The sequence below is a fragment of the Cryptomeria japonica genome, chromosome 1 (assembly GCF_030272615.1).
Source record: "Cryptomeria japonica chromosome 1, Sugi_1.0, whole genome shotgun sequence".
Taxonomy (NCBI): domain Eukaryota; kingdom Viridiplantae; phylum Streptophyta; class Pinopsida; order Cupressales; family Cupressaceae; genus Cryptomeria; species Cryptomeria japonica.
In genome coordinates this window covers 14,473,416-14,617,594 of record NC_081405.1, presented here as the reverse complement: position 1 = coordinate 14,617,594, position 144,179 = coordinate 14,473,416, and positions in this window count along the sequence as shown.

Sequence of the window (144,179 nt, the reverse complement as noted above, 5' to 3'; positions counted from 1 at the left end):
GAAGTATCAAATAATATGATTAATGTACTCAACTTTAGAGAAACAAAAAGCTAGATCATTGTCAAACTTTTCAACTTTAGAATCGAGAATATAAACATGACAAACATGATCTAAAACATCTCTTCCAAAGAGATTACATGCTCTGTATGAACATAACCATATTATGTCACAACTCTAAATGCATATCAAGAGTGTACCCAGACATAATATAACACATCCTAACTAAGGAAAACAACATCTCTTCCAAAGACATGAATCCTCAAGATGTTAGCATCTTCAGCCACATGAAGATCATCCACCATCAAATGATGAATATGTATCACTACCAAAGACCCCTGGTACCTATTCTTACATGGCATCGTGATAGAACCAAACACCACTAGATGTCTGTCTTGCCAAAGAAACTCAGAAGGCATCTCCATCCTCATTCCGTGAGGACGCATAAGATGAAGAATTTAGAGAACTCTTGTTTCCTTTCTTCTTCTTCTCTTTGCAATCCTTCTGAATGTGACCAACCTGCCCACAGTTCCAACACTTCTCTTTGGACTTCTGTCCAGGAGCAGAAATTTCCTTTGACTTGGATTTAGCCTTCTTGTCCTCTGTCTTGCCATGAATAGCAAGGGTCTCCTTGACCATCTCAGAAGATTTCCTTCATGTTTCCTCTGATAGCAACAAAACAACCACTTCTTCCATCTTGAAAGTGGCTATTGTTCTTCCAATGGCCATTACCAGATGATCCCATGTGTCAGGCAGAGAACACAACAGAAGCATACATCAATCCTCATCATCAATCTTGACTCTCATGGAAGTTAGCTGAGCAACCATCATGTTGAAAAAATTCAAATGATTTGCAATAGATGTACCCTCGTCCATCTTCAAGGAATATAACTTCTTCCTCAGGAACAACTTGTTTACCAGAGATTTCCCCTGATAATAATCTCCAAGTTTCTTCCACAAAAAATGTGCAGTCTTTTCCTCATGAACATTTAACAAAACAAAGTCTACCAAATAGAGTCTAGTCAATCCTCTAGCTTTTCTATCTATAAGATCCCAGTCTTCTTGCCTCATGCCTGAAGGTTTTTGTCCAGACACAACAAACCACAGATCTTGATCAGCTAGCAAATCTTCTATCTTGAGTTTTCGTAACTCAAAGATTGAACCGTTGAACTTCTCAATCTCCACTCATCCAGAGTTGTTCGCCATCTCAATCTGCAAACAAAATACTCTGTCAAACTCCCACTGAAAAACATAATTGACACAAAACAACCCTACCCGTCAAGGATAACACAACTAAATGGCTCTGATACCACTTGTAAGGAAAGCAAAGTGTGGAATATGCTCTCCTATCGTCAATTCTAAGGGGATAATTAGGAAAGGGAATATTTTAATTTCAATTTGCAATACATTAAGATAAACACAAACAAAATAACACTAGATAAAGACACCAGATATACATGGGAAAACCCTTACGAGTAAAAAACCCACCACCAAGAAGATTCTTTTATTAAGTAAACAACACGGTTACAATAAATTCTCAGATCTTCTTTTCAGACTATTTTTCAGAAATCTATTCTCACAACATGCAGACACAACAACACTCGGCTTCTTCAACTTCCACTATAACGGCTACTTCCTCGACCACCTATATATATACCAAACATTCCTCTGTTAGTTTGTATACCGACCTTGTAACCATCGAGTAACAAATTTTTCATCCATGAACTCATGGAAAACCTATTATCCCACATTCATTCGGAAGTCGGGTCAGTTCGTATTCAAATATATCGACAAAAAGATTCCACGTGTCCACCTACAAGTCTTTTGGACTTCGGTCTGGGTGACCATCCGCAGTAGGATACTTCTTCATCGACCCATCAGAATCATCACTCAAAAGTTACCTCGATCTCTAATCACTAGTAGATGACCTCATCGGTCCATTAGAATAACAAACAACCAGTTCTTTCAATCTCTGATGATGCCCCAATCACTGAAGGCAATCCCAGTCATCCGATCTTCCTTGATCTCTTTTTGCGCTCCGCCACATGGCACCCCTTGATTGGCTCCGGGGTCCATGCCCCAACACCATAGCACGGCCTCACTATCTGCTTGAAATTCCTTTATCGCTGGGTCATGATGGAAAGTCTCACAAGCAATTTCCCATCGCGACCTAGCGACCATCATCAGATCTTCTGTGATTTCTGTATGATCATTTCAATCTGCTCGGCCTTTAACTCGCCTTAGCCGCTCTCCTATCGGGTACCACCACTTGGTCTCCATGTCGTGAGGGATATACTAATGAGCAGTTTCCCATGACGACATAATGACCACCATTGGATCAACCTGATCTTCTCAGCCGTTATCTTAGTTGAGCCGCTCGGGCTATCCACATGTCAGCCTATGATTCGCCTCCTAGACCCGTCATTGGAACCAGGCCCACCTTGTCACCAAGTCACAAAAATAAACTGGTGAGCTACTTCCCATCGCGGTATAGCAACCGCAATTGGATCATTCTTGATCACCGTCTGATTTGCCCAACTTTCTCACCCAATAACCGAACACAAGAAGAGGTTCCATCGGTAATCGACATGACTTACATCTTGTTCCTCTGATAGTCGATGATGACCTGATCACCGAAGGAAACTTCATTGGGATATTGACAGGACTTCAATACAACTAACCTGATAGGTGATGTTAACCCGAACATTAGTCAGGAGATTCAATGTTAGGTCCCGAAGGCAACTGAGAGGGGGGGGGGGTGAATTAGTTGCCCAAATATAAATTAAACCAAAACGACTTAACCAAATTATTACTTAATACCGGTGAGATAGTTTGTTATACCGGTGGACAAATTAAACTGATAAATGTAATACCGGTAAACATTTATGCATGAAACAAAAGGACAAAGTCATCCATAACACATAACACCAATATTTGTACTTGGGAACCCTGTAAGGGGAAAAACCATGGTGGGAACCCTTACCCACAATCAGATGATACTACTGCAGATAGTAAGTGTACATAAATGGGGTATGCACATGCAGAAAGGCCAAGCGTCTAGAGCTCACTGCTCAATCACAAATGGGAGTCACACTGACTACAATTGGATGGTTAAATCCAATAAAAATGTACTGCACAAAATAGCATCTTCATATGCTGGATTTAGTACCGGTGTAGTTCTGATATGCTTTCATAAAACCTAGCTTCACCTTCAAATGATGTATTCATGTATAGCTCTGCTTAAACTCGCATATACCTTCACACTTATCCTTTTTCACATCCCACACTTGATCTTACAAATAAGATCTTACATTTATATCATAACCTAAGACCAATTTTAGTAGGTCGGCTCTACAAGATATTACAATAAAATCATTTTACAAACAATACATTATCCAATGCAATAATCGATTGAACATGTAGGCTTAATGCATTTACAACAATAATTAATCACCTCCATAGTGTGCCATGCTGATCTGGAAAACATAAACCTGCCGGTGTAACCCTGGACCTTATTTGTCGATAACAACAAATATGCAAATATGAATATGCCAATAAACAATTCGTCAAGATAAGATGTCCAAATAATATCTTTGACATTACCAAGTGTTTTCCAAGCTATTCCAAGTGCCGATGACCATTATTTCCTATCGGTGTATCATATACCGGTGACTGTGCAAAAGTCACTTGCTTGTTGTTGGATCTCCAAAGTGCTAGAGTTTTAGTAGGTGTTGACATCAATGACAAAACCATACCAAAATACCAACAATCTCCCCCTTTGGCATTGATGGAAACACAAGATGGAAAAACCATCAAAGTGCCAAAACAGAAATGCCAAGTACAAAAACCAACAATCTTCCTAAAGTAACAATCTCTCCCCCTAAGAGTAACATGAGTTTCCTTATAATTTCCTGTACCAATCTCTTCCCAAAAGATAGTGTTTTTCCATAGATATCTCTCCCCCTTTGACATCAAATGCCAAAGTTACAATGAAACCAAGTTCAGATACAAAATACCAATCAATTTCAATATACCAACTACTCCCTCTTAGAAGTAGCTTCCTCATTAAAGCTAGAGTAAAAGATTTCTCTGTGAATTCTACCGGTTGATGACAAGTATCAACTTTCTAAGTGTCTACCGGTGGGGGTATGACCCCAAGCTGATCTCTAAGATATTCAAAAGTCTCCTTAGGCAAAGGTTTAGTGAAAATATCTGCAAGCTACTCTTTAGTATTCACATAAACCAGTTTTATTTTTTTTGCTTCAATATTCTCCCTTAGAAAATTCAATTTGATAGAAACATGTTTTGTTTTAGAATGTAATACCGGATTCTTAGATATATCAATTGCTGTTGTGTTGTCACAATAGATAGTTATGGGTTCCTTGCATTTTACCTTTAAATCCTTCAACATTTGTTTAAGCCATAGTACCTGTGTACAGTTAGTTTCTGCTGCAACATATTCTGATTTTGCTGTTGATAATGATGTAGAACTCTGTTTCTTGCTCAACCAAGAAACTAGTTTGCTTCCAAGAAAAAATGCTCTGCCGGTGGTGCTTTTTCTATCATCAATGTGTCCTGCCCAATTTGCATCTATGTATGCACATAGGTCAAATTTTTCATCTCTAGGATACCATAATCCAAGATTTGTAGTGCCTTGTAAGTACCAAAAAATCCTTTTTACTACTGATTCATGATTTTCTCTAGGATTACTCTGAAATCTTGAAACAATACATACTGCATTCATGATATCAGGTCTAGTTTGTGTCAAATACAGTAAACCTCCTATCATAGATTTGTACCTAGTTGGATTCATAGGTGTAGATTCATCCCTTAAGGATAGTTTGTCATTTGTAGTCATAGGTGTGCTTACCGGTTTAGAGTTTTCCATCCCAAATTTCTTAAGTAACTCTTTTAAGTATTTTGATTGACTCAAGAATATACCTTTATCAGTCTGAGATATCTACAATCCTAAAAAGAATCTTATTTCACCAATCATAGACATTTCAAATTTTTGCTGCATTTTAATAGAAAAGTCTTTACACAATCCATCTTCTCCTCCAAAGACTATATCATCAACAAAAACTTCTATAGCCAAGATGTCATCATTAGTCACTTTATAGTATAAATTACTGTTGGTATTACCCTTAGAAAAACCAATCTTCAAAAGATACTTATCCAATCTTGCATACCAAGCTCTTGGAGCTTGCTTCAATCCATAAAAAACTTTCCTTAACCTCCAAACCATATATTTGTCATCTGTCAAAGAAAATCCATCAAGTTGTTCAATGTAAACTTCCTCTTCAAGATCTCCATTTAGAAATGCACATTTAATATCCATCTAATATACTTTGTAGTTTTTATGTGTTGCAAAAGCCAAAAACAATCTAACTGCCTCAATTCTAGCTACCGGTGCAAAGGTTTAATTATAGTCAATTCCTTCTTTCTGAGATTATCCCTTACACACTAGTCTTGCTTTATTTCTGATAACCTTACCATCTTCATTAAGTTTGTTTCTGAATACCCATTTGATTCCGATTACATTTTTATCTATAGGTCGGGGAACTAATGTCCAAGTATTGTTTTTCTCAATTTGTTCTAATTCTTCTTCCATAGCTTTAGTCCAATACTTATCTTCACATGCCTCATTAACTGATGATGGTTCAATTTGAGAAATAAGACATACCTCTTCATTTTCCAATCTTCCTCTTGTCATAACTCCTTTATACTTTTTTTCTAATTATTTGATCTTCAGAATGATTTAGTCTTACATACCGGGGTGTCTTTGTTTGTTGTAGTTCTTCACTCATAGTGGAATTTTCAGATGATACCGGTGTAACTGGATTTTCACTCTGTACTGGTGGATTCTTTGTAAGTTCATTTATAATTTCTGTTGCTAGTTCATAATGTATATACCTTGAAGTTCCTCTGAATTGTTCATCAATTTTCACATTTGTACTCTCAACAATTTTCTGCAATCTGTTGTTAAAACATCTATATTCTTTACTCTTAGATGAATAACCTAAAAATATGCCTTCATCACTTCTAGGATCAAATTTCCCAATGTACTCATCTCTTCTAATGTAACATTTGCTTCCAAATATTCTAAAATATTTAAGAGTAGGAGTATTACCAAACCATAGTTCATGAGGGGTCTTACCGGTTTCACCTTTCATGTGAACTTTGTTGAATGTGTAGACCACTGTGCTTACTGCCTCTCTCCAATATACATGTGGCAAGTTTGCTTCTGATAACATACTCCTGGCTACATCCAAGATAGTTCTATTTTTCCTTTCAACAACTCCATTTTGCTGTGGTGTCCAAGGTGCTGATAGCCATCTTCTGATTCCATTCACTTAATAGAATGCATTAAACTCCTTAGATGTAAATTCTCCTCCTTGATCTGATCTTAAACATTTGATTTTCTTACCGGTTTCATTTTCAACCATTGCTGTGAACAATTTGAACTTTTCAAATGCTTCTGATTTCTCTCTGAGAAAAGTAACCCAGCACATTCTAGAATAGTCATCAATGATTAGCATGAAATATCTATCACCTTGTAAGCTTTTAGTTCTAGATGGACCACATAAATCAGTATGAATTAAATCAAGAGCATTATTGGATTTTTCTGGAATACTTTCGAAACTAGCTCTAGCTTGTTTTCCAAATTGACATTCCTTACATATTGTATGTAGGTCTCGAAGACAACTGAGAGGGGGGGGGGTGAATCAGTTGTCAAATAAATTCAAATCAAAATCTTATTAACCAACTTAATGCTTAATACCGGTAAGATAGTTAAGTATGTCGGTAAACAATGTTAACAGAAAATTGCTATACCGGTAAGAATTAATGCATGAAACATAAGCACAAAGTCATCCACAACACATGACACCAATATTTGTACGTGGAAACCCTGTAAGGGGAAAAACCATGGTGGGAAACCTTACCCACAATCAGATGATACTACTGCAGATAGTAAGTGTACAAAGAGAGGTCTGCACATGTAGAAAGGCCAACAGCCTAGAGCTCACTACTCAATCACAAATGGGAGTCACACTGACTACATTTGGATGTTTAAATCCAATGAGAATGTACTGCACAAAATAACATCTTCATATGCTGGATTCAATACCGGTGTAATGTTGATATGCTTCTACAAAAACCTAACTTCACCTTCAAATGATGTCTTCGTGTATATTCTTGCTTGATCTCACATATACCCTTCCTTAAATCGTTTTCGCATTCCACACTTGATCTTACAAATAAGATCTTACATTTATACCATACCCTAAGACCAATTTTAGTAGGTCGGCTCTACAAGATATTACAATAAAAATATTTTACAAGTAATACAATATCCGATGCAATAACCGATTGAACATGTCGGCTTGATGCATTTACAACAATATTGAATCATCTCCATAGCGTGCCATGCTGATCTGGAAAAGATAAGCCTACCGGTGTAACCCTAGATAACCTGGACCTATTTGCCGGTAAAAGAAAATATGCAAATAAGAATATACCAATGATTATTACTTCAAAGTAAAGTGTCCACATGATATCTTCGACATTACCAAGTGTCTTCCATGTCATTTCAGGTACCGGTGAACATTATATCCTACCAGTTAACCATATACCGGTGACTGTTTGCACAGTTTACTATTTGCCGGTGAATGTTGCTAGATCTCTAAAGTAGGTGTATTTAGCAGGTGTTAACATCAATGACAAAATCATACCAAAATACCAACAATCTCCCCCTTTGGCATTGATGGCAACACAAGATGGAAAAACCATCAAAGTGCCAAAACAGAAATGCCAAGTACAAAAATCAACAATCTCCATTTCTCCCCCTGAGAGTAACATGTGTTTATTCAAGGATTTATTTTCAATACCAATCTCTCCTCAAAAAGATAATGCATTTTTCCATATATCTTTCCGTAATGTTTTTCCATATATCTCTCCCCCTTTGACATCAAATGCCAAAGTCACAAAAAGTCAAGTTCATACAAAATACCAACCAATTCAATATACCAACTACTCCCCCTGACAAGTAGCTTCCTCATCAAATATCAGAATAAAATATTTGTCCATTTAATTCTGCTGGTTGATGACAATCATCAACTGTCTAAGTCTCTACCGGTGGAGGTAAGACTCCGAGTTGATCTCTGAGATACTCAAAAGTTTCCTTAGGCAAAGGTTTTGTAAAAATATCTGCAAGCTGTTCTTTAGTATTCACATAAACCAGTTTTATCTCCTTTTCTTCAACTTTTTCCCTTAGAAAATTCAATTTGATAGAAACATGTTTTGTTTTAGAATGTAATACTGGATTCTTAGATATATCAATTGCTGCAGTGTTATCACAATATATAGTAATAGGTTCCTTGCATTTTACCTTTATGTCTTTCAACATTTGCTTAAGCCAAAGTACTTGTGTATAGTTTGTTGCTGCTGCAACATATTCTGGTTCTGCTGTTGATAAAGATGTACAACTCTATTTCTTACTTAACTAAGAAACTAATCTCTTTCCAAGAAAGAATGCTCCTCTAGTGGTGCTTTTTCTATTATCCACATCTCCTACCCAGTTTGCATCTGTGTATGCATATAGATCAAAATTTTCATCTTTAGGATACCATAATCCAAGATTTGTTATGCCTTGTAAGTACCGAAAAATCCTTTTTACTGCTGATTCATGATTTTCCCTAGGATTACTCTGAAATCTAGAAACTATACATACTGCATTCATAATATTAGGTCTGGTTTGTGTCAAATACAGTAAACCTCCTATCATAGATTTGTATCTGGTTGGATTAATAGGTGTAGATTCATCTCTTTGAGATAATTTGTCATTTGTAGTCATAGGTGTGCTTACCAGTTTAGAGTTCTCCATCCCAAATTTCTTGAGTAGCTCCTTCAAGTACTTAGATTGACTCAAAAATATGCCTTTATCAGTCTGTAAAATCTGCAATCCTAAAAAGAATGTTATTTCTCCAATCATAGACATTTCAAATTCATGCTACATTTTAAGAGAAAATTCTTTGCATAATCCATCTTCTCCTCCAAAGATTATATCATCAACAAATACTTCCATAATCAAGATGTCATCATTAGTTACTTTGTAATATAAATTGCTATCTGCATTTCCTTTAGTAAAACCAATCTTTAAAAGATACTTATCCAATCTTGCATACCAGGCTCTTGGAGCTTGTTTTAGTCCATATAGAGCTTTTCTTAATCTGCAAACCATATCATTGTTATCTGTCAAAGAAAATCCATTAGGTTGTTCAATATAGACTTCCTCTTCAAGATCTCCATTCAAGAATGCACATTTAATATCCATTTGATAGACTTTGTAATCCTTGTGAGCTGCAAAGGCCAAGAATAATCTAACTGCCTCAATTCTGGCTACCGGTGCAAAGGTTTCATTGTAATCAACTCCTTCTTTCTGAGAATATCCCTTACACACTAGTCTTGCTTTATTTCTGACAACCTTACCATCTTCATTGAGTTTGTTTCTAAATACCCATTTGGTTCCAATTACATTTTTATTTTCAGGCCGGGGAACTAATGTCCAAGTATTATTTTTCTCAATTTGTCCTAATTCTTCTTCCATAGCTTTAATCCAAAATTTATCTTCACATGCCTCATTGATAGATAATGGTTCAATTTGAGAAATAAGACATACCTCTTCATTGGCCAATCTTCCTCTTGTCATGACTCCTTTAAATTTTCTTCCAATTATCTGATCTTCGGAATGATTCAGTCTTACATATCGGGGTGTCTTAGTCTGTTATTGTTCTTCAATTACTGTGGAATCCTTTGATGATACCAGAGTAACTGGATCATCATTTTGTATAGGTGGATTTACTATTGGTTCATTTGTCATAATTTCTGTTACCGGTTCAGACTCTAAATACCTTGAAGTTCCTCTGAATTGTTCATCAATCTTTACATTTGTGCTTTCAACAATTTTCTGTAATCTTTTATTAAAACATCTATAAGCTTTACTCTTAGATGAATAACCAAGAAATATTCCTTCATCACTTCTAGGATCAAACTTGCCAATATACTCATCTCTTCTAATATAACATTTACTTCCAAAAATTCTGAAATACTTAAGAGTAGGGGTATTACCAAACCATAGTGTAACTAGGAATTCAGAAATCATCAAAGCAAATCAATATTAATCTAGCTCAATCACGAAAGCTCAAATGCAATGATCAATCCTAAAAACACTCAATAAAGACACGAAAACAAGACATCAATTCAAGATTGAAAACTAAGCAAACCAAATGTAGATGTCTCCTTCATGTGGCTCCATTGTCCTTCTTTCTCCTTCAAATAGCTTTGTTTGTGGATCTCACCTACTAGTGCATAAGCATGATATGAAAGCAAGTAGACAAGATTGTAGCACAAGAATACTCAAAGCGTGATTGATTCGAAAAAGTGATTAGTTGGGATTGAAGAAAATCATCCAATTTATAGATAAATTGGAGAAAAGATCAAATTAGCATGAAGAGATTCGAATGGAAATTGAAAATCAAGAATGTCAATTATGACAAATTATGACAAATTTGCACTTTCTATGCAAGATTGATTGATTGATAATTCATGACAAAATTATGACAAATTTCTATGTCAAAATTGATTGATTGTCAATTATGACAAATTATGACAAATTGAAACGTCATTCCCATGAAATTAGGAGAAAAATAGGAGGAAATTGAATTAGAAATTAGGAAAATTAGAAAATGAGGAAATTAGGAAATTAAGTGAATTAATTAACAATTTTTCATTTATTAATTAATTCACAAAGAGGGAGGAATTAGAAGTTGATGAAAAATTAGGAAATTAGGAATTAGGAGAAATTAGGTAAATCAATTAATAATTTGTCATTTATTAATTAATTCACAAAAAGAGGAATAATTAGTTAGCCAATTAAATAAACATTTAATTGTGACACGAAGACTTAGGATAAATAAATAATTTATTAATCCTCTAGAGGGGGAAATGACAAACAGGTTAAATGAATAAAATCATGAAACCCTAAAAGATGAATTAGAAATGCAAGGATGACAATTAGGTCTTGACAAAAGATAATTGGCATCGATTTGATTTGATCATGATTCTGACTTGATAAATGACCAATGCTGATAAGTGATTTGATTGTTAAATGCGCCAATTGACGAGGAACAATGACTAATTGATCCAAATTGACATAATTGAGAAAGACGACGATCGATGACAAATCGATCGCAAGACGACAAGATTGAAAAGAGGACATCGATCGATGACAAAATAGATTGCAAAATGACAAGATTGAAAATGTCAACGATCGATGACAAATCGATCACAAGATGACAAGATTGATGACAAATTGATCAAAGGACAAGGATCGATCACAAATCGATCGCAAGATAATAAGATTGAAAACGACAACGATTGATGACAAATCGATCGCATGATGACAAGATTGATAAGAGGACAAAACCCTAATTAGGATTGACGATGTCCAAAATGATGACAAATTAGCACGCACATTGATGCGATAGGATAAGATTGACCAAAATCATGACAAATATTGTTATCGACAAGACCAAATTCGAAAGTGAGAAAAATGATGAATGCAGAAGAAGGACTCAATGCTCGCAAATGATAAAGACCAAGTGCGAATCATAGGAGAAATGTTAATGCGACGCAAAAACCCTAAAATAAGGCAATGTGCAAATGTTAAAGTATGACTCCGTAAGCATTGACCATTTTTAGATGTCTACACATAGTTCATGAGGGGTCTTACCGGTTTCACCTTTGATGTGAACTTTGTTGAATGTATAGATAGTAGTGCTTACTGCCTCTCTCCAGTACACATGTGGTAGATTTGCTTCTGATAACATACTTCTTGCTGCATCCAAAATAGTTTTGTTCTTCCTTTCAACAACTCCATTCTGTTGTGGTGTCCGAGGTGCTGATAACTGTCTTTTGATTCCATTTACTTCACAGAATGTATTAAAATCTCCAGATGTGAATTCTCCTCCTTGATCTGATCTTAAACATTTAATTTTCTTACCAGTTTCATTTTCAACCATTGCTTTGAATAGCTTGAACTTCCCAAGTGCTTCTGATTTTTCTCTGAGAAAAGTAACCCAACACATTCTAGAATAATCATCAATAATTAGCATGAAATATCTATCACCTTGTAAGCTTTTAGTTCTAGCTGGACCACATAAATCAGTGTGAATTAAATCAAGAGCATTATTGGATTTTTCTGGAATGCTTTTAAAACTAGCTCTAACCTGTTTTCCAAATTGACATTCCTTGCAAATTATATTCTGAGGTTTCACAATTTTAGGTAGATCTCTAACTGCCTTAGAAGTACTAATTTTTACCATGCAATCAAAATTTACATGACATAGTCTTTTATGCCATAGCCAACTTTCATCTATATGTGCAATTAAGCATGCCTTTTCACTGTTATTCAATGAAAGATATTACCTCTAGTCTGATTACCAGTTGCAATTTCCAAACCAGTTCTATTCATGATTTTGCATTTTCCATTTTTAAATTGTAACTGAAAACCTTTCTCAACTAATTGACCAACACTTAAAAGATTATGTTTTAATCCTTCAACATAGTAGACATTGTTAGTGCTATGTTTACCATCAAGAGATATTGAACCCTTACCTTTGATTGAATAGGCTTTGTCATCTCCGAATCTTACTAAACCTCCATTGTATTCTTGAAAGTTCAAGAATTTACCTTTGTCTCTAGTCATGTGATGTGAGCATCCTGAGTCAATAATCCATTCATCCTTTGATTCCACTTTAGCTGCTAGGGCTTGTTCTACCAATGGAGCAATAGGTACCAGTTGATACCAATTGTAGGTCCCGGAGAAAACTGAGAGTGGGGGGTGAATCAGTTGTCAAATAAATTCAAATCAAAATCTTATTAACCAACTTAATGCTTAATACCGGTAAGACAATTAAGTATGCTGGTAAATAGTGTTAACAGAAAATTGCTATACTGGTAAGAATTAATGCATGAAACATAAGCACGAAGTCATCCACAACACATGACACCAATATTTGTACGTGGAAACCCTGTAAGGGGAAAAACCATGGTGGGAAACCTTACCCACAATCAGATGATACTACTGCAGATAGTAAGTGTACAAAGAGGGGTCTGCACATGCAGAAAGGCTAACAGCCTAGAGCTCACTGCTCAATCACAAATGGGAGTCACACTAACTATAGTTGGATGGTTAAATCCAATGAGAATGTACTGCACAAAATAGCATCTTCATATGTTGGATTCAGTACTGGTGTAATGCTGATATGCTTCTACAAAAACCTAACTTCACCTTCAAATGATGTCTTCGTGTATATTCCTGCTTGATCTCGCATATACCCTTCCTTAAATCTTTTTCGCATTCCACACTTGATCTTACAAATAAGATCTTACATTTATACCATACCCTAAGACCAATTTTAGTAGGTCAGCTCTACAAGATATTACAATAAAAATATTTTACAAATAATACAATATCCGATGCAATAACCGATTGAACATGTCAGCTTGATGCATTTACAACAATAATAAATCATCTCCATAGCGTGCCATGCTGATTTGGAAAAGATAAGCCTACCGGTGTATCCCTAGATAACCTGGACCTATTTGTCGGTAAAAGCAAATATGCAAATAAGAATAGACCAATGATTATTACTTCAAAGTAAAGTGTCCACATGATATCTTCGACATTACCAAGTGTCTTCCATGTCATTTCAGGTACCAGTGAACATTATATCCTATTGGTTAACCATATATCGGTGACTGTTTAAATAGTTTATTGTTTGCTGATGAATGTTGCTGGATCTCTAAAGGAGGTGTATTTAGCAGGTGATGACATCAATGACAAAACCATACCAAAATACCAACATTGTATTGTGAGGTTTGACAATTTTAGGTAAATCTCTGACTGCCTTAGTAGTACTAATTTTTACCATGCAATCAATGTTTACATGACAGAGTCTCTTATGCCATAGCAAACTTTCATCAATGTGTACAATCAAGCATGTCTTTTCGCTGTTATTCAAATGAAAGATATTACCTCTAGTCTAATTACCGGTTGCAATTTCTAAACCTTCAACATAGTAGACATTATCAGTGTTATGCTTACCATCAAGAGATATTGAACCCTTACCTCTAATTTGACAAGCTTTGTCATCTCCAAATCTTACTAAGCCTCCATTATAATCTTGAAAGTTCAAGAATTTACCTTTATCTCCTGTCATATGATGTGAGCATCCAGAATCAATGACCCATTCATCTTTTACCTTAATCTTAGCTGCCAAAGCCTGCTCTACCGGTTGGACTGCAGGTGTTGGTTGATCTTCTGTTATAGCAACAAAAACCCATCCATTGTCTGTCGGATCATCATCAGAATCATCAGTCACTCCTTCATTAGCTACATAACAAGATTTGTCTTTGTTCTTCTTAAATCTGTATCTCTGATATTCAGGGTTAGGCTTGTATGTCCTTATAGCTTCTTCTCTTAGTATAGCATGTCTATCAGGGCATCTTGAAGCCATATGACCAATCTTATTACAGTTAAAACATTTAAAGAGTGCTTTACCTTCATACTTACTTCCAACTAGACCCTTAGGCATTTTTCTTGCAAATAGTGCTTCAAGCTCTTCAAGTTCTTCATTTTCTTTCCTGCTTTCCTCATGTTCTCTTGCATAAAAGGCTTTCCAATCAAATTTGTCAAATGATGATGTAGTTGAATTTGATGCTTTAAAGGCTAAATCTGTTTTTATAGTAGAAACAAGACCAAATTCCTCAATTTCAAAGGCTAAAAGTTTTCCAATCAATGTATCCCTAGTTACTGATGTATTAGGCATTGTTCTTAACTCATTTATAGCAGTAACCTTCATTTTATATGCCGGTGGAAATCCTCTTAAAACTTTTGAAACAATTTCATCTTCACTTAAGGTTCCTCCACAACATTTAATACCCAAAACAATTTCATTTACTCTTTCCATAAAAGCATAAATCCTTTCATCTTCTTCCATTTTCAGATTTTCATACCTGACCCGAAAGCTTTCAAGTTTTGCAATTTTGATTGTGGAATCTCCTTCATTCAGTGTTTCCAAATGATCCCAAATAGCTTTAGCAGTTGATCTGTCTGATAATCCCATGATTTGCTGACCTGTTATTGTGCTCAAAAGTGCTTCTCTTGCTTTGCAATCATCTTCCTCATCTTTAGTCAAGTTAGGTGGATTAGGCTGACTAGAAGTAGCAGCAGTATAGCCATTCTTTGTAACATCCCAGATATCCTTTCCAATGCATTTTAGATGTGTCTCCATTCTAATCTTCCATATTCCATAGTTGGTTCCATCAAGTTTAGGACTGTCCTTCCTGAATAGTTAGTAGACATTGGATCTCCTCAAGCTGTTAAACTTCTGCAAAAGATGACTAAGCTTTGATACCAATTGTTAGGTCTCGGAGGCAACTGAGAGGGGGGGGGGGTGAATCAGTTGCCCAATATAAATTAAACCAAAACAACTTAACCAAATTATTACTTAATACCTATGAGATAGTTTGTTATACCAGTGGACAAATTAAATTGATAAATATAATACCAATAAAGATTAATGCATGAAACAAAAGGACAAAGTCATCCACAACACATAACACCAATATTTGTACATGGAAACCCTGTAAGGGGAAAACCACGGTGGGAAACTTTACCCACAATTAGATGATACGACTGTAGATAGTAAGTGTACATAAATGGGGTCTGCACATGCAGAAAGGCCAAGCGCCTAGAGCTCACTGCTCAATCACAAATGGGAGTCACACTGACTACAATTGGATGGTTAAATCCAATAAAAATGTACTACACAAAATAGAGTCTTCATATGCTGGATTCAGTACCAGTGTAGTTCTGATATGCTTTCATAAAACCTAGCTTCACCTTCAAATGATGTCTTCATGTATAGCTCTACTTAAACTCTCATATACCTTCACACTTATCCTTTTTCGCATCCCACACTTGATCTTACATTTATATCATAACCTAAGACCAATTTTAGTAGGCTGGCTCTACAAGATATTACAATAAAATCATTTTACAAACAATACATTATCCGATGCAATAATCGATTGAACATGTTGGCTTAATGCATTTACAACAATATTAATCACCTCCATAGCATGCCATGCTAATGTGGAAAAGATAAACCTGCCGGTGTAACCCTAGACCTTATTTGCCAGTAACAACAAATATGCAAATACGAATATGCCAATAAACAATTCATCAAGATAAGATGTCCAAATAATATCTTCAACATTACCAAGTGTTTTCCAAGATATTCCAAGTGTCGGTGACCATTATTTCCTGCCGGTGTATCATATACTTGTGACTGTGCAAAAGTCACTTGCTTGTTGCTGGATCTCCAAAGTGCTAGAGTTTTAGTAGGTGTTGACATCAATGACAAAACCATACCAAAAGACTAACATTCAAGACATATTCCCAATGCATGCAGTGTGTTATACTCTATTAAGGAAGGCCTCCCAGCTTATAAAGGTCGATCTCTATAGGGTTTATGGGGAGTCATAACATCGATATGGACTAATCAACACTCATTGCCTATAACTTTTGTTACAAACACAATTTATTTATAGTGGTTCAGAAAACCTTGTCCTTAGTCCATTACCACTTGGGTCGTTTCTTCTCGCTGGCTCTATTGGCAACTCGGGAGGCAGGCCCTCTAAAGGTTACACATTAAAAATGGGTTTGGTTTTCTGATCACCTGGTTAAAGTGAGAGCATACTAACCTACCACTTTTCTGAGCATGGTAAACAAAGGTTAATTTACTCCCTGATTAAATCTAAGTGCAACTATTTAAAGAAAACAAGATGTCCAAGTTGCATGTTGTAGATTTACCTCCTTAGTTAAACTAGGTGAAGCAAGAGATGGTAAGTTAAAAAAACCCTAGTTAAACTAAATGTGAGAAATACATGAAAAACAACCTACAAGAGCACAAGTTAATAGTTTTGAAATTTTTTGGTCTTCGACTGTCGAATCTACAAAAAGTATTAGTTAACAGACTGTGAAAAATTAAAATTTTGCAGACTATCTGAGTGAATGCGCAAAAAGAACAGATGCACAACCAAAAACTATAAATGCACTGCCTAATTGAACAAATGCGTGACTCTATGCAATGTATGTGTGATCCTGCAGAGTATATGGCAGAAAACTATTTAAATGCATGATCAAAAGTGATAAATGCATTGCTAAACTAAACAAATGTGCTGCCAAATCGTACAAATGAGCTACCGAAAGCCACAAATGCGTGAAACAACTTACAAATGCATTGCTAAACTACATGAATACACGAAACTGCTAACTTATGAGAAAAAGATAGAAAAATAGAAAGTGTGAGGCCTCAACCCCCTAGTGGGTGTCAAAATGTGTCAACTTGGAATTTCACTTCAGAATATACTTGCAACTTGTTAGTTTTCAACAATAATAAAGATAAAAGCTAGATGAAACTCCAAATTTAACCAATGAAATAAATAAAGGAGTACAAAACTTGAAAGCTTATACCTCTATCATGTTGTCTCATTGTGTCCTATCATCATTTGAGCTTGGTTGCATATGTTTTTCTCTCAGACATGCACTATGGTTGCTTCCAAGATGGCAATGATGAACACACTAATAACTATATGTTGATATGATAAGCTAAATGACTATGCAAAAACTATATGAAAATGATTAAGCTAAAATGCTAAAGGCATATTGTAAATTGCTAAAATGCTTGATTGCTAAAACGCATGTGAATGAAAGATAATTCCTAGATGACTATTAGCTCAAAAATGCTTAGGAAATGCCCTTTTTATAGATTTTCATGAGCAAAAATCCCATGTGGCAGATATCAATGGTTGAGATTAAATCTTGCAAGATTCATGGCTATGAAAATATTGGTTGGGATGTGAGAGAAAAGGGAGGAAGATGTTCCTCCTACACATGCAAGATGGAGGAAAAGGTGGAAGAAGAAGCCAAGTGTCAGAAGGCTTTCCTTGACTGGAGTTGAAGACTTGAGGGAATATAGGATGGTTGGAGAAGATTTAGGGATGTGAGAACAAGTGGACTCAACTCCTTCCTAAGATATAGGGATGTTGGAGGGAATATAGAGGAGTTGAAAATGTGTGTACCTACACATTATTTCTTTTAGGAGATGGAAGTTGGAGATAAGTATGACTAATTAATATTTAAAAAATATTAATTTCTTTAGCCACATAATTGATGAGTTGGCAAGGATAAGTGATGTGGAGATGAGATGAGTTAGATTTGGAGATTAAATAATTAAGAATTATTTAATTGATGAGACTATAGAAGAATTGGATAGGGGATGATTAAATATTAGATATTTAATTGAATTGGTTTAGAAGAAAGGGGCAATAAATTAATTAATAAAATGTTTCAATTTAATTAATTAATAGAAAAAATAAATTGAATAATTAAACTTGTCAATTTAGTTAATTAATAGAGGAAATTAAAATTAAATAAATAATAAATATATATTTAATTATTCATAGCCAATTTTGAGTGTATACACCATGTATCTGGCATTGTCTTCATTTCTGCACATATTTAAAAGGGGCTTTTTCCATAGTCAGCCAATAATATCTGATCCTCAACAATTTCTTTGCTAATATGGAGCCATGAGAATGAGAACCACATATCCCATCATGTACCTCTTTTAAGGCTAATTGCGCTTCTTCAGAATTCAAACATCGAACAAGAGTTCCATCTAAGTCATTTATGTACAAAGCGTTAGCAATGATTGCATGTCTAGATGCCTGACGTATGAGAGTTTTTCGTTGATTCCTTGAAAGATCAGGATACATGTATTGATCATGAAAGTATGCATATACTTCATTGTACCATGGGTATTTAGGAGCCATGATCACACACGCATATTCAGAAGATGGGATCTCATATGCTGGTACCATCAACTGTTCCACTATGAACTCAAACTAAGTTTCATTATTTGGCATATCTAGAAGAGATCCCGCAGTAGCCATTGCATCCACTACTATTTTTTATAACCTTGGTATTTGCTTAAAGGTTATGTGACTAAAGTGTTGCTTTAATTGTTCAATGATCTATTTGTAGGGAATCAATTTGTTATCTTTGGTGTTATAATCGTCATTGACCCGATTGACAATGAGCAGGGAATCTCCATAGACTTGTAACTATTATTTTCCACTATATGGCAGTGTGAAGTCCTGTGATGAGGGCTTCATACTTAGCTATGTTAGTTGTGCATGGGAAGTTGATTCTAAATGACTTTGGAATTGAATCACCTTGGGGGGTGATGAAGATAATTCCAACACGTACTCCTCCATGATTTGTGTAGGAACCATCAAAGTATAATTGCCAGCTTGTGGATGTCATGAGTGTAAATATAGACTCATCAGGAAAGTCTATCAATAAAGGGTGACTATCTTATATGGGAGCTTCCACCAACTGGTCTACTATGATTTGGCCTTTGATAGCCTTTCTATCAACATACTGTATACCAAACTCACTTAAGATCATGAACCATTTGGCCAATCTTCCAGTTAGTGCCACTATGATCAATAGGTATTTTAGTGGATTGAAGTGTGTAATGAGTTGAATCTTATGACTAAGCATATAGTGTCTAATATTTTGAGATGAAAAGATCACTATCAAACATGCTCTCTCTATGGGAGTGTATTTGATTTTATACCCTATAAGTGTTCTACTAATATAATAGATAGTTCTTTCTTTCCCTTGGTCATTGTTGGCATTCTACACTCAATGAGAATGGTTGATGTTGTCATTGATGGCAACCAACTGGTAACAGGTTCACCGACATCATAGACATCATCTACTTACACCAGCAGTCACATTCACCAACATCTAGATTACACCGACAATGAAGCATACCACCATTCAGGCCGACATGGGGCAAAGTTTTATTTATATGAATTGTATTGTAAATATAATTAACTTTTGTAAGCCGATATGTTGTATTGAAAAAGACTCATATATGTATGAGATCTTATAGATCATTTTTGAACAAGGACATAAGGATAGGTGATTATTATTATTGGTATTTGTAAGACAACAAAAGGTTTTTGTTAAGGTATCTGACTAAGCTTAAACCAGTATTGAACCAAGCATTAGAGATGCTATTTTGAGCAATACATTATCTTGGATTTAATTATCCATAATGTAGTCAGTGAGACTCTTTCATTGAGTAGTGTGCTTTAGGCTATTGGCCTTCTTGCATGTGCAGACCCATATTGTAAGTAATATTTATTAATATTGGCCAGTGAGTAAATATTGTGGGTCACAAATCCCATCGAGATTTTCCCACACTCGGTTTCCTTGCCAAAATATTCTGTGTTATGGTGTGCATTTATGTTGTCTCTGTTATTTCTCTTTACTGCAGCATTTCTTGTTTATCGGTACATTAATTTAGGTTGCAAAGTTATAAATAAGTTCAAATATTCCATTCACCGGTTAGACACTGATTCACCCCCCCTCTCAGTGTCTTTGGGACTGTCATTGCATCTAACAATTGGTATAATAGCGTGGTTCTCTATTTGCAAAAGCCTAACAACTTGAGAAAGATTCTGAAATCAGTACCGATTGAGAGTTTGAGAAAAAAGTTGGAAGGAGCTCTTGAAGATTTTGATGTAGAAAAATTGAAGAATATCAAACTTGAAGATAATCTAAGGGTTGCACAAGAATTCATTAAAGGACTTTAGGAGAACCTGGTTATAGCACAAAACAAGAGGAAGGAACTTCATGAGCAAATGCAGAAACATGAAGATGAAAAAGAAACTCTTAGAGATATTGCAGAGAAGTTGACACAAGAGAACAATAACATGAGAAACGAAATGAAAGATCTAACCATGAGGCTATGTAAGGATATTGAAGCTAGGAAGAAGAATGAAGAAGACTTGACTAGGAGACTTAATGATGGAGCAAATGAAAATCTGAGACTTTGTCATGAGAATGATATGCTAAAGACAGATCTGATTCACATGCAACATGATAAAGATGAGATTAGGAGATAAATTGGTATTCTAGAAAATGAGTTGATCACCGCAAATGAACACAAAGACAAATTCAAGAAAAGTTCAGAAAGACTTGATGACATGCTGAAAAGACAAAAACCTGATGGAGATACAATTGGACTTGGATTTGAACATGGAGAAAGTTCTAGAACTGCAAATAATCAAGATCATAGTAAACTGTTAAGATAACCTAATGCTTATAAATTTAGTGGGAAATGTTTGATTTGCAACAAATTTGGTCATAGAGAAAATCAATGAAGATTTGGAAATAATCAGAATACAAACTTACCCATCAGCCAATGTTCCAAATGCAATAAAATTGGTCACAATTAAGAAAATTGCAGAATGAATGTGAAATGCTATGTTTGTGGTAGATTTAGACATTTATCTAATCAATGCAGAACACAAACCAGTCAAGGATATGGAAAAGCTATTCAGAGGAATAATGTAACTTGTTATGCATGTAACAAGATTGAGCATATTGCAAAATTTTGTTGAAGCAAGACTATACCGGTGAACAATAAAGGATCTAATGAGAAGGGAAAATAAAAGGTAAATGAAATAAAGCAAGAATTTTCAAAATAATGCATTAAGAAGAGAGATAAGAGAGTTGATGAATCTATCTCTGCACCGGTAGAATAGAGTAACCCTCCACTGGTAGGAGATTCTTCATCAAACTAAGGAATAATCCTGCATTCTACCCTTAGTTGATGGTAAGAAGACACATTTCCTCCTATACGGACAAATGTGTTAAGATTTCACTTAACCGACAAGAATTTAATGTGGTTTTTGAAGAACCTTTTGGTTATAAAGCATCAAAAAAACCTCATTTCAAACCACCAAGCATCCAAGCATTCAGAGAGCACAAAATCGAGCAAAGGCATCCTAAGGCGAAACAACAGAGGTATTTTCAGGCATTCAATATTTCAAGCAAGAGGTATTTATCTTTCGAAATGACATCTTCATCTTCTGCGCCTGAGTTTATTGCAAACCCTACTGTGGTAGAAAACATTAAGCGCCCTAGGCCTGTGTTTAAGATCATCCCTAAAATTGCCAAGCAAGATGATTCTATTGGAGCTTTTTTGAAAATTCTGAAGGGAGTCACTTTTGCTGAAGACCCTAGAATCTACATTCATTGCAACATAGAAAATTTAGGGACTGATGATTTGAAAAACATGTACAATGATGTTATTACTGATGAACAAGGTTTGGTTAAAACAAAGCATAAGATAGTCGGAGACTTAGGATTTGTTGAAATTCTAAATATACCTGAATTTTTGAAGGAGGTAGTTCATCTTGTACTGAGCAGAGTTCATGTGGCTAGATTATGTTTTTAAAATATCAAAGGAAGTAATGAAGGTAGTTACTGGTTTACCCTCAACCGGTAGTAGGCCCAACAAAACAAAGAAGATACCTAACAAGGGAGTTATGGATTTAACTGGAGCTACATCTGAGATTAGATCTCTTAGGGTTAATGAAATTACTAATGCAAATGTGAGATATGTGAGTATGGTACTTGGCTATAGAGTAACTGATGCAAATAGATTAAACTCTCTTTCCATCTTATGTATTCATAGTGCATATGAGATGGTCAAAAACAATGCTAGGATTGATATCTATGAATGGCTTAAGGATGAACTGATAGATAACCTGAAAAAATATTAAGGGTGACATGAAGGGGACATTCCATTTTGGCAACCTACTTGTGTGTTTGATGCTTTACTTCACCAAAGAGATACCTGACATTGGTCATAAGGACTTTGGATATGACATCTTGGTAGGCAAACAAATCATGGAAGCTATCACCGGTATGGGCTCTAATAGTGACAACATTATAGTAGACTACTTCAAAAACTTCCAAACTAAGATGAAAGCTAGATAAAGGATACCATAGAGCATTATTGACAAGTATGATAAGAAAATTTGTTTTGTAATCAAGCGCGATGAAACATGGATGAAAGTTGTTACTCCTAGAACTATTTGGATAACAGAAATGGGTTATGAAGTTGATCTGAATATTCTTGAATCATATGCTAAAACACTTCTTGATGCACCTAAGGAACCATTTGAAGAAATTTTTGGTAGTGTTAAGACTATTGAGAGTTTTGTTTCGATGCAGAAGCAAAGAAAAAGAAGAGAAAAGTTTATCAGAGATGCATCCAAGATGGCTAAGGAGGTCAAAGAAAATGTAATGAACTTGAGTGGTATATCTGCTGGTGAACTGGAAGGATTGGAACCGGTAGCTCATGTTTCACCGGTTGTCACTTCTTCGGATACAGACAATGGAAAAGCAACCGAGTTCAAGAGAGTAGAGAGGAAGAAGAGGAAACCCTCACCGGTACCTTCTCCTTCTTCTAAAAAGGAAAGGACATTAAGGAAGAAGCAATAGGCTGTAAGGAAGTCTAAGAAAAAGCTAATGCCTAAGAAGAAATAGAAACCAAAGACACCAGATACCCTTACATTGGAGGAACTGGTAAATGAGATAACTCAAGATGGTAATCTTTGCAATGTAAATAAATTCTATCATTCATTCAAAGATTCTGTCAAGGACACAATAGAGGCTAGTATAATTTTGCATTTAGACATCTATAAGAAGGTTTTGATTGAAGTTGTAGATGATTTGCCGAATGACTTGTATCTAAGATTAGAAGCCAAAATAATGTCAGTGATGGAATTAGATAAAAAGTTTAAAGTTGAAGCATTATTGGCAGTGCACCCTGTAAACTCTAAAGAGGAAATTGATGAACTAATTTCTGAAGCAAACCAGTTAGTTTTTGTAAGTGGACACCAATAGGTTAGCCTAATGGCTGGGAGAGTTAAAGAAATTGTTGATGAAATTGCAAACAAATGGGATATATTTTTTGTTGAAAAAGAAAAGAAAGAGGAAAGGGAGAGACAAAAAAAGGATAAATCTTTTGCAAAGGTATACCAGAAGGACAAAGGTAAAATCAAAATTGGTAGTATACCTATCATAAAGGTCACATATAACATTCCTCCACCAACATAGGATACTCTGCCAATAACTTCAGATACACCGGTGAATACAAACAATCAACCGGATAAGGCAACTGAAGAAGTTACACATGATGATACTAACCCAGAGTTTGAAATTATTTTCACCATGAATATAGATACACAAGATGCTAATATTGTTGTAGATAAAGAGACTGTAGAGGTTAAGACTACTAATGCTACAAACATTGAGATGTCTGAGTCACCGACACACACTGTTGACTCTCAGAACACTAAGATACCGGTAGAGACTAATGTAACTAACACTGAGAAACTGAAGACTGAGAAACAGGCAGATGCAAAAGTACATACATAGACTGAAAGACCGGAAGAAGTAGAAGTAATAACACAGACAAAGAAACCGACATAAAATGTGAATAAAGAGGAAGCAATTCATGGAAATAAGAAAGAAATATTTAAGGCTATTGGGCAAGTATCTGTTGAAAGGAAATCTATTGTACTAATCATATCTGCTACTAATTTCAAACCCACTAATGTAACATATGTTCTATTGGATTCAATTAAGAGGATAACAGATTGCAATGCCTTACCATTTAAGGCTATTGATGACACATTACCTATTTTGAAGATGATTGCACCAACCTGTAAGATAGATCACATTAATGATTCTTTAGGTAAATTGGACACATTGTCCAAATTTATTGCTGAAAATATTCTAACCATAGATAAGGTGAATGAGTAAACTAGTAAGGAAAGAGTAGATAAAGAGAAAGGTGAATTCTTTGAGAAAACTATCAAAGATTGTACTGAGCACATGGATTCATTATTACTGGTACTTAACTCAACAATTTTGGAATATAAGGAGCTATATAGAGAAGCTTCCAAGCCTCACCACCTTACTAAAGATATTGATGAGAAAATCAAGAAGACACAAAAGGAAATAGATGACATTGCAGATAATTTGATAGGTTCTTTAGAACTTACCTCAGTTTTTGAATAGGAAATGGTAGTTTTTGAGGAAAAGTTAGAGAAACTTGAGAAAGAGAAAGAAAGGATAAGGTCAAAGGCCTAGGAACTGAAAATCAAACTTAGTCCAAGATTGGACAGTCTTATTACTTAGCGGTTTGAGCTATCAAAGACAAAAATTTAAGGAGAATGGTCATCGGAGAAGCAGATGCACTATCTGACGGACATGATCTAATAGACAGAAACCATTATCTTTGACAGTAAAAAATTCATGCAGAGCCTGAATCTACTTTTGGCAGATATCTTTCAAATTATACTCAACCGGTTGCAGGCTATGAGGTAGAAATTTTTGTACTATTTGATTATTTTTGACATCATTTGTCATTGATGCCAAAGGGGGAGTAGTATGGAGAAAAATAAATGCACAGAGAAGATCACTTGCTTAGGGGGAGCACACTTTTTTTGGGATCAATTTTTTTTTGACTTCATTTTTGGATAACAGTTTTGGATTTTTCTCATGAGTTTTGCCATTAATGCCAAAGAGGGATATTGTTGGCATTCTAAACTCAATGAGAATGGTTGATGTTGTCATTGATGGCAACCAACCGGTAACAGGTTCACTGGCGTCACAAACATCATCTACCGGCACTGGCAGGCACATTCACCAGCATCCATATTACATCGACAATGAAGCATACTGACATTCAGGCCGACATGGGACAAAGTTTTACTTATATGAATTGTATTTTAAATATAATTAACTTTTTTATGCCGACATGTTGTATTGAAAAAGACTCATATATGTATGAGATCTTATAGATCATTTTTGAACAAAGACATAAGGATAAGTGATTATTATTATTGTTATATGTAAGGCAATGAAAGGTTTTTGTTAAGGTATCTGATTGAGCTTAAACTGGTGCTGAACCAAGCATTAGAGATGCTATTTTGAGTAGTACATTATCTTGGATTTAATTATCCATATTGTAGTCAGTGAGACTCTTTCATTTAGCAGTGTGCTCTAGGCTGTTGGCCTTCCTACATGTGCAGGTCCATATTGTAAGTAATATGTATTCATATTAGCCAATGAGTAAATATTGTGGGTCACAAATCCCATCGAGGTTTTTCCCACACTGGGTTTACTCGCTAAAGTATCCTGTGTTATGGTGTGCATTTATGTTGTCCTTGTTATTTCTCTTTATTGCACTATTTCTTGTTTACCGATACATTAATTTGGGTTGCAAAGTTATAAATAAATTCAAATATTCCATTCACCGGTTAGACATTGATTCACCCCCCCTCTCAGTGTCTTTGGGACCGTCATTGCATATAACAATCATCATGCTATGCCAAGAGAGATCCTAAAGATGGATTTGTTTCTGATATGTATAGTAGCAAAGGTTTGCATTGTATCAGCGGAACTAGGACTGGTGTTGTCAGGAGGTAATCTTTTTGTGCCTAGAATGTTGTTTGACATTGATCTATCCATTTGAAGATTACTCCTTTCTTTAATAAGTATTGGAATGGTTGGGATTTGTCGGCTAATTGTGCAATGAACCATCTTATGGATTGCAATCTTCCTTGTAATCCCTGAAGAGGGGAAAAGACTTGTGAGGTGGATTAGTTAATAAGCATGCAAACCAAACATATAATCATACAAAATTGAAAGACATAATTTGAAATGCTTAAAATAAGAATAAGAATGCATATACCTCACAAACCTTATACCTTATCCTTCGGATGGAGATTGATGAAGTGAAGGCACCCTTGGATGATGCTCCACTTGATGTGCTCCTCTTGCTTGCTTGATGTGGTTGGCTCTCCAATGTTGTGCACAAATGAGATGGATCTTGGAGGATGATGGAAATGAGATGATTAAGTGTGGATGTAGGATGATTTTGACATGATAAGGATGCTAAAATGATTTTCCTAGGCTCAAAAGGGCAGCATAAGATTACTGAACTTGGAGATGAAGAATGGAGGGATGGAGTCCTCAATTTATAGGAAGAGGAGAGGAAGAATGGATGGCTAGGATGGATTCAAGATGAAGGGCTAGGATTGCTTGTGAGCTCACACAAGGCCCAAGAGTGGGTGTGGAGACCAAGAGATATGCCTTAAAGGCATTTCTTGTCTCCACACTCCTCAAGGTGCATTAGGAAGATTTGCCAAGGTACCTTGAGAAGAGCAAGGTGCATTGGGAAGGCTTCCCAATGTGCCTTGAGAGGAGCAAGGTGCATTGGGAAGGCTTCCCAATGTGCCTTGAGAGGAGCAAGGGATGTGAAATTCCTTGAAAAATGGAGAGGAGGAATTAAAAATTCTCCAAAAAGGGATAATCATAAGGATTGGAGGAATAAGAAGGAATTAAAAATTCCTCCGGAGAGGGGATGCCTAGAGGAATGTGATATTTTGAAAATCTCACATTCACCTAGGAAAAGAGCATTTAAAGCTAGTAGTTGGATGGAAGGGACAAGGGGTTGACTTTGTGACTAATCATGATGATTAGTCACTAGCAACTCATTAGGAAGGGGATTAGAGGAAATTTTAGGTGGGATTAGGATTTGTAGGAGGATTTAACTAGGAGAGAGAATGAGTGGAGGGAATTAAAAATCAGAACAATAAGGTTAAGTGAGTTTAGGGAGTTTCTAGAAGACTTTATTAGGTTAATGATGAATTAAGAAGATGGTTTGTAGGAAGCACGTGGGTTTACTAATTAATTGAAATTAATTAGCTAAGAGGGAGATTTGTGAGAATTCAATTTTTAGAAGAATAAAGAAAGGGATTGATTTATTAAATAAATCAGTCACATACTATAGTGACAATATCAATTATATTTAATTAATATTGAGGAGAATTTGAATTAACATAATTAATTAATTAATTATGTGAGGAATTAAAAATAATTAAAAATAATTATTTTTTAGTGTCTACAATCCCCTCAATTGTTTAAGTGTGGATGGTGGTGGTATTTCAAGAACGGCCTTTACTTTTGCAGGATCCACCTTGATTCCTCTATCAGAAACAATGAAACCTAAGAGTTTGTCGGCTGTGACACCAAACACACACTTCTTTAGATTCATCCTAACTTTGTATTGTTCTAGTCTGTCAAATATCTTGGCAAGAACATCTAGTTGGTCTTCTCTAGTTGCAAATTTTTCTAGCAAATCATCAACATGATCCTCTATGATATTATGTATCATGTCATGCAAATTTTTTTTCATAGCTCTTTGATAAGTGGCACCAACATTCTTTAGACCAAATCGCATCACGTTCCAACAATTTGTCCCCCATGGATAAGTGAATGTTATTTTGTGTTGATCCTTTGGTGCAATGTTGATTTGGTTATAGCCAGAGAAACCATCCATAATTGACAAAATTTCATTTCCTGCTGTTAAGTCTACAATCATGTCAATGTTGGGGAGTGAGAAGTCATCCTTGGGAAAAGCCTTGTTCAGATCCATGAAATTTGTGTAGATTCTTATGCCCCCAATGGGTTTAGTCACTGGTACCAAGTTTAATATCCATTTTTCATAATCTATGGGCCTTATAAACCCCACATCTAACAGCTTCTATAACTCCACCCTTTACTAGTAAAGCAATCTGTGGATGCATCTTACAGAGTTTTTGCTTATCTGGCTTTATCCCTGTCAATAGTGGCAAATGATGTTGTACTAGTTCTGGATCTAGTCCTGGCATATCAACATATGAGCAAGCAAAGTTTATTAGTCTTTGTTTGAAGAACTGGATAAAATTTTCTTTCTCCTCAGGGTTCAAATATTCAGCCAAGTGTATTTTGTACACAGCTTCACCTTCTCCTATGTTGACTTCCTTTGTCTTTTCAACAAGAAATGTTGAACTTTCTTGATCAATGGGAAGATCATCTAGCCTGCTTTTACCAAATTCTATTTCATCAGTCTTCTGGATTAGATGAGGAGCTTTCTTCTCCAAAATATGTTGTTTTGTCTATGTCTATTGTAAAACCAACTTTATGACCATAATATTGGAATCCATCTCTGGCACCCAACACTTTTCTATAGATTCATCATTTTCAAACCAATCCATATGCGGTTTTTCCTATTTCCCCCAGTCTATCAAGTGTTGATATATGAGGCACAAATCCTTATCGTCTTTAGTGTGAGGTGTTGCTGACATCATGCATATGATATTATCATAGTCATCTTTCCAATAATTTGGGTCTATTTCCTTGTCTTCATAAGTAATTTACCATCAGCTACTAGTGGAATATGATCGTCAAATTTCTCTACATCCCCTATGTTGCTGGTATGAAGAGATAAGAATTCATAATCATGAGAATCGGTTATTATTTCAACATATGTGTATATGTCTTATCCTTCTTCATATGTCTCATTAATTTCCTCAATAGGAGTATTGATAAAGAATGGGGCATTCCCATGACTTGTAGATCCTTGTTTTATGATGGGGACAACCCTCATTTCTCGAAGGATAGATTATGGTCTTGTAATAATCGTATTACTAGGTAGTGCTATATTGATTCCATTGATGGACTTAAAGAGGATGATAATGCGAACCACATATTGAATTCATTTGTCAGTGCTATCCCTATTTCCATTACCATATTGGCCTGTGACGATGGTGCACACACAATCATTGACAAGTTGATTTGTGTAGAAGAATCTATATGGGCAATTTTATTGGTAGATTGTTGTGCTACTAGAGTTGGCATGTTTACTAATACTAGGGTATCTGGTTGATTTGTAGATCTCCTTGCTATGTTGTTATATCCCAAACCTTGATTTTTTGGGTTCCCCAATGTTTCTTGGGTTGACGATGATTGTAGCAACCACTACATCTCCTGCACTAAGGGTGTTGATTGTGTAGTCATATGCACAATGGTGTAGTTTGCTGCATTTTTTTGTGTTTTGGAAATAGAAGCTTTGCCTTTATCATTCTTGAGAAAGGGATCCTTAAAGATAGTGTGATCTATATTGGTATATCCCTTATTAGTGTCAACAATGATGTTCCCCTGGTCTATGAGATCTTGAATCAAATTCTTAAGTTTATAACAGCTGGATGTCTTATGGCCTTTGGTATGATGATAATCACAAAAGTCATTATTGTTCCACCAAGTCAGTTTAAAGGGACTTGGTTTATATGGCCTAATCTCTAGTAAAGTGATTACATTGGTCTGTATCAATTTCATAAGTGCCAACTCAATCGGTTCTCCAAGTGGTGTGTAATTCATTTTTGGAGTATTAACCCTTGGAGGTATTGCATTAGTTAATTCTAATTCATTGTCATTTATTGAATACGTATTGTTCTCTTGAGACTGATTTCTCTTTAGAAAAGATGATTGAACTGGTCCTTGTAATGACACCACTTGCTAAGCTCTGTTCACTACACGAGCATCCACAACCCTATCATTGGTCACATTTTTATTCTTGGACCAAAATTTTAGTTTCTCATTGTTTGCATTGTTGGTTGAACCACCATATTTTAGAATGCCTTTCTCTACAAGTCCCTTCTCACATTTTAGAAATTTCTTAGTAATTTTCCTAAATGTGGAAAGACATTGCATCTATATTTGATACTTTATTTGAGGGTATCAATGTTATGTGAGAAATTTTCTATAAACTATTCGACTAATTCTCCCCATGATGCAATCCTTGGTGGAAGGTGTGAAAACCATTTGAAGGCAGAACCTCCAAGACTCATGGGGAATAACCTCATTAAGTATGTATCCTCATAGTCAGCCTCAATGCAGGTGGTGAAAAATTCTCTGATATGATCTCTGGGATCACCTTTTCCTCTATATTTGTAAAATTTGGGAGTTTCAAAATGAGGAGGAAAAGTTGGCATGCATAGTGATTGATCAAAAGGATTCATATGTAAATCCTACATTGTATAGATTTTCTTGTCATTTCTTGATTGGATGTTTGTCATTTGTTATTGAAGTTTTTGCACTTGCTGGGAGAGAATCCATGTTTGAGTTAAAGGTGCATTTTGCATGTACATGTTACCAACAAATAGATTAGTGTTGGTATATATCAAATGTTATTGAAATGTTGAGTAATTTTAACTTTACATGTTTTGAGTCCCACTAGGCAGAGTAAAATAAGCAAATTTCATGCTAACATTTGGTTGAGTTGTGCCAAATGAGGTAGTGGGACCTGGATTCACATTTTGATGACTATATGTTGATCCAATTGAAAGTGAAACCAGAGGTTGAGTTGTACTTGTTAGATTTAAAATTTGAGATACTTGTGTTTGACTCTATGTAGGAGCACTTGATATAGTTGGTGCAGTTTAGGTAGAGACACTAGCATGTGTTTGAGTAGTAACGTTTATGTTTGATGATGCCATGCTAGATTGCGAGATTTTAGTTGAAACTATAGATACTTGTGTTGATGAGACTTGCACATTTTGAGTAGCATTTTGAGTTGAGATCGAAGTGGCGGCTTCTGTTTGTGAAGCATTTGGTGTCTAATTAAAACTTTGATTCAAAGTTACCCCTGGTGGCAAGATTGTTGTAGTGTCAAAATTTGAGGGTAACTTAGCTCCATTTTGTATTAATAGGAAAATATACCTATCCCAATCATGATTTATAAGAGAATTGAGAAACATGAGGACTTACGGATCTTGTTGGGTAGCCTTGAGTTCTTCGTGTGTCAATTTTTATTGGATTTCTTCCATTAAAGGCATATTGTTCAAGTTGACCTTCCCGTGGGGTTGAATATTTAACACATCCATGTTCCAATTGGGATTAAACAATGGGTCACTATTTGGTTCCCTCTTATTCTTAGCCTTTTGTGATTGTGTTATGGGCATTAAAGACTCTTAAGATGACTCCAAGATATATGATAAAGTATGATGCACCTAGGATATAGATGGTGGAGTTGACATTGACAGAGTATGATGAATGCAAACTATACTGACACCTTGTTGAGAATGGGGAGGTTGTTGAGCATGTTGTTGATACTAAGGTTAGAAATGCAATATCTTAGATCCAACATTACTTAAGTAAGAGAAGGACAATGGAAGCAATATTTTTAATAAGGAGTTTTTCATTTGATTGATTCCTTCATTTTTAGTACTTTCATTGATATTTACATTTTAGAATTGTTAATTAGTTAAGGATTCATGATTTCCTTTTACTCTAATTATCTTTATTATTCGATGATGATTTTAGACGTCAAAACAAGAATAATGCAAAGGCTAGAATTGTGATTATTAGTTGCTTGAGTGATGCAGTATTTGGTAAGGTTAGTAGATTGAAAGAAGCCAAAGAGGTCTAGAAAAAGTTAATTCAATCATATGAAGTATATTTGAAAACAAAGGAGGTTAGGTTAATGAATTTGAAACAAAAATATGAGTGTCTAAGGATGGTTGATGACAAAGATGTTGAGAATTACATAGAAATGGTGGATGAGATTGTGAATGCTATTCAAAGTTGTATTGGTGGGTAAAAATTAGGGTTTCACTAATTAAGATAATTAAATCACTAATCTTACCTAAAGAACCAATACATTGAAGAGTGCTAAATCCAATAGATCTAGCCATAATCCATACAAGAAAAGGGCTGAAATTCTAATTAGATTCACTAGTTTTAGTTTGTCACCCTCTTTTAATTGAAATTGGATTTGAATTGTATAATTTAGGATTAAGAAATGGATAATTGAGATGAAATAGTAAAAATATATTACTACAGGTATCAAACATAGCTGCAAACAAGGATCTGAGAAGAAGAAGAGAATCAAGACCTGTTCCTGAAAGTTTGGGTTGATTTTTTGGGATCGGGTAGCTACGTCGCCTTGATATTTTAACTTTGATGCAGACAAATAGGATCAGTTCCAGATCAAAGAGATGCACTAGATCCACTATCAGATGCTTGGGCAAAATTTTCAAATCGAGTAGCTAAGTTGCCTTGGTCCTGCACTTTTTGCTTTGTCAAAATCTAAACTTGTTCATCGTTGTCAACTATTGAAATCTCTTACTACAACTCTCGAGTCAACTCCCTATTGGCATTTTGATGACTATGTTGTGATTGTCATTGATGGACACACACCTGCTATGAGATCACTTTGTGAATGTATGAATTATGCTCAACCTATAATTGTTCCAAACCGGTATCATGTTGTAGTCTTTAGACTATTGATGTTATGCAAAAAGTGTTTAAGGATCTCAAGCGGTATAAAGACCCAAGCGACATGGAGAGATCAAGCGATTTAAGGATCTCAAGCAGAGCGGAGCAAAGGAGCCAAAAGCGGAAGTTATCTTTTTCCCAGTCTTCAATTTTTGTCAATCAGTATTGTTTGAACTGGTATTACTCTAAGTTACCAACTGGTAGCCGGTAAAGTTGAACAAACCGGTAATACTCTGTGACGAGTTACCAACCGGTATATTTTTGTTATGAGTTACCATCCACCGACACTTTGATGGTGATTTTGTTCCGTGGTACCAAATGTGTCTAGATATAATGAACCTAGGAACTTGCAATGTAATCCTATTGGACCAACATGAAATCAGATTCCTTTTATGTGCGATCTTAACTGAGAAGATCAAGTCTGTGTACTGCAATAGAGTGTGGATTTATTGAAGATTGAAGTAATGATGAAGAGCATTAGCTATGAGCTACAATGGATCTAATCAAGCAGACTGTGCCATTTGATAGATCATTCACTTGTTGATTACTCACATCTTTGACAAGTTAGAAACCCTTAACCGGGTAGGCCCAGAAAAGCCTTTGTAAATCCTCTAACAAGGTGGTTCACATCTATGGATCTAAAATCCTCTCACAAGGTAGTCTTTAATCGGACTTATCTCATAATAGAGATTGAGATTCCTAATAGGATCTATTCTGGTGAAGAACATTGTATGACCTTAACCGGTCTGGTTACTATTCTGCAGATAGTTACTTGTGAGTTTCATCTCATTGTGGCTTTTCCCATTTGGGTTTCCACATCAAAATCTCTTGTGTTATGGTGATTGTGCTTCTATGGGTGAATGCCTTATTTTCTATTTGGTTTGCATGTGTGTTAACCGGTTTACTGCTAGACTATTAAAGTGTTTAAGTATAGTACTTTTTGGTATACTAATTCACCCCCCCTCTTAGTATTCATCAATTGGTATTAGAGCCAACCTTTCTATAAGTCTAACCACTTGGAAAGAGATATGGGGGAATACATTGTGAGGGAACTTACTCATCAGGTCACTCAGATTGAGCAAGCCTATGATGAACTTAAGGTCAAATATAAGGCCTCTTAGGCAAAAAGAAGAGAGCATGCTGAAAAACTGATGGAGCTAACTGAAAATAGTTCTTTTGATGAAGCGGACATGGAAGCCCTAATTCAAGAAGTAGAAAATCTGAATGAATCCAATACCAACCTGAGAAAGGAATTGGAAGGACTGACTATCCGAACGTGTCAAGAACTTGAGAACCGGAGGAAAATTGAAGATCTGGTAAAAGACAAAGATCATGAGATCTCCAAGCTGAAGCAAGAGATCAGTGCACTTACCGCTCATCTTCATGAAAGCAAAATGGAAAAAGAAGAAGTGCAAGTTGAACTAAACATGGCTATCTTTGAGAATGCAACCTTGAAGGAATCCAATGTTGCTATTTCCAAAGAACTCATTGAGTCAAAGGAAATACTTGCCAAATTCAATAAGAGCACTGTCAAGCTAGAGAAGAAGCTTGAATCAGCTAAATCGGTAAAGAATACCAATGCACTTGGTTTCTCTAATTATGAGGAAAGTGTGACCTCTGGAACAAAAGAAGGAGCATCAAAGAAACAACTGACACCAAAGGATAAAGGTAAGCAAAAGTTCAAACCTATTTTCTTTAATTGTCTCAAGGAAGGACACACTGCTAATGTATGTAGAAGTAAGGCTTACAATAATTTTCCTTATTTTCTAGATGATAAGCCTAGACCTAATAGATTCAATGGTAATTGTTATGCATGCAATAAGTTTGGGCCTAGAGCATTTGAATGTAGGTCTATCATGCACAATATCGGAAGGTATCCTAAAAGGAGTCAAGGAGTTTTTCCTGAACCCTCTGGGAACCGGAATCCAAACCGGTTTAATACCTATAATCATCAGTCAGGTAGCAGTGGCTATCAAGAAGCAACCAGATGGAGAACAAACTATTGGATTTGTTATGGTCATGGTCACACTGCTGTAACATGCAAAAGGAAGAATGGAAACATGAATAATGGACCTTGGAGAGCACCTGGAATGGTTTGCTATCATTGCAACAAATCGGGTCATACAACAAGATTCTGCAGAACAAGAAAGAGTATATCGGATGATATGCCGGTCACTCTAGAAGGAAAGATTGATGTTGAAATTGTTCAAGCAGATATGAAGAAAACCTAGAAGAAGAAGCCAGAAGAAGTGATTCAAGTAGAACCGGTTTCTGCACCTAGTGTGGAAGTCATTGAATCGAAAAACTAAGCATCAGAAAAGCTTAGGGGGAGCAAACGGTGAAATATCTCAAACCCCCAATTTACACCGGTAAAAGACCTCAACCAGTATGTGATACCTGTCAGTTGGCAGAAGATCGAAAACGATAAAAGGCAAATTAGGGTTTACACCCTAATAGTGGAGCATTTATTGTGGTAGGTGAAGAACTTGTTTAAAAGAATTTTTCAAAGTCATTTTTCACTTATCAGTTCACGAGCGAAGAATTTTTCAAGCATAGAGTGAAGAAAAGCAATTTGGATTGCAATTCAAAGAATTTATCAAAATCCTGAAGAAGAATCAGAAGCAAACATCTGTTGGTGAAGTATAGAACACAAAGTGGTATTTCAGCAACCAAAGGAGTGTGTAGAAAAGTTTAAATTGCGAGCCCTAAATTTTGACTTACAAAGGTATTTTTCAAAATTCTCTATTTATCATGGCTTCCGCATAACATGCTAGTTCTAGTGCACCTGTTGATTCTGTAGACTTCATTCAATAGAAGGCAAAATACAATGCCCTATCTCAAATACCCACTGGTGTTATAGTGGAGGAAGGCATTTCTGATTACATTGATTGTAATATTGAAGATCTAGGATCTCTGATGATCCATTCTCAGTTGAGTTTGTTCTGTGGGAAGGACAAAAAGATTAAACCAGAATTCAACATTCTGGAAAAGAAGAAACTTCACAATGCTGTCTATTTCCTTGAAGAATTTTCAGATGATCACATCTGCATTATTCTGAGCAGAGTACACGGTGATAAAATGTACTTAGAGAGGATGCATGATATTACACCAAAAGCAATTCATGCCATCACCAGTTTCTAGAACGTCGGTGAAGTGCCAACCCTAATGAAGATTAGCAAGACAGAAATGACTAAGCTCACCGATTCAGTGAGCGACTCATGCAAAATGACTGTCAATTCCATCAAGGATGATCTGGTCAAATATGCGTGTATGGTGATAGGATACCAAATGTTCCATGCCAGTAAAATCAACTCTATCTCTACTACAATGGTAAATGTCGCCTACAGGATGATCAAGGAAGATGCATAGTTTGATCTATGCACTTGTATGCAAAGACAACTTCTGTTGAATCTCAAGTCAATCAAACAGGACAATGCCTTGAGATTTAAGTTTAGACAACTATTGGTTGGGTTGTTCTTCTACTTCCAAGGCTACTCTCCAAGAGTAGGTGATATTCAGTGGTCTGCTGACCAACCGACAAAAAAGTAAATCAAGGAAAGCCTACAAGCGGTTGGAACCGATTATCCGAAAGTTCTGAACAAATACTTTGATGAGTTTAGATGAAAAATGAACCAAAGAGTAAGAATATCTAGTGATATTGTCAAGAAGTATGAGGAGGACATTTGCTTCACCATCAAAGTTGATGAGTACATAATGGAGGTGGTTGAGCCTAGATAGGAAGAAGTGGAACCGATGGGATATGAGGTAATGCATGACATGCTGGATGGGTATGCCTCTACCCTACTCGCCTCGCCTCTTGATCCAAAGGCAAAGAGAACCGACACCTATTTAGAAAAGATCACACTAGTTGAAGAACCCTCAGTAAAGAAGGGAAAGGCAGTGCCTTCAACATCAACACCGATTACTGCAGCCAGTCCCAAAGTGACCAAGGGATCACCAGTAAAGAAGAAACCAGAAGCGACACCCACCAAAGTCTTTGAGAGGAAGCGGAAGACAAGAAGCAATACACCAAGCTCAGAGGACACTGTCTCTGAAGAATAGCCTAAGAAGACTAGGCAAATGAGGAAAAAGACAAAGAATGAACCGGCAACATCGACACCGGTAAATATTGATATTTCCTCTTACAAACCTTTGACACATTGTCAAAGAACAAATAAGAATATTAGAAGAAAAGTGCTTGGTGTTTTGAAGAAGTTCTTTGATGATTTTAATGATGATGAAAAGGAAGAAGTTGAACAAGAAGTCATTAATTATTTATGTATTAATGACCGGTGGCCTTCAGAAATTAAGTCTGACACACCTAATTCTTTATATAATTCTTTAGATAACAAATGGCGCATTGCCATAGAGAAAGAACAGGAAATAAGAGAGGAAGTATTTGCACAATACTTCACTGAAGTGCCTAAAACAGAACTGTATGAAGTGGTGGAGAGATATAAGGGCCTCTTCTTCATGAGAAGAAGAAGACTCCTATTGCTGGAAGGAAAATTTTTAGAAGTGGTCAAAGATACCCACTCCCTTGCTCAATCAGCCTTAAGATTACATCAAGTGGCTGAAGCCAATGAAAAAGCTGAGCAAGAACTGGAAAGAAATCAACCGAACAAAGTATATGATAGTGAAGGAGAACCAGTCACTACTCAATTGGACCCAATTGATGTTGATGCCTTGAACAATGAAAATTTTTGCTCCGGATGCACCAACAGAAATAGAAGGAAAGGAGAAACGGGAGGAAGAAAATAGAAAATAGACAGAAGTGGAAAAGAAGCAAAAGGAAGAGGAGAAGAAAAAGGAAGAGGAGAAGAGAAAGGAAGAGGATAAGAAAAAGGAAGAGGAGAAGAAAATGGAAGAGGAGAAGAGAAAAGAAGAGCAGAAGAAGAATCAGGAAGAGGAGAAGAAGAAGAAGGATGAAGATAAAGAGCAAACATAGGAAGAGGAGAAAAAGAAGGTGGAAGAGGAACATAAAATAGCTAAAGAAAAAGAGGATGCGGCATAGAGCACTCAGATGGAGACCCCAAAGGTTACCAGTAGTCAAGCCAAACCGGCTGACATTACCAGTCCCATTGACCTCCAGTCTGCAAATGAATCAGAGTTGCTGTAGATCATTAAGGTTGCCCAAGAATGACTGGAAGTAATAAGGAGGAAAAAGGAGCAAGATGTGATCCAAGCTGCGGTGGACACTCTTACAGGTTTGATACCCAGTACCAACCTCCCCAATACCGATTCCTCTCTTGCACAATTGAAGCTCCTATGCATAGTTGTAGAAGACCAGGTACAAATCCTGGAAGAGGTTGCAAAAGAAAATGCCAAGAAAGAGCATCAAAAGGCTCTGGACACTTCCTTGGTGAAAAAGTTAATACAGCTCTGGTCTGATCTACATAAGCCACAAAAGGATATTAGAGATGTAATGGATGAGGGAAAATTATTGCTAAGTAAGATATGTCAACCTCATCTATTATGTGATGATGTGCTTGCTCAAAAAGCTAAACTGCAATATGATATGCAGTCATCTATAAGCACCTTCAAGATGCCATATGATTCCTTCTCCACATATGGACAAATCGCTCACCGGTTTTAACTCCAGTTTGCAATAATAGAGGTAGAGATAAACAACCAGACACGTAATTTGTAGGAACTTCAACTGGTCCTACTGCCAAGACTGCAAATTCTTCAGAAATGCTATCTAAATCTAGATGCCCTAACGGTCACTCAAGAGATGAGTACCTTGGATGTCATGGAAGAGTAGGTCTATCAGATGCAAATAGATAATGAGGTTGCTACCTCATTGCTTGAATCATGGTCTTTATCCATGAAGACATTTATGTAGGACTTTAAATCAGTTTTTGACAAATTTCACTCTTTATTGTCATAAACTCTTTAAATTAGTTTTTAATGCTAATGGAACAAGGGTTATTCAGCTATACTTTGTCATTGTTGGCAAAGGGGGAGTAGTATTTTTGTATTTAAAATTTTGATGGGGGAGTAGTATTCTGTATTTAAATTTTGATGCATGCTATGTATACTTTCATGTCTATGTCTGTAAGGAAGTAGTATACATTGTATTGTCTGAAAAAGGGATAGTGTATATGCTTAGGGGGAGTAATTTTGATTATGGCATGATTTTGTTGTAAAACACTTAGATGTCAAAATTTTTCCTAAGTGTTGCCATCAATGCCAAAGGGGGAGATTGTTGGCATTTTGATGATTATATTGTGATTGTCATTGATGGATGCACACTTGCTATGAGATCACTTTGTGAATTTATGAATTATGCTTAACCGGTAATTGTTCCAAACCAGTATCATGTTGTAGTCTTTAGACTATTGATGTTATGTAGAAAGTGTTTACTAATCTCAAGCAGTATAAAGACCTAAGTGGCATAGAGAGCTCAAGTGGTTTAAGGATCTCAAGTGGAGTGCAGCAAAGGAGCTAGAAGCAACAGTTATCTTTTTCCCAATCTTCAATTTTTGTCAACTAGTACTGTTTGAACCGGTATTACTCTGAGTTACCATTTAGTAACCGGTAAAGTTGAACAAACCGGTAATACTCTATGATGAGTTACCATCCACCGACACTTTGACAGTGATTTTGTGCCATGTTACCAAATGTGTCTAGATACAATGATCCTAGGAACTTGCAATGTAATCCTATTGGACCGACATGAAATCAGATTACTTTTAAGGACATCATGTCTAGGGTTTTGCATGTATGTATGAGTGTCGCTGTTAGGTTTTGGTGGTCATCGAAGCTCTTGCATGTGTGATCTTAACTAAGAAGATCAAGTCTGTGTACTACAACAGAGTGTGGATTTACTGAAGACTAAAGTAATGCTGAAGAGCATTAGCTATGAGGTACAATGGATCTAATCAAGCATACTGTGCCTTTTGCTAGATCATTCACTTGTTGATTACTCACATCTTTGACAAGTCAGAAACCCTTAACTGGGTAGGCCCAGAAAATCCTTTGTAAATCCTTTAACAAGGTGGTTCACATCTGTGGATTTGAAATCCTCTCACAAGGTAGTCTTTAATCGGACTTATCACCTAACAGAGATTGAGATTCCTAACAGGATCTATTCTGGTAAAGAACATTGTATGACCTTAACCAGTCTGGTTACTATTCTGCAGATAGTTACTTATGAGTTTCATTTCCTTTTCACTTGAGGTGATCATTGTGAGAACCAAATTTGGGTACTAATTAAGAGGACTAGGGTGTTGTGGCACCCTAGTCTTGAGAATCAGGTCTCATTTTTTGGGCAAAGATAGGAGAGAAGGTTAAAATATTGATTTGTGGGGTAGTGTGAGAAAATTAAAAACAGTCATCAAGCATCAAAAGATGAAGCACCATGGTGAGGTCTAGGTAAGGACAAAATTGTATGTAGATACAATTTATGACACTAAAAAATTATTGGTGGAAACATAAAATAAGGTGATGTTGTAAGAAATATTTTGATGACTCCGCCTGAACCCTGCAAGCCTAAGAAGTGTACTATTGATTAATGTCATGATCTGGATAAGTATACAATTGATCAACTCCTTGGGCCATTATCTGCCTATGAAATATTATAGACGAAAGATATCAAAAGAGAAAGAAAAGAAGTTGCATTCAATATTTCAACAATAGCTTAAGATGAACTAGAAGCAAGTAAAAATATGGACGAGATTGAGGCAGACTTCATCAAAAGACGTAAGAGAGGAAACAAAAAATACAAAGTTAGTTACCTCTGAAATGTTTTAATTATGGTGGGATTGGTCATGATGATTCTAAATGTATGTATATAGAAGATTAAGAGATTTGATGATGAGAAGAAAAGTAGACACAAACAAATTGATACAAGGAAAAGGACAAATGATATAGATAAAGGAAAAAGGAGCCTATGTTCTATGGAGACATATTCATTTGAGAATGAAGATGGTGATGACTTGAATGGAGAATATTTGTTTCTAGATACAGAGGAAAAGAATAAGGAGATGTCCAGAAGATCAAAAAGAGTGAAGAACAACAAAAAATGAGTAAGCAAAAAGATCGCATTGCATGCTAAAGTGGAACTGAAATCTTTGACGATTGACTCTAGATACTCAAATCATATGACCGATGATAAGGAGAAGTTCATTAATCTTGAAAAGTATGATGGAGAATCAATAGAATTTGTAGGAGAGGAAGTTGCACCTATTTGTGGGATACAAAGCATTACAATTGATGGTAAGCATAAAATTGATGATGTTTATCATGTTGAAGGTCTAAGACATAATTTATCGAGTGTTAGTCAGATGTGTAATAAAGGTTATAAAGAATTTTTTAGTTATTCTGGATGTGTAATTAGAAAATAAAAATCAAGAAGATTGGTAACAGGTGTTAGAACAAATGGGAATGTGGGAGCAGATGTTTGTCGGCACACAGTAGTGAATGTTGGTTGTGACACAAAAGAATAGGGCATGTCAATTTTGATAACATGGTGAAGATAAGTACTACTAAAGATGTGAGCTAATTACCAAGAATTATCAAACCTACCGATGTGTGCATGGAATGTCAAATAGGAAAACAGACAAAGAGGAGATTCAAGAACAAAGAATATTCTACTTCTAAACTTTTAGAGCTGATTCAAACAGATCTTTACAGACCTACAAGGACAAAATGACTCAATGGAGAAAGGTACTTTATGTTTCTCATTGATAATTACTCTAGAATGACACGGGTCACATTTTTGAAAGAAAAATCTGAAGTTTTTGAAAGATTTAAAATATTCAAGTCAATGGTTTAAAATCAAGTAGATTCAAAAACTAAGTGTTTGAGGTCTTATAAAAGAAGAGAGTTTACTTCAAATGATTTTGATAGATTTTTTGAGGAAATTATAAGGCATTTTTCTACCCAGAGAACCCCTCAGTGAAATGGAGTTGTAGAAAGGAAGAATATGATTTTTATTGAGATGAATAGAACTATATTGAAAGATGCTAACATAAATAATGTGTATTCGAAAGAAGTTGTGCATATTGTTGTCTATATTCTAAATAGGTTACATATAAGAGTAAATCATACTAACACCTTATGAGATTTGAAATGGAAGACATCCTACAATGTTGTATTTCAAAATCTTTAGAAGAAAATGCTATATTAGAAGAGATGAAGATGATCTAGGAAAGTTTGATACCAAAGAAGATGAAGGAATATTTATAGGATGTGCTACAAACAACAAGGCCTACCAGTATTATAACAAGAGATTAAACAAAAGAGTGGAGAGAACGAATGTAAAAGTATGTGAAGAATGAGATCAGATTGCTTTTGAACCTAAATAGGAGACTGAATTTAAAATTGTTTCAGTTTTTGGTGAAGAGAAGATTTATTTGGAAGACAAAAGTGGAAAAAAGGCAAATGAAGAAGAAGAACCTGAGCAAGTTCCTAAGCCTCCAACCATATATGTGAGAAAGAACAATTTAGAAGATCAGATTATTGGGGATAAAAATAAATGTGTTTAGATAAGAAGAAGAGTTGTGGAGATAAATGAGTAAGAAAATTATTATTTTCTTGTACAGTGTGAACCAAAGTCTTATGAAGAAGCAAGAAGAGAAGTTACTTGGATAAAAACAATGGAAGAAGGGTTGAATCAGATACAAAAAAATCAAACATAGGAATCGGTACCCAAACTAGTGGACAAAAATATGATAAGAACTAAGTGGGTGTTCTAGAATAAGCTAAATGAACATGGACAAGTTACAAGGAACAAGGAAAGGTTGATATGTAAAGGTTATTCACAAGCTAAAAATATTGATTTTGAGGAGACTTTTACTTTGGTAGCTAGGATGAAAGCTATAAGGATGTTTCTGGCTTTTTCTGGTTATAAGAACTTTAAGGTGTATCAAATGGATGTTAAGTTAGTTGTTTTAAATGGAGAACTTGAAGAAGAGAAATATGTTGAAGAACCAGATGGGTTCAAATTGTCAGAAGATTTGGATTTAGTTTGCAAGTTGAAGAAGACATTATATGGATTCAAACAAGCACCTATAGCTTGGTACGCTAGATTAAATAGATATATGTTATAAAATAATTTCAAAAAAGGTACTACTGACATCAATCTTTATTTTAAAGTTGAAGGCAACAAATTGTTGATTTGTTGTTGTCTATGATATTATATTCAGAGGAAATGTAGATCTATGCAAATACTTTGCAGAAGAGATGCTAAAGGAATTTGAATGTCAATGATAGGTGAGATGTCATTATTTCTTGGTTTGTAAGTTACTTAGTTAGAAGATGGAATTTTTATTTCTCAAAACAAATATGTTAAATAAATGCTAAAGAAGTTTGAACATTTCTAAACTTGTAAACCGGTTGCAACTCCCTTGGTTGTTAGCTGTAAGTTGAGAAAAGATGATAAATCTCCAGAAGTTGATCAAAAGAAGTATAGATCTATGATTAGAGGACTGTTATATTTAACTGTCTCTGGATCAGATATTATGTAAATTGTCTATTTAGTTGCAAGATTTCAGGCTAGTTCATGATGAATAATGATGAACTACTAAGGTTCTAACCAGTACTGGGGGGGTGAATCAGTACACACAAAAAATTGCTCTGATACTTTGACAAATCAAAACACAGATAATTGGTTGTCTTCACCATTGTACTTAACCATAGCAATACCGATTAACCAAAAATACTTCAAAGAACATTCAACAGATCTCAAATTTTGATGACTACTTCACCGATATATGATGCATGAGTTGTATCAATAATACCACAACCATTTAACACTTCATGCATATCTATTTTGATGACTACTTCACCGATATATCATGCATGAGTTGTATCAATAATACCACAACCATTTAATCATCACATGAAAAACTCACAACCCATAACACACAGATTTTTCACGTGGAAACCCAAATGGAAAAACCATGGTGGGGATGAATACCCACAAGCTTGTTTGTGAACTCTTTTGAAGTCCACTCTGTTAGGAGCCTAGTTTGGTTAAAGACTTTACAATAAGGTCCTGTTAGGAACCGATCCTATTAGGGATCACCCGGTTAAGAAATGGCTATATATACCCTATTAAAGGTTGAAACCCTATTAAGAGTTACCTCACTAGAGGATTTAAATAACTCAATGAACTTGAGCCACCTAGTTAGAGGATTTACAACAAAGCCTGTTAAAGCTGCCCGATTAAGGGATTTACCTTCTGTTGAAGTGGTTAGAAGACAACAGGTAAAACTCTGATCTGATAACAACACTCCTTGCTAAGGCAGATCCTTTTCAGTTCCTCTCTTCTACAATCACACTCTGTAGATTCCTCACTCTAGTTTGGCAAGCATCAGATCTCCAACATGTGGACACAAACACAAATTTTGCCAACCACTACAATAACAAAAATCATTGACCTTATAGACAACAATTAGGTCGGTAGCATAAACCCTAAACCCTAAACATTTTAGGTTTACAATTACAAGTGGTTCAATCCTGACCGTCAAATACATTACATAGAATAAAATGATCTAAAGTAGATATAAAGTCATTCGGCATCGTCCAATCTTCACCGCACCTAGAAAACAGTAACCCATCACATGCTCTTCACACATCGCTAAGAAAAATGCACATTACCGAGGTAGACATTGAATGCATTCAATCTTCACGTGCAAGATCCTCAAAGAAATCCTTCACATGCATAGAGATGACATGGCATCTAGATCCTTACCCTTTTTCTTAACTAACTCATCACAAAAAATCATCGGTTGCACCACGCAAGCCAAACCAGAAGCCCTAAAGCTAAACAGAGACTACCAAGTGGTAGTCATACTTAGTGAACCCCGACATTGGTCCACTCCATCCCGGTTGACCATAACTGCTTCCAATCTTCATACCAGTGCATACTGGTTCACCTGCTTGAGCACTTATTGAAATCAATGACAACATACATTATCACCGCTTCATCATATACCAACAGTTCAAAGCAATCGCATGATCAAGTAGTGAAGAGGATTTTTAAGGTATTTGAAAGGTACCCCAGATTTTGGTCTTTGGTATAGAAAGAATGGAGATTTCATGATAAAGTAATACATAGATGCAAATTGGGCCATATGTGTTGATGATAGAAAAAAGTACTAGTGGTGGTGTAGTCTTCTTGGGAGACAAGTTGGTCTCGTGGTTAAGTAAGAAGAAGGATTTAGTATCTCTATCTATTGTAGAAGTACATAGATGCAAATTGGGCCATATGTGTTGATGATAGAAAAAAGTACTAGTGGTGGTGCATTCTTCTTGGGAGACAAGTTGGTCTCGTGGTTTAGTAAGAAGAAGGATTTAGTATCTCTATCTATTGTAGAAGTACATAGATGCAAATTAGGCCATATGTGTTGATGATAGAAAAAAGTACTAGTGGTGGTGCATTCTTCTTGGGAGACAAGTTGGTCTCGTGGTTAAGTAAGAAGAAGGATTTAGTATCTCTATCTATTGCAGAAGTAGAATATATTGCAGTAGCATCTTGATGTACTTAGGTTATGTAGATGAAATAGACTTTTAAGGATATTAGAGTATTGTATGATGAATCTATTCCCATTGTGTGTGATAATACCAGTGCTATAATAATTTTAAAGATTTTGATGATGCATTTAAGAACCAAATATATCTCAATCAGGTATCATTTCTTAAGAGAGAAGGTTGTAGAGAAGGAAGTCAGATTGGGGTACGTTTCTACAAAAGAATAGGTTGCATACATGTTTACTTAAGCATTGGCTAAGGATACTTTTGAGTATCTTAGGATGAAACTAGTGGTCATTGCTCCTCCTTTCTTTAACTAGATGCACATGTATGGTGCATCTTTCTAGGGAGAGATTCAAGGCCTATTCTATCTCCTGGATTAATGTTGTTGCTGCTCTCAGGGGGAGCAGTGGAGTGTGTTATTTTTTGAAAGCTGGTTGAGCTTTTACTTTGATGTCAAAGGGGGATATCGTTAGAATTTTGAGTTGTTTGTTGATATCTGAGTATTGTCATTGATGTCAAACTTGGTGATTCAAATAGTGTTTGGTCTGAACATGGTTGTCTATTGTTGCAGGTTTCTCTAACTAGTGTTGTTGTTGAGTTTGTTAAGTTTATGGAGTATATGCCATGTTCAATATGTAAGAAAGAGTTTTTAATATCCCACTGGTAGAATTAATTGCATTCCTTCGGATGGTGAAGATTATTTTTTGAGGTTCTGAATTTGTTGTATCATCATATTTTTTTGTTTGTGGATTGCAAAAGTTTGTTGTTACTATTGTCTAACAGTAAGGGCATTACCCAAATTGGTCTAGAAAGCCTTTGGTCCCATCGAATATGTGGAATCTTGTGCGACATTTTTTGGTGGACATGTTGAGTTGGTTAGTGCAGTATTTTAGTTCAGTTCTATGGTGGTGTTTTTGATTTAGAAGTGAGTTGTGTTGGATTATGCTTGGTATTTTCATTTCTTTGCATATCCAATTGGATTATCTTGTTTAGATCATACCTTTTGGTCTGGATCTGCATTAAAGGTTGAATTGGAATATTTCTATGGGACTCACCATGGTGTGTGGAGATCCACATAAGGTATTTTGCATTGGACTATGTCTTTTGGCCAACTGAGTGCTATTTTTTATTGCTTATCTACACGTTACGTTTGGTGGTGAATTTGTAGGATGGGTTTGAGTGTGTGTTTTGTTGGAATCAACTTGGAAGAATGTATTGTGATGTTTTTGGGTCCCCTCCTTCTCTTGGAGTGGACTGCCTTGAGTATTTTTGGTTAGTGTGGTTTATTTTGTGTAATAGTTTATTTGGTTGGTGGTTGATCCTCAATTAATTTTTTAATGATCTAACTTATATTTAAGAAGTGGGGATGTATAAGTTGTGTAAGGGATAGAGTGTGAATTGATTAGAAGTAATTGTGAATGATACACAAGTAGATTTGAGACTGTGGATGTGCGAAAGTAAGTTTGTGAATATTTTTGAAGGTGATACATTTAGTGAGTGTGTTGAGATATTCGTAGTTACTAGAGATGTTTGACATGATGTTGGTTGCTTGACATAGAGGTTCAAGGATAATTTCACGATTAGGAGATTCTTCTCATATTAGTTCTTCTATTCTTTTTTGTTGTTAGAATATAGTGGGTCTCTTGGTAGCCCCTTTTTGTATCTTGCCCTCAAGAAGTGTGCTTCAGTTGTGCAAGTCCATGTATCTTGCCCTAAGGTAGTGCACCTTAGTTTTGCAAGTCCATTAGGTGCATGTTTCTCCTTGGTAGTAAGCCTAAATTTTTTTAATCAATTCTATTTATATTGTGAGTATAATTCTCACCATGGTTTTTCCCTGATGGGATTTTCCATGTAAATTTGGTGTTCATGTGTTAATGGTTGATGTTTTTAGTATTTTTTTAAAATAGTTTAATATCAATTAGATCCAATTTAAAGTTTTTTGGGTTGATTCAGCCCCCCTCTCATTCCTACCACGGGTTTAACAAGTTTTGCATATGTTCTAATAGATTCATTGTGTTGTGGCAGGGTAGACAAAACCTAAAAATTCTAGAATTAATTTTTTACCTCTTTTGTGCTAACCTATTAACATTTGCTTCCTTTGATCAATCTGACATACTTGTGTAGTTGTTCTCACTTGTAGAAAACTCCCTCTAAAATTCTTAATGATATTATTGTAGGACTAAATTATGGAAAAGTGGGGTGAATCTAAAATACTACTAATGTCTATTGTAGGGGTATCTTAGCGTGTACTTGTTTTCTAGATAAGATAACCCTTGAATCTCATTAAGGGGAAAGAATGTATGTCTTTTGTGTATGGTGCACTTGCACATCTTTATTGGGTGGACACTAATTGTCTCATGCATGTATCCTCTCCCCTTGCTTTTGCAGATCTTAGGTTTACTAGAAACATGAAACAATGCATGTGTTTTCATCTTTTAGTAGTAGGTTTTCCCAAAGATTTCATCTCCTAGGGTTTGAACTCACAACAATATTTAATTTGGGCTGCTATATAAAAAGGGAAAACATGAAAGTTGGAGCTCGATCCTGCTAATTGTATTGATGGTGTCAATTTGGATATGAGTTGTGACCATATTAGGTTGACTAGAGAATTAAGTGTCTCATCACAAAAAGTACATACATGGGTTTCCCCAAATTGTGACTAGAAATATTGTTATAGTAGCCACCCTTATTGATTAAGTATTGTAATGATTTGAGTGCAAGGGATGCACATCATGCCTTGAAATTTCACCCAAGTTCCATGTGGTGGCTCTATACACCATAGCTTTAAAAATTAAGCAGGTTTTGGGTTTCAATCATGGTTGAGGAGAGAAGTGAGAATAGTAAAAACATGAGGATCTTGTTCTGCAACCTCAATATGTTTAGTTGTTAGGTTATGTTGAAGTGTTTCTAGTGAGAGTAGTTCGTTGGTGTTTGGTTGTAGTGTTTCACCTCTTCAAGGTTGTCCATGTGAGTGAGATGATAGGTTCGTGGTGCTAGTTGGGTTGAATGCAGGATCACTATTTAGGTCATTTGACTCCTGGCCTTTTGTGATCAGGTAATGAGCATTTAAGGACTCCTAATGCAATATCTATGAAGGGCTATAACTAGGTTAAGGTTAAAGAATCAAAACAACACAAGACAACATTCACTACACCATGGGGAACCTATGTATATGTTAGGATTCCTTTTGGACTAACAAATGCAGGAGCAACTTTTTAAAGGGCTATGAATGTGGCATTTATAGGTTTGATTGATGCTATTATGGTTGTATGCCAGGATGATCTGACTGCTTATTCCAAAAGGGTAGAAGATCATTGTCTTTATTTACAAAGAATTTATAGAGTTCTACAATTTGGTATTTTCTTGAACCCAAATAAATGTGCTTTTGGGATAGCAAAAGGAAAGTTATTGGGACATATTGTATCTAAGGAAGGAGTGAGGATTTATCTTGAAAGGGTGGAAGTCATAGATAGGATTCCCATTCCAAGGAAAGTGAAGGAGATACACTCCTTCTTTGGACAAATAAAATTTGTAGAAATTGTTAAGCCCATTTCCAAGATGTAGATTAAGAATGCCACCATATCATGGGATGACCAAGAAATTCAGGTGTTCCAAGACATTAAAAGAGCTATTAAGGAGGCACTAGTTTTGATTTACCCTCACTTTAGTAAGCCTTTCCAATTGTTCTACTTTGCCTCTTACCATACAATTGTAGATGTATTGCTTCAAAAGAATTGACAGGGCTATGAACAACCTATTGCATTCTTTAGCGAATCCTTGCAAGCTGCAGAACTAAAATATGATTTGGTTTAAAAGTGGGCTTATGCACTTGTAAAGGCCATCAAGACATTTTGGCCTTACTTGGTTGGATCTCATATCATTTCTTATGTCCCTAATGTTGCAGTAAAAGAAGAAGAAGAAGATGCATATGGATAAATAGGATTCAAGAATTCAACATTGATATCCAGATTACCAAGCTTGTGAGAGGGAAAGGCTTGGCTAAACTGATGACAAAGACCAACCTAGCATCATCTTAGGTTAATGAGGTTGACACCATGGATGAAAAGGTATGTAGTTTAGAATCCTTTCATTAGTATATAGACATAATTTCATACTTGAACACCATGAAATGCCCTGATCATCTAACTAAAAACCAAAAGAGGACCTTGAAGCTACACTCATGAAAGTATGTTTTTATCCAAAGGGATTTATATTGGAAAAATAGAGATGGTGTTTTGTTACTATGTCTAGATGAGTACCAAGATGAAAAGGTATTGAAACAAATGCATGAAGTTGTATGTGGAGGCCACTGCATTGCCAAAACCACTGCTCATAAGATTCTGAGAGTAGGGTATTACCGGCCTACCTTATTTGTAAATGCATATAAATTAGTTCATAAGTTTGAAGCATGTCAAAAAAATTCAGGCAAGTTAAAGTTTGTAGGCACCTTACCATTGAGACCGGTTTCATTAAAGGCTCCATTTCATCAATGGGGGATTGATTGTATAGAAGAAATAAATTGACCATCTAGAAAAGGACATAAATGGATTTTAGTGGATACTGACTATTTTACAAAGTGGATTGAAGCAATCCCAACAAGGAAGGATACTAGTAAAGTTGTCATGGATTTTATCTCATAAAATATCATTATCAGATTTGGTGTTCCAGTTAAGCTAGTGATGGATAATGCTATATGTTTCGAGTTTGAAGAATTTGTTCAATTTTGTGAATCATATGGCATGAAATTATCATACTCGATGCCTTATCATCCTTAAAGAAATGGGCAGGCTGGATCCAGTAACAAAATATTGATGATGATTATCAATAGAGTTTTGGATGCAAACAAAATGGCAACGAATTTAAAGTTGAAGATTGCTTTCTGGGTTGATAGAGTAACAATCAAGAAAGCCGCTAGAAAATCACCTTTGGAATTAGTTTATGGAACATACACTAGATTACCTATGAATAACTTATTGATTTTTTACATATTTATTCAAGAACATGATGATAATGCATTTGATCCTATGTAGAAAAGAGTAATGCAAGTTGTTGAACTTGATGAGAGCAAAAGGGATGCTCATAAAAGGAACTTAAACCCTAGAAAAAAGACAAATACTTGTTTGATACTCAAACAACCTAAAGAACATTCCAAGCAAGTGACATGGTCCTCGCGTGGAATGCTAAGGCTCAAGATAGGGTAAACATGGGAATTTTGAAGCACTATGGTTTGGACCCTATGAGATAGTTGAAAACCATGGACATGAATCATATGATGGACTTATAAGGCATTGAGAGGGGGGGGGGGTGAATTAATGATAGTAAAAACAATACAAAACTGAATATCAATTTCACAAACTTAAAACTCAATAGACATGCAACAAGAAATAACACCAAGTAGGCAATCACCACATAAATCATAAACCACATGACAAAAGAGTTTATATATGGAAAACCACAGTGTGAGTGAGTACCCACAACATCCACTATTTGCAGTATAGAGATCTGACTGGTTAAGGTCTACAACACCTGGTTAGGGGTACACCCTTTTAGAAGTGTCTAAGCCAGGTAAAGAGCTTTATGAAAAGGCTTGTGAGGACCAACCCTATTAGGAGCTACCCAAGTGAATGGGATTTTCAAACACAAGTTAATGTGTCACTTGGTTAGAGGATTTAATGATCAAAACTATTAGGATCTGACCGGACCTGTTAGGAGTGACCTTGTAAGAGGATTTTATTGCTACAACTATTAGGGAGACAACAAGTACAAATGATCTTAGTATTATTGGCATTCTACACTCTTATGAGAATAGTTGATGTTGTCATTGATGGTAACTGTAAAGCAGAAAAATCAAACCCTAGTTGTTCTCCCCTCCCCAACTCCAAGGAGAGAGAAGGGAGAGTCACTAGGGTTGATGGTTTTCACTTAGGAGAGACTTTACATTCAAAAGAGGGGTTGAACCCCACAAGATCCAATCACACACAATGCAGGATTGGATTCTAAATGAGTTTCAAGGGTTGTGACATCAAGGATACCCTCTTTTGTAAAGAATATAGATAGAATGATTGAACTAGGAATGTATGTAGAAGCAAGAAAGATTCGCTTGTAAACAGAGATAGGGATATGGGATGAAGCTGCGGACCTACAATTAGCAGTAAAATGTCAAGACGGTGCTGTTCTGCAAATTTGAGCGAAAGTTGATGGGATGATGGCGCCCGACGTGCACACGGTCCTCCGAAAAATCCGCGAAACGAAGGTGGATCTGTTCATCTCTGCAGAAGGATTCGAGATCTTCAATTATAGCCGCGTACCTGCAACCTACACACAAAAAAGAGAGGACGATTGGGGGGTTAGGGATTAGGGGTTTACCTTTAGGTCAAACCCCAGTTTTGGAATTAACCAAGAAATGAGAATGATGTAAATGTAAATGTTTGTAATGTAAACAAGTACTGATACCCTGTTGTAAGAATGTTTGTATTCTTACATGCGAAGGTGTAATGTATGTTGTATGTGATCTCCCCTTCAATGGTTGAATCCTTATCTTTGAATGCAACACTTAGCCTTGAATGGAGACTTAGAATGCTCAATTGCTTGAAGGAATGCTTGAATGCTTGAATGTTTGAATGTTTGAATATTGCTTCCGCGTCTTGCTCTTGCTTATTTCCTTCCTCTCTTTCTAGGAGAGGAAAAGTAGTTTATATAATTGTCAATTAGGGTTGATAGACTGATTTTTCCGACCTTAGGCCGACCAGGAAACATTATTTCCCGAATTGCAAACTTAAAGACCCGATGCCCAAAAGGAGACCGGGCCCAAAATAGGGCCAGGGACCAGGGCACTGGGCGCCATGGTCCTGGGGGACCAGGGCGCTGGGTGCCCTAGTCCTGAAGGACCAGGGCACTGGGCGCCATGGTCCCACCTCTTGGGACAACAGGGTGCAAGGAGGGATCAGGCCAGGGTGTAGAAAAATGCAGTTTTTGGTGTTGTAAACAGGTTTCAGGGTCTCCATTTAGGTTCAACATTGCACCGCCATCGTGAAGACCCAAATGCAGTCGAAATTGCAAGTGTCACAATTTTAGGACTCTACATTGAGCCCCCACTTTAGCGAGAGTATAAGCGTACGCTCATACTTCCGGTAAAGTACAAGGAAACAACATTGAAAAACTTTCACCATGTCAAGGAGGCAAGATACACCAAGCCCCCAGTGGACTAAGGATCTTATGAATTTGATTGACAAAGTAAAAGGGAAGATCAAGAGGGAGAACCATGACTGTCAGTAGTAAGGCTCCCTCACTATGAGTCATGCAAGAAAGATATAAAAAATTTTCAAGGCAAAGCTAAATTTGTCAAGAAATTTTCAAGTATCTTGAAAAGATATGAACGGGATGTATGCCCCCCTACGTTAAAGTGATCGCACACGCCTCACCGGGGGTGATTGCTTTAAGGTAGTGATACATATAAGAAATGAGAAAGGAGCACGTTATCACAAGGATTTAGCCCCCAAGTGTGAGATAAGCCCAAGGATAATAGACACAAAACACAAAGCACAAGGTGACTTCGATTTCCTTGGGGTCAGTATGCTGTATGATAATTCATGTATATCATATGTATGTATGCATAATTATTCTTCATTCGCCAATCAAGGAAGGTCACCTAGAAGAAGGGAACACATGTGTCTTTTGAGTCAACATGAGAGAGACCAAAAGAGATCTCAATGCTTTGCATCATCATCAAGTAGACAAAACTAAGGACAACAAATAGAAGAATGAGAATAACACATAGAAGAAGTAACAAAAGAGATCAAGAGAGGAGGAGAGAGTCTGCTATGCTAATGAAACTAGTCTAGCACGTCATCTACCCCCTGATCTTGCTGATCAATATTTTGGGAAGGTAGGAAACACGCTAGAGGAGGAACATCCAACATAGCAGATGGAGCTATCACAAGATCCAAACAAGGGCTATGTTCATGTTCCGAGCCACGTTGTTCTTGTCTAGGAGCCAGGATAAGTGCTTTAGAAAATTCGTTAGATAAATGGTTATCAACATCAACATATTCATATTCACTATTAGAATGAACAGGAGTAACACTTTCATCATGAATAACATTTTCATCTATATCATCATCAAGATTTATAAAAATAGGATCTTTAACTCGCACAGGATCAAAACCATCATGCATCTTATGTTTAGGAGATTTCGGCTCAATTGTCGACTGAGGAGAAAATGGAATAATACTGGCTGAAGGTGTTTTTGGGGATTGCAAATTTTGAGAAGCAACTGCCTGAGCTCTAAGACAACGCTTTCGTCGGAGTTCACGTGCAGAACGATTTCGTCTAGTCTTAGTAGGAAGTTGAGAAGATTGAGGAGGAGGAATGTTCTCATCCTTATCACTTGGGTGTTTAGGTTGTGGTCTCTTAGGTTGGACAACAGGAGAGGAGGAAGGTCTCTTCTCTCCATAAGAGGAAGGAGGAGGAACTGCTCCATATAAGGGAGGAATATTTGGTTTAGGAAGGAGACCAAGCCCATCATGACGAGGAGGTATATGTCTACTTTTAGGAAGTTTATTAGATATAGGCATAGTCACATTCATAGGGATGGGTGGGGAATCTTCTTGAGGAAAGACATTAGTTTTATCTTTCAAAGGAAGAACTTCCTTCTCAAGAACGATAGGAATGTCAAGTTTGGGTGTTCTAGGTTCACTTAGAGATAGGATCATATCCTTTTTCCACTTTTGATAAGATTTAAAAAGATGATCACTTCGCGGAGGAAGAGATTGGAATTGTTTAGGCCAAAAGTAATCAATAGGAATGCTAGAAGTTCTTTCAGCTGGTTTAAAGAGACTATGATTGATAGTAACAATCTCACCATTATGGGGAAATTTCAAACACTTGTGAATAGGAGAAGCAATAGCTTTCATGGAAGATAGCCAAGGATAGCCTAGCTTCACACGAAATTGTTGGGACATTGGAATAATAGCAAAGCTTACATCAAGAGATTTGTTATGAACCTCAATAGGTAATGTAATAGAACCAATTGCAGGAGAAGAAAATGCATCAAATAATTTCACAACCACATTTGTTTCATCATAGATCACTTGATTCAATTGCAAAGTAAAAAGAAATTCTTCAGTAATGACATTAACCATACAAGAAGGATCAATAAGCACTCCACGGCAAGGTGTATTCTTGACTTTTGCAACTATATATAAAGGACCATCAGGTGCCCTGATAGTTTCACTGGAATCAAATGTGATAGAAGGTTCTTTAGGGATTTTCTGCTTCTCTACAAAGTTAATCACATTCAGAGTCATAGACACAAGATCATCAGGTGAGACAGAGGATGCATTAGTATCAATCACATTAGAGGTATGAGAAGGTAATGGATTAGTAAAAATCTTAAGATTTTGGTTAGGAGGAGCTACAGATGTGTTGCCTTTATCATTCACACCAGAAACAGAGATAGTGTTATTATCAATCAAATCTTGAATTTTACCCTTCAAAGCAAAACATTTTTCAGTATCATGCCCAGGTTGATGGTGAAATTGACAAAAAGATTTGTTATCAAAATATGGTGAATTAATCTTTGCAGGATCTATTTGCCCTATAGGAGGGAGGGTAAGCACATTTTGTTCCAATAACTTATTCATAATACTATGCAATGATTCATTCAAAGGAGTAAACTTTCTTTCTTTCTTGAAAAACTTAGAAATAGGAGGCACACCTGATGCTGCATTCACATTGTTATTGATGATGTTTTCATTGAATTTAATGGACTCTCTGTTCGGTTTAAACTTCCCAAATGGTTGTTGACTACTATCACCCTTATCACTCGGAGCCATAGGATTTGCTTGCTCCATTTGACTCACAATCATTTGATAATTGTGAAGAGTTGCGCACAACTGTTGGAAAGAAGTAAACTCAGAAAACAGAAGTTTTTCTCTAATATCTTTTTGTAAATTAGAAATAAAGATTCTTTGAATATCATTGTCAGGTACTGGAAAAGAAATTTGAGCATACAAATGCTTATATCTACCAATGAAATCAGTCACTTTTTCTTTAACACCTTGTTTACAATGCATTAAATCAATCAAAGTAACCTTAGGACTTATATTGTTTTGAAATTGTTGAATAAAAGCATTTGCAAGTTGTTCGAAAGAAGTAATAGAATAAGAAGGAAAGGAGCAATACCATTGTAGGGATTTGTCTCTTAATGTTCTAGTAAACAATTTTGCAAGCAACCTTTGGTCATAAGCAAAATCGGTACATATTGTTTGAAAGGTCTTAACATGTGTTAGAGGATCACCCTTACCATTATAAAGCTCCAAATGCGCGATTTCAACATGTTTAGGGGGGATAGCTTGAACAATGTCAAGAGAAAGTGGGCTCGCAACATCAAATGTGGGCACACTAGTCTTAGATTGATTCATAGAGGCAATTTGTTGCTGTAAAGAAGAGACAGTTTGTGCAAGATTATTGATGGTCGCTTCAGTCGAAGAGTTCATATTAGACGTGTTAGATTGTGATGGAGGTATTATGTTATTGAAAGAAGGTATTGATTAAGAGTAAGGTGGCGGGACACTATGATAGTTAGTCATAGGAGATGATTGGAAAGGAGGAACACTACAAGGAGGAATGGAATGGTTAAATGAATTGCCCCCTTGTGTCATGTTTATTTGTGGAGATATAATAGGAACACTCATTGAAGGAATGAATGAAGAAGTTGGATTGAATGAAGGAAGAGGGTTGATTGAAGAAGAGGGATTGCCCCCATGACTGGTGATCATAGGAGGAATGTCTTGTATTGAAGTAGTCATTATGTTTGATGTAAAAGTAGGTATACTAGCAATAGGAGTTGTCAAAGGAATAGAATGATTGACTTGAGTAGGAGGTTGTGTATAACCTAAAGTTTCAGCACAACTCTTCATAGGCATCACATTCGAATCCACAATGTGTGCAATACCATGCAAAATATCAATTCCATTCTTATCACTTTGAACCATATGTTTTAGACCCTCAATTAATGAAAGAGCTTCGCTATCGGGGTATTCTTGAGACATCCATTGTCGAAAATCATCAAATTGGTTATCCAATTTCGAAAGTTGTTCTATAGAAACCTCATGGAGAGCTTCTTCATCATTAAGAGGATTAGAGGAATTACCCATGTCCTCATTAAAAAGGCCATTCAAATTAGGTTCCATCTCCTCAGTAATTAAACCTTGGAAAGACTTAATTCTAAGGCTTCGTCTAACGGGAATAGTGTAAGTAGGGCTTATTGTTGTAAAACTCATGCACTAAAGAGAGAGAGAAGATTTTGAATTTTAGAGGTAGCAAATTTCAATAAAATCAGCCAATCTCCTAGATTTAAGCTGTTAAATACAATCAAGACAATCTCCCGAAATTTCAGAAAAAATGTCAGGGACCGTGGCGAACAGAGTGCACACGGTCCTCGCAACTTTTTTTGAAATTTTCAGGGATGAAAGTTATGATGATTTTAAAGCTAATCTGAAAAAATTGAGTGATTTTACAATCTATAGATAGGCCAAATTAAAGTTGCAATCTCAAAATTGAACCCTACCAAGATTGTTGAAAAATGTAAAATTTGAATTTTGAAAAAGAGAGGGAAACTGAAATTTTGAATTTTATGATTTTAGAGGGAATACTAAAAGCAATGCAAGTTTTGAAATTTTAAAAATTGACTCAATTTCACGCAAAATTCAATTTTGAAAGTGGAAATCAAGGTTGTTGCAATTAAACATTTAATTTCAAAAGTCACAAACTGCAAAAATTTGAATAAAGCACTGAAATTTTGAATGAATGCCAACACACTTTTCAGATTTAGGACAGTAAGAAACACAATTTTGATATGAATTTTAATTTCAACAATTTTTGAACGATTAGAAGCCTCAATCCAAGCAATCGCTAGACCAACTTTGACTTTAACTTTGAAAGTGTTAGAATTGATAAAATCAGCCAAAATTCTGGATTTTAGCAGAAAAATACAGTAAGGTCTAGCTCCCGAAATTTCGGAAAAAAATGTCGGGGACGATGGCGCTCAGGGTGCACACGGTCCTCGCAACTTTTTTCCAAATTTTCAGGGATGAGAGATATTGTGATTTTGTTGCGGAATCCAAAGTTACAGCCGATTTGGAGGTGTTTTGATTAGTGGAATTATCAGTCAAAGGTTGAATCAAGAAGGATTTAAAAATTAGGGTTTTGACATTTAACCACTTAATTTTCAGAATTAAAGCACAAATATGAATTGGTAATTTACAATAGAAGGGTAGATCTAAAACAAGCATTAACAATTAAACATTCCACAAGTTTAATTACTAAAAAGAAAATTTTAGGGTTTTTATGCAATTAGCCTCTAAAATTTGCAAAAGATCAAACATGGAAATGTAATTAAGGAAACAAAATTTTCAGATCTAACCATGAATAATCAGAATTAGGATGTTCACGTCGGGTTCACCAAAATGTAAAGCAGAAAAATTGAACCCTAGTTGTTCTCCCCTCCCCAACTCCAAGGAGAGAGAAGGGAGAGTCACTAGGGTTGATGGTTTTCACTTAGGAGAGACTTTACATTCAAAAGAGGGGTTGAAACCCACAAGATCCAATCCCACACAATGCAGGATTGGATTCTAAATGAGTTTCAAGGGTTGTGACATCAAGGATACCCTCTTTTGTAAAGAATATAGATAGAATGATTGAACTAGGAATGTATGTAGAAGCAAGAAAGATTCGCTTGTAAACAGAGATAGGGATATGGGATGAAGCTGCGGACCTGCAATTAGCAGTAAAATGTCAAGATGGTGCTGTTTTGCAAATTTGAGCGAAAGTTGACGGGATGATGGCGCCCGACGTGCACACGGTCCTCCGAAAAATCCACGAAACGAAGGTGGATCTGTTCGTCTCTGCACAAGGATTCCAGATCTTCAATTACAGCCGCGTACCTGCAACCTACACACAGAAAAGAGAGGACGATTGGGGGGTTAGGGATTAGGGGTTTGCCTTTAGGTGAAACCCCGGTTTTGGAATTAACCAAGAAATGAGAATGCTGTAAATGTAAATGTTTGTAATGTAAACAAGTACTGATACCTTGTTGTAAGAATGTTTGTATTCTTACATGCGAAGGTGTAATGTATGTTGTATGTGATCTCCTCTTCAATGGTTGAATCCTTGTCTTTGAATGCAACACTTAGCCTTGAATGGAGACTTAGAATGCTCAATTGCTTGAAGGAATGCTTGAATGCTTGAATGTTTGAATGTTTGAATATTGCTTCCATGTCTTGCTCTTGCTTATTTCCTTCCTCTCTTTCTAGGAGAGGAAAAGTAGTTTATATACTTGTCAATTAGGGTTGATAGACTGATTTTTCCGACCTTAGGCCGACCAGGAAACATTATTTCCCGAATTGCAAACTTAAAGACCCGATGCCCAAAAGGAGACCGGGCCCAAAATAGGGCCAGGGATCAGGGCGCTAGGCGCCATGGTCCCACCTCCCGGGACAGCAGGGTGCAAGGAGGGATCAGGCCAGGGTGTAGAAAAATGCAGTTTTTGGTGTTGTAAATAGGTTTCAGGGTCTCCATTCAGGTTCAACATTGTGCCGCCATCGTGAAGACCCAAATGCAGTCGAAATTGCAAGTGTCACAATTTTAGGACGCTACAATAACCATTTGGCAACCAACTGGAAAGTCACCGACAATTGGTTTCTACATGCCTGACATCACAAACTTCATACATCGACAAACACCGACATCGACAGGAACTTCACCGACATTCAGATTACATTGGCAACAAAGCATACCAACACCCCAGCCAACATGGGATAAAGTTTTTCTTTATATGAATTATTTTGTAATGTAATTATCTTTGGTAAACTGAAATGGTATATTGTAAAAGACTCATATATGTATGAGATCTTATAGGTCATTTTGATATAAGTATGAGAAAGAGAGTGGAATAATGAATGAGACATTTTATTGTACAAGCTGATATAGTTGACAGCGAAGGTTTTGGTTATTGACTGAGCTTAAATCGATACTAAACTTGGTATAAGAGATGCTATTTTGAGTAGTACATTGTATTGGATTTGATAATCCACTTTTGTAGTCAGTGTGATTCTTTATTGAGCAGTGAGCTCTAGGTTGTTGGCCTTCCTGCATGTGCAGGCCCCTCATTGTAAGTAGTATTTATTCATTGGCCAGTGAGTAAATATTGTGGGTCACAAATCCCACCGAGGTTTTTCCCACACCGAGTTTCCTCATTAAATATCTTGTGTTATGGTGTGTTTCTATGCTGTCTCTGCTAATTGTGTTTATTGCATTGATTCTTATTTACGGGTATTGTTTTGGGATGCAAAGTAATAAATAAGTTTAAATATTCTGCTAACTAGTTAGACACTGATTCACCCCCCCTCTCAGTGTCTTTGGGACTGTCACTAAATCTAACAATTGGCATCAGATCCTGGTCCTCTATTTGCAAAAGCCTAACAACTTGAGGGAGATTTTGACACCAGTAAAGATGGAGAACTTAAGGAAACACTTGGAAGGATCTCTTGAAGATTTTGATGTAGAAAAATTGAAGAATATCAAAATTGAAGATGATCTAAAGATTGCTAAGGAATTTATTAAACGAGTTCAGGTTAACCTGGTTATAGCACAAAATAAGAGAAAGGAACTTCATGAGAAGATGCAGAATGATTATGATGAAAAAGAAACTCTTGGAGACATTGAAAATAAGTTAAGACAAGAAAACAGTAATATGAAGAATGAAATGCAAGATATGACTATGAGGTTATGCAAGGACATTGAAGATAGAAAGAGGAATGAAGAAGACTTGGCTAGGAGACTTAATAATGCTGGAAATGAAAATCTGAGACTTGGTCATGAAAATGATATGATAAAGGCAGATCTGATTCACATGCAACATGATAAAGCTGAGCTTGTGAGACAAGTTGGAATTCTGAAAAATGAGTTAATTACTGCAAATAATCACAAAGAAAAATTCAAGAAAAGTTCAGAAGAACTTGATGACATGCTTAAAAGATAGAAACCTGATGGAGATACAAATGGGCTTGGATTTGAACATGGAGAAAGTTCCGGTACTGCAAATAATCAAGATCAGAACAAACTGGTAAGACAACCTAATGCTTATAAATTTAATGGGAAATGTTTTAACTGCAACAAGTATGGTCACAAAGAAAATCAATGTAGATTTAGGAATAATCAAAATACAAACTCACCCACAGGTCAATGTTCAAAATGTAACAAAGTTGGTCATAATTCAGAAATTTACACATCACAAACTGGTCAAGGTTATGGAAAGGCTATTAAGAGGAATAATGTAACTTGTTATGCATGCAACAAGATTGGACATATTGCAAAATTCTATAGAAGCAAGAATGCACTGACGAACAACAAAGGATCTAGTTTGAAGGGCAAAGAAAAGGTAGATGAAGTAAAGCAAGAATTTTCAAAACAATGGATTAAGAAGAGTGATTAGAAAACTGATGAAACTATCTCTGCACTGGTAGAATAGATTAATCCTCCACTAGGAGGAGATTATTCATTGAACTAAGGAATAATCCTTAGGGGGTATTGCAACAAGTTGAAAATAATGCATTCTACCCTCGATTGATGGTGAGAAGATACATTTATTATTTACCAAAGGATGTGTTAAGTTTTCACTTAACCAACGAGAATTTAATGCAGTTTTAAGAACCTTTTTTTGGTTATAAAGCACCGGGAAACCCTCATTTTGAATTCACCGAGCATTCAAATGATCAGAGAGTGCAAAATTGAGCAAGGGTATCCTAAGGTGAAGCTGTGAAGTGATTTTCAGGCATTCTAATTTCAGTTAGGGGGTATTTATCTTTGAAATGGCTTCATCATCTTCTATTCTTGAGTTTATTTCGAACCCTACCATTGTGGAAAATGTCAAACACCCTAGACCCGTATTCAAGATTATCCTCGAGATTGCTAAATAGGATGATTCTGTAGGAGCTTTTTCAAAAATACCGAAAGGTGTAGCATTTGCAAAAGACCCTAGAATTTACATACATTGCAACATAGAAAACCTAGGGACTAAGGATTTGAAGAAGATATTCAATGAGGTTATTACTGATGAAAATGGAGTGATTAAACCTGAACATAAGATTATGGAAAATTTAGGTTTTATAGAGATTCTGAACATTCCTAAATTTCCAAAGGAAGTTGTTAGACTTGTATTGAGAAGAGTCCATTGAGAATTCATGTGGTTAGAGTCAGTTTGCAAGATAAATAAGGATGTAATTAAGGCAGTTACTGGTTTAACTTCAACCGGTAGCAGGCCTGATAAAACCAAGAAGATACCTAACAGGGGATTTATGGATTTAACAAGAGCCACATCTGATAATAGGTCACTTAGAGTGAATGATGTTAAGGACATAAATGTGAGATATGTGAGTATGGTACTAGGTTACAAAGCAACTCATGCAAATAGACTAAATTCTATTTCTAGCCTATGTATTCACAGTGCATATGAGATGGTGAGAAATAATGCTAAGATTGATGTGTGTGAATGGCTTAAGGATGAATTAATTGACAACCTAAAGAATATTAAGGGAGACAAGAAAGGTACTTTCTATTTTGGTAATCTTCTAGTATGCCTAATGTTGTACTTTACCAAGGAGATACCCGACATAGGTCATAAGGATTTTGGTTATGACATCCTGATAGGAAGACATATACAAGATGATTTCACTGGTATGGGCACTGACAGTGTTAAAAACATTACAAACTACTTCTAAACATTTGAATCTAAGATGTGAGCAAGAGAGAGACTACCACAGAGCATAATTGACAAATATGGCAAGCAAATCTGTTTTGTGATTAAGAGAGATGAAACTTGGATGGAAGCAATAAACCCTAGAACTATTTGGGTTGTTGAGATGGGTTATGAGGTTGACCTATTTGTTCTAGAAACATATGCTAAAGCTCTACTTGATGAACCAAGAGAGCCATCTGAGAAATTATTTGGAAATGCAAAAACTATAGAGAGTCATGTATCTATGCAGAAAAGGACAAATAGAAGAGAAAAATTTATCAGAGATGCCTCCAAGAAGGTCAAGGAAATCAAAGAAAATGTTATGAATATCAGTGGTATATGAGCCAGTGAGCTTGAAAGACTGCAACCTGAAGCACATGTTTCACCGGTTGTAACATCCTCTGATACTAATAGTGGTAAGGTTGCTAAGTTTAAAAGAGTAGAAAGGAAGAGAAAACCCTCACTGGTACCCTCTCCTTCACCTAAGAAAACTAGGACACTAAGGAAGAAACAATAGGTAGTTAGGGAACCAAAGAAGAAACTTACACCTAAGAAGAAACAGACAGTGGTTACCCCCACACTGAATGATTTATTGAATGAAATTACAAAGAAAGGTAATCTTTCTAATATAAGTAAATGGTATAATTCTTCCAATGATTCTGACAGAAACACCATTGAGGAAAGTATTATTTTACACTTGGACATTTACAAGAAAGTATTGATAGAAGTGGTTCATGAGCTACCAAATGACTTATACATGAGATTAGAAGCCAAAAGGCTATCTATAATGGAACTGGACAAAAAGTTGAAAGTTGAAGCACTCTTAGCTGTACATTCAGTAAACTCCAAAGAAGAGATAGATGAGCTTATTTCTAAAGCTAACCGGTTAGTATTTGTTCGTGGACACTGGCAAGTGAGCCTGATGGATGGAAGGGTAAAAGAAATTGCGAATGAGACTGCAGATAAATGGGATACACTCTTTATAGAGAAGGAAAAGCAAGAGGAAAGGAGCAGACCTAAAATGGAGAAATCATTCAAGGTATATCAGAAGGTCAAGGGAAAAGGTAAAGTGAGTGGTGTACCCTCCATAAAGATAACAGATAATATTCCTCCACCAACCCAGGCCACCCCTCCTTTAGCAACTTCATCGCCAGTTCATACAACTAATCCATTGCATATAGCTAATAAAGGTATAACACATGATAATACTAGTCTTGAGTTGGAGATACTCTTTACCATGAATGTAGATACTCAAGAGGTAAACATTGTTGTGGATAAAGAAACTTCAAAGGTTAAGGCTGATAAAGTTGAGGATAGCAGGATTTCTGAGAAATTGACACAAACTATTGACTTTCAGGAGATTGAGATACTAGCTCAAACAAAGTAATCGATAGAGACTGAGAAAATAGAGGACAAAGGTACTAGCACAGGGCCACCAGAATTTGAGCAACTGACAGTAGAAATTTCAGAGAAACAAACAAAGGCAGAGGTTCATGTTGAGTCTGTAACACCGATAGTTGCAGAGAAGCCTAATCAAACTAAGAAACCAGTAAAGGTTGTAGTACAAACACAAACAGATCCACCAGAGGTAAATAAAAGCAAAGTGGATGCATCTGATAAAAATACAGACGATATTATGAAGGTGATTGGTCAAATATCTGTTGAGAAGAAATCTACAATAGAACCAAGCACATCTACAGGTGAATTCAGACTTACCAATATCATAGAGGTACTTTTGGATTCAATTAAAAGGATTATTGATTGCAATGCATTGGCTTTTAAGGCAATTGATAACACATAACCTATTCTAAAGATGATTGCACCCAATTGTAAGATAGATCACATTAACGATTCTTTAGGGAAATTGGACACATTATCCAAATTTATTGCTGATAATGTGATAACTATAGATAAGGTGAATGAGGATACCATAAAGGAAAGAGTTGAAAAAGAGAAAAACACATTCTTTGAAAACACCATAAAGAATTGTACAGATCATTTGAATACACTTTTACCGGTACTCAATTCTACAATTTTGGAGTATAAAGAGTTATATAGGGAAACATGTAAACCTTGTTGTTTGACTGAGGACATTGATGAGGAGATCAAAAAGAAAAAAAAGGAAATTGATGACATTGCAGACAATATTATAGGTTCATCCAGACTTATATCAATTTTTGAGTAGGAAATGGCAATTTTTGAGGAGAAGTTAGAAAAACTTGAGAAAGAGAAGGCAAGAATAAGGTCTAATGCCTGGGAACTAAAGGATAAACTTGGTCCAAGGCTGGATAACTTGATTAGTCAAAGAGGTGAATTATCTAAGGCAATTGTTCAAGGAGAATGATCACCGGAGCAACAAATGCACTATCTCACCGGTATGATCTAGTAGACTGAGGCAACTCTTACGGACAACATTAAGTTTATGTAGAGTCTGAATATGATTTTGGTAGACATATTTCAGATTGTAACCAACCGGTTACAGACTTTGAGGTAGCATTTTGTACTCTTTTAATTATTTATGACATCCTTTGTCATTGATGTCAAAGGGGGAGTAGTGGAGAGAAAAATTCATGTACAGAGGAGATCATTTTCTCAGGGGGAGCACATCCTTTTGGATTTCAGTTCTTGGATAATAGTTTTAGATTTTTCTCATGAGTGTTGCCATCAATGCCAATGGGGGAGATTGTTGGCGTTCTACACTATTATGAGAATAGTTGATGTTGTCATTGATGACAACCATCTGGCAACCAACTGGCAAGTCACCGACAATTGGTTTCTATATGCCCAGCATCACAAACTTCATACACCGGCAAACACCGACACTGACAGACACTTCACTAGCATTCAGATTACATCGGCAACAAAGCATACCGGCACCCCAACTGACATGGGGTAATTTTTTTGTTTATATGAATTGTTTTGTAATGTAATTATCTTTTGTAAGCCGACATGGTATATTGTAAAAAACTCATATATGTATGAGATCTTATAGGTCATTTTGATATGAGTATGAGAGAGAGTGGAATAATGAATGAGACGTTTTATTGTAAAAGGTGATATAGTTGACAACGAAGGTTTTGGTTATTGACTGAGCTTAAACTGGTACTGAACCTAGCAAAAGAGATGTTGTTTTGAGAAGTACATTGTATTGGATTTGATAATCCACTTTTGTAGTCAGTGTGACTCTTTATTGAGCAGTGAGCTCTAGGTTGTTGGCCTGCTTGCATGTGCAGGCTCCTCATTGTAAGTAGTATTTATTCATTGACTAGTGAGTAAATATTATGGGTCACAAATCCCACTGATGTTTTTCCCACACCGGGTTTCCTCGTTAAATATCTTGTGTTATGGTGTGTTTTTATGCTATCTCTGCTAATTGTGTTTACTACATTAATTCTTATTTACCGGTACACTATTTTGGGATGCAAAGTTATAAATAAGTTTAAATATTCTACTAACCGGTTGGACATTGATTCACCCCCCCTCTTAGTGTCTTTGGGACTGTCACTGAATCTAACAAGTATAACACTTTTTGTGTCTAATAAGATCCACTTTAGAACATTAAAACATCACAACGAATTCATCTCTCAACTCCTTTGATCTTCGCACTATCAGAAATACAAAATTTGCTCATCACATATCACACTATCAAGTTCATGTATATATATCCTTTCATACCTCATCACACAATTAAAAAATTATCATAAGGTTGGCTATAATCTTATTATAGTTCCCTAGGTTCAATGCATCTAGACAATCTTGCATTGTACGCTTTAGTTATGTCAGCCATCGACATAACAAATCCAATTATGTGTCGTTTTACCGATTTGAGTGATTTTCATCATTACCAGTTAAGTCTCCATCAACTTAATCTATTCTATCAAACAAATCTCATTCACCTGATCAATTCAACATGTACGATCATGAATATATTCATTTGATAGTCTTCAATGCTGTTGCAAAACCACATCATTGTTGGCATTGACAAAACCGGTTAATCCAGAGAATCGGTATATTTGCTGAGAATTGTCATTGATGTCTAACACTGATCGGTGGAGTGGCGTATCTTAGTAGAAAAGGTGATGACTTGTAAACAACATGGATGCAATATAAGAGACAAGTGATCAAGGTTCAATCAGCTCAAGGGAAGACAAACTAAGCTAACCGGTTTGTCACTCAAGAAGAATGGTGTTGAGATCAGATCTTTAGGTTGGTCATTATGATGATAATGAAGTCACCAAAGGTGACTTAGGCAAGAAGGCTTGAGGTTGTATGCAAAATGAAACCTCATTGGCAAATAGGACAAGAGACGATAGAAGCACTACAAACTGGCAATAAAGAGCACAGTGGTACAATGGTAGACCAATGAAGTAGAAGGAAGATAGGTGTTTGCCTAAAATCTCAGAGTGATGATCAGTTATTCAGATGTAGTGGAAAAAGGTGAGTCGGTGAGCTTGTGTTTATGCCAAACTAAAGGTTGGTGAAGTCAACTTTAGTCATCATGCAGTTAAGCCATGATTACTTGCGAATTTTCTACTTCACATTTAAAAGACTGAACTCAATCTAGAAGTCACTATTTTTGGGGGATGTGGTGGCAGAATTGGTTGAATAGTTGGCAAAATTATTGCAGAGTGTGCAGCGAAAGAGAGAGATTTTAAATTTGAAATCCTCCAAAATTTGTGATTGCTTTGATTGAGGAAACACCTGAAGGTGATGACAGAAAGTGTATAAAGTATTTTGAGTTCATTCAAAAATTCTTGATCGTAAAATTTGCAAAGAGAAGATCCTATCAAAGGTGATCCAAAGTGAAGAGTAGAGTGAGAAGAAGTGCTAAAATATTTATCAGAGCAAAGAGTTTATGAAGAGGATCGACAGAGTGCAGAGGTGAGGGTCAGAGGACTGACAGAGTGCAGAGCCGAGGATGAGAAGACCGACAAAGTGCAGAGGCGAGGGTCAGAGGACCGGTAGAGTGAAGAGCCAAGGATAAGAGGACTGAAATAGTGTAGAGCCGAGGATGAGAGGACTGCTAGAGTGCAGAGCCGAGGGTTAGAGGTTTGGTAGAGTGAAGAGGCAAGGATTAGAGTATCGACATAGTGCAGAGAAGAAGGTATAAGCAAAAAAATGGTGTTGTGCAAAGCAAACATAACCGGTGTGGATAGAGTATGATTTTCATTGTGATCTGATCAAGCTATCAGTAGCTACTCTAGTAGATCATATTTCTGTTGCTTTCTAACCAGTGCAACTAAAATTCCTTAAATGAGTGGACTTTAACAAGTCCCTTTGTAAAATCCCTTAACCAGGTGACATCTTAGTTGATGTTTCTAATTCCTTTAACTAGGCTACCTTTAACAGGGTAAAGGCATTGACATGCCTTAAACAAAATCTCTTAACTGGGTGGCACCTAACTGTGTCTTCATAATCTCCTAACAGGGATGGCTCTTCACTGGGCGTACTCCAGAAGAGTACAAATTTTGTGAGTTCCTGCTCACACCATGGTTTTCTCCCATTTGGGTTTCCATGAGATAAACCTTGGTGTCACTATGTATCTTTTCATGCATGCATATTCTTCTGCAGTAATTATTTGTATTGATGAATATTTTAGTTAGTGCAGACTTGAGTTAAAAGTTTTGATTGTGTAAAACTGGTAAAGTGTTGATTCACCCCTCCCCTGTCAGCACCGATTGGGACTAACAATTTGTATCAAACCTTTGGTCCTTAAATTTAGAAGAAGCTTAATAGCTTAAGGAAAGATCCAAGATGATGTGAAAGGAAGGTCCTAAGTTCTCTAAGGAAAATTACACCTTATGGTGTGGAAGAATGAAGCTCTATCTAAGAACCCTAGGAGAACAATACTGGAACCATATAATAATAGAGTACAATGAACCTATAGGGGTTTTGAGTCCATATCAAATCAAAGAAAGGCAAGACAACACTGCTACTATGGATTTTATTTCTAGCACTCTATCTGATAATGAGTATGTTGAGGTTCAAGATTTGAAAACAACCTTTTAGATGTGGAATAAGCTGAAGATTGCTTATGGAGGAGATCCTCATATTCAAAAGGCTAAAGGAGACAACTTTAGAGGAAAATTTGATGAGATGAGGATGTAGAAAGGAGAAAATATACAGTACTATAGAAAAAGAATAAAGGATGTAGTAAACTCCATTAAAACTATTGGAGGAAAGCTTGAAGAGGATGATGTGGTCAAAAAAATATTGAGAACCTTGCTACCATAATATGCCATAAGGGTTTCTGCAATTCAGGAACTCAGATCCTTGGGAACTGTTAGTGTTTCACTCAACTCACTGGTTAGTAAGTTGTTTGCCTTTGAACTGAGCAACTCTGATAACAATGTACCAAAGATTGATGTTTCTTTCAAAGCTTCCATGATGCATGCACCAATAAGGAGAAGAAAAGAAACCAGAAGCAATTCTACTATAAGAACCGATCATTATCATGAAAGTGACAACCTGTTATCTGAAGAACAGGAACAAGATGAGATTGAAGCTCTATTGGCAAGAATATTGCCAATAGGAAAATGAATGTATAAAGGTAAACTACCCTTAAAGTGCTTATCTTGTAATAAGATAGGTCATATTGCATCCAGATGTCCTAACAATGATAGAGATAGGAAGGATAATTTTAGAAGCTACAAGGACAAGAGCAAGAAGGAGTTCTATCTTGCAGAAGGAGGAGTTACCGATGAAGAATCAGGAAGGATCTGATGGAGATGGAATTGCATTTGTGGTGGTAAAGGAAGATAACATAGAGGAAGGTGATATGGTACTAATTTCTAGTTCAAACGGTGTGGAGATTGGGTAATTGATAGCGGTTGCACTCATTACATGACCAGTGACATAAACAAATTCCTCATCAAGGAGGATTGCAATGGAGGAACGGTGAGATTCAGCAATGATGCTCCTTGTGTAGTAAAAGGTAAGGGATCTATATCCCTAAATGGTAAAACAAATTGTGAAGATGTTTATTGGGTAGAAGGGCTAAAATATTGTTTGTTAAGTGTTGCACAACTTAACAATAAGGGTTACCAATTAGAATTCAATGAAGGAATATGCAAAATAAATGACAAATCAGGAAGTCTGATTGCTACCAGTAAACAATCTAGAGGTAATCTATTTCACCTAGACACCACCATAGGTAGTTGTCTAATGACAAATGTAGAAGTCAGTTGGTTGTGGCACAAAAGATTGTGTCATGTTAAGTTTGATATCATAGAAAAAGTCAATAAAATGAAGTCTGTCAGAGGTATGCCTAATATTGTGAAACCTGAAAATGTTATGCGTAAAGAATGCCAACTAGGAAAGTTGACTGGGTCTAGTTTCAACAACAAATCTTTCTCATCTGAAAATGTGCTAGACTTAGTTCATACTGACTTGTGTGGTCCTATGAGAACCAAGAGTTTCTATGGAGACTGGTATTTCATGTTGTTTGTAGATGAGTTCTCAAGAATGATGTGGGCTATATTCTTGAAAGAAAAATCTGAAGCCTTTCACATGTTTAAGGTCTTCAAGGATAGAGTGGAGAGAGGAACCGGCAAGAATCTGAAATGTTTAAGATCGGATAGAGGAGGAGAGTTCACCTCTCAAGATTGTATGAATTACTTTGAAGAACGAGGGATTATGAGACAAATGTCTGTACCCAGAATACCTAAGCAAAATGGGGTTGCTGAAAGAAGGAACAAAACTCTTATTGATTATGTGAGGACTCTGATGATACAAAAGGATATTCCACATATCTTCTGGAGAGAAGCAGTAAGCACTACTGTGTACACCTTGAACCAAATATAGGTGAAGAAAGGGACAAATAAAACTCCCTATGAATTATTGTGTGGATACTCACCCAATGTCTGCTATTTTAAATTATTTGGAAGTAAGTGCTATATCAAGAGGGATGAGTACTCTGGAAAGTTTGATCCCAAGAGTGATGAAGGAACCTTCTTATGTTACTCCACAAAGAGTAAAGCATACTAGTGTTTGAACAAAAAGATTGGTAAGATTGTGGAAAGTTCAAATGTCAAAGTAGATGAGTTCTCTGAGAAAAATGAACAGTATAGCAAGAACGAACCAGAGGATTATAAAGGATTCGAGTACATTGTACCGCTTGAACCTGCTGAAGAGAATCCTATTGTAGTGGCAAATGAAGAAGCTTGTGAAGTAGAACTTGCACAACCGGTAGAAATATCTCCAAGAAATGAACCGGTACTAGCAAAGTATGTCAAAAACAATCACTCCACTAAAAAATATCATTGGTGACAAAGATGCAGAAGTATTGACTAGAAGATGAGCAAGAGAGAATGTTTGTCTTCTCTCCATAATCGAGCCCAAAATAGAAAGGGAGGCTCTAAAAGATGAAGACTGGATAAAATCCATGGAGGAGGAACTGGATCAGATTGAGAAAAATGAAACTTGGACTCTAGTGCCCAGACCGGAAAACAAAAATGTGATATGCACCAAATGGGTGTTTAGAAACAAAAATGATGAAACCATTAAAATAGTAAGAAACAAAGCAAGGCTAGTCTGCAAAGGCTATGCTCAGGAAGTAGGTTTGGATTATGGAGAAACCTTTGCACTAGTGACCAGGCTGGAATGGGTAAGAATTTTTCTTGCCTATACTTCTTACAAGAAATTCAAAGTTTAGCAAATGGATGTCAAATCGACATTCTTGAATGGTGTTTTAGAGGAAGAAGTATACATAGAACAACCAGAAGGATTTACTGTTACTACTTATCAAATTGCCATTAGTTTTATATTCAAAGTCATATTATATTCTAGTCGGTTAGTATTACCGAATCATGCAGTCGGTACACACAAAGAAGTCGGTATGAACAATCTAGTCGGTTACAGAAGAAAGCAGTCACAGAATGTAGTATTCACCAAGCTATTTACCGAGTATTGTTTCATGGCCACCGAGCAGTAAAGTTAACTCACCGAGTTGATATTCACCGAGTGAAATGTTTTACCAGATACATTGAACCTGGACATGACATGAAAACATGTTACAAGATCGAGGCACATCTAACCGTTATTACATTGGAAATTACACTAGAAGATTGTGTATGATTGCAAGGTCAATCTAACCAATGAAATATTTTGTTTAGTTATTCATTTGAGGAATCCTTTTTGTAAGATCGAAGCAATGAATTAGATCACCACTGTAAGAGATCTATTTATACAACATGGGAAGAAAGAAATGTATGTGTGTGTATGTATGAAGGAAGACTGTTACAGAGACACAGAAAGGTCACCGAGAAGGTTATCAGTGAACAGTCAAATAACAGAGTAAACAAAAGGGTTTACCGAGTTACAATATGGGTTACCGAGGTATGCTACAAGCTAGGTAATCTTATTCTGAGCACATAGAATCTACTATAACATTTCAGATGTAAAGTTGCAGATATTTGTAATGATTTTATTGTAATATTGAGAAGTTGAAAGAGATACCTTTAACAGGGTAAAAGACTTTAACCAAGTCTATAAATTGTAAATCCTCTAACCAGGTGCATCATTTATATAGTGTTGTGAAATCCTTTAGTAAGGTAGATCTAACAGATCTTGTTACTCCTAACAGGGTAAGCTATCAGAAATAGCTAAATGTAGCTCTAACCGAGCAATCTTTACTATTGCAGTAGTGAAGTTGTGGGTGTCATCCCCACCGCAGTTTTTCTCTCTAACCAAGAGTTTCTGCATGACCAAAATATATGTGTTATGGAGTGAATCATGTATGATTATTATCTGTTTGTTTTAACTTTATTTTATGTTACTACAATATTCTGTTTATGCATGACAGTAAGGTTATTATTGAAGAAAAGTTTTGAAGTATTGATTCACCCCTCCCCTCTTAGTACATTAGCTTTCCATATTGGGCCTAACAATTGGTATCAGAGCTTGAATCTTGGAAAAGGGTTTAACTACCTAAAGAGAAATATCTTATCAATGGAAGGCTACAAACAATCTCGAAGGATTGTGTATCTACAAGAAGAGTTGGATAATGCAAATCAAGTGATTGCAGACATGCAAAGGCAAATGCAAAAATCTCTGAAAGTAAGGAGAAGATTATCTGCAGGATTCTCAAGAGTTAGTGGAACAAATTGAGACATCATCTGAGAATAGTATATCTGAAGAGACAGAAGAAATGATTGGAATGTTGAAAGAAAAGAACAAAGCATTGGCTGATCAACTAAAAGCAATGAAAAGGGAACATGAACATTTCAGTACACAGATGACTGAAAATCTAGACGCATTAAGGATAGTTGAGGATAAAGCAAGAGATCTACAAAGAGAGAAACAACAACTTGAAGCTCTAGTATCTGATAAGAATGATGAAATCATAAGGCTAACTGGTATTCAACAAAATATGATAGATCAACTAGGTTATGCACATCATGAAGCAATTCTAAAGAATGATGAAAATCAATAATTGAAACTTGAAGTATCAAGGTTGACTAGTGAACTTGAAATAGAGAAGAAATCCAAAGAAACATTGGAGAAAAGTTATGAAGCATCAAAGATGTTGGATGAGCAACTGAATACAAGAAGACCCTATAAAGAAGGAGGACTCAGTTACAAAGGAAAAGAATCTACCGAGAAAGGAATTCACACTTCCGAGAGAGGAGAATCATCAAAGCAAGCTGGAAATAGGAATAACATCAAAAGGAAGAAGCCTATTTGCTACTACTGTGGAAATCAAGGTCATACTGCCAACATATGCCAGATCAGAAAAGGTAAGCAACCGAATATCACTAAGTCCAATGGTTATTGTTACAATTGCAATAAATATGGTCACACATCGAATCAATGTAGGACAAAGTCTATTAACAATTATCAGAAGGCAAAATTCAAAGGGTTTTGTAGAAACTGCAATAGATATAGACATAGTACCAAGAAGTGCTGGTCTAAGCAAAAGAACTACATACAGTATCCACATTGAGCAATCACTAGAGGTTACCAAACTCACACAGATCCTTATTGACAATATGCAGCAGTACCATGGGATTACAATACAAGGATATGGTGTGAATGTTGTGGAAGATATGGACATATTAGTGCCAACTGTTTTCTAGGGTTTGGAATGAACAACTGAAGATCATGGAAAAATCCTGGTATGGCATGTTTTCATTGTCACAAAGTTGGACATTTAGCTGGAGATTGCAGAGATCAACCTAGAAGAGACACTGAAGAGATAAAAGAAAAATTCAAGATGATATGGAAAAAGAAGGAAATTATGTCAGATGAAGAAAACACCTTACCTACCGAGTTAGGTGCACCTATTTCAAATTAGTCAGGAAAAGATATGAAGGGACTGCATTCTCTAAAGGTTAAATCATAACAGTTCCTATTCTATTATGTACAAAATTCAAAATCTGCATAGTTAAGATGCAATTAGTCAGTTTATAATACTTTACAGGAAACCTATCAAGTTGGTGTATATAGGAAACCTGTCAAGTCGGTTAATAAAGGTATATAGGAAAACGTTTCAACACTGGTTTGTCTTGGAATAAAATGCTACTGTTTGGACCCGACGCGCTAACTTGATGTTTTGAATGCGCTAACAAAAGTATTCCACGCGCTAATAAGTTGCTTTTATGCACTAAACTGCCCTGATTTTTTCTTTGGTCTGGTTTTTCTGCGATTTTTGGAATTTTTAACACTTGTGATTTTGACAGATGATTTCTTTTTGGATACTCAAGCTTACTAAGTTGAATAGATAAACTCTTGATTACTTGGTTTGGTATTCCCCTAATCTTGTTGGATGAAAGTCTTTCCTAAAGATAGTTGAAATGTTGATAACCATCTCAAAAGATGTTTTGTTGGATTTGGAAATTTTCTCCACTTTATGATTTTTCCTTGTTTGAACTGACTTTTGAGTTTGATTGTTGGATACTTTGCAAGATATTTTAACATTTGTGACAAGAATACATAGCACACATGAAGACAATGATCATCCTAATGCTAAACATTGAGTGTATATTCTTTTTGAGGATGTGTTCAAATCCTCGATGTTATCATTAGTTTGATCTACAACAAAAGGCACATCAGATAGACTCTTTATTCAAAGGTCATTGACAATATCATAGCCCACTAGTCTCGATACTCCGTCAGCTCAAACAACCTTGTCACCCCCTAGAGGGCAACCATTTTTTTGCCTTTTGCCAGAAAGTAACCCAAAGTGAATCGCTTCACAGTTGAGTAGTTATCTTGGGAGATATATGGTGAGTAATCTTGGGGGTGGATTCTTCTCCACCCTTGCACTATGATATTGCCAATGTTTGGCAACTGACTCGGTTCAAAGTTTCTAATGCTATGGTTCGTAATCAGGCTTCATGTTCGGCCGTCAGTGATAAACTCCCTCAGGAGGCTTCCCAACCTTTAGAACAAAGGCTTTACGTATCGTAAAGATACTGGGGGAAGGCTAATCGCTGCGTGCAACCGTTGAAAGGGACTTTCGTCACCCTCCACTTTTGATTATAGTGAGTTGGAACACTTGGCATCAAATTCGTTTCCCACTTAGGTTGTTCCCTTCACACCGGCCAAAGAATGGCTTTAAGAGTTTTTCAACCCCTCGGGAAGGCAGGCCTGCTAAAGGTTTTATTGCTTGAAATACTGAAAGCGTAAGAGTGGTTTGGCTTTTTGATCACCCAGTTATGGGGAGAGCATATACCTTCCACTTTCAAGACAAGGCAATCAAGTTGTTCTTTTTAGCCTTCAAGACAATGATTTGCTAACTTTTATTTGGAGATGTTGCTCCAAAAAGCATGATGTTCTTTTTAACCCTTCATAACAAAGTGTGTATTTCCAAAACTTTTGTAAAACAAGCCTGGTCAACAAAGTAAATCGTGATGTTTGGTCAACAAAATTAAAGTCGATAGGGGAAAACTTTCCGTCTTTGCCTTGCACAAAATGAAGATGAGGTTCTTTTACTTTGCAAAATGAAGTGAATCCTTTTAAACACCAAAGGATGGTGAGGTTCTTTTTAAAACTTTTGCCAAAGTAAAGATTGTTGGTTCTTTTTACAGCTTCCAAAATGAAGTGTTTTTCCTCTAATCTTGCAAGAAAGCAAATATGAAGTTTGTTGTTCTTTTTACCTTGCAATAAAGAAAAGATGAAGTTTTATTTTAAAACACCAAAAAGGAAGGCATGAAGTTCATTTTATGCATCCAAATGAAATGATGAGGTTTATTTTAACTTTTGCAAAAAAGAGAGAGTTCTTTTTAACCAACTTTTATTGAAAGAAAGTAAAAAAAGAAACTTAAAACATCTAAACTTGCTCCTTCCCCTGCACAAAAAATATTAGAACCTGCACACAGTCAGTGATCAAATGTTAGTGTGGGCTTACACAAGCCTAAATTCTGATCTTGGTTACAAATTTTACAATTCTGATCCTAAAATGCCCTGAAATTTGTCTAAGTCTAAAATTTGGAAGATCTTCCAAAAACTAGATTTTGCATTATAACTCCTAGAGGTCCGAAACCCCTCTCAAACATCCTGACAATATATATGGAATATAACTTAAAGTATAAGAAAGAGAAAAGAGAAGAGGAAATGTCACTTATACTTAAATGTTATATTCCATATATATTATGCCTCCCACAAGCCTAATTTTTGACTCTGTCATAAATTTTTGGCTCTGCCAACTCTATGCGCTAAGAAATGATGTCTATGCGCTAAGAAAAATCACCTACGCGCTATTATGTGCCCCCAATGCGCTAAGCTGTTCTCCCGATGCGCTATTCTATTTTTCTCTCACGTTGATACCTACAGAAAACTGTTAGAAATATGATGCACTAAGGAAAAGACTTCACGCGCCATAAAATAGACTGCACGCGCTAAACAGTGAGCCGGATGCACTATCTAACAGACCCGATGCGCTAAACTGTTTTTCACATGCGCTACTCTATTTTTCTCCTGCGCTGAGACCTACAAAAAATAAATTAGTGGAGGCTATGCGCTAAAGAATGGACTTCACGCGCTAGAGTATAGACCCCACGTGCTGAACAGTAAGCGGGATGCGCTAGACTGTTAACCGGATGCGCCAGGGAATGTTTCCCACGCGTTGATTCATGTTTCCCGCGGACCTGCAAAAGTGGTTAAATTCAAAAACTGATTTGATATATGGGGTTTAGCCCCACGGTGGGCGCCATAAATGTATGCGAGAAAAGTGGGCTGATAAAACTCAATATGTGAAAATATTGTAAAATACTAGTCCACACACACACACAAGACTTCTTGTTGCAAGCTATGGAGTAATGAAGTATTACTCAGCTTCCCAAGGTTGGTCCCATGGTTCTCTATCTCACAATGTCCCTCAAACCAACGTTTTTGCTCTCAGATTACTGAGCAAAATGGTCTAGGGATGGCAAATGCAAGAACGAGGGATGCTTTGATAATTTTTAGTATGAGATGTATTCTAAGCTATGCATGATTCTAGAATGCAATAAACTAAATGATAAGATGACAAGATTAGTATGAATACTATCCTAACATGATATATTTAATCTATGATTGAACTAAAATGATAAAGAAATTATTCTAAAAATGCATATTTAGTCTAATTCCTGATTTAAAAGAGGCTAAATGATGAGCATATATGAAATGAAAAAGCTTGAATGTATTTGAGTATAAGTGTGATGCTACAAATTTGAAGGATGATTGTTTTGGAGAAATGAGAGCTCTATTTATAGCACAAACAGGGCAATGGATGGTCAAGATTGAAAGGTTTAATCAAGGGCCAAGTTTGAAAGTTGGGGATCCATGTGCACAATTTGTACCAATGAAAGGGTGACAAGTGTCAACATAGGGTTGGGTTGAGAGAAGGGGTTGGAGGCATTAAAGGCCTGAGAAGACCTCATGGTTATCTAGAGGCTAAGGGTCAAGTCTAAGTTAGGCTTACCTACTAGATTAAGAGTTAATCCAAGGATAAATTTTTGTGCAAATGATTAGGAGATAATCATGGTCAAAGCATTAAAGGCCTGATGAGACCTTTGGGTTGAATGAAGGTTGAGTCAAAAAAAATGTTTTAACCATGTAGGAGGGTTTGAGTTAACCATTAATGGTTATTGGAGACTTTGGGGATTAAGTGGTTGAAGGTTGAAAGCCTTCAATGGTTATCAAAGACTTTGAGGATTTTAGTGGTTGAAGACTTGAAGCCTTTAATGGTTATCAAAGACTTTGAGGAATTTGAGAAGTGACTTCCCTTTGCTTAGGGATGTGACAAAGTTTAGAGGAGGGGTTAGATTAATTAGAAGTGATTAGAAGATTCTAGAAGGGATTAGGTGGGGGTTTGGGATTTTGCAAGTGGATGGAGGGATAATAGGATTTAATTCAATTTGGTTGCAATTTGGAGAAATTAAATAAATTAGATTTATTCAATTTAGGATAACTATTTAATTAAATTTGAATTTAATTAAAAGTGGATAGGGGGAATTTAATTGAATAAAATGATTTATTCATTAAATGGGTATAGTGAATTTAATTTAAATAAATTTAGTAATTTACTTAATTAAAATAGAAGAATGTGGATAATTTAATTAAATTGGATTTAATTAAATAGAGAAATGAACATAAAATATTCATTTAGGAACATAGTCATTTTTATACATCTACAATTATTTCAGCAAATTCCAAGAGAAAATGCACAACAGGTACAGGATTCCACCACAACTGGTAGAAAAATATAAGGATAATATAAGTTTTGAGGTAGACACTGATTATTGTTATGTGAATGTTGTTGAACTGAGGACTTAATCATTGCAACCAATGGGTTATGAGATTGATTATGATATAACACAACAACAAATTGATGCCTATTTAACATTGCCAAGGCATGCAACTGAACTAAGATATGGAACCTATGAAGAGGTGAAGGAAAAAGTAAAAATGAGCATTGTAGTACCTAAGGCTACAAGAAAAGCTACAAAAATGATAAAGGTTTTATCTGAGAAATTCAGAGAAGAATCCTCCTCTACACCTGTCAAAGGCAATCGTGTCATTACCGAAGAGGAATCAGAAGCTCAAGAGGCAACAATAACATTAAGTACCGAGTTGCCTAAGGGTAAAGTTCTGAAAAGAAAGAAACAGGACATTTCAAAGGCCCTACCGACTCCACCAACAAAGAGACCCAACACTAGAGCATCAGCTGCATCACCGAGTAAGAAACAAACGAGTGTTACTGCACCCAAGGTAACCAAGACCTATAAGAAATATACTCGAAGACTCATTTTGGCAAAAGAGTCGAGTGATACAGAATCTGATGATGCAAATAAATTTTAGATTGTGAAAAGCAAAAAGGTAAATATTCATAGTGTTGAAATTTTTTGTGCCAATCTTAAAGAATACGGTGGATTTGCAGGATTTAGATATGTTAAGTATGAGACTAGGAATAATGATGAGAAGCGACCAATTGAAGAAGCTGTCATCTGTACACTTCTAAAGTTTCGGCTAGCTCCATTAGAACTAGTAAAGTCACTTCCGAGTGAATTATACTTACATATTGATAACAGATGGAAATATGCAATGGACTCAGAGAGACAAATAAGAGAAAGAAGTCTAGTCCATCTATTCCCTGATATGTCCGTAGCAGAAATCAAGGAGCATTTGACCACATACAATTCTAAATTTCTTGTCAAACAAAGAGCCTTAAAATTGATGAATGGGCTATACATAGATGTGGAAAATGAGACAAAAGCCAAGTGGTAGGAGATCTTCAAACAAAAGGATGTCCGTGAACAATCTCAAATTGAAATTGTTGATGTCACCGAGCAAGATCCAGATGTCACCGAGCAAGGTCCCGACCCAGTTGACACTATTCAAATTGATGAAGATGTTATGGATGAAGAAGCACTGGAGTAGGAAATGATTGAAGGCACTACCTATGCAAAACTTGTATCTAGTGAATCCGTCTTAGAACAAGTTCAGCCTTATCTACCGGTGAAGCCACCTGTCTCAACCAAAGCTCCCAAGGACATAGAGCAAGGCACCGAAGGTACCAAATCTGAAGCAGCAGAAGATACAACCAAAGATCAGACATCTCAAGCACCATCAAGCACTGCAAATGTTACAGCTGAGACCCCTAGCACCGAGACACCCAAGGACACTACAATGCCTACAGGAACTGACCAAAGTGTTGCATCTACCGAGCAACCTACCGAGGGTCAGCAAGCCTCACAAGCACTTGTCTTAGTGCCACCGACCAAAGGAAAAGAAAGGAAGGTGAGAAAGCATAGTTTCAAATTTGACTTGTCTAAACCGATAGTGTTGCCCAATGTAGACATCTCCAAATTGAAAGGGTAAGCACTCACTGAATTCGGTGAACTATGCAAAGCAAAGGCCGAATAGGAGAAGCAACTGGCCATACAAAAGAAGAATAAAGTACTTCAAAAGGTTAAGACACTACTAACAGAAATGCTACCTTCAGCAACAGTGTCAACCAATGCGGCCATCCACATTCAACTAGATGAACTCCTTACCCAAATAGAAACATCTGGAGTTGATGCATCTGAGTACTTAAGCAAGCTAAAGGACAAAGAGCTTACAGCAAAAATGATTGAAGAGGTACAAAAATCTCTCACTATAGGAAAAGTAAAGCTTGTCAAATTCATTACTGAGTTGTCCCCTCAACTCAAGCATATTCTTTATTTATTCTAGAAACTGTGTACATTTTCCTTATTCATTAACGCTATCAAAAATAAAACTGATGCAATTGAGAAAGAGATCACCGATCTCTCAACTAAGTTGACCACCGAGCCTAATTCAGTTCAGAATTTTTATACAAAGCTTCAACAGCTCATGGCTCAACAGTTAGAACTTAGGAATGAAGAGCATAAAATCAGGATGGACATAATGAACCTTCAGACATTATTCCTTCCTCATCTCTCATCAATACAGGAACAGATCAATAGAGCTACACGCCTATCAACTACACAAGAGGGAAGCACTCTTGATAGCTTAATATCACTCTTAGCTGATATTCAAGCACAAAATTCATTAATGGAAAGTGTAAAGGATTCACTCTCAGTCGCCCTCACCGATGCTTGGACCAAGTATAAGTCTATTTTTGATCAATTACCACTTCCGAATGGAAATTAAGTTTTTGATGTTTGTCAAAAAGGGGGAGTAATATTATAATACTACATAGAGGAAAGTAATACTAGGCAAAGGGGGAGTAATACTATATTTGGAGAGTGATACAGTTTTGGTAACACAGTTTTGAGTATTGTATACAAGGGGAGTATATTGAGCAGAATATACAAAGCATTCAGAGCACACAAGCACAGAGCCGAACCAAACATGCAAAATTCAGAGTTATGTACAGAATAATGATAAAGGGCATATATCTGCATATACTATTTCATTCACTATTGTATATATTGTCAAGTGAAGTCATTTTGCAAGTATATAGTTTTTGAGTTATGACTTTGAAAGTAGTTTTTGTCAAACATCTCAACTAATGTCAAAAGGGGAGATTGTTACTACTTATCAAATTGCCATTAGTTTTATATTCAAAGTCATATTATATTCTAGTCGGTTAGTATTACCGAATCATGCAATCGGTACACACAGAGAAGTCAGTATGAACAGTCTAGTCAGTTACAGAAGAAAGCAATCATAGAATGCAGTATTCACCGAGCTGTTTACCGAGTATTGTTTCATGGCCACCGAGCAGTAAAGTTAACTCACCGAGTTGATATTCACCGAGTGAAATGTTTTACCAGATACATTGAACCTGGACATGCACATGAAAACGTGTTACAAGATCGAGGCACATCTAACCATTATTACATTGGAAATTGCACTAGAAGATTGTGTATGATTGCAAGGTCAATCTAACCAATGAAATATTTTGTTTAGTTATTCATTCGAGGAATTTTTTTGTAAGTTCGAAGCAATGAATTAGATCACCGTTGTAAGAGATCTATTTATACAACATGAGAAGAAAGAAATGTATGTGTGTGTATGTATGAACGAAGACTGTTACAAAGACACAGAAAGGTCACCAAGAAGGTTATCAGTGAATAGTTGAAGAACAGAGTAAACATAAGGGTTTACCGAGTTACAATATGGGTTACCGAGGTATGCTACAAGCTAGGTAATCTTATTCTGAGCACATAGAATCTGATATAACATTTCAGATGTAAAGTTGCAGATATTTGTAATGATTTTATTGTAATATTAAGAAGTTGAAAGAGATACCTTTAATAGGGTAAAATACTCTAACCAAGTCTATAAATTATAAATCCTCTAACGAGGTGCAACATTTATATAGTGTTGTGAAATCCTTTAGTAAGGTAGATCTAACAGATCTTGTTACTCCTAATAGGGTAAGCTATCAGAAATAGCTAAATGTAGCTATAACCGAGCAATCTTTATTATTGCAGTAGTGAAGTTGTGGGTGTCATCCCCACCGTAGTTTTTCTCTCTAACCAAGAGTTTCTGCGTGACCAAAATATATGTGTTATGGAGTGAATCATGTATGATTGTTATCTGTTTGTTTTAACTTTATTTTATGTTACTACACTATTTTGTTTATGCATAACAGTAAGGTTATTATTGAAGAAAAGTTTTGAAGTACTGATTCACCCCTCCCCTCTCAGTACATTAGCTTTCCATATTGGGCCTAACAATTACATCAGAAGATTGAAGGAACATGGTATGCAAGCTGAAGAAGGATCTATATGCGCTAAAAAAAGCACCAAGAGCTTGGTATGAGAGGCTGCACTCATATCTTTTAAGCATAGGGTTCACAAGAACCAGTGACAACAACAACCTGTATCTAAAGACCAAAGAAGAAAGAAAACATTTGGTTGCTGAATTTTTTGTAGATGACATCATGTTTGGATGAGATGATGAGATGAGAAGAGATTTTGCAGAACAAATAAAGCTGAAGTTTGAAATGTCCATGATTGATGAAATAAAATTCTTCATCGGTCTGCAAATATCACAGCTAAAGAATGGCATATTCATTAGGTAGACCAAGTACATAAGGGAAATTTTGAAGACTTTTGGAATGGAAGATTGAAAACCTGTTGGAACTCCAATGGTTATAGGTTTTAAGCTCTCCAAAAATGATGAGGCTCATAAAGTGAATGAGACACTATACCAATCCATGATCGGTAAGTTGCAATATGCAATATACAATAGACCGGATATAGCACAAGTTGTTGGCTTGGTTGCCAGATTTGCTGCAAATTTGAAAGAGACACATATGGTGGAATTCAAGAGAATATTTAGATACCTTAAGAGGACTGATGAGTATGGTCTCTAGTATCCACATAAGGGAGATTTCAACTTAAGTGTCTTCACTGATTCAGATTGGGCAAGGAACATTGATGACAAAAAGAGCACTAGTCGAGGTGCATTCTTTCTTGGAGATAGGATTGTGTTATGGACAAGCAAGAAATAGAGTTGTGTCTCTCACTCCACAATTGAGGCTGAGTATGTGTCTTCTGCAATCAATTATACACAAATTGTATGGATCAAGCAATTATTGGAGGGTATCCTTGAGAAAAGGTGACTAAACCTGTGGTAATTCACTGTGACAACACCAATGCTATAGACATATCCAAGAATCCGATGATGCATTCCAAGAAAAAGCATATAGCTATAAATATCACCACCTCAGAGAATAGGTTCAAGACAATGAAGTGAGGTTGGAGTATATACCAAAGAAAGAACAAGTGGCTCATATCTTCACCAAGCCACTACAAAAGGACACCTTTGAAAACCTCAGAGGTAAGCTAGGGGTGATGCCCCTACCCTTAGTAAAGTAAGTAAAAAGGGCTCTATATGAATTTGGTATGATTTCTTTATGAAAAATCTCTAAGACTAGATTGATAAGTGTGCACTACTTTGGTTAGGGGTGTTGGTGCCCAAAACTGCAGATTGGAAAACCCAAAAAACTTGCCAACTCTTTAGGAAATCCAATCAGCCTTGGCCAACGAACAGGGATGGTCAAAGACCAAATCCCTCTGCACTTCAGGCTCCACTGAACCTAGGCGGGTACACCTTCCTCTCAAGCACAAAAAAGATTATTTATAGTGGAAGATAACTTAGCAATTTCACAAAACTGGCAAGAGAATGTTATGCAAATTTGCTTTATTGTGTGCTTTAGAATACTTGATTGCTGAATATTTTTAAGAAAGAAAAGATTGTGATTTTAATTTTGAAAATAAACGCCTTCAGAACCTAAAAGTAATATGTACAAATTAGATCATATAAGACTCAAAAGAATGTTTCTTTGTGAGGACCTTGTGCATACAAATCAAAATCTCAGAAATAAATGACAGACCAGTGCCTCTATCCAAGAATATACATGATACTTTGTGGATAAATAATTTGATTAAACTCTTGAGACAGTTTTCAGACAACTTGTAACACAAGACTATCAATATAGAGGTTCCATTAAGTGCTATAAGAACATGAAGAAGCAAATCCTATATTCAATTATAACAACTTGTGGTGGCACACTGTATTAAACCCTTTATCAGATTTATCAAGAGGACAAAATGAAATTCATCAACACAAGAGTATACACGAATTCTGGAATTGAAACAACGAATCTTGTATATTAATTTCTAGAGAGTGAATGCATACAATAGCTACACTTACAGATACTCCATTACACAATGATTGCTCAAAATGAATGCTTCCTTTTCTTACAGACCTTTCTAGTACATATTGCCTTTAGCCCTAGCCGGCAGCATGACCCTTTGTGAATTGTTCTTTTTTTAATTGAAAAAGACTCCCTATAAATACCTGATCCAAAAGACATATGTGAAAGGACACACCCTTTTGCATACAGGAGGGAGTTACAAATAGTTGTTTTTCCAAAGGACACACCCTTTGGTTTACAAGATAATTACATTTGAATCCCTAAAATGCACACTAAATAAAGTTTTAATGATATTCTTTATAATCTTTCACTTTGATAAAACTCCACTTCCGCTCTTGCTTAAGCTCCTCATTTGCAAACTTTGATAAAAGTCCCTGCATATAAATTAAACCAATCAAGTTCCTTAGATAAAAAATAGATCATGACTTACCTTTGATTAAGTTTTGCATTAAAACTATAACTTTTCAGATACATAAAAATTTGATCATAATTCACTTTGATCCAAATATTTAACCTTTCTGGAAAATACTTTTGCAAAAATTCATACTTTGATTCCGCATAAAATCAACCCTAATATATACATGTATCATTTTTATTCACTTAGGGTGAAAATATTTACAAGCAAATAATAATAACGTAATGTTAAAATATATTAGGTCATCATGAGTTAAAAACATTATTCATGGTAAGAGAACTTGCAAAATGTAATTTTCCTTATGATAAAATATATCCCTTTATAATTTCTCAAAAAAGGATAATATCAAAAGACTATCATGTCAAATGTTATAAATAAGTCTTTATTTACCAAAGTGCTTGTGCAAATGATGAATTGCAATATTAAAATATTAAATTAAAAATTTAAGTAAAGGATACTTACTGTGTCCGTGTAAGCTAAAGAATAAAATATCCTGCACAAAAAATGACAAAGTTAGTTTAAAATAAAAATATTTACATTAGGGATACATTAAAAATGGATCTTTAATAATATATAATCCCTATGTACATATTAAACGAAAATAATTTTGCCCTAACAGAAATATGATTTTACCTTTGTATATATACCGGAGCAAAATTATTCTTATGAAAATAAATAGCAAACTACATAAGGAAATAATTAATAAAATCATTTCAGTAAGGATTTCCAAGAATTAGAAAACATCTCCTTAATATCATTTATTGCAAATACTTACTATGATTTTCAAAAGTGAAAATACTATTCTGAATATTGCAAAAAAATTTCAAAAAGAAAATAAAAATATTTACTCACTTTGGAAAATTAGAAAAAAATATTACCTCAAGCTCATCCGGATAACTTGCACTATCGGGGAGGCATATTTTTAGTTACCCCGATGATATTTTTATGTTACCCCGATGCCCGATGGGAGACAGTTTGAGTACAACAACATTGGCTGTGTGTACTGAAGAAACAAAAGCCAACAACATACCTCTCACTGCATGGTCATTTTTCATAAATGCCTTCTCCCATCTAAGTCTGGTATCTACTAATAAACACCATGGATCCACTCTAATGGTAGAATTTTTATCAAAAATATCAACTATCCAAGTTTCCACCATTTAGTTTTTTGCCAATGCATATAAACTTCGAATGACCACTCAACCACTTCAAATATTTTCTGCTGGCCGTTTTTGAAAAGTTTTGGACGTTTTTAAGCTTGCCGACATCTCAAAAACATGTAAATCTATAGCAAATTTATCTTTTAACCATGGGACAAGGTCTAGAAGCCTTTTTACCACCACAAACAATCATTTAGAGCCCCAAAACAACTTCAAAACTCTGCTATACAATTAAAAACGTGATTCGTCTTTTGAACAGCAACAAAATTTACTTACTTCCCTTTCTAATTACTTCACCATCATTTCGGTTATACTTTGTTTATTTAAATTATCGCCATGAAATAAAACCGATATATCAAACTGTAAGAATAGAGGAGGGACAAAGTTGTTCGAAATCCAATGGTGGATAACACCAAACTAATGGTAACTGGTCCGCAAGAAAATCTTCCTTCGTTGGAACTTACCCATCCAAAAGCTTATGCCAATGTCTGATGTCTTTTACTCATTGGGCTCCAATGCATCTCAATCACTTTTTAAAAAAAAGATTTAATATTTCACCTTGTAAGATAAAAACTTTTTACCTCCCTTATAATACTTTAAATCTTTTGTTTAAAAGATTTGAATGTATACTCCAAAAGATGCTTTTATACTATATATTTAAATCATTTACTGAAATGATTCAAAAGTATATGTTCTACCAATCAAATATTGGTACTTTAATCATTTGAAACAAACTCATTGATCCTTTTCAAAACTTTTTAAATCTTTTATTTCTTTTTGTAATAACCCTGCACATTATACAAGCTTAAAAATTGTGTTATTTTTAAAAGCATCATATAATTTCATGTAACACAAATAATTTAAATACTATAATATTAATTAGAGGAAAAATATAATATTCAAAATTAAAAACTTCGTAATTAACATTCAGTGTGATACTCCTGCAAAAGGAATTTATTAGTATTCTACTATAATCATTTTGACAAAATTTTGAAATTGTATATTGCAAATTTGAAGAAATTGTATTTAGATTAGCCTTTTAAAACATATCAAACCATATCATATGAATTTGAAATTTGAAACATAGGTCCTCATATATACATAAAATACAGAGGAATAATTAATTTTACATAACAGAGTTCAGATGAGAAGAAGTTATGGTTCAAAAAGGCGTACCTGGCTTGATTCTATATTTGCAACCATATACATACTTGGAAAAGTAAGTTGCAGGGAACTCGGAGTGGAATAGATACTTGATATAAATAATTGCAAAGAGAGATTTGCTTCCTGGTATGGATCTGGAACCTTAAAAAATTTAATTTTTAAGGGTCCAACCAAGGGGAGCAGTCTTGTAAGTGTACTATAATACATCTTTGGTATTGTTGTCAAAGGGGGAGATATGATTATAGTATTTGAATATTGGTAAGTAGTGTTGAGCTGAAGTTGCTGATGGTAAATAGTGTTGAGATGAAGTTGCTGAAATAGAGTATTGCCAGTGTTAGGGGGAGATATTCATTACTCTGAGCAGAAGTATATGCGGGAGCAACTGATAAGATAAATTTTTAAGTGTTGCCATCAATGCCAAAGGGGGAGATTGTTGGCATTGACAAAACTGGTTAATCTAGAGAGCCGATATATTTGCTGAGATTTGTCATTGATGTCTAACACTGACCGGTGGAGTGGTGTATCTCAGTAGTAAAGGTGATGACTTGTAAACAAAATGGATGCATCATAAGACACAAGTGATCAAGGTTCAATCAGCTCAAGGGAAGACAAACTAAGCTAACCGGTCTATCACTCAAGAAGATCGGTGTTGAGGTCAAATCTTTAGATTGGTCATTATGATGACAATGAAGTCACTGAAGGTGACTTAGGCAAGAAGGCTTGAGGTTGTATGTAAACCAGAACCTTATTGGCAAATAGGAGAAGAGACTTGATATAAGCACTACAAACCAGCATCAAAGGATGAACCATCAATGAAGAGCATAGTGGTACACCAGTAGACTGGTGAAGCAGAAGGAAGATAGGTGTTTGCCTAAAATCTCAAAGTGATGTTCAGTTATTTAGTTGCGGTGGCAAAAGGTGAGTCGGTGAGCTTGTGTCTACGCAAAACTAAAGGTTGGTGAAGTCAACTTCATTCATCATGCATTTAAGCCATGATTACTTGCAGATTTTCTGGTTCGCATTTAAAAGAATGAACTCAACCTAGAAGTCACTATTTTTGGGGGATGCGGTGGCATAATTGCCTGAGTAGTTGGTGGAATTATTGCAGGGCACACAAAGAAAGAGTGGAAGATTTTGAATTTGAAATACTCTGAAATATATGATTGCTTTGATTGAGGAAACACCTGAAGGTGACGACAGAAAGTGTATAAAGTATTTTTGAGTTCATTAAAAAATTCTTGATCATAAAATTTGAAAAGAGAAGATCTTGTGAAAGGCGATCCAAAGTGAAAAGTAGAGTGAGAGGATGTGATAAAAGATTTAGCAGAGAAGAGAGTGTATGAAGAGGACCAATAGAGTGCAGAGTTGAGGGTTAGAGGACCAGCAGAGTATAGAACCGAGGATCAGAGGACCAACAGAGTGCAGAGCTGAGGGTCAGAGGACGATAGAGTGAAAAGTTGAGGATCAGAAGATTGACAGAGTGCAAAGCCGAGGATCAAAGGACCAACAAAGTGCAGAGCCAATGGTCAAAGGATCGACAGAGTGAAGAGCTAAGGATCAGAGGATTAATAGAGTGCAGAGCCGAAGGTATAAGCACAAAACCGGTGTTGTGCAGAGAAGACACAACCGGTGTGGATAGAGTATGATTTTCATTGTGATCTGATCAAGCTATCAGTAGCTACTCTAGCAGATCATCTTTCTATTGCTTTCTAACCATTTCAACTAAAATCCCTTAAACGGGTGGACTTTAATAGGTCCCTTTGTAAAATCTACCTTTAATAGGGTAAAGGCATTGATAGGCCTTAAATAAAATTCCTTAACCGAGTGGCACCTAACACTGTCTTTGTAATCTCCTAACATGGATGGCTCTTCACTGGGCATACTCCAAAAGAGAACAAATTTTGTGAGTTCCTACTCACACCATGGTTTTCTCCCATTTGGGTTTCCACGAGATAAATATTGGTGTCACTGTGTATCTTTTCATGCATGCATATTCTCTTGTAGTAATTATTTGTATTGATGAACATTAAGTTAGTGTAGAGAGTTTAAAGTTTTAATTGTGTAAAATTGGTAAAGTCTTGAGTCACCCCTCCCCTCTCAGCATTGGTTGGGATTAACACTCATCTCAATCTTCATTATTTTAGTGTACTAGTTTTCAGATCTGTCATTTACCGATTGAAGTCCTAATTACCAGTTCTGATAAAAACTGTCTCTACTTTATCGGTTAAGTCTAGCCTATTGAACTGTAGGACTTAGATGACCTAAAGAAACATAGTTGCCATCAATGACAACATACAAAATAGTCATCATACATAAATCTAATCTCTGTGCACAACAAACATATACCGGTTGCATAAAGCAAACATACATTACCGGTTTAGTACAAATGTTCAAATGCCAAAAATCTCCCCCTTTGGCATTGATGGCAACACAGGAAAATTTTGTCCACCAAGTGTGCAAAACAAAAAATTCATGACATACACCCCCCTTAGCAAATACATGCCATTACAAAAATAAAATTATTACTCTCCCTTAACAACACATACAAAATTTTGACTGGACTCTTAACTATTTCTACTCCCCCTTTGACAACAATGCCAAATAAAGAAGTAAAATACATACAGTACATCAAAATTTGTTAGCAAAACTGCATGTATATATAAATAAAAGTGTTAAAGTCTTTAGAATACAATTCTAAAAAAAACATCACTGTAATGAAACTTCAATTGCTTAAGATCAGTATCCCATTTTTCCAACAGTGTCTCGGTAATCTCAACATGTGTCAAGATACGTGCTACAAACTCCTCCATAGCATCAATTGTACTCATCTCAAGATTAGCCAAAATTTCCTTTGACTCCTTGAATTCTCTCTGAAGAATATATACTTTCCGAAGTAGCTGAATTTGGAGTTCTTTTAGTGATCTAATCCATTTTACTTGCTCATGTTCACAAAGTTCTAACTCGTGTTGAAGATCAACAACCTTTTTACCAAAAGTGATCACTGAGTCTTGTACCCGTATGAAAGTTTCACTTAAATTTTGTATTTCCTTCTCGGTATTAGCTCTCTTCTTTCTCAAGTCTGCAAAAAATAGTGAAAATTGGGAAATATTCGCCAAAATCTTACAGCCAGTTTCCAATCTAGTCTTCAACAAGTCTTTTATTCACCGTTAGGGCTACTTTGTCTTTATCTATCTCAACCATTAACCATTCTCCCATTTTCTTTTGATAATCCTTTGCAACATAAATGTATGATGTTGGCATTTGCATGAAGATTGCATGAATGACATGTTATGTTGTCATTGATGTCAATTAATCAGTAATGATATTGTTGATACTGTTGTTATATTATTATTGTTACCGGTAGGAAGAATTCATGAGGAGAACCTATAACCAGTGTAAACCTTATCTATTGATAAAACTGACAAACCCTACCTGTTGTTTTTGATAAACCATAATCGATTAAGTTTGGTGAATCAGTTATACTGGTTTATGATTTGATGATGAGCGGTAGTGATTATGACACGTATGATTATTGTATGAAGAAAATTCCAAGAGATTTTGGCGAGTTGTTGTAATAGTTTTTGTCTAAGGAATGAGAAAATATATTACATCTAATACAAAGTGAGTGATGAGTTACTAAGTTCAATGAAGTGGTGATCAAGGAGTGATCAAGGTTTTCTTGATTGATGTGCAGAGATTGCTATGTAATCCAACGCTCATACTTGAACCTATTTGTTTGTAATATCTATGAGAATTAGGTTTTTGTTGTGTTATTGACCTAATTGATTTGTTTATAAGGTCGATGAAGTTGTTTAGTTTAATGAGTTGGCAAAGATCAGTTGAGTGTGTGGTTGTTGAACCAAATGATGTATCTGCAATTTGAGTAAAGGTAGATAAGAGGATGAAATGGATCTGGTCAAACAAGTGTAATGCTATTCAGACAGATCAACAAACTCTTGTTGTTTTCTAACAATTACAACAAAATTAAAATCCCCTAACCGAGTAAGCTCTAACAAGCTCTAACAAGCTTAGTGTTATTCAAATCCTCTAACAAGGTGATCCATTAGCTTGGATTTTCAAATCCCCTACTGAGGTTACTCCTTACAGGGTATTGCTTCTAACAAAGCATTGTAGTCAATCCCTTAACTAGGTGATTCCTAACAGGATCAGTTCTTAACATGAATTTTGTAAGCTTTAATAGGCTAGGCTCCTAATAGGGCAAACTTTAGAAGAGTTCAGATAGTTATCTTGTGAGTCTCATCTCACTGTGATTTTTACCTATTTGGGTTTCCACGTCAAAATATTTGTGTCAAGTGGTGAATACTTTTGTGGTTATGTTTCTTATGGTTGATTTATTTAACTACTTAACTACTTTAATAAGTCATAATACCAAAACCATTGAGAAATTAAGAAGTTGTTTACTGTTAATTTGTTGTAACAATCAATTGGTTTATCTTATGAGTTTTTATCTTGACTGTGGTATTTCATTGATAGTTCTAAGTTTACTTTGAAAGATTGATTTTTGAGATTGGTGAAGTTTGTATCATTTTTTCTATGTATTGATTCGCCCATGCTTCTCAGTAGTTGACCAAATACTTATTCTTTCATCATACCATCAATTGGTATCAGAGCTTATCAGGTCCTATAAGGTCTTAGCCTAATAGCTTGAGGTAAAGATCTTGCAAATCATGATGAATAAGGAAGGTTCAAAGTTTAATAGAGAGAACTACAAGATATGGAGTGACAAAATGAAAATTATATCAAGAGTTTGGGAAGCCAGTATTGGGAACATGTAGATACTAAATATGTTGCACCTACTCTGATGTTGACTAGTGATCAAAAGAAAGAGCAATAAGAAAATTATCAAGCATTAGAGGCTATTATCAGTTCTTTTTCTCTTGCAAAGTATGTAGATGTTCATGGTCTTGAGACTGCATATGACTTATGGAAAAAACTTGAAGAGATTTATAGCGGTGATGAACATGTTAAGATTGCTAAAGAAGAGAATCTAAGAGGCAAGTTTGATGACATGTAGATGGCTGAAGGTGAGAATATCCAGCAGTATGGTTAAAAGATAAAAGAGATAGTCGATGAAATTAACAGTGCAGGAGGTAAAGTGGAAGATTCCATAGTGATCAGTAAAGTATTGAGAACCCTGCTACCGGTCTACGTTATCTGAGTTGCAGCTATTCAGGAGCTGAAGTCCATTGACAAAACTAAGGTAACTCTTGAATCCATCATTGGCAAGCTTACTGCTTTTAAATTAAATGGTTATGATGGTAGTGTACATAATGTTTAGTGAATATATCTACCAACTACTCCTTACTTGACACATGCTCCAATCTCACTTTCTTTTCTTGCACTCTTTCACTCAGAAAGTGATACTTCAATTCAATATGTTTAGTCTTAGAAAGCAATATCAGATTCTTTGAGATGTTTATTGCACTTTTATTATCACAATGTATTACCACCAGTTCTGTCATATCCTCCGTGCATCCTTCCAAGACATGTCTCATCCATATTGCTTGTGTACAATTCATGGATCTAGCCACATACTCTGCTTTTATTGTAGACTGAGATATACAACTCTGTTTCTTACTGGTTCAAGATACTAGTCTACCACCTAGAAAGAGTGCTCCACCTGTTTTTCTTTTCCAGTCATCTACATTTCCTGCCCAATCTACATCTGTGAATACATTCAAATAAAAATTTCCTCTATATGGATACCATAATCCATAGTCAATTGTCCCTGTAAGATATTTGATTATTCTCTTCATTGCTATCACATGTGTCTCCTTAGGGCTCTTCTGAAATCTTGTTACTAAACCAACTGCATGGGCAATATCTAGTCTACTATGAACAACATAATGAAGTTTCCCAATCATAGAACTATATTCCTTTTCATCCACTGAGGGTGAATCATATTCTTTTGGCAATCTACAATTTGTAACCATAGGTGTTCCAACTAGTTTATAATCTTCCATTCCAAAGGTCTTAAATACTTCCTTCACATACTTAGACCGACTGATAAACATTCCACCTTCAAGCTATTGGACCTGCAAACCAATAAATTATCTTATCTCACCTATCAAAGACATCTCAAACTCTTCCTTCATCTCATCTCCAAAAGTCATACACATATCATCATTTCCTCCAAATATGATGTCATCAACAAATACTTATGCAATCAACATCTTGTCTCCTTTAGTCTTCAAATAAATATTGATGTCCTCACTGGTTCTCTGAAATCCTATCTTTATCAGATGTGCATGAAGTCTTTCATACCATGCCCTCGGTGCTTGCTTTAATCTATATAATTCTTTATAGAGTTTGCATACCATATCATTATCTTCTGATAATACAAACCCATCTGGTTGTTTAATATACACCTCTTCTTCAAGAATACCATTCAAAAATGATGAGTTTACATCCATTTGGTAAATTTTGAAGCCTTTAAATATTGAAAATGCAAATAGCATTATAACTCCTTCAAGCCTAGCAACAGGTGCAAAGGTCTCTTCAGAATCTTCACCTTCTTCTTGTGCATACCCTTTGCAAACTAGTCTTGCTTTGTTACTAGCAACTTCTCCTTCTTCATTCATCTTGTTTCTAAATACCCACTTTTTTCCAATCACATTTTTTTTTATCAGGCCTAGGAACAAGTGACCAAGTGTTATTTTTATCAATCTAATCAAGCTCTTCATTCATTGCCTTTAACCAATAATCATCTTTAAGAGATTCTCTCATTGTCTTCGGTTCAACTGTGGAAATCAGATAACCATTTTCTTTGATCTTTCTTCTTGTTTGAACTCCAACATTCTTGTCACCAATTATCTGATATGTTGAGTGATTCAACTTTATATATCTAGGTATAACCGGTTCCAATATAGAAGTTTCTTCTTGTTCTTCATCTTCTACTGGTTGAGAAATATCTTCCACACTATTTTGTTGAGCCTCAATTTGAATTTATAATTTAATAATCACTATCTTTTGTTCATCTACTGCATCAATCTTGTTAGTAACAACAGATTTCTTCACAACTAAAGTTTCCGGTCTGAATGCTCTTCCACAATCTTCTTAATCCATTATCAACTTCACCAAAGTAGCAATCAAAAGCTCTTCTATGTTTCTCCAGATGTGTTCTAAAAAATGCTAAGTAAAACATGAGACTATCAAACACCTTTTTCTTTTCCTTTTGTTAAACCATTTAATTCTAAACTGGTTGAACATACCCTAATCATTGTTCAACTCTAAAACTTGATACTAGCACACATATCACATTCAATTTACCAAATATATCTCAAAATCACATTGTAACATCATATTTCATCAATATATGCAGATTTGACTTACTGCACTCCATTTAGGGGGTCCGGAAATGAATATGACAATATGTTCCCCCTAAGCTTCATCATAGCTTAGTTTTCTTGCGAGAGATTCTCCACATCAAGTGAAGAATTGGAGTCCTCTGATGGTTTCTCCTCACTTTTCTTTTTCCATATCCTATTCATCTCACTTCTGGTTTATTCAACATCTACTTTCTTCTTTCCTTTCTGGTCAAAAAACTGATTAACCGGTTTTCTCATTCTATCTCTACAAAACTTTGCAAGGTGTCCTGGTTTATGACAATGGAAACATGTCATTCCAGATGCTCTCTAGGGTCTAGGATTGCCTCTACCAGTTCTTATTCATAAATTCATAGCAACATGACCAAATTTGTGACAAATAGAACATGTCACATTCCATCTATTCTCCATTTCACATGGACTAGACTGGTTCACATAAGGTCTCTGCCAAGTAGGGTTCCTCCGGTCATTGTAAGATCTTTGCCAAGTAGGTTTTCTCCTATTATTGTAAGATATTTACCATTCACCATTCGACCTCAAATTCATGTAAGATCTCTGATTGTTCACTCTTGACTTGCACTCAACAACTCTATTCCCATACTTGTTGCAATTGAAGCAATATCCATTAAAATTTCTAGGCTTATATCCTTCATATGTGTTAGATCTATATACATCAAAAGCATTGGATCTACTTCTATAAACATTAGTAGTATGACCTACCTTATGATGGTTAAAACATAATGGTTTGTAGGTCCTCTTATCGGTGTTCTTCTTTTTGGTATTTGGTATAGATTTGTCTTTATGCATGGTGTCCCTAGTACTTGATGGTTCTCCTTGTTCAAAGGTTGCGTATCCCAAGCCATCAGTATCTTTGTTCTTCCTTTGTGAATAAATCTGCTCATCAAGCATAGCAGTCTCTTGTTGAATTTAGCTAGTAACTCATTTGCATCAGCCAACTCCTTGGTAAGTTCTTCATTCTTCTTTGTAAGACTTTCTCTCAGAGACATAGCCATGTATAGATCATCTTGTTTCTCCTCTTTTTCTTCATGAAGTTGTGCATGCAAGGTACCAATTTCCCAGTTCATCTTTATGATCTCATGCTCCTTATCTCATATTGTGTCTTCAGTTGTTCTTCTGGCTTCCAACTCTTGACTCGTCCTGGTGGTAAGGGCTTCCAACTCTCTTCTTAGATTTTTCTTATCATCATTCAACTTTTCTACCTCATTATCCAAGGCATCAATTTTTTCTTCTTCAGATGAACCATTTTCACTAAGTTCCATCAACTTCTCGGCCAACTCTCTTCTCTTAGCCAATGAAGCTTTATACTTGACCTTTAGTTCATCAGAGGCTTCTTTAGATTATGCAGGCCTATTTGAAAGATCTTGTTTACTCATTGAAGCTTCCCCCATGTTATCCTTAGAGATCCTTCACAAGAGATCCTTTCCAAGTGGTTAATCCTATAAGGGAATTAGGCTCTGATACCAATTGTTATTGTGAGGATCCAATTATTATTGAGAAGGGGGGTGAGTCAGTATTAAAAATAAACTGAAATCTTTTATCAATCTGAAAATACTTCTCAAAAATAGTTCATAACCAGTATCGGTACCTACTCAATCAATCACTTAAAGAATATTTACCAAACTACTCATTCATGTGTTCATCAACATGTAAGCAGTGCAATGATATCAAATCCACACATAAATAAATCAACCACCATATGAACATTAATATTTTTCACGTGGAAACCCAAATGGGAAAAACCGCAGTAGGAATTGGTACCCACAACATTTTCACTCTTTTGGAATGCGCCATGTTAAAGGCCTAGCCTAGTTAGGAGCTTTACAATAATGCCCGGTTAAGAGAAAACTCTATTAGGAGTCACCTGGTGAAGGGATTTTAACCTCAACTCTATTAGGAGATCTATCATGTTAGGAGTAACCTTCCTAAAGGATTTAAACTCAAGTTAATGAGCCACCCGGTGAAGGGATTTACAATATCAGGCCTGTTAGGACCTACCCGGTTAAGGGATTTTAATACTACTGTAAATTTTCAGGAACAATAGGTAAATGACCTGATCACAACACTCTCTACTTGCTAGTACAGATCAATTTCAACTCTAATCTACTTCACACATGCAAACATCTCAATCTAGTTTGGCACACTCTCCTTCTTTGATCATCGACACAAAATCTCTTCTCAAACTCGACCTAAATACACTTTTCAACTAGGTCAATTACATAACCCTAACTTACAATCAATTTACATCATAGATCATATCATATCATTATAAATCATTACAGATCATTACAACAAACTTCAAGACAATTACATCCATTAAATGATCATAACACATCACCAAACATCGATCTGATAAGCTGTCAAAACCTTAACACATTCTACTAAGCACTTAGTTGTTTCCCAAAAAAATTGCTCCTTGATCATGCTCAAACAACATCTTATCACTTTACATGGATTCTGACACGTCACCACTAAGATAAGATCATGAAAAGATTCACCACCAAACCGTAAAACATCACTGGTTAAAGATCTTATCACCGGTTCTCAAACCTGCACTGAATATACAACAGTCAATTACAAACATGACTTTCGATTCTCCGAACATGATGCAGTTCTTGTCATAGAGTCATTATAATATCATAAGCATACATTCCAAACCACAACCATATCCTTCTCTGTTCCTAGTTATCGATTGACTATAATTTAGCAGTTTTGTTGTCCAACTCAATCCATTACTGGGTAGGCTATACTTAGATAACTTAGATGATATACCAAACATAAAAAAACATGGTTTCCATCAATGACAACATGAATAACTAATCATAAAGCATTGTATCACAATTATATCATCACCAATAGTCCATCAATATATCATCATCATCCTTTACCGATACATCATTATCTCCATTAGTTATGCCAACATGCCAACAATCCCCACTCCTTAAATACAAGTTAGATCATCAAAAACCTACTTGAGGGTCAATCACATATAGAGTATACAATATTACACAAAATAGGCCACCTAGACCAAAAACGCCCAATGTGGTTGACTCTAGGAGATGAAGGGACCCAAATCCATCACTGATTATATGATGAATCAATAATGATCCAGTCAACTAATGAGAGGGGAGGGTGAATCAGTATATAGAAACCAAACTAAACTTTCAGCAAACTTAAACCCAACTCATAAATCAATCACTGAACTAACCAGTTTAAACATTGTATCTAAAACTGTAACTGCACTATCAAGTTTACTGGTTGACTAAGATATCAATACAACAGTGTAATCAGATATGTAACTTAGATACCTTTTATCAAAACATCAATACACTTTACTAACATTAGTAATAGCTCGTTTCAGATCACATTTAGTCATCTAAACATATCCAAGTAACTTTACCAATTAAACATATTAAACATATCAAAACATACACAAAATCATTCACCACTTGACACTGTGATTTTTGACGTGGAAACCCACATGGGAAAAACCACGGTGGGGATGAATACCCACAAGTATTATGAACTCTTCTGAATTTCACCCTGTTAGGAGCCAAGCCTTGTTAGAAGCTTTACAAAAATGTCCTGTTAGGAACAGATCCGGTTAAAGACCACCTGATTAAGGGATTGACTATAATACCCTATTAAGAGCAATACCTTGTTAGGAGTAACCTTGATAGAGGATTTAAAATCCAAGCTAATGGATCACCTGGTTAGAGGATTTAGATAGCACCCATCCTATTAAAGCTTACCCAGTTAGGGGATTTAACTATTGTAATTGTTAGAGAACAATAGGGTCTTGTTGATCTCAGATTTGGTAATAGCACTGCTCTGCTTGATCAGATCCATTTATGCTCCTATCTTCCTTCAAAACATTCTAAAAATACTTCTTCTAGTTCGGCAACAATCAGACTACCACACATAACCAAAATTGCCAACAAGATAATAAAATAACTCATCGACCTTATAAGAAAATACAGTAGGTTGGTAACACATCACAAAACCTAAGATCTCATAAAGATTACAAACATATCGGTTCAAACATGACTATTAGATTACATAGTAATCATATACACAATGTTCTAGACAACCTCGATCGCTCCTGGATCACCGCTCATCAAATCCTATAACTCATCACACATTTTCCATTTCATGCAATGCACTTTCTCATTCTTGAGATAAACAGTTATCTTCACGTGCTAAAATCACTTTGAAACTCATCATGTGCAACATGCATACATGGAATAATCATCTCCGATCACCATTCGATCATAGATCATCATAACTGATTCTCCAAGCTCCATCGGTTAGTATTTTTCTTATCAACAGGTTAGGGTTACCGGTTGATCACTCTGCTTCAAATACCAATACCGATTTCCAACATTGCTTCACTACCAGTTGCATTACTGCATCACTACTGATTGCAATACAACTCCACTGCCGGTTACTATTGAAATTAATGACAACACTTATACTTCATTAATTCAATCTTAATACAATGCCAATAATCACAACACATTCTTCTAAGTCGAATCCAACAAATTGCACACACTAACACATCCTCCAAAGTCTGCATCAAATGTAACGTGTAGATGAGAAATAAAACTCAACAACTAGTCAGCCCAAACATCTTCTAATGTAAATTACTTAACACAGATCTCCACACACCACTATGAGACCCATAATAATATTCTAAATCAACCTCCAATGCATAACCTGACCAAATTTGATCCAAACACGATAACCCAACTGAGCACACTAAAAACATAACACAATTGAACATACCAAGCATAGACCAACATAACTCACTTATGGAACAAAAATACAACCAAAGAATTGAACTAGAGTATTGCATGAACCAAATAAACATATCCTAAGAACTGCCACTCTTGAATTCACATATCTAGAAGCCACCAAGCATATTTCAGACCAGTCTGATAGACACTCTTACTGTCAAACAGTAGAAACAACTAATCTCATCATCTAAGAAATCACAGGGCCTATAAAATTGATAGTACACTACTCATAGAATATTAACGTTATATCCAAATCCACACATCATACTCTTCACAATCTAGAACAAAACACTTCCATTGGGGCATTAAATACTCTTTCCTGTATATTGAAACTTTTGCTACATTGTTCTCCTGGAAACTCCTGATGTAAGGCTAACATCTTCACCTGTCAATATGACAACATCTAAATATTCAATGCAAAACCAAATATACCATTGAACATCTAGTACAACTTTATATAACTTATTGTATGATGTAGGAGCATCTCTGCTTCTTGGCAATCTTGCATCAACCAAAAAATATTTCCTTTCTGTTTTGTTTTTTGTTTTGCATTTCATTCTGCATTTTCTAGCATTGGCTCACCAGATCTTGAGAAGTTGGATTTTGCTTGAGGACTTGATCATCTACCCTATTCTCAAACCGTGGATCATTTGGATCATTTTCTGACAAGCTATCGCTAACGATTTTCTAGACAGTTTTCTGGTACCGATTGCCTAGACCTATTTGCATTGGTAATCTACCAGATCCCTTTCGTAGCTTGCGGATCCCTAAGTGTTGATTGGATACCCTTGGATCGTATAAATAATTGTAATTGGGCATTAGAATCTAGATCATAGAAAATATAGAACATAGAAGCTAGATCTTGAGATTTGAGGTCCCGGTTGTGACCTGTTCTTTAATTGAGCATGTTTTAGTAGGCCAGTGAGTTGGTTTTTATAACCCAGATGTTATTGGTTGATTGTAATTAGTTTTCATGATATAATTCATTCGGTTTTGCATTGCCTCCATCATATTATTGTTCTTCCGTTGTGTTTTCTCTTGGTGACCAGTCCGATTTGATCTCTTTGAGGTCCCTCCTAGCCAGTGACTACACCAAGTGGTATCAGAGTAAGCTTTCATTTCGAAGATTGCGTTATCTTGAGAATTTTGTTGTAGGGTGGTGAACTCTAGATCTGACCTGCATTTATAGAGGACTAGCGTTACAATAGGGTGAAGAGGAAATAGGAATGGCAAAGCGCGTAGGAATGCAAACCCTGCAGTGATGGAAATGATGCAAAGAATTGTAGCCTAGTTGGAATTCGTTGAGACAACACATAGGAGAGGCCGACATATTGAAGTTGTGAGTGAAGATGAAGGAGAAGAATCCCCGCGGAACAAGTAAACCCACCAGCAATTGATCTGGATGAAGAGAGGTTTTTGAGGGTTTCGGTGGGAGCATTTGCAGGTTGATAGATAGAGAAGAGGTAAAGAGAAGATCAAAACATGGGATCAAATGGTTGCTAAGTTGAAATCAAAATTTATGACATCAAACTACCAAGTGAATCTGTTTCGAAAGTTGCAGAATTTCAAGCAGAAGGAATCTAGTGTGAAGGAGTACACCGAAGCATTTTACAAGTTTAATATCAAATTTGTACATGTTGATGATGAGGTTGAATAAGTTGCAAGATATTTGAATGGATTAAAAATGTCTATACAAGATGAATAGAGTTTGATCAAATTGCAAATTTTTGAAGAAGCTTACCAGTATGCCCTGAAAGTAGAAGAGAAGCTAAACAAAAGACATGAGCAACGATAGAGAGGTAGAGGTGGAAGATTTTCAGGAGAAAGATTTCAAGGACGAAGAGGAACCTGTACGGATCATAACAAGGACAAGGAAGTAAGCAAAGAAGGTAATTCATACTGGAAGGATGATAGAAATTTCTACTAGAGAAGAGAACTTGATGGTGATCGGAATGAGAATTTTGGAAAAGATGACATAAGACAAGACAAGAGAGTGTTCAGAGGAACTTTCTTTAACTATGGAGGAGAAGGACATCATGCTTTCAAGCGTAAGAAGGGAGAGAATACCGGGATACCAACAATTATGGAAGAAAGCCCCACTGGATTAGCTAACAAACTAGAAGATGGAGAACTATAGATGATGAGGAGAGCTTTGTGTTATTGATAGTGGTAGTTCAGATAATCTTGTTTCCGAAGAGATGGTGAATAAGTTGAATTTGAAAATATTGAAATACCCTAAGCCTTATTAGATAGCATGGATTCAGGATGATCATAAGTTGTTAGTAAATGAGCAATGTTTGGTGAAATTGAAAATTGGAAATTATCTTGTTGAAGTCTTGTATGATATTATGCCTATGGATATTTGTCACCTTTTGTTGGGTAGACCTTGGTAGTTTGATAGATAGACAATACATGATGGAAGAAAGAATATATACACTATTGTGGCCAATTGAATTACACAAACCTTGTTGCCCTTGGAGGAGCCTTTAAAGAGTGAAGTCTGTACAAATGATAGAATCTATTTGGTAGATGGAAGGAAATTCTTGGATGGGATGAGACATGAGAATGTGTGTTTTGTCTTAGTTCCTAAGAAGACCGAGAATCTGGAAGATGAAGAAGAAGAACTAGAAGAGATAAAAGAGTTGCTGACAGAGTATGAACAAATCATATCAAATTATGTGCCTCATGGATTACCACCTATGATAAGTATCAGTCATTGCATGGACCTGATTCCCGGAGCTAGTTTTCCTAACAAAGTTGCACAGGAGATGACATTAACAGAGAATGAAGAGTTTAATAGACAAGTGCAAGAGTTGTTGAAGAAAGGTTTGATCAGAGAAAGTTTGAGTCCTTGTGCGGTACCAACATTATTAGCACCTAAGAAGAATGGAGAATGGAGGATGTGTATCGATTCTAGAGCAATAAACAAGATCACAGTGAAATATCGGTTTCCTTTGCCTAGGAGAGATGAAATAATGGATTGTTTGAGTGGAGCCAAATACTTTAAAAAGATATACTTGAAGAGTGGATATCATTAGATTAGAATCAGAGAAGGAGATGAGTGGAAGATATCTTTCAAGACAAATGAAGGACTGTATGAATGGTTGTTCACGCCTTTTGGGTTAACTAATTGATGCATAGATTCTTGGAGTTGCTCTCAGTCACCTAGTTCTCTCTCTTGTTCTCTCCAACCTTCTAACTCCTAAAACCCATCCAATGGTACTTGGTAAGGGTTCTGCTAGTTATACCTCCAAGACTTAATCTACATTGGCTTTCCTCCAAGGTATAGCCACAAATGTTTTACAACGCTTCCTATTGAGGATTCCACCTCAATCCATATCACACCTTCCCAATGCTCCAACAACCTCTGCAAAGGATCTTTAATCACAAACTTGTTCCATGAGTGTAAATAAATTTAACATAGTGTCTTTGGTGTCTTCTCAGGGTTTTATCACCTCTAAACCCATTGCAAAGCCTTCTCAAGCTCACTTTGTCTATATCAGGCTCCAAACATACCTAATTCAATTAGGCCTCTTTTTACTGTTTTCGGGCTTAAGTTCACCTCTAGCCACACAAGGCCCCCCAAAAATTGCATTTATGAGTACCCTTTTTCCTATTTACATACAATATTGCAAAATGGCATTTGGGTTCTCTGTACACATGAGGTTTCTAGAACTGTCCCATTTTTAAGGGTTTTAGGGCTACCTAGGTAACTTGCAAAATTGTCCTTAGAAAGCTTCACCAGTCAAAACCTCTGCAAAAACTAATCATGGATTCTTAAAGGAAATTCAATGGGGTCTCAAAACATGTATCAAATTTTTCTCTACCAATCCATGTGTGCTCTGAAAACGCACATCTTCTGTTGTCCTAGTCTCACCAACTCCTAGCTGTGAGCCTAGGGTATCATTGTAAAACCACCAAAAAGGTTTGCAAAGAAAAAAAACCTACACTAAACATATTTATAGACCCTAACCTAGCATTCCACTAGATTTCAACTGGTGCCATCAGTGGGTGCCTAAATTAGAGCCATTTATTGCTTAAACCCTAGCCTACAAGGGTTTTGTACCTAGTTCACAAAGAATGGTTTAAATCTCTACAACCAGACACAATCAAACCTTGAAATCTACCTTGAGGGAAAGTAGATTCACTAGTCCTTCATTCCCTATAGGTAGGTTCCTCAGAGAAGTCCGTACTGGACCGTACAACACAACAAAAAACAAGGAAAACAGTGTAAAAACAAGGTTTTTTTCCCTACAAACAAAACTTGCTCTGCATTCCAAACTCTGCCAACCTGTACACCAATGTTATCTTTTGATTTTAACATCATGATTCAGGTGGTTAGAACCAACTTTTCACCACCAACAACATAAAGTGCAACTTTTGCAATGTTACAAATGTTGCTTAGCATTTTACATCTTTTTTATCCTTAGGATGCAACCTTGCACTCAAGTGTACTCCAAGGCTCCAAAGGCCCTCTATGCATTCTAGGAGACCTAAAACAATATAGTACACCCTTATTACATGATGACTCTATTTTTAGAGTAGTACACCTATGAACAACATCAACATTACATCTTTCTAGGATATCAACATCCTAAACACAACAAAAGATTGGACAACTCAACCATGACTTCATTAAGTCCCAAATGGTTGGTCCACTTATTAAAACATGAAATACAACATAAAATACTTAAGAACAAACCAAAATAAGCATGGAGTGATAGGTTCCTTGTACCATACTCCCTTGGGACAAAGAACTCAAGTCCCTTGAGTTAAGAGGTCTACAATTTCCACACCATGTTGAAGTATATATGATTCTGAAATCCACATAGCATTTGTTTTAGGTAACCCTGCCCACTTTACAAGATAATGTTTTTATACCACTTTTGTTGTCTTCTTTATTACCTTGGTGTCCAAGATACTTTCCAACTTGACTGGTTGTTTTGGTGGAAAATCTCTCACCCAATCTTCAGTACTCTGTGAGGAAGTGTCCAACAAAGGTGTTTGTGATTCTCCCTTGTATGGATATAGATCACATACATTAAAGATAGGAGAAATACTCAAGGTGGGAGGGAGTTCAACTTCATATGCATTTTGTCCATATTTATGCACCACCTTGAGAGGCCCAATCTTCTTCATCAATAGCTTAGTAGGCTGCCCTTTTGGAAGTCTCTCCTTCCTTAGGTATGCTAGGACCAAATCTCCAATCTTAAATTGCACATTCCTTCATGTTTTATCTGCATTCATCTTATACTGCTTAGACTTTTGTTGTAAGGTGTGTCTTACCTTATCATGCACTTCTTTGATTCCTTCTACAAAAGTCTCACCTTGTGCACTCTTTGGTGTCATAGCAATGAGATCCCTGAGCTCTAGTATGCCCCTAGGATGAAAACCATACACCATTTCAAAGGGAATTTTACCTGTACTTCGGTTAACTGAGTCATTGTATGCATATTCTGCTTGACCGATTACAAAATCCCAAGTCTGCCCATGCTTTTTTGTGAGGCATCTTAGTAGATTACCCAAGGATCTATTTACTACCTCTGCCCGACCATCTGATTGAGAATGGTAGCCAGATGAAAAAGATAATTTTGTGCCCAATTTTCTCCAAAGTGTTCTCCAAAAGTGGCTTAAGGACTTTACATCTCTATCACTGACTATGTTGATTGGAAGACCATGGATTCTAACTATTTCTTTGAAGAAGAGTCCTACAATATAGGTGGCATCATTTGTGCTTTTGCAAGGTATAAAATATTCCATCTTGTTGAACCTATCAACCACTACATACACACTATCAAATCCCCTTGGAGTTCTTGGTAAGCCTAACACAAAATTCATGCTTGAACATTCCCAAGGCCTCTGAGGCATGACCAAAGGTTGGTATAGACCTGCATTACTTGATAAACCTTTTGCTCTTTGTCAAATTGCACATTTTTCTACAAACCTTCTCACTTCTGATTACAACTTGGGCCAATGGTAAAAGCTACTAACTTTCTCCATAGTTTTATCTATGCCAAAATGACCTCCTAGACCTCCTTGATGCTTTTCTTGAACAATGTTTTGTCTCATAAAACATTCAGGAATGCAAAGAAGGTGTCATTTGAACAACAAACCCTCTTGTATCATATACTCTGAATAAGAAACATGTGAGGTGTTATAAAAATTAGAGCAAACAACATATATCTCAGCAAAGTCTTTATCATCCATGTAGAGGTCTTTTAACCCATTCAATCCCACACTTTGCAATTGTATCTCCTACATAGTCATGACTCTCCTACTTAATGCATTAGATACCTTGTTTCCAGTGCCCTTTTTGTGATTGATAGTGAAGGTGTAGGATTGTAAGTATTCAACCACTTTAGGTGTCTTAGATACAATTTCTCTTGCCCATTAAGCAAACTAAGGGCATGGTTGTTGGTATAAACTACAAACTCTTTAGATAGCACGTAATAATGCCACTTATTCAATGCTTGCACCATGGAATACAAATCCAAATCATATGTGGAGTATCTTTGCTTGGCTTCATTCAATTTCTCTAAAAAAGAATGCTATAGGATGACATTCTTGAATCAAAACGGCCCCTATTACCCTTTGGCTAGAATCACACTCTACTATAAACAACTAACTGAAATTAGGCAATCTAAGGGTTGGCAACTCTGCTATCTCCACTTTCAACAATTCAAACCCCTTATTGGCTTCTTATATCCACTTAAATTGACATTTAATCCCTCCTTTAATGGTGCTAAGGATAGGAGCACAAACATGGCTAAAGTTTCTCACAAACTTCCTATAAAAAGATGCCATTCCATGAAAAATTCTAACATCACTTATGCTTCTAGGTGTAGGCCAATTAAGTATGGCCTCTAGTTTACTTGGATCCATCTTTAAAGAACCTTGTGAAATGACAAAACCAAGGTAAACTAACTTTGTTTTCAAGAACTCGCATTTTTTAAGGTTGATTCTAAGTTGAGCCTCCTTCAAATTCTTCAAGACCATCTCCACATGCTTAAGGTGTTCCTCCTTGGATCTATTTAAGACCAAAATGTCATCAAGATACACAATAACAAATTTTCTAATAAACTCAACTAAAACTTCATTCATGAGCCTTTTTAAGGTACTAGATGCATTGGTGAGGCCAAAAGGCATCACCAACCACTCATATAGGCTTGATTTAGTTCTTAATGTTGTCTTCCATTCATCACCAGATCTGATTCTTATCTACTGATAACTAGATTTCAAGTCCACCTTTGTGAAGTAGCATTTTCCACCTAGATTGTCGAATAGGTCCTCTATCCTTGGCATGGGAAACCGGTATCTTATGGTGATTTTATTAATTTCTCTTGAGTCAATGCACGTCCTCAATTTTCCTCCTTTTTTAGGCACTAGAATAGTAGGAACAACATGGTGCAGGAGCACCCTTCTAAGGCCTCCCACCATTTGCTTTGATTGTGTTCATACTTCTTTAAGAAGCCATTGTACATACAATAAGAGCCATGTGCTCATTGGTCCTAGTTTAGGTCCAAGTTTGGTCTTAGGGTCATAAGTCAAGATTGAGATTTTCTTGAAAGTAGAGGGTATGTGTGCCTTTGAGGGGTTGAGGGTCCTTTTTAGCATGGTGGTGTCCTTAGGTTAGCCCAATGTGGGCCTAGGAGTCAAGAAAATCAACATTGAGAAAGTTGCTCAAAAGTTGCAAAAGTTGCATGACAACTTTTCAAAGTTGTCAAGCAACTTTTCCACCTAGTGGTCAAAATCTTTAGTTTAAGCATGGACAACCCTAATATGGGCACACAGACTGAGGAAAGGGTAGTATAAGTAGTTACAAACCCTAAGATAATGGGTTGGATGTCAGATGTTGTACGGCCCAAGCAAAGTGACTTGACTATGACTGCAATTTTGTTGCCAGTCGGCACAAATGGAGTAAAAGAAGATTGTAATGGATTGATTTTTGAGCAAAACTGTGTGGTGTATTTACTTTCATTGTGAGCAATTAGACTAGGTTTTGTTTTACAAGTCGTGTGTGTTTGTAATTAGTTTGTAAACTTGCTTCTTACTGTCCAGTTTTGGACTGGTTTGTGTCAATGGGCTCATAACTCCATTCCCCATTGTGGAATCACCATGAAACCATGGGGAATGAGAGTACAGACCCTATACTATACATCAAAGCAAGAAGGGCCCTTGAAAATGCAAGGAGGCCATCTAAAGACCCACTCCTAGGTGAGATTGAACAGTGCTCGGCTAGGAAGGGTTAAGTTGCAGAGGTCTTGGAGAGAAAGGAAGGTCAGAGGAGGAGGCACCCTTTTGAGGAGTTGTAGAGGGGTGAGTGGAGCACCATTAGTGTGAAGGAGGAGCTTCCACCAATCCAAACAAGGTGGCAAGAGCACCAAACCTACACTGTGTGTAGGTCCCGGAGACAACTGAGAGGGGGGGGGGGGTGAATCAGTTGTCTAATAAATTCAAACCAAAAACTTATTAACCAACTTAATGCTTAATACCGGTAAATCAGTTAAGTATGCCGGTAAATAGTGTTAACATAAAATTACTATACCAGTAAGAATTAATGCATGAAATGTAAGCACAAAGTCATCCACAACACATGAGACCAATATTTGTACGTGGAAACCCTGTAAGGGGAAAAACCACGGTGGGAAACCTTACCCACAATCAGATGATACTACTGTAGATAGTAAGTGTACAAAAGGGGTCTGTACATGCAGAAAGGCCAACAACCTAGAGATCACTGCTCAATCACAAATGGGAGTCACAATAACTACAGTTGGATGGTTAAATCCAATAAGAATGTACTACACAAAATAGCATCTTCATATGCTGGATTTAGTACCGGTGTAATGCTGATATGCTTCTACAAAAAACCTAACTTCACCTTCAAATGATGTCTTCATGTATATCCCTCCTTGATCTCGCATATACCCTTTCTTAAATCTTATTCGCATTCCACACTTGATCTTACAAATAAGATCTTACATTTATACCATACCCTAAGACCAATTTTAGTAGGTCGGCTTCTACAAGATATTACAATAAATTTTTTTTACAAATAATACAATATCCGATGCAATAACTGATTGAACATGTTGGCTTAATGCATTTACAACAATAATAAATCATCTCCATAGCGTGCCATGCTGATCTGGAAAAGATAAACCTGTCGGTGAAACCTTAGATAACCTGGACCTATTTGCCGATAAAAGCAAATATGTAGATAAGAATATACCAATGATTATTACTTCAAAATAAAGTGTCCACATGATGTCTTCGACATTACCAAGTGTCTTCCATGTCATTCCAAGTGCCGGTGAACATTATATCCTACCAGTGAACATTATATCCTGTCGCTGAACCATATATCCTACCGGTGAATATTATACCGATAACTGTTGCACAGTTTATTGTTTGCTGGTGAATGTTGCTGGATCTCCAAAGTAGGTGTATTTAGTAGGTGTTGACATCAATGACAAAACCATACCAAAATACCAACAATCTCCCCCTTTAGCATTGATGGCAACACAAGATGGAAAAACCATCAAAGTGCCAAAATAGAAATGCCAAGTACAAAAACCAACAATCTCCCTAAAGTGACAATCTCTCCCCCTGGGAGCAACATGTGTTTATCCAAGGATTTATTTTCAATACCAATCTCTCCTTAAATGTGTTTTTCAAAATCTCTCCCCAAAAAGATAATGCATTTTTCCATAGATTTCTCTCCCCCTTTGACATCAAATGTCAAAGATGTCAAAGTCACAAAAGGTCAAGTTCATACAAAATGCCAACCAATTCACTATACCAACTACTCCCCCTGAGAAGTAGCTTCCTCATCAAATACCAGAATGAAAGATTTGTCCATTTAATTCTGCCGGTTGATGATAATCGTCAACTATCTAAGTCTCTACTGGTGGAGGTAAGACTCCGAGCTGATCTCTGAGATACTCAAAAGTTTCCTTAGGCAAAGGTTTTGTGAAAATATCTACAAGCTATGCTTTAGTATTCACATAAACCAGTTTTATCTCCTTTTCTTCAACTTTTTCCCTTAAAAAATTCAGTTTGATAGAAACATGTTTTGTTTTAGAATGTAATACTGGATTCTTAGATATATCAATTGTTGCAGTGTTATCACAATATATAGTAATAGGTTCCTTGCATTTTACCTTTATGTCTTTCAACATTCGCTTAAGCCAAAGTACCTATGTACAGTTTGTTGCTGCTGCAACATATTCTGATTCTGCTGTTGATAAAGATGTACAACTCTGTCTCTTACTTAACCAAGAAACTAATCTCTTTCCAAGAAAGAATGCTCCTCCAATGGTGCTTTTTCTATCATCCACATCTCCTGCCCAATTTGCATCTGTGTATGCATATAGATCAAAATCTTCATCTTTAGCATACCATAATCCAAGATTTGTTGTGCCTTGTAGATATCGGAAAATCCTTTTTACTGTTGACTCATGATTTTCCCTAGGATTACTCTGAAATCTAGAAACTATACATACTGCATTCATAATATCAGGTCTGGTTTGAGTCAAATATAGTAAACCTCCTATCATAGATTTGTATCTAGTTGGATTAACAGGTGTAGATTCATCCCTTTGAGATAATTTGTCATTTGTAGTCATAGGTGTGCTTACCGGTTTAGAGTTTTCCATCCCAAATTTCTTAAGTAGTTCTTTCAAGTACTTAGATTGACTCAAAAATATGCCTTTATTAGTCTGTAAAACCTGCAATCCTAAAAAGAATTTTATTTCTCCTATCATAGACATTTCAAGTTCATGCTGCATTTCAAGAGAAAATTCTTTGCATAATTCATCTTCTCCTCCAAAGATTATATCATGTACAAATACTTCAATAATCAAGATGTCATCATTAGTTACTTTGTAATATAAATTGCTATCTGCATTTCCTTTAGTAAAACCAATCTTTAAAAGATACTTATCCAATCTTGCATACCAAGCTCTTAGAGCTTGTTTTAATCCATACAGAGCTTTTCTTAATCTGCAGACCATATCATTGTCATCTGTCAAGGAAAATCCATCAGATTGTTCAATATAGACTTCCTCTTCAAGATCTCCATTCAAAAATGTACATTTAATATCCATTTGATAAACTTTGTAATCCTTGTGAGCTGCAAAGGCCAAGAATAGTATAACTGCCTCAATTCTGGCTACCGGTGCAAAGGTTTCATTATAGTCAACTCCTTCTTTCTGAGAATATCCCTTACACACTAGTCTTGCTTTATTTCTGACAACCTTACCATCTTCATTGAGTTTGTTTCTAAATACCCATTTGGTTCCAATTACATTTTTATTTTTAGGCCGGGGAACTAATGTCCAAGTATTATTTTTCTCAATTTGTCCTAATTCTTCTTCCATAGCTTTAATCCAAAATTTATCTTCACATGCCTCATTGACAGATAATGGTTCAATTTGAGAAATAAGACATACCTCTTCATTTTCCAATCTTCCTCTTGTCATGACTCCTTTAAATTTGCTTCCAATTATCTGATCTTCAGAATGATTCAATCTTACATACCGGGGTGTCTTAGTCTATTGTTGTTCTTCATTTACTGTGGAATCTTCTGATGATACCAGAGTAACTAGATCATCATTCTGTACGAGTGGATTTATTGTAGGTATTTTTGTTACCGGTTCAGAGTCTATATACCTTGAAGTTCCTCTGAATTGTTCATCAATCTTTACATTTGTACTCTCAACAATTTTCTGTAATCTTTTATTAAAACATCTATATGCTTTACTCTTTCCATAAAAGAAGAAATCCTTTCATCTTCACTCAGGTCTCAAAGACAACTAAGAGGGGGGGGTGAATCAGTTGTCTAATAAATTCAAACCAAAAACTTATTAACCAACTTAATGCTTTATACCAGTAAATCAGTTAAGTATGTTGGTAAACAGTGTTAACAGAAAATTACTATACTGGTAAGAATTAATGCATAAAACATAAGCACAAAGTCATCCACAACACATGACACCAATATTTGTACATGGAAACCCTGTAAGGGGAAAAACCATGGTGGGAAACCTTACCCACAATCAGATGATACTACTACAGATAGTAAGTGTACAAAAGGGGTCTGCACATGCAAAAAGGCCAACAGCGTAGAGCTCACTGCTCAATCACAAATGGGAGTCACACTGACTACAGTTGGATGGTTAAATCCAATAAGAATGTACTGCACAAAATAGCATCTTCATATGCTGGATTCAGTACTGGTGTAATGGTGATATGCTTCTACAAAAACCTAACTTCACCTTCAAATGATGTCTTCATGTATATCCCTGCTTGATCTCGCATATACCCTTTCTTAAATCTTATTCGCATTCCACACTTGATCTTACAAATAAGATCTTACATTTATACCATACCCTAAGACCAATTTTAGTAGGTCGGCTTCTACAAGATATTACAATAAAAACATTTTACAAATAATACAATATCTGATGCAATAACCGATTGAACATGTCGGCTTAATGCATTTACAACAATAATAAATCATCTCCATAGCGTGCCATGCTGATCTAGAAAAGATAAACCTATTGGTGAAACCCTAGATAACCTGGACCTATTTGCCGGTAAAAGCAAATATGCAGATAAGAATATACCAATGATTATTACTTCAAAATAAAGTGTCCACATGATGTCTTCAACATTACCAAGTGTCTTCCATGTCATTCCAAGTGCCAGTGAACATTATATCCTACTGGTGAACATTATACCGGTAACTGTTGCATAGTTTACTATTTGCCGGTGAATGTTGTTGGATCTCCAAAGTAGGTGTGTTTAGTAGGTGTTGACATCAATGACAAAACCATACCAAAATACCAACACTGTGACCCTGGCAGGCCTAAAAACCCTCTTTAAAAACCCTTAAAAACTTTAAAATCCACCAAGGGTAGTGTACGGACACTTGGAGGCCTAAAACCAAGAAAATCCTTGAGCCCTTGCCAAGTGAATAGCAAGTCTTTTAGGAAGTTTCACAAGAAAGTGCATCATTTGCAAGAGGGAGCCCTAAAGGACCAGGTAGGAGGCCTAATTGGTCACAATCCTTGTAGCCCTATTTTGTAGGCAAAACACAAAATAGTGAAATCGGTTAGGGGTTGAAAGCTTGAAACCTCTTGAGGGCACATGAATGGGTGGAAAAACCATGTATTAGACTTGGCCTATCCTTGCTAAGACCTAGGAAGGTGTAGAACAAGCCAAACCCTTATTAGCCTAAGTAAGGGTTCTTTCAGTCTCATGAGTAGGTGAGACCTTAGGAGTAGTTTATCAAATTGTTGGTGGGTGGATTGGGAAAGGTCAAGTGATTCCACAAGCAAAGGGAGTCCTAGAGACCCTAGGGTGTGGTTAGAGTACTTGGTGATCCAAGGCAAGGATCCAAGAGCCTAGATTAGGCTAGTCTATCCCAAACCCCATCCCATCACAACACAAGGACTCAAATTATTTTTAATAAACCCTTTGTCTAAGAATTCTTGCACTTGTTTGACAATCTCCTCATTTTGGCTAGGTGTCATTTTATAAGCAGATTTGTTAGGAAAATTTTCCCCTAGTATCAAGTCTATTTGGTGATTAACATCCCTCATTAGAGGAAAAGAATTAGGCACATCATCTCCTATAACTTTTGCATATTACTTTAGTAAACCTTTCACTTCTTGAGGCACTTCACTCATTGGATCTTCCTTAGCTTCATCTTTAGGATTTAACACTATAGCATGACCCTAATTACCTTCTTTTTTTAACACTTTAAGGAAATTGTTTCCACTCATCAACATAACACTTGAACCTACTTGTTTTTCCTCCTTTGGATCAGGTAATGGATCCATTTGATACTTCTTACCATTCTTGGTGATGAGGTAACTATTCTTTTCTCCATCATGATAGGCTTTCACATCATATTGCAATGGATGACCCAAAAGTAGATGACAATCATCCATAGGCAATATGTCACATAGAAGTTTATCTTTGTATTCACCAATTTCAAATTCCACCCATGATTGTTCATCAACTAAGACATGTTGACCCCAGTTGAGCCACAATGCCTTATAAGGGGTGAGATGAGGCAATCTTTTCATTTTGAGCTTATCCACCGTTTCAACTAAGATAATAATCTTTGTGGACCCTGAATCCATAATCACCTTACAAATTTTTCCATGTGACTTACAATCAGTCCTAAATAGAATTTTCCTCTATGGTGGCTCTTGAACTTGCGGTATATTTAACATTGCTCTTCTCATCATCAAATGTTTCCCATCTGTCACTGGCCTTGCCTTGCTAATTGGGGAGGTCACACTTTGAGTATCCTCCTCTTGCACTAACTGAGTCCTTCTCTCACTCATATATGAAATTGATGAACTTGAGGCTTTTCCCAGGAACTTTCTCATGGTATGTCCAACTTTGTTGCAGTGGTAACATCTACCAGTGAAGACTGTATTTCCTCTCCTTGAGCTTCCAAACCTGCCTCTAAAATTGCTTCTCCCTCTAAAGGATCCTCTATATGTCCCTCTTTGAGAGTCCCCACTTCCTTCCGGGTTTTGATGCTCTTTATTTCTTGAAGCACTCTGTCCTTTGCCAAAGATTCCTCTATGCTTCTGATTTTGCTCACTTCTCCTTTTGATCTTTTCCTCTACCCTTAATGCCAACTGAAAACACTTGTGAACAATTCTGGTGTGAGGATGATTATTTCATCTTTTATGTTTTTCCTAAGATCATTCATGTATCTGGCCAATTTCTCCACTCCATTCTCATGTTTCCTAGCCCTCAAACTTAGTTTGTGGAATTCCTTGGTGTATGCATTGACATCTAGTTCCCTTTGTTTCAAATTTTGCAGTCTCTTGTGGATTTGAACTTCATAATCCCCTGGTAGGAATTAAGCTTTAATCCTTATCTTCGTATGCTCCCATGAAGTTATCTTTTTCTTACCTACTTGTACCCTTTCTTCTTGCATCATGTGCCACCAAACTAGGGCTGATTCCCTCAATCTTGACTTAGCTACATTTACTCTTTTCTCCTTTTCTACCTCCTTATAATCAAAATGAATATTCAATGCTTCTATCAAATCTAATAACTCCTCTCCATTGAGATTTCCTCCATATGTGGGTAATCCATCCAAATTATCCTTGGAGATGGATTTGAATGCATCCAAGAATAGTTTTTGGTCTTGAGGCATTGCTACTGTTGTCTGGTCTTGAGGAATTTTTATCGTTCGTGGCATCTCGAGTCTCTTTATTTTCTTCCTGAGCCTTCAATCCTTCCAACATCTCTGTCACCATCTGTCAGATGGCTTCTGGAGTCATTGCCTTTGGAAGCATTGAACTTTCTTCTAATTCTTCACAGTCTAACATACACCAATGTTTCAAGGGTGGATTTGATGCCACTCTGATGTAGAGATTCTTGGAGTTGATCCAAATCACCTAATTGTCTTTCTTGTTCTCTCCAACCTACTTGTGTCAACTTGAATTTCATCCTCAGAATTATACCTGCAACAAGTTAGTTTCACAAAATACAAATGGAAATGCTACAGGAAATCCAAACTCAACCAATGAAACTACATGAAATACATATTAAAATAAAACATTATTTTTACCTTCATGATTTATGTCTCATTGTGTCCTAACTCCACTGTTCCTGGTTGCAGATGGTGTGCTCTCATAACTGATAGTTAACAAATGCTATGATATGAACTACTACATGATTATGCTAAATGATTATGCTAAAATGCTAAATGCTATTTTGCTTCAAGATTAAAACTCACATATGCATAATTTTTACAAATGATTTGCTTGAAAATGCACTTGAAGTCTCTGGAAGTCTCTTCAAGTGTAACTCTCTCTCAACTGAAGCTCTTGATTTTATAGACCTTGAGAGGATGAGATGATGTGGCTTAGATCAATGGTCATGATCAGATTGGCAGATTTGGATGGTTGTGAGAAAAAGTGAAGGTTGAGAGAAAGGGGGAAGGAGAAGACAAGTGTCACTCATCTCACCTTGACTGGGTTGCTGACTGAGGGAATCTAGGGATGGTTAGAGAAGATTTAGGCATGATAGGACAAGTGGACTCAAGTCCTTCCTAAGATGTAGTGAGTGTTGGAGAGAATATAGGAGATGGTTATGAAATATGTGTATGTACACAATATTCATTGAATTTGGAGGTTGGAGATAAATGATAAATTAATATTTAAGAAATATTAATTTCCTTAGCCACATGTTTGATGAGTTGGCAAAGGGAAGATGAAATGGAGATGGAGGGTGAGTTGGAAAAGAAAGATTAAATAATTTAAGAAATTATTTAATATTTGAGACTATAGGATAGGAGAATAACCATTAAATATTAGATATTTAATTGCTTAGAGAAGATAATTAAATATTAGATATTTAATTAATAAAAAGAATATGATAGATGAATTAATTAATAAAATATTAATTAATAGAAAGACATGAAAATGAATTAAATAAATTAATCTTTTCAAATTAACTATTTAATAGAAGAATAATTATTAAATAAATATAAAATATTTATTTAATTGCTCATAGCCATTTTTATGTGTATACATTTTGCCCCTCTTTGAAATGATGTCAAGAAAACATTGTTTCAAAGATTAAATCAAGTCTCGATAATGCGCCTGATGAAGATTGAAAATCCTGATTGTGTGCCCCCTCAGGGGATTGATCATGAAATTGTTGAAAACTTTGGTTTGAACGATTGATGTCATGATAATTGATAAAAATTTTGTCAATTAAATTAATTTATAAAAAATAAATTAAATTTCCCCATTGAATAGCATTAATTACTTTTCAAATAGTAAATATAAAATTAACCAAGGCTAATTTTAATTTCATTGTTATCCTTCTTAGCTTTTGAAGAAAATATTCTTGGAGAGGTGGCGAAATGGTGATTCCTGTGGAGAACCATCATTTTGAGTGTGTTCAACGATATGAGCGACCTTCCGAGTATGGGTATCCGATATGTATCTTATCTCGAGCTTTGTTTTCAACTTGTCATGCAACTTTTCATGTTTTTAGGCGCGTTTTTGAATTTTTAAATTTTTTTTTGTGATTTTCAGTATTAGGTTAGCGCATTTACATTTTTTATTTAGCGCATATGCAATTAGGTTTAGCTTATATGCATAGAGTAGTGATTATGATCATTTTGTTAGCACATATGTTAAGTATGTTAGCGCATATGCATAAGATAGCACTTTTGCTTTGTTTGTTTGCACTTTTGCAGCTAAAGTTAACGCTTTTGCTTTGTTTTGCACATATGTTCTTAGGGTTAGCACATTTGCTAAGGATGATAGCGCTTATGCTTTTGTTTAGCGCTTTTTCTCAATATGATAGCGCAAATGTTATAGTTTAGCGCTTTTGCTCAACATTGATGTTTTTGATAAGTGCAAAAGCTAAAAATCACTTTGATGATTAGATTTTTTGTATTTGATGAGCATGTACGATGAATAGGGATTTGATTGATTGATTGATTTATTTGATTGGATTGATTGATTGATTGATTGATTTGATTGATTTGATTGTTTGATTGATTGATTGATTGATTTGATTACTTGATTGATTGATTAGCTCTAAGAAACCGATTTAGTTTCTAATGCAAGAGCTTAGCAGAGTTTTGATTGAACTTAGTGATTGATAGAAAACCATGATTGATAGGTTTTAAAATGATTTGATAGCTTAATTTGATTCAATTTGATTTGATAGATAGATAGCATAAGTGTGCTTGAGTTTAATTTGATAGATTTGATAGATTAGCGATCGCTTTGATGTGATAGATAGATAGTTGATGATTGATTGAATTCTCTTAGAAAATAGGAAAAACTTGATGTTCCCCAATGTCGGGAGAAACTACCGGCAGTACGTCATTTAGTGTCAGAGCTGACACAGGATGAGGTTAGACATATAGATGCCTATGGTTTACGCCATGTGTTGTATATGCCTGAGATTATGCATAATATAGGATTATTGACTGTATTAGCTGAGAGATGACATAGTGAGCATAACATTTTCCACTTGCCCACGAGTGATATTAGTGTGACGCTCGAGGATGTGTATAGGGTCTTGCACATCCCAGTGACTGGTGAATTAGTGCAGTATGATTTTCAGGATCGTGTTGGGACAGAGGCTTGCAAAGCCATTTTTGTTGATGATAGCATTGCTAGAGGAGAGATCCGATGGGAGGATATGGTGATGTATTACAAGACTCTTCCTATGATTCTTGTTGGTTTGATTGGAGGATTTATTTGTCCCAAGGTTTTTCTATTGGATGGGGTGAGATTCTCATGAGTATGATGCAACATCATACTCGATATGCTTGGGGTGTTTGCATGCTTGCACATTTATATCATGATCTTCATCAGGTGGTGTATGATGAGAGTTCTAGTTTGTCTACATGATGCACATTATTGCAGATGTGGTGTTGGGAGCACATTGCTATTACTTGGTCTATCCATCACAGAGTGCATGGAGAGATATAACCATATGTGTATTTTTGTGCAGGTATCCTTACTCAACATAAGTTGGGTAAGATGGAGTATTGGCATTGGGTGCTTGATTCATTGGATAGTATTACTTGGAGACCATATGTTGATTGTGAGCCATGGATGGATGATGCACGAACATTACCATTTATCATGCAGAGTAGATATCTCATTGGTCAGACTCCTTACATTGTTGAGCAATAGTTGATTAGTCGCATTCTTAGAGAGTTTGGTATCATTCAACCTATGCCTACTGGTGTGACGATATATGCTCGGCAGTATAGAGATAGACGAGATTGGGGACCTTCTTTATCATTTGAGATTGCTCGTGCAGAGTTTCTGGCTACTCCGAGAGTGGCTTATGATATGAGATTGCACATTCTTGATCATGGGGTTACTGCAGGTTATGCTCAGTATATACTAGCTCATTCATTTCCTCGTATTGTCGATCTAGCAAATCCTCCTCCCAGCTCAGGAGATGAGGATGATGATTCAGATGATCCAGGTGTGAGGAGACGTAGATAGAGACAAGAGCTCAGAGCTTCTTAGGAGGTTGAGGGAGGTGGAGATGAGGGTGGGGATGGAGATGGTGGTGGTAGGAGACCTAGATGGAGGGGAGGTTGATTGAGAGTCCATGGAGGACTGTTTGGACCAGTTGGCAGAATTGGCAGAACACATCCTATGGGTGGGAGGGATGTTGGATGGATTGGGAAGGAGCATGGCAGGGCAAGTATGAGATCACTGAGAGGGTTGCCATTGACAGGAGGAGGTAGGGTGACTAGACTAGATGGGAGTTGCAAGAGAGGCATTGATTTTGGACAGATTCAACCAGACCCTAGGGTTATTGCAGCTCATGGTGCAGATGATGAGGATCCAGAGGATCATGTTCCCCTTATTAGACGATGGATTGCGAGAGCTACTCAGACGAAGATTCCAGTAGTTAGACAAAGTGGGGGTGAGGAGGGGATTGGGGTTCATGCACCATAGCAGGATTTGCTAGAGCAGGATGCACCAGAGCAGGATGTACCAGAGAATGATGTGTCAGAGCAGGAGACCATTGATAGTCTTAGAGCACAGATTGATCAGCTTCGAGCACAGGTGCAGACTCTTATGGCTAAGAGGGATAGAGCTATTAGGAGACAACAGGATACTCAGGGCCTTCTTCATCATATTCAGCATGTTGGATTAGGTACTCTCTCGGCTGACACTGTTAGAGAATTAGTTCAGAATGGGAAGGAGAATTCCCACTGGCGATGACGATATGAGGAGGCAGTTGCAGAGAGCCAAAGAGAAGGTAGTTATCATACCACTGTGTTGATGGATACTAGCAGTGGTGGGGTCATGGGACCTCCTCAAAGGAGTGGTGATCATGGGAGACAAACATCTGGAGGATCTTCTCACCCACAACCACAAAGATGGACAGAGTCAGGTGGTAGTGGTACAGGACATCCATGATTTTATTTGGAGGCACTTGTATTGTTTATCTGATATCATTGTATACTTGGACTTTATTACTTTTATGATGATGATTTTTATTATGTATGTTACTCTATTTGATGATGATCTATATGCTTTGATTATATGGATGCATGATTAGATGGATGATGTTATGATCTTTATGCATGTTACTCTTTTTGATGATGATGCTTTATATGATGATGAAATGATAAATGCTTTTGTTGATTTTCGATTTTGATGATCTTGGATGCAAATGAAAATGATTACTAACTTAAATGATATGTAAATGACACAAATGCAATGATCTATATGGAAATGCAAATGAATGATTGATTTTCTTTTGATTTATGATGATGTAAATGCAAATGATCTACATGAAATGTTTTTGAGTTTTTATGTAATGTTTATAATGATTATGAATCTAAGTGCAAAGATGCAATTAAATGATCATTAATGGAATGATAATGCAAATAATAATGATGATACACTACATGCTGAATGAAATGCACTTAATTAAATGCAAACTAATGAAATGGATGATGATTAAAATGTTTCTTAAAAAAAAATGAATGCACCTATAATGATTAAATGCAAATTGTTTTTGTTTTTCCAAGTATACTCAATATTTATTTATGATTGTTGATCTGTTAATGAAATGATATGCTTATAATGCAACTGACCATGAATGCTTATAATGCAGATGAATAATGAGCTAATCCAAAATCATCTAACTAAAAATTGTACTGCCATTCTTCACATGCTATCTTGTAACAGTTCTTGATTTCATCATTGATCTTTAAAATGTTGTAAAAAAATACAAGCAACTTGGCATAATGATTCAAGATGACTTGAGTATTTTGCACGTGGATTTTGATATAGCAAGTTAATACAAGCAACTTGATATAATGGATCAAGTTGACCTGAGTATTTCTTGTAGAACAAACAAGGATTATCTCCTTTCATGCATGACTTGGAACGTCCTCCTTGATCTTTTGTTGATCATATCTTGAGACAAGTTCATACCGTAGTAAGAGATAAACCATAGATAGCAATCAAAGAAAAATAATCATGCCCCATCATAGCTTCTCTAGTCATGGACATCCTTGAGTCGCATAGAGTACATGATTAGCAATAAAATCAAGACATAAACACTGAATCTTTTATGTCATTCACATGTTCTTATGGTCATTAATTGATATAATCATCTTGATGAATGATCTTTGATAATCCTTTATTACTTGCTGATCGATTCTTCGGTTTCTGAGTTTCATGATTCAATTTGTTGATGAAATGCCTTGATTGATTTGTTGCTTTATTGCTCGTTATCTGTTTCAAAACCCTAGGTGTTTTTGGTTTTTGTAAGTTTTTTGAATGTTTTGGATTTTCAAAGATTCAAAAGATCATCTTAGCAAAAGGAATTAGGATTTTTCTCCCAGTGGAAAGAAAAATGTATTATGGATGTATGAATTGATCAAGATCCAAACCATGGATGGATACAAATGCAGATTGATTGATTCTGATAAAATCTAAGACAATGACTACACCAAGTATGTCAAAGATTTATAACTATTGGTAAGCTGCATATTTTTGGCTAAATGGTTCGGAGAAATGGACACAAATGATAGAATGGATAAGCTAAGATAGATGGAAGTGATAAATGCAATAGGATGGAGTGGATAGGTGCGCAAAGTGATCTCATAGATGGAGGAACTTACTTTTTAGATAGTGCATGTTTACCACGTTTTCACCATCTAAATTTATTGCATTTTTTCCATATTTTGTATTTTTTTTTATTTTTTATTTTTAAATTTAGGGATTTTTTGCTTTTCAGATGTTTAATGATTTCTTCAGGACTTTATATGCATTTTATTGATTTTTTCAGGACTTTATATCTCAAGCATAGAATTTCTTGAGATGGATAGAATTGATAGGTTCATCAAACCAATCACCTTCACGGGTAGATAACTTGTATGCTCCTAATCTATATGTTGCTACTATGACAAAAGGTCCTAGCCAATTTGGTTCAAATTTTCCTTTCTTTTCTCGATCTTGTTGATTTCTTGGATTCTCCCTTAGAACTATATCTCCAATCTGAAAAATGTGTAGCTTGACTCTGTGGTTATAGCTTCTTGCCATTCTTTATTGATATACTTTCAAATGATCTGTTGCATTTTGATGACGTTCCTGAATCAATTTTAGTTCCTAGAGTCGAGAGACTCGTTCTTCTTCTTCTGGTATAAGACCTTCCAAGGATACTTGTAGAGAAGGTATCTCTACTTCTAGAGGTAATATGGCCACTGATCCATAGACCAAACAATATGAAGTTTCTCCTATTGGAGTGCGGATGCTAGTTTGGTATGCCCAAAGAGCAGGATTTAGCTGAATGTGCCAGTCTTTTCCAGCTTCATTGACTGTTTTCTTTAAGATTTTCAAGATAATTTTGTTTGATGCCTCAGCTTGACCATTTCCCTGTGGACAATATGGAGCAGAAAACCTATGTTGGATATGAAATTATTCACATAGCTCCTTCACATCTTGATTTTTGAATGGTCTTCCATTATCAATGATAATGGTCATAGGAACTCCATAGCGACATATTATATAATTCAAAATAAATGATGATATTTGTTTTCTTGTCACTGTTGTTAAAGAAAATGCTTCAATCCATTTAGTAAAATATTCAATAGCTATCAAAATAAACTTATGTCCATTAGAAAATGAGGGATTTATCTTTCCTACCAAATCAAGGCCCCATTGTGAAAATGGCCATGATCCTGTCATAGGATATAACTCTTGTGTTGGCGCATAAATGAGATTCCCATGGATCTGATATTGTTTGCATTTTCTAGCATATGTGAATGAATCTCTCTCCATAGTAGGCCAAAAGTAACCCATACGAAGAAGTTTCTTAGCCAATGTTAAACCACTTGAGTGTGTGCCACAAATACCTGCATGAACTTCATCAAGAACTTTCTCAGATTCTTCTTGTTCAAGATATCTTAATAAAGTACCATCTAGACCATGCCTATATAGGATATCAAAAATTATAGTATAGCGAGAGGACTAGCGGATAAAATTCCTTCTCTGATTACGAGATAAATCAAGAGGAAGGATATGTTCTTTTAAATACTGATAAGTTTGACCATATGAGGATTGACTGGTTCTTGATATATGACAAATTCGATAGGTATACTAGGATTGAATGGTAGGGGTTAAGATATCTTCCATGAGAAATTCGTAACGTTGTTGATTCTCCTTATTTTGCAAGAGAGATGCTATTGTAGCTATTGCATCTGCTGCTTTATTCTCATTTCTTGGAATCTGGGTGACTGATATTTCTTTAAAGTGTCCTTTAAATTCCTCTACCAGCTGTTTGTATGACATAATCTTATCATCCTTTGTTTGATACTCATCATCTATTTTATTGATGATAAGTTCTAAATCACTATAGACATGTAGTTATTTGGCATTCCATTCAATGGCCATTTTAAGCCCAATAGTCAATGCTTCATACTCTGTAGTATTATTAATGCATGGAAACCGCAGTCTATATGATTTAGGAATTGTGTGTCCTTGAGGTGTGATGAAAAATATTCCTATGCCTAATCCATATTGTGTATAAGAGCCATCAAAGTACAATTCCCAAAAGTTTGTACTTACTGTCAAGATATTTGCATTAGGAAATTTGATGTGCAAAGGCATGCTATTTTGTAAAGGTGCATCAACCAATTGATCAACGATAACTTGTCCCTTGATAGCTTTCCAGTCAACATACTCTATATCAAATTCACTTAGTATCATAACCCATTTGGCTAGTCTCCCTGTCAATGTTGACTTTCTCAACAAATATTTGAGAGGATCTATCTTTGCTATTAGTTTCACAAAATGAATCAACATATAATGTCGTAGCTTCTGAGTTGCAAATACAACTGCTAGACATGTCTTCTCTATTGAGAAATAATTTAATTCATAGCCAACAAGCATTCTACTGATATAATAAACTTCTCTTTCTTTTCCTTCATCATCATGTTGAGCTAGGAGGGCTCCTAATGATACATTTGTTGCTAAGATATAGAGCAACAATGGTTTCCCTTTGGTTGGTGATATCAGTACTGGAGGACTCATAAGATATTCTTTTATTTGCAAAAAAGCTTCTTCGCATTTTAGATCCCATTTGAATGGAATATTTTTATGTAGAAGATGGGTAAATGGAAGACATCTATCTGCTAACTGAGAAACAAATCTCCTGATTAATTGCAATCTTCCTTGTAAAGATCGCAATTGACTTATGTTCCTAGGTGACTCCATTTCTATGATAGCTTTGAATTTTTTAGGATCTACTTCAATTCCACAGGCTGATATAATGTACCCAAGGAGCTTTCCAGAGGTTACCCCAAATGCACATTTCTTTGGATTTAATCTCAATTGATATCTTTCCAGCCTATCAAAAATCTTGCTTAAAATGTTCACATGTTCTTTTCTTATATGAGATTTTGCAAGTATGTCATCAACATAATCTTCCATAAATGTATGCATCATATCATGGAAAATTATCCTCATAGCCCTTTGATAATTCGCTCCTGCATTCTTAAGCCCAAATGGAATAATATTCTAGCAATATGTTCCCCATGCATAGGTGAAAGCTGTCTTTTCTTGATCTTTAGGTGCAATTCTTATTTGATTATATCCTGAGAAGCCATCCATTAATGAAAACATCTCATACCCTATTGATAAGTCCACTATGATATCAATGTTTGGTAGCAGGAAATCATCTTTTGGACATGCTTTATTCAGATCTCTGAAATCTATACAGACTCTTATGCTTTTATTTGGTTTTGATACTGGTACAATATTTGAAACCCATTCTGGATAAGCAATGGGTCTTATAAAACCTGCTTCTAATAGTTTCTTCAACTTGGTTTTTACAAGAAGAGAAATGTGTGGATGCATCTTTCTGAGCTTTTTCTTAACTGGTTTTTCTTTTAAATCCACATTATAATGATGCATGATAAGATCTAAATTAAGTCCTCGCATATCTGCATAGGACCAAGAAAAATTTATTTGTCTTTGCTTAAAGAATTCCATGTATTCTTTATTCTTTGTTTCTAATAATGAGGCGACATAATGAAGTATTTTAGGGTCCTTTGATGTACCAATGTTTACTGATTCTGTTGGTTCTATCAGGATAGCAGATCTCTCCTAAAAATATGCAGGAAGAATGTCAAAATTTCCATCTTCTAGCACCTCAAAGAGGTTTTCACCATCAGATACATCCTTTGTTTTCCCTTTTGATTGATCTAGTATTTCCATGAAATGGTTTTCAACAATAGGTCTCTTTCCTTGTTTTATTTCACTTTTGCGACTGGAAAGTTTGACATTCTCCTGACTATGAGAAACATCACTTGATTCTGCAATGGAAGATATCTTAGGTGGGATGGGTTCAACAGCGTTAAGGTACATGGCTAAGTCATGATCATTGGAAAAGACATTCAGTTCAAGGTTATCTAAATTATCCCAATCAATCAATTCAGGATGGAGAAGGGGTAAATCATAATCACTGTCATTATTAGGTGTTTCAATGTTCATGACATAATGATCATAACTTGGCATAAAATAGGTACTGTCATAGATTAAATGTTTTTGAGAATTTTATTTCTCAAGCTTCTCCGAATTAGTTCTAACAAAATCAATATTAGCATTTTGTAGCTCACACTCAAGTGGTTCTTCAACTGACGTTTGTCCCTTAAATGAATGGATTATATCAACACACACATCTTTAATACTGCAAATTCCTTCTTGATTGACATCATTTGCATTTTGGACTTGACATACTTGTGTACATGATAAAGAGGATTCTTTTTCTAGATTTTGTATCCTTTCAAACTCAACTTCTTCTAGACTAATAGTCAATCCAACTTGACTGTCTTTTAATTCTTCTATGGTTCTACCACATCTGGATACATCTTGTTCCTCTTTCAATGAAAATCTTGTATTTCCATTTGCTTGATCTATCCTTGTTTGTACTTCTTGTGGCATTACTTCTTTATCTTTTTCATTCCCTTTCCTTTTTGCATATGCCTCTTTTCTCTAAATTCTAAGTTTTTCTTGCCTTCTTTCTAACTCCATCTTTTGTTTTACAATAGACAAGTCATATTTTGTGATAGCTGCTTGGTCTTCATTGTGTTCCTTACTTGATGTAATAGATAAGACATCTGGACTCCATTCATATTCTTTTGAATTTGTCTCTGAATCCTGGTCTAGGATTACTCCACTATACCATACTGGAATGTCATATGGTGCAAAAAGTTCTGTAATTTCTGCCATCTCTATTTTTATTGCTTCTAGAATATCTTGTTCAGATTTTGCATTTGTTTGTATTTTCAGAACTTGTTGACAAGATTTTTCTTTACCTTGGATGGTAATCTCTTCTTTCTTTTCATGTTCTTCTTGCTTCTTTTGTTTATTGGTTACTATTTCGGCCACTTGATGTAGCTTTTCTTGCCAATTTTCTTCTTTAGAAACTGATTTCTTTTTCCATTTGTGTTGTTGATGATTATGTTGCCTTTGATTGGATTTTACATATCCAAGCCCAGATTTATCTTCTTTGGATTGCCAGTGTGGACAAATAGGTTCTGAAATACCTTGATGTCGCTTACCAATTGGTCCTTTTCATTCATATCCCATTTTTTGCATGATTTCATAACCTCTGCCATATTGTTTTATGGGAGTATTGACTTCTGTTGCTATTGCTATAGTTTTATCTTCATCCTTGTACAACCAACCAAGAATGTCTTTGTCTTCATTTTCTTCTTCAAGAGTTCTAGCACTAACAAATGTTCCTTTAAACATATGTTTTGGTTTTGATCTTTCTAATGTCTTTGATTGAATATCTGTAGGCTTTCCATATGACTTAGGGGAAAGTGGAAAATTATGCAAAGAATATTTTCCCATTCCTTCATCATTTAATTTTAGCTTTTCCTCAAAAGTTTCCCATAACTTTGCTTGAATTTCTTTGATAGGATATATTGATTCTCTGTTATGTGAAACTCTTGTGTCTTGTGTGGGCTTCAAATTATTGCAATATTGACTAGAATCTGCAATTATAGTGATCTCTTGTCCTTCATGAGGAAATTTCACACATTGATGATATGTAGAAGGAATTGCTTGCATTTTGTGAATCCATGGTCGTCCTAGAGGAATGTTGTAAGAGAGGTTCAAATATAAAACCTGACACAATGTATCCCTTTCCACAGGTCCTATTCTTATTGGTAGCATAACAGTTCCTTTAGAAGAATGTTTTGCTTCATCATAAGCCTTGATGGTTATTTTATTTTTCAGGTCCACTGCATTTTCTGAATATCCTAAAACTTTTATCAAACTTAATGCACAAATGTTTAAGTTGGCTCCTCCATCTATGAGTACACATTTGACATGAGTTTTATTAATGGAGACTTCAACATGTAAGGGAGGATTGTGAGGATGTTTTAAGGATGCATCGTCATTTTCAGAAAACGATAAGCAATGAGGAGTTATAAGGTTTCCTACCATGTTTTGGAACTGATCTATATCCAAATATTTTGAAACTGTTGTTTCTACTAAAGCTTTCTCCAAAATTTCCTTATGCATAGGTGAAACCTTGAGAAGTTCCAGAATTGATATTTGAGCAGGTATTCTTTGTAATTTCTCTACTAAATTGTATTGTTGTGAAGTGGATGTTGGGTCTTTTGCTATACCTAGAAAGGTAACCTTTTCTTTACTTCTCGTAATAACATTGATTGGCTCTGAATATGGATTATCTTTAACAATGATTGCATTTACCATATCATCATATGTATAAGTGTAATTCACTTTGGGTTTTCCTTTGTCATCTTTTATTTGGGATGGTTCACCTTTGTCATCATTCAGAAGTGGAGTTTTGAAAGCTAGGTGTGATTCATTTGTCTTATGGCTATCCATTGTTATGGTTCTATTATCGATTAGATCTTAGATAAGGTGTCTCAATCTTTGACAATCATTTGTTAGGTGTCCTTTATTCCGATGGTAATTGCAAAAATGATTGTCATTCTACCAATTTGGTTTGACAGGTGGTTCATAACTTCTTGCTTTTGGTAAAACAATCAATTTATTGGCAAGCAGAGTTTTTAGAGCTGATTCGGAAGGTTCTCCAATGTTTGTAAATTTTCTCCGAGGATTGGAGAAAAAGGACTTGGCTTTATTGTTTTCTGGATTATTATTGCTTGGGATTTGACTTGATAGATTAAAAATTGGTTGTTGTTGTTTTGTAGTACTATTATCATCATTTCCTTCATTGTTGACATTCCTATTCTTTGACCAGAACTTGGATTTGTCATTGTTGTTGTTGTTGTGGTTGTTGTTATTGTTGTAAAGTTTTAGCTCTCCTTTCTTTACCATTGCATTCTCTATTTTCAAACCATTCTCGATCATTTTGGCAAAAGAGGGAGGATATTGCATTCTTAGTCGATAACTCATTTCACTAATAAGACTATCAATGAATATGTCCATTTTTTCTTGATCAGGTGCATCTCGAGGATACCTATTAAACATTCATTTCCATCGTTGTAAGAAGATCATAAAAGATTCACCATTCTTTTGTTTAACATTGCAGAGATCCAGCATTGTTATCTCATTCCTTATATTGTAGGAGTATTGTGAAATAAATCTATTCACAAGTTCTTCAAAATATTTGATTCTAGATGGTAATCTTGAAAACCACTCCATTGATTGTCCATTTAAACTCCTAGGAAAAAGACACATAAGGTAAGTTTCATTGTGAGCAAATTCCATGCTCATAGTACAAAACTCCCTAATGTGATCCCGAGGATCAGATTTTCCATCGTATTTGTCATATTTAGGAATCTCGCAATGTTGCGAAAATGGTATCATATTCAGATTCTTATCGAACGGATATGGGCATATATCTTCTAATGAATACTTCTTAGAGCTTGTTCCATTTTGCATGTCTTGTATCTATTGTTGTAAATTTTGCATTTGTTGAGTAAGGTTTGACAATGGATTATCCACATAGTTTCTCCTTGTTTCTTCATGAGTTCTTTTATCACTACGTTATTTTCTTGTGTCATCCCTTTCTGTCCTTGTTTCTTCATTAATTTCTTTGTTCACATCCTCGTTATTTGGATCATCTATGTTTTGGGTGTTACTTGCCTCTGAATCTTGTTTCCAGCTTTCTATGTTAAAGTCTTGTGGTAGTTTAGCCCCAGATTTTTCCAACATTAAGAGATATTTCTCTTTTTGCTTTGCCAACAATTTTTCCATTAGCCTATCAAATTTGAAATCTTGCTCGAGGTCTCTAATGGTTCTACTGACTGCTTCTTTGTCAACAACGGTAAACCCAAAAGTTTGAAATACATGATTATCTTCTTCCTCCATTTGTTGTTGTTTTCTAAGTTGTTTGTATTGGGCTCTAGTCCAAATTAGCATGTGACTATTTTTAAGTTGTTGAAATTTCCAAAGGACAAAGTCAATAGGCAATTATTGGTTTAGGAAGATATGCTTTGTTGATTTTACCGCTATTGTTTGTTCATTGTGATAAAGTGTCTCTTTGTTGAAAAGAACGTCCTTGTAAAATTTCTCCGTGAAACTTTGTACCGCAGCCACGTAAGCAGTGACGAAAACGGTGTAGGAATGTCCTATGTTTTAATAAGATCTTGCGATTGATATACAAGAATCTTATTCTTTTCTGAGTAGCTTTATAACTGGGTTTCTTTTCTTAAGGTGATACTTAAAAGTCATATAGCACTTGACAATTTACAAGTTTGTTTTATTCCAATGTTGGTGCAATTCTGATTTTGATATAACCTAGGTTCAAAATAGGAAAGATATATCCAAGATTATGAACCTAGTATAGATTGATCAAGCTTCGTCATAGAGGATTTGATTATCCTAATGAGAAACTTGATAATGATGTTGATTTTTTTGTACTTAAGATGTTTGAATCAATAGCTTGTTAAATGTTGATATTTATAGAACTTCTTGGGAATAACATGTGGGATTAGTGACCTAGTTGTTTGAGCTAGTTTGACAATATGTGATGGTATAGAGACAAACCTACTTCAAGAATAATTTTGATACTGACGTTTTGACACTTTGGTTTTGATCTCGTGTTTCAAGTGTTGGAAATCTTTTTGTATTACCCTTTTGATCAAACTTTTTCAGCAATTTGTTGGATTTTTGCTCACGCGTAGATAATAATTTTCTTCAATTTTTGACCATTTGGAACATGTAATAGACATAGAAGACACAATGTTTAATAAACAAAATGCACAAGCAAGTATAAATCTTATGGCAGGCTGAGACAATAGTTGTTGAATCTCTCATGGGGTTTCCCCCGAGGCTACTTCTTCGAGGTAGCCAAACACTAGTTTCCATGAAAAATCCTCATGGAAAACTTTATATCTCTACTAGGACCTGTATGTGTGTGAGCCGCTTCAAAGGTCTGACTTCCTGCGCCAACAACTAGAAGGATTTTGGCAACTCATACAAGTGGTTTTTAGTAAAGGCTTTCGGTCACGTGGCCATACATGCGGCACTTTCAGCTCTAAAGGTTCCCAGCCTATAGAGGTTACGCTCCATAGGGTTTATGGGAAAACATAATGTCGGTATGAACTTATCAACACATGTTGTTTGGGACTTTCATCACAAGCACGATTTATTTATAGTGGATTGGAAGGACTCAGTATTAGCCCGTTTCTACTTTAGGTCGTTCCCCTCTCACTGGCCCCCTCAAGGTAGCTCGGGAAGGCAGGCCCTCTAAAGGGTTTAATTGCTTGAAAGTAAAGAAAGCATAAAAGAGTGGGTTTGGCTTTTTGGTCACCCAATTAAGGGGAGAGAATATACCTACCACTTTCGAGACACAGAATATAAGTGTTCTTTTTAACTTTTTCAAAGCAATTGTTGGCTAAGTCCTATTTGGAGATGTTGTTCCAACAAGCATGGTGTTTATTTTAGCCTTTTTAGAAGTCTATGTGCAACTATTTTAGAGAAGTTACTAAAAATGCAAGTTGCATGTTGTCAATTTATCCTCTTGGTTAGACTAAATGAACAAGACATGATATATTACTTCCCAAAACAAGGCTTTTAATTAACTAGATGAGGAAATGCATAAATTTTTCCTTAAACACCACCTTGCACATGCATGTTAGTAATTTGAAAAATCTAATTTCTTGGACATTCGGACCTGCAAAAAAAATTTGTTAGTTGGAAACAAAAGTGCTATTCTACCATATGCGCTATCTTTTTCCTCAAATGCGCTAATCTTTAGAGAAAAAGCGCTAACCTAGACTACAAAAGCATTGCTCTGCAGATACAAAAGTGTGATTTCTTTAATAAATGCGCTAATCTAGAGGACAAAAGTGCTAACCTAGAAGACAAAAGCGCTAACCGACAATACTAATGCACAGATTTTCAGACAAAAGCGCTAACTTGCATGGCATATGCGCTAACCTATGATGCAAATGCACTAACCTATGAGCAAAAGCACTGTCAGAATTCACATATGCGTGAATCTGCATTACAAATGTGTTAATTTTACTTTTTGCAAGATTTTTAAAGGTATATGCAAGGTCCATGAGCCCCACAGTGGGCGCCAAAATGTGTCGACTTGAATTTCATCCTCAGAATGCTACCTGCAACAAGTTAGTTTCACAAAATACAAATGGAAATGCTACAAGAAATCCAAACTCAACCAATGAAACTACATGAAATACATATTAAAATAAAACATTATTTTTACCTTCAGTATTTATGTCTCATTGTGTCCTAACTCCATTGTTCCTAGTTGCAGATGGTGTGCTCTCAGACAATGTACTGATAGCTTCAAAGATGGCATATGAAGAATGGACTTATAACTGATAGTTAACAAATGCTATGATATGCAATACTACATGATTATGCTAAAATGCTAATTGTTATTTTGCTTCAAGATTAAAACTCACGGATGCATAAGTTTTACAAATGATTTTCTTGAAAATGCACTTGAAGTCTCTTGAAGTCTAACTCTCTCTCAACTGAAGCTCTTGATTTTATAGACCTTGAGAGGATGAGATGATGTGGCTTAGATCAATTGTCATGATCAGATCTGCAGATTTGGATGGCTGTGAGAAAAGGTGAAAGTTGAGAGAAAGGGGGAAGGAGAAGACAAGTGTCACTCATCTCACCTTGACTGGGTTGCTGACAAAAGGAATCTAGGGATGGTTAGAGAATATTTAGGCATGATAGGACAAGTGGACTCAAGTCCTTCTTAAGATGTAGGGAGTGTTGGAGAGAATATAGGAGATGGTTATGAAATATATGTACGTACACAATATTCATTGAATTTGGAAGTTGAAGATAAATGATGAATTAATATTTAAGAAATATTAATCTCCTTAGCCACATGTTTGATGAGTTGGCAAAGGGAAGATGAAGTAGAGATGGAGGGTGAGTTGGAAAAGAAAGATTAAATAATTTAAGAAATTATTTAATATTTGAGACTATAGGATAGGAGAATAACCATTAAATATTAGATATTTAATTGCTTGGAGGAGATAATTAAATATTAGATATTTAATTAATAAGAAGAATATGATAGATGAATTAATTAATAAAATATTAATTAATAGAAAGACATGAAAATGAATTAAATTAATTAATCTTTTCAAATTAACTATTTAATAGAATAATAATTATTAAATAATTATAAAATATTTATTTAATTGCTCATAGCCATTTTTATGTGTATACACTACAAACTACTCAAGCCCATCCAATGGCACTTGGTAAGGGTTCTGCTAGTTAGACCTCCAAGGCCTAATCTACTTTATCTTTCCTCCAAGGTACATCCACAAGTGTTTACAACAACTCTTCCTATTGAGGATTCCACCTCAATCCCTATCACACCTTCCTAATGCTCTAACAACCTCTGCAAAGGATCTTAATTCATAAACTTGTTCCAAGAGTGTAAAATGAATTTGCACAGTGTATTTGATTTATTCTAATGGTTTGGTCACCTTTAAACTCATTGCCAAGCCTTCTCAAGGTCACTTTGACTATACCGGCTCCGAACAGGCCTAATTCAATTAGCCCTCCTTTTACGGTTTTTCAGGGCTTAAGTTAACATCTACCCACACAAGGCCCTAAAAAAATTACATTTACGATTACCCTTTTAAAAGTTATATACAATATTATAAAATGGCATCTGGGTTCTTCGTACACATGGGGTTTCTAGAACTATCCTATTTTTAAGGGTTTTAGGGCTACCCGGGTGACTTGCAAACTTGGCCTTAGAAAGTTTCACCAGTCAAATCCTCTACACAAACTAATCATGGATTATTTAAGGTAATTTAATAGGGTTTCCAAAAATGTGTCAACTTGGGCTCTACCAATCCATTTGTGCTCTGAAAATGCACATCTTCGGTTGTCCTAGTTTCACCAACTCCTAGCTATGAGCCTAGGGTATCATTGTAAAATCACCACAAAGGTCTGAAAAGACAAGAAACCTACACTAAAAATGTTTACAGACCCTAACCTATAATTCCACTGAATTTCAATTGGTTCCATCAATGGATGCTCAGGTTAGAGCCATTTATTGCTTAAACCCTAGCCTCCAAGGGTTTTGTACCTAGTTCACAGAGAATGGATTTAATCTATGCAACCAAACATAATCAGACCTTGAAATATACCTTGTTGGAAAGTAGATTCACCAATCCTTCATGTAGTCCAAGTAGGCTCCTCTGACAAGTTCGTACTGGATCGTACAACACAACAAAAGCAAGGGAAAATAGTGAAAACAATGTACAAGCAAGGTTTTTTCTTACAAACAAAACTTGCTTTACATTCCAAACTCCTCCCACATGTACAATGATGTTTTATTTGGATTTTAACATCATGATTCAGTTGGTTAGAACCAACTTCTTCACTGCCAAGAACAAAAAGTGCAACTTTTTGCAATGTTGCAAATGTTGCTTAACATTTTACATCTTTTTGGTCCTTAGGATGCAACCTTGCACTCAAGTGTACTCCAAGGCTCAAAAAGACCCTCTATGCATCCTAGGAGATCTAAAACAATACATTACACCTGTATACGGTGAAAATGGATAGCAACAATATTGAAAGACTAAATGAATTCAACCACAAAACCCTAGCCTAACAACAACAAAGATCCACCATAACATATGAAGATTACCTAAGACAATGCAAATCAAATGAAATCACAAAGATTATACCATCACATGTCCAATAGGGTTTGGATCTCCATTCTTCCTATCTCCATTGATCTTGCTTGATATATTTGCTCTTAGATTTTATGTGTGCACAAGAGCTCAACAAAGAACGAAAATGTGGTTACAAGTAGGCTTGATTGCATATGCAAGTGCAAAGGCGTAGTGTCGTCAATTGATCAAATAGTCAAGGTTTGATAATGAAGGAAGCATCTCCTTATATAGAAGACACTATATGAAATGGAGGGATAAGATTGAGAGGTGCAAAAGAGGTCGGCTATGATTAGAGGGTAGGTAAAGGAAATAATAAAATAATGAAAGGGGTAGGTAGTGTATGAATTAAGAGATGAATGACATGTGTCATGGATAGAAAAGGCTAATGAATTAATTAAATAAATAAAGATTTATTTAATTAATAGAGGAAGTGGGATCAATTAAATAAATAAAATATTTATTTAATTTAGGGAGAAGGATAATTTAAATAAATAAATGTATTTATTTAAATGAGAAATAAGGCTAGAAGAGGATAAATGAATTAATTAAATAAATAAAGATTTATTTAATTAATAGAAGAATTAGGCTAAAATAATTAAATAAATAAATATATGTATTTAATTATACATGACAATTTTAGATGTCTACATTTTGCCCCACTTTGAGACAATGCGGTTTGTCGCATTGTTTCAAAGAAGATAAGATGAACTAACACAAAGTTGCCCTAAGATGGGAATGATATTGCCCCTTTGAGAGATTGGATGAATATGTCTGAAAAGATCGTAGACAATCTCTTGATAAGAAAGAAAGGCTAGAATGGACTAACCGGATAGGATAGAGTGACAAAGTCACGGGATAAAGAAGACTGACTCGGGAGACGAGGGCTAGGGCTAGAGCTAGGGGAGTCTATAAGATAGATCACAAGGGGAATACATCCTCATTGTCATCCACACATCCAAGAGATCAGAATGCAGAGCGAGAATAGAGCAGTAGCAGTCAGCAGCGATGGCATTGGTGCATAGATTCGATCACGTTCACTGATTTTAGAGGCTAGCAGATGCAGGAGAGTCGGTAAGTACCACAAAAACTCCTTGTACTTTGTTGTAATAAATGTTGTCATTAATGCATGCTAGGTAGTGCATTTAATGCACGTTTAGGTAATGTCAAAAATGTCCAAAAATGTGTAAGTGTGTCTGCGTTGGTGCCAGACGCATCTGTGTTTGTGCCAGGCGCGTCTATGAATGAAAAGGCACCTGCGTCAGATGCGAGTGCATCTACGCTGGACAGGCGCATTTGCATCATGAGGACATATTTGTGCAGGATAGGCGCGTCTGTGCAAGGCAGAGGCACGTCTATGTGCTTCAGGCATGTCTGTGAAAAGCAGGTGCGTTTATGCAATCTATAAGCACGTTTATGTCATGAAGGCACGTTTGTGTCTTCAAGGCCAAATCGACAGTTTTGTGATGAGCATATGTTGTCGATTGGATAAGCTACTGAGAGGATACACTCAAGCAGGTCCTCTAGGGAAGACTAGGATAGCAGATAGGGCTAGGATTGACAATTCTATGATAAAACATATGTTGCCAATTAGAAAACTACTCAAGAGGATACACTCAAGTATAGCCCTAGGATAAGATAAATCAAGGCACTTTGTGATGAATAGGGAGTGCCAAGACATAGTACTTTGTGATGAATAGGGAGTACTAATATAAGCAACACTTTGTGATGAACAGTGAGTACAAATGTAAGCAGCACTTTGTGATGAACAGTGAGTGCAAATGTAAGCAACACTTTGTGATGAACAGTGAGTGTCACTAGGATAAACAACAACACTTTGTGATGAACAGTGAGTGTCACTAGGATAGAAGTAACACTTTATGATGAACAGTGAGTGTCACTTTGATAGAGTATCATAAGTACTTAGGGTAATTAGCAGCATTTTGTGATTAACAATGAATGCCACTTTGACTCACATAGTTGATTTGCTTGACTGGAGGAGTATCTACTTATGTTGGAGTTGCGAGAGAGATTCCCGTTGACTCAGAGGTTGCGACTAGTGCTGACATTTGAGGACCGAGCTACCATTGAGGTTATGGGTTTGAGATTCATTCTGTATGTGCCTGAGTTTCGGGTGAACATGGGTTTGTTGACTGCGCTAACTGAGAGATGGTATTTTGAGACATGTACATTCCATTTGCCGATAGGGTGAGATGACAGTCACCTTAGAGGATGTATACAGGATACTGATCGATGGGGAGTTGATACCCTATGATCGAGATGGAGACAGGGATGCCCTGAGACGAGTGTTTCAAGATCCGGGACTGGAGATGAGATCAGGACACGTCGCATGGGACACGGTGACAGCGACAGGACTGGCGCTACCAACAGTGCTAGGAGGAGTGATCAGTGGGTTCCTGTGTCCAGATCGAGCGACACGAGGGTTGGCTATAGGTTGGGGGAGCACCTTGGAGACACTGGTTACACAGCATACCAGATATGCCTAGGGACCGTGCGTGCTGACACACTTATACTATGAGCTGCATAAGTTTGTTTACCATGGATCCGTAGGGTTGGGCTACAGAGTTACATTGCTACAGGTATGGGCATATGAGCATCTTCCAGTGACATGATTGATACATTTCAGAGGCAGGGGGCATGGATGCAGTTTTGTGCATCTATATGATATGATTACATCCCAGCCACAGATTGACAGGTTGGAGTATTGGCGTCGAGTCCTTGATGAGATTGACAGTGTGATATGGAGGTCGTACCGCGAGTGCAAGCAATGGGAGGATGATGCAGTGGAGCTACCCTATACCTTCAGGAGCAGATATCTAATTGGGGGGATGCCCTATGTATTGGAGAGGAAGTTGGTAGATAGGGTATTTAGGCAGTTTGGCAGGATCCAGTGGATGCCACAGGGTTCTGGTATGTATGCGGAGACAGTGCGGGATGAGGCACACTTTGGGCCACTGTTGTCGTATGATCAGGTCGTGATGCAGCTGGTAGAGATGGTTCCCATGCCATGGGATATGTGGCCAGAGATTGAGGATGCAAGGATGGATGCAGAGTATACTGCATATTTGGCATAGCATCCGTTTCCATGCCTGACAGATCCAGGGGAGCTGATAGATGGAGATGGTTGAGGGGATGAGGATGATGATGGAGATGGTAGGGGTAGAGGCCGACGGAGGAGGCGGGGTGTAGTCGGAGAGAGGAGAGTGGCTCCACGGAGAGAGGGTGGGAAGGAGAGACAGGCTCGGGTGGTGAGGGGTCGTGGTGGATTGCCAGTACAGGTGCCAGCAACACAGGGTCCCAAATAGGTGCAGGGACAGGGATAGGGATAGGGATAGGGGTAGCCACATGAGCAGCCACAGGCATGGGCACCAGTACAGGGGCAGGAGCAGGTAGAGCCACAAGTACAAAACAAATTCAACCACAAAACCCTAGCTTAACAACAACAAAGATCCACCATAACATAAGAAGATTACCTAAGACAATGCAAATCAAATGAAATCACAAAGATTATACCATCACATGTCCAATAGGGTTTGAATATCCATTCTTCCTATCTCCATTGATTTTACTTGATATATTTGCTCTTAGATTTTATGTGTACAAGAGCTCAACAAAGAAAGGAAATGTGGTTGCAAGTAGGATCACATATGAAGGATCAAAAGCGTAGTGTAGTCAATTGTGTGAGTGTTTGATAATGAAGAAAGCATCTTCTTATATAGAAGACACTATATGAAATGGAAGGATAAGATTGAGAGGTGTAAAAGATAAATGGTCGGCTAAGATTAGAGGGTAGGTAGAGAAAATAAGAAAATAATGAAAGGGGTAGATAGTGTAGGAATTAAGAGATGAATGACATGTGTCATAAGTAGAAAAGGCTAATGAATTGATTAAATAAATAAAGATTTATCTAATTAATAGAGGAAGTGAGATCAATTAAATAAATAAAATATTTATTTAATTTAGGAAAATGATAATTTAAATAAATAAAAGTATTTATTTAAATGAGAAATAAGGCTAGAAGAGGATAAATGAATTAATTAAATAAATAAAGATTTATTTAATTAATAGAAGAATTAGGCTAAAGTAATTAAATAAATAAAAATATTTATTTAATTAGACATGACAATTTTAGATGTCTACATTTTGCCCCTCTTTGAGACAATGCGGCTTGTTGCGTTGTTTCAAAGAGGATAAGATGAACTGATACAAGGTTGCCCCAAGATGGGAATGATATGCCCCCTCGAGAGATTGGATGAAAATGTCTGGAAAGATCACAGACAATCTCTCGATATGAAAGAAAGGCTAGAATGGATTGACCGGATAGGATAGAGTGACAGAGTCATGGGATAATGAAGACTGACTCGGGAAACGAGGGCTAGGGCTAGGGCTAGGGCAGTCTATAAAATAGACCACGAGGGGAATACATCCTCATTATCATCCACACATCCAAAAGATCACAGTGTAGAGCAAGAATAGAGCAGCAGCAGTCAGTAGTGATGGCATTAATTCATAGATTCGATCATGTTCGCTGATTTCAAAGGCCAGCAGAGGCAGGAGATCTAGTAAGTACCACAAAACCTCCTTGTACTTTGTTGCAATAAATGTTGTCATTAATGCATGTTAGGTAGCGCATTTAATGCATTTTAGGATAATGTTAAAAAATGTCAAAAACATGTAGGCGTGTCTGTGTAGGTGTTTGTCGCGTCTGTGTTGGCTAGGCGCATCTGTGTTTGTGTCAGGTGTGTCTATGAATTAAAAGGTGTCTATGTCAAATGCGAGCACGTCTGTGTTGTGCAGGTGCGCTTATGTCATGAGGACATGTCTGTGTAGGATAGGCGCATCTGTGCAATACAGAGGCACGTCTGTGTGCTTCAGGTGCGTCTGTGAAAAGAAGGCATGTTTGTGCAATCTGTAAGCGCATTTATGTCATGAAAGCGCGTTTATGTCAAAAATGTGCATTTATGTCTTCTAGGGCAAATCGACAGTTCTGTGATGAATATACACTGTCAATTGGATAAGTTGCCGAGAGGATACACTCAAGCAGGTCCTCTAGAGAAGACTAGGATAGCAGATAGGGCCAGAATTGACAATTTTGTGATAGAACATACGTTGCCAATTAGGAAACTACTCAGGAGGATACACTCAAGCATAGCCCTAGGATAGAATAGATCGAGACACTTTGTGATGAATAGGGAGTACCAAGATAGTACTTTGTGATGAACAGAGAGTACTAATATGAGCAGCACTTTGTGATGAACAGTGAGTGCAAATGTAAGCAGCACTTTGTGATGAATAGTGAGTGTAAAAATGTAGTACTTTGTGATGAACAGGGCGTACCACTAGGATAGACAACAACACTTTGTGATGAATAGTGAGTGTCACTAAGATAGAAGCAACACTTTGTGATGAAAAGTGAGTGTAACTAGGATAAAGTACCATAATTACTTAGGATAATTAGCATCATTTTGTGATTAACAGTGAATGAGACTTTAACTAACACAGTTGATTTGCTTGACTGCAGGAGTATCTACCTATGCTGGAGTCACGAGAGAGATTCTCATCGACTCAGAGGTTGTGACCAGAGCTAACATTGAGGTTATGGGCTTGCGATATATTCTATATGTGCCTGAGTTTCGGACGAACATGGGATTGCTGACTGCTCTAGGTGAGAGATAGCAGATAGGGCTAAGATTGACAATTCTGTGATAGAACATACATTGCCAATTAGAAAACTACTCAAGAGGATACACTCAAGTATAGCCCTAGGATAAGATAAATCAAGGCACTTTGTGATGAACAAGGAGTACCAAGACATAGTACTTTGTGATGAACAGGGAGTACTAATATAAGCAACACTTTGCGATGAACAGTGAGTGCAAATGTAAGTAGCACTTTGTGATGAACAGTGAGTGCAAATGTAAGCAGCACTTTGTGATGAACAGTGAGTGTCACTAGGATAAACAGCAACACTTTGTGATGAATAGTGAGTGTCACTAGGATAGAAGTAACACTTTGTGATGAATAGTGAGTGTCACTTTGATAGAGTATCATAAGTACTTAGGGTAATTAGCAGTATTTTGTGATTAACAGTGAATGCCACTTTGACTGACACAGTTGATTTGCTTGACTACAAGAGTATCTACCTATGTTGGAGTTGTGAGAGAGATTCCCATTGACTCAAAGGTTGTGACCAGAGCTAACATTTGAGGACCGAGCTACCATTGAGGTTATGGGTCTGAGATTCATTCTGTATGTGCTTGAGTTTCAGGTGAACATGGGTTTGTTGACTGCACTAGCTGAGAGATGGTATTCTGAGACATGTACGTTCCATTTGTCAATAGGGCAAGATGACAGTCACCTTAGATGATGTATACAAGATATTGAGGATACCGATCGATGGGGCGTTGATACCTTACGATCGAGACAGAGACAAGGATGCCCTGAGACGAGTGTTTTAGGATCCAGGACTGGAGATGAGGGTTGGACACGTAGCATGGGACATGATGACAGCGACAAGACTGGCGCTACTAGCAGTGCTGGGAGGAGTGATCAGTGGGTTCTTGTGTCCAGACAAGGCAACATGAGGGTTGGATGTGGGCTGGGGGAGCACCTTGGAGACACTGGTGACACAACATACCAGATATGCCTGGGGACCGTGCGTGCTAGCAAACTTGTACTATGAGCTTCATCAGTTCGTCTACCATGGATCCGTAGGATTGGGTTGTGGATTGACATTGTCACAGGTGTGGGCATATGAGCATCTTCCAGTTACCTGACCGATACATTTTAGGGGCAGGGGTCATGGACGCAGTTTTGTTCATTTATATGATATGATTACATCACAGCCTCAGATTGGCAGGCTAGAGCATTGGCATCGAGTCTTGGATGAGATCGAGATTATGATATGGAGGCCATACCTAGAGTGCGAGCAGTGGGAGGATGATGCAATAGAGCTACCATACACCTTTAGGAGTAGGTATCAGATTGGGCGGATGCCCTATGTATTGGAGAGGCAGCTAGTAGACCGGGTATATAGGCAGTTCGATAGGATTCAGTGGATGCCACGGGGTTCGGGAATGTATGCGCGAACAGTGCGGGACCAGGCACACTTTGGGCCATCATTATCTTATGATCACACCATGATGCAGCTGGTGGAGATGGTTCCCATGCCATGGGATATGTGGCCGAAGATTGAGGATACAGGGATGGATGCAGAGTATACTACATATTGGGCTGAGCATCCATTTCCATGCCTGACAGATCTAGGGGAGCTGATTGATGGGGATGGTGGCGGGGATGAGGATGATGATGGAGATGGTGGGGGGAGAGGCCAATGGAGGAGGCGGGGTGTAGTAGGAGATAGGAGAGTGGCTCCGTGGAGAGAGGGTGGAGAGGAGAGACAGGCTCGGGTGGTGAGGGGCCGAGGTGGATTGCTAGTACAAGTGCCAGCAACACAGGGTCCTAGACAGATGCAGGGATAGGGACTGGGACATGGAGAGGTATAGGTATAGGCAGAGGCACAGAGACAGCCACCAGTACAGTGGGAGCCACAAGCAGAGGGGATTGAGGAGGAGGAGGAGGATGAGCTACTAGAGCTAAGGGAGATCTGCTAGGGATAGGTAGATGAGATTCAGGAGCTGGAGAGGGAGAGGGACCGACTCAGGAGGTAGCTCAGGGAGACTAAGGGGGAGCAGGATCAGGCCATCCAGCATTACACTAAGGATGAGATAGCACTGAGGGCTGGGAGACAGGTGGCAGAGGACACAAGGGTTAGATACGTCTATGTTTTATGGGCAAGGGAGGAGATAGGTTACTGGAGAGACCTATACTATGAGGCAGTGCCACCAGAGCAGTGGGCTAGGAGCTTCCACAGACCATCACGAACAGTGACGACCACTGGAGGGAGTCAAAGGAGACAGACGTCTAGTGGTGGGATCATGGGTCCTCCACCACCATGAGATAGGGGAGGTAGGAGAGATGATCCCGGGGTGGGTCCTTCCAAGGCTCAGATTCTATCGAGGCCAGGCGGCTCTGAGGGAGGGAGTTCATCATAACCGTAGAGGGCTCCCTATGTATCAGTTTTGTACCATTTTGTATGATGATGTAGACACCTTTGGGTAATTGTAGCCATATGATTTTGGCATCATTGTATCATGACACTTATGATTATATATATATGAGATGCAGTCTTGCGGCAGCTATATGCATGTGTACCTATGTGATGAGATGTTCTTACGATGTATGTTTCTATGTGATGCTTATGATCTGGATGCAAATATGTACATGATAAAATGCAATATTTTTGTTCTTTTATGTTTTTAAAATGAAAATGTGAATGTATGAAATGCAGATGGATATGATAATGCAAATAATTATTTACATGATGAAAATGTAAAATGTGCTAACATGTCTTGTGTGCAGGATGTGATGCAATTGTGATATGCTTATATGTGGTAATGCAGGTGCAAACTACATGAGATGCAAATATTTTTGGCGTGTCATTATACTCAGTCATATGATAGCAAGCTACGCGGACTCAAGAAGGATGATGGAAGTCAATCAAGAAAGGGGGATGGAAGATGGAAGATATGAAAGTGAAAGAGCTTCTTGTGTGTTATCATCATTGAGCTTTATTATGGCAAGTAGGTTATGAAAATCGAGGCATATGTTCGACCTAGAAAGTCATTATACCTGTTTGCATGGAGATAAGACAGTTACAAACAAGGAATGCCCCAGTTCATACTAGACTCACAGTGTCCTCATATCCTTGGACAAGTCATAGCATTACTAAGAGACAATCCACAGACAATAAAGAAAATAGGTGACGATACCCCATCCTCGCCTTTCTAGTCAAAGACATCCTAAAGATAAAATCTCTAGTCAGAGACATCCTGAAAAAGCTAAAAGACATGTAGTCCTCAAGTTTAGTGTCTCTTGTCACTTGTATAAGTCTTATTTGATTGTGGTCACAATGTTTACTTTCACAAAAAGGATAGATCGCACTGAACCATAATGTTATCTGAGTCTGTTGAAAGATTTGATTTGTTGAAGCCCATTGTTGCTGCTATGTCTCATCTGAAACTGACTGAATCCATGCAACTAATACTTTATTGCGAAAATGATGTAACTTTATTGCAGATTGGCGATGCAGATGTTGCTAAAATGTGGATTGTGTGTGGATAGATGAAAGAAAATTGGAAGAAACTGTACTCCTCGAAACATGTGATGCTCTCACTTCCACACCCATCACTAGACATAGGATTTTCCCCAGCCATAGATAGGAGCTGATTTATTATGGATGGAAAGGGGTGAAAAGGGAGTTATTATGAATGGCTAACCAATCTTGGGTAGATCAATAACAAGTCATGATGGGAATGGGTAAGTTTATTGTGGATGAATAGGTTGTGGGTGTGTGCAAAGTGAAGGATGAAAGTGAATCCTGAAGGAGGGAGGAGCAATGTCTCTATGCATGGCACTGGTGACCCAGTTTTCACCATGGTACTTGCCCAGGGCGCCACTGAAGTGGTTTTCACCATTGGACGAAAATATTTTTTTTACTTTTTTTATTTTTCAATTTTTTTTTTTGTGTCACAAGGCACCTGTTTGCCAAGTTTTCACCAAGTACCGATTTTTTTATGTTTATGATTTTTTTGTATTTTTTATTTTTTTTTATTTTTTTGTATTTTTGAATTGGGATACTCCGAAGAGCTATATGTAAAATCTGTGAAGATGCATGTTGTTGATAGGATCCTCCAAAGGTTCACCCTTTGTGGTTGAGAGCTGATATGCACCAGATCCATATGCTGCTGTGATGACGTAGGGACCAAGCCAGTTTGGTTCGAACTTGCCCTTCTTCTCTCTGTCTTGCTGATTTTTGGGATTTTCTCTAAGAACTAAGTCACCCACCTCAAATGTGTGAGGCCTGACTTTATGATTGTAACTGCTACTCATTCGTTGTTGATAAGCCTTAAGATGATTAAAAGAAATTTGTCTTCGTTCATCCAATAGTTCAAGTTCTTGTAAGTGAGAGACCCTGTAGTCTTCATCATGGATAATGTTGTGCAAAGAGACTCGTAAAGAGGGTAACTCGACCTCAATAGGCAAGATAGCTTCAGTTTCGTAGACAAGTGAATAGGGTGTAGCTCCTGTAGGTGTACGAACACTTGTGTGATAGGCCCAAAGTGCGGGATTAAGTTGCATATGCCAATTACGACCAGCGTCATTGACTATCTTTTTCAAGATTTTAAGGATTTTTTTATTAGACGCCTTATCTTGACCGTTACCTTGGGGGTAATAAGGTGTGGAGAAATGATGGGTAATGTGGAAGTGGTCACAGAGCTCCCTAACATCCTAATTTTTGAAGGGATGCTCGTTATCGGTGATGATGGAAACAGGAATACCGTATCGATAAATGATATAGTTGAAGATGAATGTAGCAAATTTTTTTCCAGTAACTTGCGTGAGAGGCATGGCTTCGATCCATTTTGTGAAATACTCTGTGGCAGTGATAATGAATTTATGACCATTGGAAGGAGGGTGAATCTTGCCTATGAGATCGAGTCCCCACTGACAAAAGGGCCAAGGAGTTGCAATTGGTTGAAGTTCCTACGCTAGAGCATGAAAGAGGTCTCCATGAAGTTGACACTGCTTACATTTCTTGACAAACTGATACGAGTCTTTTTCCATGTTGGGCCAGTAATATCAAGTCCTGATGAGTTTCTTGGCTAAGGTAGGATGACTAGAATGTGGACCACATATCCCTTCATGTACTTCACGTAATGCAATCTGAGCTTCGTCTCTTTCTAAACATCTAAGAAGAGTGTCATCTAGACCTCGACGGTATAGGATATCGGCTAAAATAATGTATCGAGAAGATTGGTGAATGAAAGTGCGACATTGGTTATTGGATAGGTCATGAGGAAGGGTATTGTCACCAAGGTATGTGAAAATGGAACCATATAATAGGGACTCAGAACTGACAACACATATCATCTCAGTAGAAGTGATCTC